Source organism: Homarus americanus, unplaced genomic scaffold, assembly GCF_018991925.1.
Source record: "Homarus americanus isolate GMGI-L3 unplaced genomic scaffold, GMGI_Hamer_2.0 scaffold54443, whole genome shotgun sequence".
In the NCBI taxonomy this organism is placed as follows: domain Eukaryota; kingdom Metazoa; phylum Arthropoda; class Malacostraca; order Decapoda; family Nephropidae; genus Homarus; species Homarus americanus.
Genome location: NW_024750852.1, coordinates 7,603,636 through 7,747,814, shown reverse-complemented (window position 1 = coordinate 7,747,814; position 144,179 = coordinate 7,603,636). Strand labels below are relative to the sequence as shown.

General features: G+C 40.6%; 2 protein-coding genes across 4 annotated transcripts in view; one reads left to right on the top strand and one right to left on the bottom strand.

The window, feature by feature from the left end:
- Window positions 1-50,724: 50,724 nt before the first annotated feature.
- LOC121854270 (formin-like protein 20) lies at window positions 50,725-91,365 on the bottom strand. Of its 3 annotated transcripts, XR_006086520.1 has the most exons (5): window positions 90,492-91,365; window positions 65,815-66,113; window positions 56,083-56,318; window positions 51,735-55,938; window positions 50,725-51,666 (listed from the first exon to the last, which is right to left on the bottom strand). XR_006086520.1 is itself a non-coding variant. In XM_042348817.1 (4 exons), exons 1-4 carry the CDS (start codon window positions 90,537-90,539, stop codon window positions 55,466-55,468), a joined length of 1,056 nt encoding a protein of 351 aa, XP_042204751.1. In that variant the 5' UTR covers window positions 90,540-91,365; the 3' UTR covers window positions 50,725-55,465. The 3 variants fall into 3 exon arrangements, 2 of the variants coding, with proteins under 2 accessions (XP_042204751.1, XP_042204752.1); XM_042348817.1 differs by having other exon boundaries at window positions 50,725-55,938; XM_042348818.1 differs by having other exon boundaries at window positions 50,725-55,938; window positions 56,083-56,315.
- A 29,180-nt stretch (window positions 91,366-120,545) lies between these two features.
- LOC121854320 (kinectin-like) overlaps window positions 120,546-144,179 on the top strand; it is a 113,937-nt gene continuing 90,303 nt past the window's right edge. Inside the window, exon 1 of the mRNA XM_042348917.1 lies at window positions 120,546-120,847. The gene's annotated coding sequence lies outside the window, so the exon portion shown is untranslated. The remainder of the gene's footprint in view (window positions 120,848-144,179) is intronic.

The following is a 144,179-nucleotide window of genomic DNA, read 5'->3' as shown; positions in this document are numbered from 1 at the left end:
TAGGTTAGGTTAGGTTAGGTTTTGTTTTATTAGGTTAGATTAGATAAGGTTAGGTTAACAGTAGGGAGTTTAACCTTAAGGCGAAATAAAGTTGTTTCATATATTCATTATATAGTAAAGTACTGTTGGCTTCGGTGGTTCATAAGCGTAAGACAGTGAACCAGTAGCCTCACCGATGTTAGAACCCTTCCCCCTTCCCCCAACCTCCTTCCCCCTTCCCCATTCCCCCAACCCCCTTCTCCTTTCCTCTCCCCCTTTCCCTTCCCCCCTTTCCCCTCTCCTTCTTCAATGCCAAATGTTAAGGGAATTTTCTCCATAACTGAACACACAGTCTTAGTTTACATATGTACTGATACTGTTTTGAATTCATCTTACGACTGACTCGAATCATTATCCGCCAAAAAATATCTCCAAATCACTTCAACTTATGGATATTTATTAAGTTTTATCTATTGTTTTGCTTCCTTTTTTTTATGTTATCAGTGCTGTCAACATCAGTCTTGAACCTTAAAGAGAAACGACATAAAAAAGAACAATATAAATCTAGGATGACTGTGTAAAAGTCCAGTTTGGTTCGGAGTCTCTCAAATGAACCTCTGATCTGGTTCACTTTATGAGATCATTTCACGGATGAATCATAAAAGCATAATGCCTCAGGCCATCTGTTCCATACCATCCCACTGGCTTCCTCCCTCCCTCCTTCCCATTCCCTCTCTCCCTCCCTCCTTACCATCTCTCCCTACTCTCCTTACCCTCCCTCCTTACCCTCCTTCCTTACCATCTCTCCCTCTCTCCATATCCTCCTTCCCTCCATCCGTGATCCTCATTCCTCCCCAGAGTCTCCATCCCATTAGCACCCTTCCCATTACCCCCTCATCTCCCCCCTCTCACTCCTCCCCTGTCCTTCTTTCCTCTTCCCCTCCTCCCCCCTCTCCCCATCTCCTCCCTCTGTCCCTCGTCCTTCTTCCCTCCTCTCCTCCCTTCTTCACCCCATCCCCTCCCATCTTCCTCCTCCTATATCCCCCTTCCCTGTCTACTCTCTCCCCCCCATTCCCCTCCCTCCTTTTCCTTCCTTCTCCATTTCCTTCCATCCATTACCACCTATTCCCCGGGTTCTCACAAGTCACACCTCCCTCTGACAGGAGTCGTAAGTACACATATATTTCTCACACATTTAACCTACAGGACGCAGTTGGTCTCATCAAAGTAATGTCAGAGTTTCACAAGAGTGTATCGTACCTTGTTGTGTTCTCTGGTAACCCTTTAAGGATGATAGTTTAACCATTTGAAGACGATGGTTTAACCCTTTCAGGACGGTAGTTTAACCATTTGAGGATGATGGTTTAACCCTTTTGATGACGATGATTTAACCCCCAGGATTCAAAGGGTTAAGCAGCTCGCAATAAAATAGAGAAGATTGACACAGTTTGAGATTAATAGTTTGTTTAGCCAAATGTTTACAGTTCCACTTTGTATAATAACAATAACACTATTGATATGGCTGAACGCATGGAGTATTGCAGCTCACTTAAGAGGCACTTAATGAGTATGTAAACCTCGAGAAACTCCCTAACGCGTGGAAAGCAACATTTAAGTTAGATCAGGAGGGATGGGCATTATACTGACTTATTTACACGTCTAAATATAACCATCAGTAATATTTGTGTACCTCCCTCACCACCCTCTTGAGTTCACTGTACCTTCCCTCACCACCCTCTTGAGTTCACTGTACCTTCCCTCACCACCCTCTTGAGTTCACTGTACCTCCCTCACCACCCTCTTGAGTTCACTGTACCTCCCTCACCACCCTCTTGAGTTCACTGTACCTTCCCTCACCACCCTCTTGAGTTCACTGTACCTTCCCTCACCACCCTCTTGAGTTCACTGTACCTTCCCTCACCACCCTCTTGAGTTCACTGTACCTTGAGTTCACTGTACACCTCTTGAGTTCACTGTACCTCCCTCACCACCTCTTGAGTTCACTGTACACCCTCTTGGTCACTTACCTCACCACCCTCTTGAGTTCACTGCCCTCTTGAGTTCCTGTTCCTCACCCTCTTGAGTTCACTGTACCTTCCTCTCCACCCTCTTGAGTTCACTGTACCTCTCCACCCTCTTGAGTTCACTGTAACCTCTTGAGTTCTGTACCTCACACCTCTTGAGTTCACCTGGTCAGGCTCTTAAAGTAAATTAAGCAACTCCAGGTTTATGGGTTTGGTCTCGAACTGATCTGTAGATGGTGGGTGATAAGCCAGGGGGGCGCTAATGGTCCAATCTGCCTCCCTTTGACCCTATTTCAGGTCTTGTTTCAGCGGGTCACTAATTAAGATGGATGGGGTTAGGTTAGGTTAGGTTAGGTTGCAGGTGTTTTGGATAGAAGATTTATGGTGGTCAGTGTTGATGAATGTGTCTTGTGTGTTGGTGGAGGTCCCCTCCCTCCCTCCCTCCCTCCCTCCCTCCCTCCCTCCCTCCCTCCCTCCCTCCTCCCTCCCTCCCTCCTTCCTCCTTCTTCCCTTTCTCCCTCCGTCTTCCCTCCTTCCTCCCTCTCTTACATTTCCTCCTGTGTTTCTGCCTCTTCTTCATCTCCCTTCTCTACCTTTTCCTCCTCTTCCCTTATCTTTTATCTTCTTTCTCTCTCTATCCCTCCTCTCCTCCCCCTCTCCTCCTCCGCTCTCCCTTCCTGGTCTTTACAGCACTGATGACCGCTGGTGTGTCCTTTGCCGCCACCACTAACTATCTCTCTCTCTCTCTCTCTCTCTCTTTCATCTCCTGTTACGTTTCTCTCACTCTCCCTCTCACTTTCTTTTGTCTCTCCTCCTATTACGGCTCCTCTCTCTCACACCTCTCACGTCCCTCTCACCTCTCACACCTCTCTTTATGCCCCACTCACTTCGTTTGAGTATCATGTTTTCACCCTTTGAGGACAATGGTTTAATTTTTTAGGATGATGGTTTAACCCTTTAAGGACTATATTTTAACCCTTTAAGGTCATTGGTTTAATTATTTAGGAGGATGGTTTAACCCTTTGGAGTCCATATTTTAACTCTGAGGACTATAATTAAATCCTATCATCCTCAAAGGGGTTTAATACCACCACTGGTTTATACTTCTAAAATAAACCATACAGCATATATACACACTTCAGGCAATGAATACAAAAAAATACACAATTATACAACCACTTGGCAACTGAGAGAGCGGGTTAACGTCACTGCCTGCGGGCAACGTCACCTGCGGTCAACGTCGCTGCCTGCGGTCACCTGCGGTTCTCTACTGGGTTTTTTAAGGACCTTCATAATTTCCACTTGGTTCACTCTTGAAGGACAAAGTGAACAATTACCTTCCATGATGACTTAAGGGGCGGCGCCAGAGAGAGAGAGAGAGAGAGAGAGAGAGGGAGACAGACAGACAGACAGACAGACAGACAGACAGACAGACAGACGGGTAGACAGACAGACAGACAGACAGACAGACGGGTAGACAGACAGACAGACGGGTAGACAGACAGACAGACAGACAGACAGACGGGTAGACAGACAGACAGACGAACGAACGGGTAAGAACGAGACAGACGGGCAGGTAGACAGACAAGCGGAGCCGAACAGACAGACAGACAGACGGGTGAACCAGACAGTAAACAAAATGAATTAACAAAGATTAGAGACAAAAGAAAACATTATTAGCAAAATTAGAGACAAAGAAAATCCAAGAGACACAGGACCTAACCTAACCAAACTTATTAGAACTTGGACCTATTACAACTTGCACTTATTAGGAGTGGAGCTTATATGATCAAACCCCTTCCCAAATAATGAATGGTTACGGCTGGGCACACACACACACACACACACACACATATGATATATTTTCAACTAATAGAGCCAGTTTGTTTTGTTAATGGAAGCTGTTTGCTTTTATTAATCGAATCTCTTTATTTATATTAATCGAATCTATGTGTTTTGTTAATGGACTGTGTCTGTTGGTGAGAACGTCTCTCTCTCTCTCTCTCTCTCTCTCTCTCTCTCTCTCTCTCTCTCTCTCTCTCTCTCTCTCTCTCGTAGGCATGAGGGGGTGAGGGGGTCATCGTTGTGTACAAACAATAACAAGTGTGAGGTGATGTTTGTGTTTTGTGCAGCGGCTCATTTGCATATATGGTAATACAGGGTCATGGTCAAGCAAGCAGTGTTTGTTTGTTTGATTGTTTGTCTGTGTTTGTCTAGCAGGTTGGTGTGTTTTTTTTTAGTTTTTGTCGAGCTGTTGGGTTAAATTTTATTTTTGGAGGAGGTGAAATTGATGACTAATATATTTCTTTGTTTTAACATTGGATTTATTATTCTGTGATAAATGAAAGCTCACCCGATACGCAATCACAGGTAAGACGAGTCAACAAAGTCGCAATCACAGGTAAGATGAGTCAACAAAGTCGCAATCACAGGTAAGACGAATCAACAAAGTCGCAATCACAGGTAAGATGAGTCAACAAAGTCGCAATCACAGGTAAGATGAGTCAACAAAGTCGCAATCACAGGTAAGACGAGTCAACAAAGTCGCAATCACAGGTAAGACGAATCAACAAAGTCGCAATCACAGGTAAGACGAATCAACAAAGTCGCAATCACAGGTAAGACGAGTCAACAGAGAGTCATTTCGTTGAGGAATTTTCTTCTTTTCACTTCTCAACGACCTCGCCGCTGCCAGGTAACTGACGCCTGTGTCCAAGAGGTGGATCAATACACACGCATACACACACTTCATACAATGTCTCTCTCAGGTGGCTTGTTGTGTGTGTGTGTGTGTGTGTGTGTGATGAGGAAGCTCCGTCAACCACGACCTATACTGTCCAGGTGACGCAACACGAAGGCGTACAGGTGTGCCTAGACGGTGTAAATCGCATTATCTTAAAGGAATTCGTACCTCTGTTTTTTGTTTCGTCATATATACGTTAAATAATCCTTAATTACTAGTTGATTTTTAAGGATTTATATTGTGGACTCTTAAATACTCTTAGTGTTCAAATATTGGACTTTAAGTACTCTTGTAGTATTCAAATATTGGACTCTGGGTACTCTTGTAGTATTCAAATATTGGACTTTGAGTACTCTTGTATTCAAAATTTTGCCTGAGTACACATATAAAATTCAAAACTACTAATATTATAAATCAAATATTTTTCTTTCTTTTTTTTTAACTCACTTGATATTCACACGGAAGGAGAGATTCCCTGTGTTGAATTATGTATATTCTGTACTAACCAATTTGATATGCATACCGACCCTGCTGACCAAAGACTACGACAGGTAAATATTGATCAGAACGTGTCGGAATGTTCTGTCCAATAACACTCCGTCAACCTAAGTAAGCATCTGACAGGTGGGTTAGACGGGTGTGTGTTTTTGTGTGAATAGATAGGAGTGTTTCTGGGGAGTAGGGAGGGATATGTATGTAGGGGATAATTAACAAACAGTGGACAGGTAGACAGGTGATTTGCCTTGGTGGGGGGGGGGGTGGTGAGGAGGGTGTTAAGATTAGCAATGGTTTGTAAGGTTGAGCATCTTCTTTCCTTCTCTCTTTCCACCTCCTCTTCCTCTCAATTTCCCTCCTCATCTTCCTCTCTCTTTCCCCCCCTCATCTTCCTCTTTCCTCTTTCCTTTCTCTCTTCTCCCCTCCTTTCTCCTCTCTTTCTCCTTCCTTCCTCCGTTTTTTAACTGTCCTTCCTCTGTCTTCCTCCTCCTTTCCTACCTTCTTTTTTCCCCCACCCTTTCTTTCCTCCGTCCTTTCTTTTCCTCCCCTCTCCTCGTTTCCCCTTCTCCTCCTTTCCCACTCCTCCCTCTCTTCCTTCCACCTCATCGTCTCTCCTTTCCCTTCTTCTTCTTCTTCCTCCTCCTCTTTCCTTTCCCTTTCTCCTTCTACCTCCTCCTCCTCAGTTCCAACCCCCCAATAACTACTGACGTGAGATAATCCTGTCAGGTGGGATGAAGGTAACAGAAAGATGTGCTTGAGAAGGACCTATACCAAACCTCGAACTTGAGTACAACATCTTTAACCCCTCGAGTACGATCACACACACACACACACACACACACACACACACACACACACACACACACACACACACACACACACACACACACACACTGCACATGTAAACACCCAAACTTGTTAAAACTGGGTCGAAGGATAGAGCTCATTTTCTCCTTGATAAAGACACTGAATTAAACTTTCCCCGCCGCAGGTTGGACTAAGTCGGATTAACATGGATCTCTAGTTAGCGTTTTTCTATGTCACGGGCTTATAAAAACGCTAATGGTGCTTATAATGTTGGATTATTTGTGGGTGTTTTTTTGTTGTTTTTTTAAGTTTGTTTCGTCTCTCCTGTGTGTGTGTGTGTGTGTGTGTGTGTGTGTGTGTGTGTGTGTGTGTGTGTGTGTGTGTGTGTGTGTGTGTGTGTGTGTTTGCTACGCCTTATCCTACCCTACCCAAACCTACCCCTATCGTCACCTAACCTAAACTACAAGTGAACCCTAAATGAGGCTACTCGGGTCATTAATAACCAAACAAGCATTATTATAGGACCATCAGGTTAGCGCGCTGAATCTCATTACCAACTAATTACCCCAATTGTGTTTTATTATATTAGTTCATCGTTATGTTATTATTCGACGCAGTAACCTAACCAACCCCTCGTTATTGAAATGTGTTGTTGGGTTAGGTTAGGTTAGGGTAGGGTAGGTTAGGTTAGGTTAGGGTAGGTTAGGTTAGGTTAGGTTAGGTTAGGTTAGGTTAGGGTAGAAAATTTATTACAGCTTATGCATTATATAACTCCAGGACCTTTTAAATCATGTTGAAAATTAAGGGCCATTAAAGATGTCAAAATTATATAAACGTTTTTATTAGGTTGACAAGCCTAGACAAACATTAAAACCCAAGAGAATTGTCATAGGCCTATATAAACTATCCTATTAGGCTCACAGAACACACAGGAGGCCTAGGCAAGCATTAAAGCCCCATAGACATGTTATAGGCCTATACAAACGCGCCTGTTAGCCTCACAGGACACTCACAGGAGGCCTATGAAGAAGGTCGTAAACATGACTACTTTCTAAGATACTGCCGGACGCCTTAGTCCTTCGTGAGGTCATAACCCGGGCCGTCATACCTGCTTTAGTTACTCGCCTGGTCTGCTGTACGTCCGTCTGTCCGTCTGTCTATCCGTCCGTCTATCCGTCCGTCTTTTCGTCCGTCCGTCGTGTGTTTTATGTTGTTGTTTGTTGTTCCTCTTTCATTGTTTATCGTCTCTCAGTCTTCGCCTTTCGTATGTCATAAGAGAAAGTGGATGTAAACACACACACACACACACACACACACACACACAGAGGTAATGAAGTTGTACTGTGTGTGTGTGTGTGTGTGTGGAGGGGGAGGGAAGATGAAGGGAGGTGTCAACAGTAGAGGAACAGTGATGAATGTCTCCCATTGGTGTCCTGTGCTGTAGTGAGGTCTTAGAGAACTGATTGATGACGATGGTGATGTGGATGATGATGACGTAGGTGATGACGTAGGTGATGACGTAGGTGATGACGTAGATGATGACTAGGAAAAGAGGGGAAAAAGAAAGACTAAAAAAAAAGCAACGAAGATGGAAAAGAGGAAATGTGATGATGGATGTATAGAATGGAAGAAAGTGATGATAATTGGTGAACTGAAGAGAGAATGATGTTGAAGGGTATAAGGCAAGATCAGTCCACGAATAAAGAAGGAATAGGAGGATATTGTGATGATAAAGGAGAACACAGAACGCGGAAGGAAATAATATAATTAAACTTGATCAGAGTGATGTTGTTAGTGTAAATTAATGGAGTCACCCCTGCAGACTGTCTCATGTCATCGTTTTCTTTAACCCCCGAAAGACCTTATATGTGTTATCATGGCAACATTTGGTCAATTTTTTTTATGCGATTTGACCCAGAAATTTATCATGTGGGTCTTGTTTCTTGTTGACTAAATCTACTGAGTTTGGTGCAAATCTGCGGAGCCGTTCTCGTGTTATTTTAGGGAGAGACAGACAGACACACACAGACAGATACACACAGTCAGACACAGACACACACAGACAGGCACACACACACAGATAGACAAACAGACAGACCGGACCGAAAATAATACCCTGTCTGAAGTTGTTGGCGGAGAAACAAACTCATGACAGAAAAACAAAATCACCAAACTTATTCTAAAATACGTTTTAACGCTACCTACTCGCTTAAAGTTAAACGCTGCTGGTAATGGGAGAGATGGTGGTAGTAGGTGGTGGTGGTGATGGTAGTAGTGGTGATGGTAGTAGTAATGGTATTAGTGGCAGTAGTAGGATTGATAGTAGTATTAGTGGTGGTAGTATCGGTGGTGGTGGGGGTAGTAATAGTGGTAGTAATGGTAGTAGTAGTGGTGGTAATAGTGGTGGTGGGTCTTGACAGCTTCAGCCAACGCACGTAACTGAGAACTTCTGAAGAGGAGTTTTGTCGACTTATAAAAGCCGTAAGATTGCCGGCAGCCGAGGACACATACACAAGCGCTGGGACCCATGAATAAATCTTAATATTTTCTTTTATTTTCTTGCGTCCTGTGGGAGACATGCGATCAGGTAGGCTGAAGCAATGAGGAAGATGGCAGAAAGTAAATTGGGTTTTATCTTGAAGGAATTGAAAGAAATTAGGTTTTAGGAGAAGGGATTGAAAGAAATTAGGTTTTACAGGAAAGAACTGAAAGAAATTGGGTTTTATGAGAAGGAACGAAAAGAAAATAGGATTACCTCTCTCTCTCTCTCTCTCTCTCTCTCTCTCTCTCTCTCTCTCTCATATATCAGCTTTTGTTGTCATACGTCATACTTATAAGTCCATGCCAGAAACACCTCTCAGTCCAGCATGTAAACAGATGACTGCTGACTCCCGTTTTGACTGTAACCATCAGCTGATTCTCAACAACAAACCCTTGTAATCTTTCATCTCTCATTGGGCCCAGATGTAGTTAGGATATCAGCTGGTGGGGAAGGGAGAGGGGTGTGGGGAAGGGATGGGGGAGGAAGAGAGGGTATGGGGAGAGGAGGAGTGGGGGCTACGTAGACCACACGCTCTTAAGTCACACCAGCAACGTGTCTCTCGGGGACTGTTGGGTCGGCTACTGAAGATAAGATCAATTCGATGATAAGATGAGGTAATTTATTCTCTTACCTGTCTATAATTTTTTTGTGGCCGAGGGAGGGGGGGGTTGACGTTACCTAGCCCAGTGGATGATTTTTTTTTTATATAACTGGATTATATACCATGATGATTGAAGTTTTTGGATCAGCTGTAGATTATTCCACTCTTAAGGCTTATTATTTTGGTTTGGTTAGGTTAGGAAATGCTTTTGTTGTGTTATATATGGTTTGGTTAGGTTAGTATTAGGGAGATTAATCTTAAAAATGAAATAAGTTTGGGGCGTGTCTAACCTTCAGGTGATCCAAATGCCTTGTAGAAAATGTCCACACTTGGTTTACAGAATGTCAACACTTGTAAACTGAAACGATATATGATGGCGTTTAAACTCACCCAGATAATTATTCGCCACGTGTTCACACTTAATTGATGTTGATACCTGCGTTTACCTGCTTAGATAAGAGTTCTTGTTGTCTGTAAATTCCAAGATGGCGTCTTCTCAAAATTCCTACATTCCCATTCCGTGTGTGTCTTGTCTTGTGTATGTATGTATGTGTGTATTCGTATGTATGTACAGTGTGTATAAGTATCTATGTATGTTTGATCCAGAAACGCACACATACGTTCCTTGAGTTGCTTTTTCTTTTGTTTTCCTGTTTGTGTTGTCCTTCCTTGTGTTGTTCTTATAGTGTAGATGGTGGCGGTGTTTGTGTGTTCACATTTGGGTCATAAAGCGAGTGAGAGCCATAGCTGAGGCTCTGTGAGTATTAGTGGAGGTCTTACGCTGAGGGAGGCTTCCATCTGGGAGGCTTTGGCCGAGGTCTTAAAACGGGGAGTGTCTGCTGGGTGTGTGTGTGTGTGTGTGTGTGTGTGTGTGTGTGTGTGTGTGTGTGTGTGTGTGTGAGAGTGACTGCTGCTGTTCCTCCTCCCCCTTATCCTCCTCCTCCTCCTCCACCTCCTACCTTCATCATCTTTCTCCTCCTTCCTCTTCTCTTCCTCCTTCCTCTTCTCTTCCTCCTACTCCTTCTTTTTCACCTCTTTTTTCCTCCTCTTTCTTGTTCTCCTTTCTCTCCTCCTCCTCTTCATCCTGTTTCTGCTGGTTTATTGGTCTTGCTAATGCTGTTTCTACTATTGTTGCTGTTCTTCCTGCCATTTGGTTGAGATAGTGGTGGTTGAGGTCTTAACAGCAGCTGGTGATCGTGGTCTTTACAACAGCTGGTGATCGTGGTCTTTACAGCAGCAGCTGGTGATCGTGGTCTTTACAACAGCTGGTGTTCGTGGTCTTTACAGCAGCTGGTGGTGGTGATCTTTACACGGTCTCACATGGTCTGCAATTCCCACCTGGCAATTCCTTAATTAACACACGAAGACCAGGTAAAGAGAATCCGGTAACAGGTGTGACAGGTCCAACAGGTGTGGCAGGTACAACAGGTGTGAAAGGTGTAACAGGTGAGAAAAGTGAAACAGATCCAACAGGTGGGAAAACAACCGTTAACAGGTGCCGTTAACAGGTGAATAGCTTTTAAACTAAACAAGAGCGACATCTAATGAACCACAATACTGTAGTGACAAGCGTAAACAACCAACCCATCAAAATGGTTTTTTGTTAATTGGAGTCTCAAACTAACAAGACAGGAACAGTCGTTAAGGGTCGTATAATTGCGTCGTTAAGAGGATACACACAAACCACCGGGTATGGTATATAGTTAATACGGCATAACAATCACCTATTATAAGGGGAAGAAGGGGGGAGGGTAATTGGCCTCGTCTTACACAGGTAAAACAGATGTGTAGAAAGGCTCAAGGCTTAGCCGTTGTTTATACAGGTGTTGTACCTTGCTTACACTCGTCAGCACAGGTGTTATGGTAAGGAGTTGTGGTTGGTTGCAGCGTTAGTGAGTATTTGGTTGGAGTCATGTGTATCAAGTTTTCCCGGCTTGTTATTGTAGCTACGTCTCTCTCTCTCTCTCTCTCTCTCTCTCTCTCTCTCTCTCTCTCTCTCTGCAGGACACGTGTTTGGGGGTTGTCGGTGTTGTGTGGAGCATTTGTGTGGCGTTTTTGTTCCTTGTTATTGTACATACTAAATGTGTTACCTCCCGCTCATACTTGCCAGCGCCTGTGTGCAGTGACGTGATGGTATTATTGTGGTGGTAGTTGTTGTTATGGCTGGTAGGGGGGCGCTAGTGTCAGTATTTTCTTGTAAACATTTGACTATTGTTGTTATTTTTCCTGTTTTTGTTTCTATTGACTTTGTGATTGTTGTTGTTTTAGTCATGTTTGCTTGTTTTTTTTATGATTGGTGTTAATGTGTTGTTGTGATTATGATTGAATGCTGTTGTTGTTGTTTTTTTTAGCTGTTGTTGCCGTTCTTGTGTATCAGGTGTCATATATTGTGTCGGGCTGTGTCAGATATAGTGTTGCTGTGGCGGTGTCAGGAGTCATATAGTTGTTATGGCGGTCTCAGGTGTCATATACAGTTGCTATGGAGATCTCAGTTGCCATACGTTGGTGGTGCCAAGGTATGCCAACAGCCACAGGTAACAACGATCACAGATATGGCTCCGGGATCAGCCTCTGGACACACTGAGAGAACAACTCACCAGCACTCTCTTCTTCTCTTCAATATATTCTCATCTAATGGACCATTACTCTTCAGCGATAAACTTTAGCGCTAACCAAGGCATCAGATGACCAACGTTAGATAGTAAGCACACAACATGACCCGTAACTTAACCTCCTGTGACTATATATCAGACTCGTGTCATAGGGAGATAGTATAACCTGTAGTGGAGTTAGGTACTGTAGTCGTGCCTCTGGTTAACTTGTCTCTCGTTTATAAGAAATTCGATGACCGGATATTTTTCTTGTCTCGTCTTTCTATATGTCTTGACGGGTGTGTTGTGACATGATTGTTTACACTTGATATGTTATGACTCACTTCGTCACGTAGCTTCAACATGTCTGATATACACCTCTCAGTGTATTGTGGCATGTCTTAGTATGTCTTGTTACGTAAAAAGACTTATTTTATCTCGTGTTTGGACCGTTTGAAAGTGTGTGTGTGTGTGTGTGTGTGTGTGTGTGTGTGTGTGTGTGTGTGTGTGTGTGTGTGTGTGTGTGTGTGTGTGTGTGTGTGTGTGTGTGTGTGTGTGTGTGTGTGTGTGTGTGTGTGTGTGTGTGTGTGTGTGTGTGTGTGTGTGTGTGTGTGTGTGTGTGTGTGTGTGTGTGTGTGTGTGTGTGTGTGTGTGTGTGTGTGTGTGTGTGTGTGTGTGTGTGTGTGTGTGTGTGTGTGTGTGTGTGTGTGTGTGTGTGTGTGTGTGTGTGTGTGTGTTACAGGGGCCACCACCTTGATGTCATTCTTCAGGTAGGATAGAACAATAAATTTCACCCACGATAACATCAACGTGGAGTAAGTGTGCCAGTGAGTGCCACCTCCCTCCCCTCTAGTGCCTGCTATAGTGCCACATCTTGTTATCGTCTCCTTTGACTTCCTTATTGATACTTTCAATTGTTTTCTCTTCTTTTTTCATCCCCCTCCTCCTCCTCCTCATCTTTTCCTCTTCCTTTTTCCTCCCCTTCATTTTTCTCCTCATCCTTCTCCTTCTTCTTCCTTTTACTCCTCCTGCTCCTTCTTCTCTTCCTCCTCCTTCTTCTCTTCCTCCTCCTCCTTCCTTTTTTTTATTTTCATTCTTGGGGTAAGATGGGACGATAAATTTGGCCAGTGATAGCATCAGTTGGGGTGATTGCCTTCTACTGGATGCCAGAGAATTGTGGGGGAGTGTTTGTTTCTTTGATTTGTCTGTTTGTTTGTTTGGGTTTTTTTGGGGGGGGAGACAGTCACCTGTTTTCCTTTTATTTTTTACTTTTATTTTTTCATTCTCCTTATTTTTCTATTTTTTCTTCAATATTTATTAGTAGGCATTCTTCTCTTTCATTCCTGCACTTCCTTCTTCTTCTTGTTTTTCATTTCTTTCATTCTTCTTCCTCCTCCTCCTCTTCTGTCCTCCTCCTCTTCCTATCGCCTGTCCTTCATTCTTGTCCTCTTCTTTCCTTCTCCTTTTCTCTCCCTCTCCTTCATCCTCCTCCTCTTCCTCCTCCTCTTCTTCATCATGCACCGCCCTCCTCCTCCTCCCCCAGGCAGGATAGACAGACAAATATCACGTTAGATAGCATCAGGCCCTGGCGATTGCCACTACTCTACTGGATGTCAAGGAACCTGTAGCTGTTGTTATTGTTCTTCTTTCATTCTTCTTTCGTCTTTCATTCTTTTTGTTGGTTTTTCATTCATTCATTTTTCTTACTTTCATTCTTTTTGTTTATATATTTTTTTTAATTTCTTCCTTTTTTCTTAAATTTCTATTTTCTTCATTTAGTCATTCTTTCTTCATTCATGCATTCTTCTTCTTCCATTCTCCTTCTCTTCCACTCTTTCTCAGCTCCACTTTTATCGTCATCGTCTTCTAATTGTCTTCTTTCGTTATTTCCACCTACTTCCAATAATTATTAACCATTCCTTAATTACTACAAAAATAATTAATAATTGAACCACTTTCTCTCACGTCTTCAGATGTATAAATGTTATCGAGAGTTTCTCCCCTCATCAACGTGATTTTCTTTCCCTCGCCAATGATTTTTTCCCTACGTCAATGATATTTTTCCCTCATCAATGATATTTTTCCCCCACACCATGGAGATTTTTCCCATCACTAATGAGATTTTTTCCCCACACCATCAAGATTTTTCCCCACATTACCAAGAGTTTCCTCACCAACTGAACTTTCTTCCCCTCACCGATAATTTTCTTCCCCCCCCCTCACCAACGAGATTTTTTCCCCACACAATAGAGATTTTTCCCTCACCAAGATCCCTGACGCCTTTAAGAGCACTAATGATCAACCAAGCCTGCTGTGTGTGTGTGTGTGTGTGTGTGTGTGTGTGTGTGTGTGTGTGTGTGTGTCGCCTTCCTCTATACCTCCACTAATGATGACTTGTTAAAATGTGTCGACAGGGGAGGAGAAAGATGTGTTTCCTTTGTTTACGTTGATCAGCTGATTTATTGTTTTGTTTACGTTTATATTTGTTTACTTTTTTTACAACCACGAACACCTCCACCTTCCACCACAACCACCTCATAACACACCACCTACAAACACCTCCACTACCACCCCTCACCTCATAACACAACCACAAACACCAAAAAAACGAACTCAGAAAAAAAAAACCTCAAATTCAAAACAATCTTGATATGCGTCCCACTGCCCCAGAAACTACCATATATCATCATTTACCTGCCCCAAATTACATGGTATTAAGAGTCAATTCTTATCTCACCCTCGTAAAGTTAGGTGTTTAAACGTTAATAGTCATCCGTGGGGTAATATTTCATCGCTAGAACACAACATCAGTTTTAGGCTCGTAGCTCTCGTGTTATGGTTTTATACCCGTGTTGCGCGCCAATTTGGGGGGCGGGGGGAGGGAGAGAATCAGTTTGGCGGGAAGTGATCTTTTTTTTCTGCTACAGTTCTGAGTTATTATCTGAAATGAGTTAATATCTTTCAGTATTTCTTTTTTCTTTTCAGGTATTTTGGGGATATTTAAGGTACTGTTTTTTCTCTCGTAATTGTCTAACGTTGATATAATTACTAGTGAGTGATAATTACTGTATTGCTGTATTTCCTATTTTGTTTCATATATTATTGTATTTATGTTATTAAGAACTATTTTATTATTTTTTCTAGTTTTATAAAGCAATATTGGATTACTCATATTAAATTTAGTAATGGTTTATCATATAGTAAAATATTTTTAAAAAATCATAAACAGTTTTTACAGTATTACTTTATATATTTCATAAATCACTATTGTATTCTCAAATTTTCGCAAAGTATCGTAATAATATTAATTCAATATATTTCATTAAACACTGTTGTATTCTGAAGCTTATATATTAATACAGTATAATTTCGTATATTTACTAAGGTATTGTATAAATATTGGTCTTGGCTGGGCCTCACCTCCGCTACACGACCCGTAATTAATTAGCGGGAGTCCTGGCCGCTCGTTACGTCATCGATAAATGTAAACAAACGCGGTAAGTGATATAGTGACGTCACGAACTGAGATGAGATATATATAGAGGAAAGGAAAATGTATAAAGTATAGAATAAATGATAAATAGAGAGGGAATGAAGAAAGATGTGATAAATATGTATATAAGGAATAACTCGAAGGCAAAGTAAAAGAAAAGAAGTGAATTGGAAAGTGATTGAAAAAGTATAGCGGAAAAAACAGGATAGAAATAAATAAAAGAAATGTCCAGTAACTTTAAAAGAGGAGAGAATGAAGGAGGAGAGAATGAAGGAGGAGGGAATGAAGGAGGAGGGAATGAAGAAGAAGAAAAGGAAGAGTAGGGGAAAAAGGAAAGAAAAAAGAAGAAAATGGAAAAGGGAAGAAGACGAAGAGGAAGAAGACGGAGAAAAGGAGGAGAAGGGAAGGAAAATGAAGAAAGGAAGGAAGAATAAGGAAGAAAAGGAGGAAGACGAAGAAGTAAAAGAAATAAAAAAGAAAAGCGAATAATAAAGAAAGTAAAAAAATCAATGACGTGAGAAAAAACAATAAAACTTCATATAAAAAAAATAACGAAAAGTGAAAACAAAAAAATAGATAAAACTTCACAGGAAAAATAATAACTAGAATATGAGAACAAAAAGTCGAATGAATTAAAAAAATAATAAAAAATTAAACTTGATCACCAAGAGACATAAGAGAGATGGAGATAAAACTGACGTATTTACTTTTTTTTCTTCTCTGTCTCTACTTCCATCTCTCTACCATTATCTCCTCACCGTCTCTCAGCCGTCGTCTTCATCATCTCTTCATTGTTCGGCATCCCTCATTATATCTCTCTCTCTCTCTCTCTCTCTCTCTCTCTCTCTCTCTCTAGTCCCACTCCCTCTCTTTCTCTCTCTGGTGAATCTTTTGTTGTTGTCCAAACTAATCTCAAAAGGACATTACAAAAGTTTGACCTTCATCTCTTCACGTCAAAGTTTCTTCACGACTCAATTCCTATTTCATATTTTGCTCCCTTGGTTCTCATGTGTTCGGGAATGTCCTCCTCCTCCTCCTCCTCCTCCTCCATCACCATCTTTTCTCCCTCCTCCACCTCCATCACCATCTCCTCCTCCACCATTCACCACCTCCATAACCACAACCTCCTCCTCCTCCGCGTTGTTCCCATGTAGCGGCAGTGGAATCTAATCATGAGAGGGAAGTGCCTAAGGGGGGCGGTGTTGTTCCTACACTGTTTCTTCTGCATATTAATGACCATCGCCCAGTGAGCAGCGAATCATAGCCAAGATGACGAAGGTGTTTGTAACATTCTTATCATCCTAGACATCAAGACACCGCCCTTCCCCCCCCAAGCTTATATATTGTCACTTGTAGTCTCCGCTCTTAATCTGGAGGAATGTGTTGTTGTAGCCCTTAAACTCTCACACTAATTGCTTCATTAACTGGTGTGGGTTGTTAGTCATTTTTGGGGGGTCGTATATGAATTTTTAAATGTTAATCGTCTTTGAATATTTACCCTAATTAAACTGACTCCTTGATCTAACGGGTTTTTTGGATATCTAGACACTGTGATACCTACTACAGCTCTCTCTCTCTCTCTCTCTCTCTCTCTCTCTCTCTCTCTCTCTCTCTCTCATCTTCAGCTCCTCACACCACCTATCAGTGAAGCTGCCTCATTACTCGTCTCAACCCCCGACTGTTCCTCATTAATACAGGAGTAGAAATATTATCGAGCGTGTGGAAAGACGTACGTGTCTCTCTCTCTCTCTCTCTCTCTCTCTCTGTCAGTGTACTGTTGTCATGTCACCCTGTCAAGGAACAACAGTGACAGAATCGGTCATAAGCTGCATCAATGTGTGTTTGTCAGGATGGGACTAGATAGAGCTGACTGACGCACCCAAGATTGTTTCTACCTTAAGTCTTTGCAATTGTCTACTACCACAAGAGACCCCCTCCAGTTTCTCTCCATCCTTCCTGCCTTTTCTTCCATCTTTCTTTATTTTCCTTTCCTTACCTTTCCTTCCTTCCTTTCTTCCTTTTTTTCCTTCCTTTCTTCCTCTTCCGTTATTTTACTTTCCCTTCCTCCCTTATCTTCCTACCCATCTCTATATCTTCCTTCTCCCTCTATCATCCCTCACCCCTCTCTATACACCTCCACCATAGAGTAAACATTACCATCCAGATACAGTTACAGGTGATATAAGACCGGCTGGTGGATGGCTCCCTTTAGTGCCATGTAAGGGGAGAGTTTACGTTCATGTGTGTGTGTATAAGATAGGTACACATTGACGGAGTTTTCCCAAGAGACTAGAGAATCCCCCCCACACCCTCCTCCCACCCCCACCCCCTTCTACACGCCCTTAGGGAGATAAGACCCCCCCCTCCCCCTAGGTGACTTGTAACCCTTATCATTCTCTTTTGTCTTTCTCCTACCCATTTTTATCTATATTTACTTTCTCCTTTCTCTTTTACCCTCTTATCTGCCTTCTTCCTCCTCCCTCATTGTTGGGGATTGATAAAGTGAGTAGAGAGAGAGAGAGAGAGAGAGAGAGGCTCAACAAAACCAATTCCTTCTGACAAGCTAACCGTTCTCGTGTCGGTCAGCTTATAACGTTTGAATCACCTCCACGTCTCTCACAGTTTGGCCAAGAAGTTCCCAGACGTGGAGTATTAAGCGGTCTCTCTCTCTCTCTCTCTCTCTCTCTCTCTCTCTCTCTCTCTCAATGTCCTCTTCGGACGTGTCTCCCTGAGTCCCCCTCTTCCTCCCACCCCTTCAAACGTTCCTCTTTGAGTTCTCCTCTTCCTCCTCCCTCCCCTTCAAACTTTCCTCCTTGAGTCCTCTTCCTCCTTCCACCCCTTCAAACGTTCCTCCTTGAGTCCTCATCCTCCTTCCACCCCTTCAAACGTTCCTCCTTGAGTCCTCTTCCTCCTCCCACCCCTTCAAACGTTCCTCCTTTTTCCTCTTCATTAACTTATCTCCCGAGTTTACATACCTTGCGATTTTTTTTAACCCAGGAGATCTCGTGGAGGTCTTGTCAACACCTGGGGAGAAAAATTTCAGCCGATCTGCCTTTACGGGTCATGAACGAGTCAATACCGAGATGGATTCAACCGAGCGTCTGACTCATTCGTTCGGAACACGACTCGCGAAAAGAAAAAACAGATTTGCAAGGTTTTTTGGGGTGTTTTTTCGTAACTGGAGACGAGAGAATATTTTAGCTAAGATTTTGTAATTTGAGGGAAGATTCTCTAAGATATTCGTAAGGTTTTTTTTTTTTTTAACTTTTCGTAACTGGAGATAAGAGAACGTATTTAGCTGTGGTCGACTCTCGTTACAGTTTCGAAGCAGTTTTACCCGCTATCTTGGTTTATGTCTCACGTGAGCCTGTTCAGTGTATTCCTATAACCTCTCCAACATGGCAGAATTTTCACATACGAACCTTTGAGAATCTGGGGCTTAAACTGGTAGTGACGAGAGTAAAAGTGTTAACATATCTTAGGTTAATTATACCATTGCCTACCATTGAGTATACAGTATATATATATATCATTGACTATAATGATAATAATAATAACAATAATAACAAAGTATTAATGGCTATATACTGTATGTCAATGGCTAAGACATACAGCGTGTCTAATAAAAAGTATACACACACAGCAGAATTACCATCAACAGAAGCAGCTGGAATGGGAACAACAGCTGCAACATCACAGCCAACATGTGACCATCCTCCATTATCGTGTTGTCTCCTCCTTGTGTCGTTATCGTCGCCCCTTGTTCGCCTGTGTTATCACCTGGTCTCTCTATACCTGGCTGACAGCTGGTTACCGCCTCGCCATGTTGTCAGGTGTCTTTTATAGCTGACGGAGAGTTGCTCGTCACCTCGCCCTCGTCACCTCGCCCTCGTCACCTCGCCCTCGTCACCTCACCTTCGCCACTTGATTGATGGTGTGAACTTTCGATACAGTGCTGAAGTATCTTTTAATTAGGACTTTGAATACTTGAACAGTTCTCAAGAGCGTGGGACTCGAGATAGGACGGATCAAGTTTAAAGTTCGAAGCAGAGTCAGTGATGATATGAAGCAGGATTCGAAACATGATCAACAAAATTTTTTAACACAATTCGAAACATAATAAGCGATAAATTGACACAGAATTCGCAACGGAACTGAAGGCAATTAGAAACTATGAATCAGAAGGAACGAGACTTTGAAACAGAATTAAAATGCTTCGAAACAAAAACAAATGTGAAAACTTTTACTACTGGTGTCTCAAGACAATCGCCCCAGTCCTAACTGGCTCCAGTGTAAATGATCGAAAAATCTAGATCATTGATATAATTCGTTGTAAATGACCGTAAACGCTTGTAAAATACTTATAGATCCATATATTATAGTGTAAATGATGATGATATAGGCGTGAACATTGATATAGTGTAAGTGTTGATATAAGCGTGAACATTGATATATTATTTATAGTGTAAATGACGGTATTGGCGCGAACAAGTCTTGAAACTGACTGTCTACACATTATTCTGGTGGTGGGATGTGATGAGCATAACTAAACACTCTGGCCCCGCATGACACGAGGAGGTACACGGTGCTGGAGGCTTATTGAGTTTAATGGTGTGCCTTCAGGAGACGAGAGCGGAAGTTAGCTGATGTGCGGGTATAACTTGCCCACCTCCTCTCTCTCTCTCTCTCTCTCTCTCTCTCTCTCTCTCTCTCTCTCTCTCTCTCTCTCTCTCTCTCTCTCTCATATGAAATCGATTAAAGTCAGTTGTAGAGATGGGTATACTCGTTAATGTAGAGCCTTTATGTGGCAGAGTACTTAGTAAACAATGAAAAGTATATCTGAGTGGTGTGGTATGGTGAGGGATGGTGGTAGGGTATGAGGTTGTGGTAGTGTGTGTGTGTGGTATTGCTGGTGTATTACGATGTGTGGTGAGGGTTTATAGGGGTATGAAATGACGGTATTGTGATGGTGTTGTGGTATTGGTTGTGGCGAGTGTGTGGTGTGGAGTTTGTTGTGGCGAGTGTGTGGTGTGGAGTTTGTTGTGGTGATGTGGTATTGGTTGTCGCGAGAGTGGTGGAGGGTACTGGGTGTTCCGTCCCCCGGCACCAGTGAATACCTCCATTCAACCTGATTTTACACCCCTGGTCCTCCTCTTCCCCATTGTGCTGTTTTATGGGGGAGAGGACAGCTGCCGTGTTGGGATGGGATGGGGAGGGGTGGAAGGAATGGGGTTGGGAAGAGGTGGAATGGGGGTTGGGAGGTATGGGGATGGGGTGCGGGAAGGAATAGTCATGGTGATGGAAATAGAGAAATTGGATTGGGGAGGAAAACGGAAGGGGAGGAAATGGAGGAAGAGGGAGAGAAGGGAAGTAAATGGAAGGGAAAGGAGCTGAAAAGGGAGGGGGGGGGAGAAGGATGAGAGAGTGGTAATGTTGAAGGGAGGGAGGGAAGGAAGGAAGGAAGTTGTGAGATTAGAGGCAATGGCGAAGGAAATTGGTGGTGTGGTGAGAGAGAGTTGTTGTGGTTTGTGGTGGTAGTTGTGGTGATGGTAATAATGATAGTGGTGGAAGGAAGGAAGGAAGGAAGGAAGGAAGGAAGGAAGGAAGGAAGGAAGGAAGGAAGAGAACGGGATAAACAAGACACAATCCAAACACACCATTCTTGAGTGTCGGCAACTAATGGCTGCTACACTACAGAACACGGTCAGGGCATCTTCTTATCTACACACAACTTGGGTTAATCAGCTGTAGTGTGTTTTTTAGTCAGCTGTTGTGTGTTTTAATCAGCTGTTGTGTGTTTTAGTCAGCTGTGGAATGTTTTAGTCAGCTGTTGTGTGTTTTAGTCAGCTGTTGTGTGTTTTAGTCAGCTGTTGTGTGTTTTAGTCAGCTGTTGTGTGTTTTAGTCAGCTGTTCTCTCCTAGTCATCCTACTACTGATTCTCTTCTTCTTCCTCTCCCTTTATCTCCTCCCCACCCTCTTTCTCTTTCAAATTATCACCCGCCTTCCTTCCTCCTCCTCTCAACCCCTCCCCCACCTCCCACCTACTCCTTTCCCCACCTCCTCCTTTCCCCACCTCCTCCTTTCCCCATCTCCTCCTTCTCCCACCTCCTCCTTCCCCCACCTCCTCCTCCTTCTTCCTCCTCCTTCCTCCTCCTCTTCCTCGAGGTTCACAACGACCCTCAAAACACAACCTGGAAAATATGAAAAGAAGCCAATTTCCTGCACCTTTGATGTCCTACACGACTCCCGAAATGGTCCTCGGAGCTCCATAACTCAATCAGGTGGTCTGAGTGAGGTCTTGCTGGGGGGTTCCTAGGTGGCCCTGGGGGACTTGGATGGTCATGGAGGACTTGTGTGGCCCTGGGGGACTTGGATGGCCATGGGAGAGGCTCAGGTATGGTTGTGATTGATTTTTACAAGATGAGAATTTCAGAATGTCATAGAGCAGCTGACTGGTGTTTGTTTACATTGATCAGCTGACTGGTGTTTGTTTACATTGATCAGCTGACTGGTGTTTGTTTACATTGATCAGCTGACTGGTGTTTGTTTACATTGATCAGCTGACTGGTGTTTGTTTACATTGATCAGCTGACTGGTGTTTGTTTACATTGATCAGCTGACTGGTATCTGTTTACGTTTATCGAGAACCAGAAAGACTTTACCCTCTTAAGTATATTAAAAATATTTGGAATTATTACGGACTGTAGAAGTGAGTGTGTGTCTTTGTCCGCAGTAGATGATGGACCTTAGTGCTTCAACATAGATGGGAGTGGGGTCTTAGCAAGCACCAACCCCCCCTCACCTCCACCCCCAACCCAACACCCCATCCACCACCACCCCACTACCACTAACCTCCATCCCCCACCTCCACCTCCATCACCCCCACCTCCACCACCCCAACCTCCATCCCCCCACTCCCTCCATCACCCCAACACCTTAACCCCCATCCAGAACCTTTGAATACGTGTTAAGAAAGTAACACCTCTGTAGCCTTATAATCTTCCAGGCCAAAGACTTAGTTACCGCGTCTTTAGTCTTGTCTTAACTTCCTCTGATGTAAAACTAATGTGATGTCTAAAGGCTCGGTGATCATATTCTTGGTAGATGTGTGTGTTTATTTTTCTCTTTTATGTGCTGGTGACAATACGTGGAAGGCTTTGAAGTCGAGTTGTTTTTTAGTTTTTTTTAGAAATTTGGGTAATGATCATCGAAAATTTTATATACTCGTATAAATGTGTATCAGGTGAGGGAAATGAGAATGTGTGTGTGTGTGTGTGTCTGTCATCACCATTACCACCACCACCAGTCACTACCACCATCATTACCACCACCACCAGCCACTACCACAACACTCACCATGACTCAGCTTATAACGCCACATATAAAAGTTAAATGAATCCCTACATTTATTTCTCTTAATATTTAAATCAAACACAACACCATAATATTACCATCAACTCATAGGAACTTCCTTTAGACGAAACTTTTTAAATAAACTTTTTTCCCATCAGAAACTTTCCAAATTGGTAGTTCTAAATATTTGTTAATCTGTTAATACCCAGCAGGATATATTAGGTTGAGGGAAAAAAAAAATATTATGCATAATTACGTAACTACAGGAAGGAAAAATGGCATTAGATTAGCCACCACACGTAAGAAATCGGCGTAAGGTAATGAAAAGCGGAGATAGCGACGATGATAAAGAGAGGAGTGGCAAAAAAAATATAATTGGTAAGTGTGGAGGGAGGGATGAATGGGCGGCAGATCAAATGACAGGGCGGAGAGGACGGGGAGAGTGAGGCAGGGAGGGACGGAGAGGGGGAGGAAGAGGCAGGGAGGAGGGGAAGGAGAGGCAGGGAGGAGATGCAGGGAGGGAGGAAGGAGAGGCATGAATGAGTGGGGGAAGAGACAGTTGGAGATCCGGGAGGAGGAGGAGGAGGAGGAGGAAGATGACAGGAGAAATTAGAGGGGAATAAGAAAGATGGGTAATAAATATGGAGATGTAGAAATAAGAGGAAGGGAAAAGACGTAGAGAGATGGAAGGGAGGGAGGGAGGGAATGAGGTAGATAGGGAGAGTGATAGAGAGAGGGAGTAAAACGGATGAGTAGACAGATATAGAGAGATGGAAGGAGAAAATGTAGGAGGGGGAGGAAGAAGAGGAAGTTGGAGAAAAAGAGAACGGGAGGGAGGGAGAGGAGAGAGAAGGAACAGAGGTAGGAAAGGAGGAAGGGAAGGTGATGAGAACAGTAATTTTACCTATCAAGGAAGTTTCCAATTGAGTGCATTTTTTCTCTCTCACTCCTGCTGTGTACACAAATATTATCCCAACACTAGTTTTCAGAGCAATAAATTACTGATAATAAACAAGCAGTTAAATTACTGATTCTAATAAAACTTTCCTTACAAAAAAAAATCATTATCTTCAAATCTTTCGGTTAATTTTCATTTTCTTTGTATTATAATTATTTTTTTATACGTCGTTAATTCTGTTATAATAATGAGTCTCACCTAAGCGGATACAAACCCCCCTGCCCGATAAAGAGTGATGCTCATAATATAAATTAATGATAGTCACCGCTGGAGACTGTCTTGTGTCAGCGTTTTCTTAATCCCACGGAAGAAAAAAAATATATTACCATTGCAAATCTGTCAATTAGAGTGCGATTTACCTTGTAATACGTTAATCAGATCTGGCGAGTTTGGTGCAAATCTACAAACCCGTTCTTGAGTTATTTTGGCGAGACAGACAGACAGACAGACAGACAGACAGACAAGACCGAAAACATAACCCTGACCAAAACAGTTGTGGGGAGGTTAATGAAAAGTCTCGTTCACCAAGAAATTAAAGCTTAATTAATTCGTCTTCCAGGTAAGAAAAATACGCATTTAGGCACCCTGGACACAACTGGGATAAAAACAGAATCTCTTATGTACATTTATACATCCTAGGTTGTACTGGGATAAAAAAAAAACAATACTATCCTCCGGGTGTATGGGGTGTGATGGAAGTGGCGCTGGTCATCCTAGACTGTACTGGGATTAAAAACACACCCAATACTATCCTCCAGGTGTATGGGTGGGGGTAGGTGGTGGAGGCAGCGTCGGTCACCTCTATAGTGCGGGAAATTATCCATTGTTACCTTGGTCTCCCGGGCGTACATTGGCTCCCGTTACTGACTCAATAGACGAGAGTTTCTTGGTCTCCTAATGGATCTTTTGGTGGGGGTGAGGGGTGGAGGAGGAGGATGACTTATCAGGGTTGTATTGTGAGGTCAAGTGTGAGGTAAAAGAGATACTTCACTCTCTCTCTCTCTCTCTCTCTCTCTCTCTCTCTCTCTCTCTCTCTCTCTCTCATGGAATTGCTAGTATTAGTTAAATTATTGTATGGAGATATTTCCATAACATAATGTACAACTATTGATCTGACCGAGTGATGTATTTTGCATGTGAGGGATGATAGGGTTTTTTTTTATCTTACAAATGTATCTCGAACTTAACTCAAATCGAATTCTCGGTCACCTTTATTGTTGTATTTTAGTCCCTGGATCAAACAGAGGGTAGAAGGACCAAGGGGAAGATAGAGATTGAGATGGACGAATAAAAAAAAAAACACTTGAGTCACCGGTGAGATAGAAAATGTACTAAGGGTTTGGTAAAGAATGAGTGGCTATGTTTAGAATGGTGGGCTAGGGTCGCCAACCCTAAAACATGAGGCTGACATCTTGATTGATTACCTGCTTACCTCTCTGGGCGCTTAACTTGTCTGCTTCGCCACACCACCGCACTTCCTTATCCACCCCCCCCCCGCCCGCCTGTTCTCTTCCTACTGCCTGCTCGCCACACCCCCACTGCCTGCTCGCCACACCCCCACTGCCTGCTCGCCACACCCCCACTGCCTGCTCGCCACACCCCCACTGCCTGCTCGCCACAACACCACTTTGCCCTTTAAGATATCTTCAATTATTAATATAAATCTATAATAAACTTCTGAGGTAACCTGCCTCTCCCTCCCCTTGTCCTCCTGCCCGCGAATATGGAGTTAGGCAGTGGGTGGCTCTCATGACTCACTACCTAGAAGACCCTGGTTCGATGCCCGAGAAAATCTTGGTTAGAGTCTGGCACGAGTAGGAATACCCTCGTTGGAAACTTGTGTCGAAGCTCTGGCAAAGTTGAGAGGATACAGGTTCGAATCTTAGTCGAGAAGACACAAAATGCTGAGAGAGTTCTTGGGCGTGGTGGCTCTGTTCACCCGACGATTTATTATGAGGTTCTGGGTGCAGATACAGTTATTGGTCAATGTTCAGGGAGCAGTTTACCTCACAGGACACGTATTACTTCACCAAGAATTATGACGTCATCACTACTCGGGACGTCACCAATGATTGTGACGTCACCACCGGGCGCATCAGGAGTGCAGGTGTGGGAGCCGTACTGTAAATAATTCAATCCCTAACCTTTCCCCTCCCTCTCTCTTTTTCCCTTCATCCCTCCCTCCCTTTCGCCCTCTCGCCACCCTTCCTCTGGCTCAGATTCAGGTTTTTGTTGAGTTAAGACGCCGATGGGGAGAAGAATCCCTCCCTCTTCCGTGGTCTGGTGTCGGCCATATTGTGACACTATAATGACTCGGTATATGATAATGTAAACACTGGCGGCCATATTGTGACACTATAATGACTCAGTATATAATAATGTAAACACTGGCGGCCATATTGTGACACTATAATGACTCGGTATATGATAATGTAAACACTGGCGGCCATATTGTGACACTATAATGACTCAGTATATAATAATGTAAACACTGGCGGCCATATTGTGACACTATAATGACTCGGTATATGATAATGTAAACACTGGCGGCCATATTGTGACACTATAATGACTCGGTATATGATAATGTAAACACTGGCGGCCATATTGTGACACAGAGATGACTGATGATGATATAAGTGAAGGGTTGAATTTCTGACAGCTAATTAGGGGAGGAGTGAAAGAGTTTACTGTATTAGAAAAGGAACCTTACAAAATTCTTTACCCACGATAGCAAAGGTCTAAGACTACTTGGTGTCAGATTCTATTAGACTTCATTTACATATTATTTTTACGAGTCTGCTCAGACCTAAAAATTTAAGCGTGGTTGGATCTGTGTTGGTTTAGGTTTGTTAAGGGGTTTAAAGGGAAGAGGATTATTTGGTTTAACAGGTAATTTCTATATTTACTTTGTTGTGTTTACATAATTACAGGAACTGACCCGGAATGATAGACCTTAGTTACTAGTTGATGATTGATGATACTTTAGGTCTGGTGGTGTGAGTGTGGTAGTGATGGATCTGATGATGATTGTGATTGATAGTGGTGGCAGTAGCGTTGATGGTGGTAGTGACGACGACATTGACCCCCCTCTCCTCCTCTCCAAGCGGTGACGGCAACCACAACAGGCAGCAAAACCACCAGCGCGTCCTCCCCTTCTTCCTTCTCCTCCTCTTCCCCTTCTTCCTTCTCCTCCTCTTCCTCATTCTCCTTCTCCTCTTCCTTCTCCACCGTCACCAACAAAACCGCTGCTGTCGGCGATACACTGAACACGATTATGATTCACGCTAAATGGAGGCCTCGGGGCGCCATTGTATACTAGTTAGTGGGTGTCGTGACGAGCGTGATTTACCGATGGATCCACAACACATAAAGTTTATATTGGCTGGAGGGGGGAGAAGGTCGAGTTTGTGGGAGGAGTAGGCCGAGTTTGTGGGAGGAGAAGGCCGAGTTTGTGGGAGGAGGAGGTCGAGTTTGTGGGAGGAGTAGGCCGAGTTTGTGGGAGGAGGAGGTCGAGTTTGTGGGAGGAGTAGGTCAAGTTTGTGGGAGGAGTCGGTCGAGTTTGTGGGAGGAGTAGGAGAAGGTCGAGTATGGGAGAAGGATGAGGAGGTCGAATTTGTGAGAGGAACGTGGGGAGGAGGAGGAGGAGGAGGTCGAGTAGATGTGATATAGGGGAGTGATGTGTACACGTTGGGGGGAGGGAGGATATTATTTAGATGTATATATGTACGTATGTATGTATGTATGTATGTATGTCTGTACCGAGGGGAGAAGTATAACAATAAACAATAGATGTATGATTGTATACTGGAGGATGTATAGGAGTGTATACAGAGGGGGGGAGTATGGCTGTATACATAGTGGTATATATACTTGTTGAGCGTTGTATAAAGGAAGAGGAAGACTGTATGAAGAGGAGGATGTATGGCCCTGTCAAAGTGTATAGATTATCCACAGGCACGAAGTATATATTGGCTTGGGAAGGAGGGAGGGGAAGAAGGAAGGATGGAGGAGAAGGAGGAGGGTTGGAGAGGATGGGGGAAGGAGGTACGGAGGGGATGATAAAGGGAAGAAGAGAAGGTAAGGGGGGGTGGGAAGGAGAGAAGGGTCGTAAGAGATAGAGTAGGAAGAAGGAGGGAAGGGTAGCAGAAGGGAGGGAAGGAGAGTAGGGAGGGAGGGAGGATTGCGAGAAAGGGAGAAGAAGAACAACCACAATTTATGAAGAGTGAGAATGTATCACAAAATAAATGTATATAAGAAGAGTTTATTTGAATGGATGAAGATATATGAACATTAGGTTAGGTTAGGTCAGGTCAGGTCAGGTCAGGTTAGGTTAGGTAACTCGAGGAAGGAGAGACTCAGAATGGCACTCCTGAAGGGGAAACTATGATAATATGGAAACACCACGTGAATAGTTGCAAAGTTGAGTACACCTTCGGAAACCACAAACTTACTCTGGTATGAGAAGCTTCGAATACAGGGAACCATCGCCATCGTCAGCATTCATCGTTATTGTCAGTATTCATCGTCAGCATTCATCGTTATTGTCAGTATTCATCTTCATTCTTCGTCGTCATTCATCGTCAACAGTCATCCTCATTCATCGTCATTATCGTCTTCCTCGTCCCAATATGATCATTTCTCGCAGTATCGTCATCAATATCATCATTATTATTAAAAACATCAGTACTATTTTTCTACTCATGTAAACGAAAATAGAAAACATTCCATACTTAGATCAGTAAAATCTTCCTCACTCGCGTAAAATATCCACCAGTCAAGTCACTCAAGGCAAACACAGCAACCAAGTGGAGATAGGAAGTTAATCACCCGCCAGGTAAGGTATAGCTCAGGTGTGTGTGTGTGTGTGTGTGTGTGTGTGTGTGTGTGTGTGTGTGTGTGTGTGTGTGTGTGTGTGTGTGTGTGTGTGTGTGTGTGTGTGTGTGTGTGTGTGTGTGTGTGTGTGTGTGTGTGTGTGTGTGTGTGTGTGTGTGTGTGTGTTCTTTCCTACCATAGAGAGGCTCAGTATGTCAGCTGATGTCACACGCCAGGTAGATGATATCACACACTAGACAGGTGATGTCACACACGAGGTGGAAAACAAAATAGATATCAAATTTACACTTTAAAAATATATGAGTGAAAAGCGTTTACAACCCATGGGGGAGCGATATATGGCGGGGATATATCGTATAACACTTGGTTTATGGAGCAGATATGTTGCACAGGAGGGTATATTGAGGGTGAGAGTGGGAGGTATATCGAGGGTGAGGGGGAGGTATACTGAGGGTGAGAGGGGAGGGAGGGTATATCGAGGGTGAGAGGGGAGGGAGGGTATATCGAGGGTGAGAGGGGAGGGAGGGTATATCGAGGGTGACGGAAGGTAGGTTATAAAACTGAAGGGGAATGAAAGTATATCAGAAGATAGTGAATCAGTATTGATGGTGGAGGGGCTTCGTCAGCCTAGGACTCGTGTGGTGGAGAAAAGAGGGAGAGAAGGAGGAGCAGCAAGGTGATGGAAAAGAGATGGAGCAAGAAGAAGGAGAAGGAGGAGAAGAAGGGGGAGCAGGAGGAAGGAAGGAAGGAGTAGCAGGAGGAGGATAAAGAAGAATGGGAGGAAAAACAGGAACAGCAGGAGGAGGAGGAGGAGGGCCCAGGGAGGGGAAACTTTTATAATACTTGGGACTACTGGGGAGAGAACGTGAGGGGGAGTCTTGCTTATGGGACGTGAGGGGAGAGATACGGGTTTACTAGATACTAAGAGGACGTGAGTGACGACTACTAGATACTAAGAGGACGTGAGTGACGACTACTGTAGGGGGGGTGAGTGACGTGAGGGTAAAAGTTACCTCGACATCAGCCAGGTAGACGTGAGGGAAGACTTTACCTAAACTATCCAGCTGGTGAGATACATGACAAAAAGAACTCCATAAGCTTCACTAGCAGGGGAAGGGGTGTGAACAGAGTGAGTCAGTGGAGACCTCGCGATAGGCTGAGAGGAAGACCTATTGTACGTTGCGTTAAATTACACATTATGGTAAATTTTGTAGTGAAGTGATCGATACTCAGTAGGGGGGGAAAGAGGAGAGGCGTGTGGCAGTGGAGGGTGGTGAGGCATTAGACGCGGTGTTTAGGGTGAAAGATTTAATTTTTGAACGCTGTTGGGTTGGTAGTGAGGCATAAAGGCTTCGTGTCAGATTAGGTGATTGGAGTCGGGGAAGGAATATTTGTGTTTTGTAGTGAAGGGTTCAGCCTGAGAGACCTCGTTCACGCATAGTATGACTCGGTTAGTTTGTCACAGGGAGGGAGAGAACCTCGACAGGGTGACAGCAACAGCAGAAAACAACAGTACAAGCGACAGCAGGAATAAGACAAAAGCAACGCCCGTCTTTTGTCTTGGAAATGAGACAATTACTGCGTTATGACGGTACATCGGGGCGTAAATAAAGGGGAACTCAGTCAGCGGTCATAATCAGCGCCGCACGACCCTACATGTGGTCACGGGGAGGCGGAGTGTGGAGGGGAATTGCGTTGGGGAGCGTGGGGGAATGTAGGGGAGAACTGTGATGGGTGTAGGGGTGATATAGGGGAGGGTTGTGGTGTAGGGTGATGTAGGGGAGGGTTGTGGTAAAGGCAGGGCAGGAAGTACACAGGGAGGAGAACCGTACCTCACTCTACGCTCACAGCTGTCAACTTGTAGATTAGGTTAGGTCAGGTCAGGTCAGGTCAGGTCAGGTTAGGTTAGGTTAGGTTAGGTTAGAAACTCATCTAAGGGTTAAATGGACTCTTGTGGCTTCAGAAAGTAATGCAACTCATGCTAGAATGATCACCATCACCCACCTCGTCACTGTGGTAATGTATTTAAGCTGTCGATTTTTGCTTCTGTAATTATAATGTCTTGGCCGACTCAGGGAAGATCATACACAAGGGTGAAGCTATACTACTCTACTGTACCTCAGACACCTTCAGACTCTTCCTCCATAGCTCGATCTTAGAGTCATCGGCATGAAAGCCAAACAGAATATACATCTTCCCCCGCCATTTTAAACACAGTTAAAACCCAGTCACTGACAACCCTCGACGGTAGATCTGATTCGTTGTGGGTGTTGACTGTGTTGTGAATGAGTCGCTCTCTGGGCCAGGGTGAGGGAGGACACTCGCTACCAGTACTACGCCCAGCCAACCAGCCACCTTTGTTGACACGCTGGTGGCGGGCGGGTCTGAGGCTGCCTGGCTATTTTAGATCACTTTTTAGCGAGGGAGACACGGCTGACTGTCTCGTCCGTTTAGGGGGACATGTTAAGGGTTCAAAAGTGGCATAATCCTGTTTTACGGAGCTCTGTGTCTGTCTGTCTGTGTTTGTGTGTGTTTCAGATCGGTAACAGTGAGTACATTAACCCAAAAAGCAGTGTCAGACCTTCGTTGAAACCCTGAAATAACCCCTAAGCATTGACCTGCCCCCTCACCCCCCTCCCCCCCACCAACCCTAAAGTAAAAATTAACTTCACGCTAAGACGAAATAACATTCCCACCATACATACCGTGACTAGATTTACCTCAGTAATTCCCCACGCCACCATTGTGTGAATATATATATGGGATGATATTGATTTCTACTTGTGTATCCATTCAGCCGTTAATTCCCATCTGGTTTACTTGATTACAACTATAAGATGGGTTTCTTTCCGTCCATAGGATTAATATGTATATTATATTCTTTAGACTTAAATCTCTTATATTTCTCTTGAGATGTGACAGAAATCCAGCCATTCAGTAAGCCGTATTTAATAGTAGCCGGTCTAGTGAAAGATTAGTCTGGTGTAGCCGAAGATTAGTCCGGTGTAGCCAAACAGTAATCCGGTGTAGCCAAACAATATAATCCGATATAGTCAAACTAATTCGGTCTACCCAAAATAATAGCCCAGTCTAGACGAAGAGTAGTCCGATATAACCAAACAGTAAATAGCCCGGTCTAGCCAAACAGGAGCCAGAATCTGAGAGTAGCCAGACCAAGTAATCAAGCCACAGGTCAAACAATAACAACCATGTGCTTAACCAAACACAAGTGGACGCCGAGAACGCCAGCATAATAACGGTGACTGGTAGCAGGGGTGACACGCGACCCACGCCCTCATGTCTACTCGGGAGGAGGAAGAGGAGAGGAGGAGGGGGAAGAAAATAAGGGAAAGGGAGAGAAGAGAGTGAGGTTGCAAAAGGTGGGTTGAGGAGATGGCGAAAAAAGGAGGGGAGGAGGTAGGTAGTAGAAGCGGAAGGAGGAGGGTAGAAGAAAAAGGAAGGGGAGGAGTTGGGAGGTAGAAGGGGGAAGAGGAGGGAAGAATGATGAGAGGTGTGGTGTAGGGTGAAGGTCGCACCGTGACAATCAACCATTACGATGGATTGACGGATGAAAAAGTTATCCGACACTCGGTATGACGTGCCTGCCCCCCCCCCCTCTCCCCTCACGTAGTATTATTATTATTATTATTACTACAAAGTTGGCATTATTCCTTCATCTGCCAAAGGAGAAAGGAATGTCTTACGAGAAACCACGATGAAAAGAGAGACACTGCCAACTGCATTATCCCAGGTTAATTAAAATCCTCACCTGTAGCTCATATACATTGACGCACCAGGTAGCTGATGGTCTTAAACCCCACCTGTAAAAACTTGTTCTCGCTGCTGTCATCTAGCCAGAGGTTGAGTCTCTGAAGGCCAGGTGGTGGAAGTTTGGTGTTGCTAATGTTGCTGTTGAAATAATAATAATAACAATGATGATGATGATGATGATGATAATAATAACAATGATGATAATAATAATATCTACTGTACAAGAGATGATACAGCAGAATCCCCCCCTTAATAAAATCCCACACGAGGTCGTTTACGTTACATAATTGGGATTTTTTTCTCTTCACATACACACACACACACACTACCCAAGCCTGCTGGAAGAGTAGGGATTTTCTCTCTCCCTTTATACTATGACCAAATAGATAGAAAAAAAATATTGGTAAGTGATTATAGAAAAGGTTTTTTTGGTATCTAATATCAACATAGATGCGTTTAATTAAGGAAAAAATATTAACATTATGTTACTGTAGTAATTAAGGTAAGTTAATTGATGCTTGAGTGTCGTATAGTGTGTGTCATAAATATCGTATGGGTTTGATATCAATGTTTTACTACGCAAGAATGATAACAGTTTCTATGCAAGAATGATAACATGTGGGAGGAATTACACTCGAGTGATTTGTAAAGGCCAGGTTGTGGTGTTGACCTTGATAGCTCTGATGTTGAGGTGGTGGTGTTATGCAGGCGTAAGATGTTTCCGGGTAGTAATGGCTTCTATGGTGATCCACTGTATAGTTCCATTCTTATATATTATGAAATATTGATGTGGTGTCGAATTTTTTTTTTTAAAGTTTTAGGAAAATTTTCGTAAAAATTAGGGAAGTGGATTTTTTTTTTGGGGGGATTATTTGAGATTTGGGGGAATTTTGGTCGTTCCTGCGTTATCTGTCACTATACTTCCCCCGCCATCACCCGTCACCACATCTCCCCACCATCACCCGTCACCACACCTCCCCCACCATCACCCATCACCACAACTCCCCCATCATCACCCGTCACACCTCAGTCATAGATCAACAGGGAGAGAAAGCAGTGCATCGAGGTCATCTAGTTGAGAAAAAAAAACATTACTCATGAACGAGAAAATAATGATCTTTTTGGTGCGTTAGTCAGCCATATGCCTGACTTTCCTGACGAGTATCCAACGGTGTTTTTTTTTTATAGTTGAGGGAGTTTTTTTTTTTAGTTTTTATTATTACAACTTGACTTCTTTCTTAATAATATACCATAAATTAAAAGTATCCTAAAGATTTTAAAGTACTATAGCATATTTTGGTGGGTAGTGTGTGTGTGAAGGAGAGACTAAAATATATGTTTGTTATAAATCGAGTGTGGGTGTTTGTCTTGCTCCTTGTTCCACACTAGAATCAGAAAAAAAATATTAAAATTAAACAAAAAATATAAAACACGTATCTATTTGGTGATGAGTTAGTAAAGCTGCTCTTACGTCTTAGGAGTTCGTGACCTAACATTCGGTGAAAACTGAGAGGTGAGAGAGATTTATAGGAGGGGGGGAGGGGGGGGGCGCTGCAGTCCTGGCTGAGTTAGGTGGTTTAGTCACGAGGCTCTGCATGTCACCCTGAGGACTTGAGTCTTTACCACACCTCCTGCAGTAGTTTATTTGGTCGTGCTTCACTTTGGGCGTATGATGCGGGTAGCTCTCTCTCTCTCTCTCTCATTTTTGTGTCGGCTCTACACACACACAGTCCAAGAAGCCCTCGCCCTCATCCTCCTCCTTCCCACACAACTCTTAGCCCGCAGCAGCACACAATGAGCACCACCATGCATGAACAAATAACATTACCTCCATAAGGACTTGGTGGTAGTCATGGTAGTGGTGATGATGGCGATGGTGGTAGTGGTGGTGATGGTGGTTAGTAGAGGTGGTATTAGTGATGGTGGTGGTGGTGGTGGTATTGGCGATAGTGGTCAGGGGGATAGTGGTGGCAGTAATGGTGGTGGTAGCGGTCATAGTGGATTGATTGCTTTCCTGGTCCATCTTGGGGAACTCTTCGCTCGTCTTGGCCAATTAGTATTACCAAAAATGATCGCCACCACGAGCACAAGACGAGCGCTCATTCGTCTGGTGTTGATCATTATATAAACTGATGACTGTGGGACGGATTACAACACTGGGCGATGTTGACTGCTGGTACCGGCGTTGTTTTGGTAAATTTTGAGGAGTGCATGTGTCTGTCTGTCTGTCTGTCTGTCTGTCTGTAACTGTCTATTTTCTGTCTGTTTATGTGTATCTGTATGTGTGTGTCTGTATATGAGTCTGTCTGTCTGTCTGTGCCTCTGTGTACTGTATATCAGTGTGTGTGTGTCTGTGTATATCAGTGTGCGTGCGTGTGTGTGTGTGTGACATCATTGGACACTTTCTGGATCTCTCTCAAGGCGAATCGTCCCTCGACTTTTAACTTCTCTCGCAAGCAAATCACTCTAGCAACTTTGTCCACTTGTGCAGCAGTTTCCCCTTAGTATTTATTTTCCTTTCTTCGTTGCGCGAGTGAAAATGACGACACTCTTGAGGTACGAACCCAGGGAATATAATTGAGGGTTGTTGACGCCTGTGATACGAGCATGGACTGTTGGCTGTGTTGAGGGTCAGGTCGGTCGTGCTGGTTGAAACTCACACCCGGGAACCTCTCTACCTCGATAGTATATCCCGCCATAATGATAAGAGTAAAGATGACAAAATTCCACCACCACCGCCACCATGATAATATAGATGGCAAATTATGTTAGGATAGACTAGGTTAGGTTAGGCTAGTTTATGTTATATTAGGTTAGGTTACGGACCCGTCTTCTCCTCTCAGTTGGGACGCATTTCATAAGGGAGAATGTACTCGTATACTGTACATTTCACATGGGCGCGAAAAATCACTTCACTTGGGCGAAAATGTCATTGACTGATACAGATAACTGTTGCCCAAAGTAGAGATGGACAAACTGATTTTTTCGCCCAAGTAAGAAACCCCGGAAACATCACTTATCCGGCCACTAGTCGGGACACGTCCTGGATGCCGGGCATTGTTAATTTGCTCAGCCTGGAAAAGTTTGAGCAACCATCACCTCTCAGGTCACCCCCCCAGTGGTATTTCTCAGACAGGAGGTCCAGCTCATACCGGTGTATGTTGTGTAGTACAGCCCTACAGGTGGTCCAGCATGAGTTAGGAAATACTGTCATGTTTATATTATAATAGTGACAAAGATATTAAAGGGGTGAATTATTCTCCGTGAAAATACCTATTATATTCTGTTGAGAGAAGTGAAGTTGTAATATATAACCACTTTACAAAGTTTGTATCACAGAGGCACTGCGACCACACTGCCGGGTTGACCGTCTGGGTCCTGATGGGTCCTAGTTCAGTCCCAGCTTGTTAAGGGTGACCTTTTTTTTAAGTTAAAATCCTAAATAATTTTATACATAAAACTCTGACATTTTGACAAATCAAATATTTCAGTTTTAAACTATAATTTACCTCAAAGTATGTGTTAATATTTTCATGTACTGTATAAGTGTGTTTACACAGGCACCAACCAACCCTGGTGCTGGGGCGTAGTGTTCTGCTGCTGCCTCTCGTTTTATGACAAATACAAAATATGAATATTAATAATAATAAAGAAACAATTCAAGAAGTTTGGTTATATTTCATGACACAAAATACCGAGAACATAGGTGCGATGAGCGTTCAGTTGTGGTGTAATGGTCAGCATGCTCGCCTCGCAAGTGAGTGGACTCGGGTTCGATTCCCGCCATTTGCTTCTGTCTACCCAGCAGTAATTGGGAACCTGGATGTTAATCGATTTGCGGATCGTGTTCCGGGGTAATGGATTGCCAGTTGGCGAGTTGTCCGATCTTTTCGGACTATTCCTTGACATTGGGTCATGCAACTGGTTAACTCAGGGTGTGGTTGTAGTGTTGGCGACAGCTTCTACACCTTAAACAAATTCACGCCTAAGTGGCCTTTGGACCGGCCATCCTCGTTACACGAGGGGCAACCATTATTATATCAGTGCGTGTGTCTGTTTGTGTGTGTGGTGTCTAGAGGCCGGGTGTCGAACTGTGTCTTCATGTGTTCAGGCCAGCCTGACTGAGCTTAATCCCTTACAACTAGACTGGAACTTACACGAAGAGGATTACAGGGTGACTGGCGTGATTAATAGCTGTTGGTTTATCATCCCGTGATATACCGTCCACCATATTTAAGTGACCAATAAATTATATCATACACATGAGTAATTATTGAGTAAGTTATGTATATACGTGTGTGTGTGTGTGTGTGTGTGTGCTTCTGCATGTATGTATTTGCACCTGTTTTTTAGTCCATAATATATAGAAAAAATAGATTATTGACGTTAATATGAAGACGATGACAAACAGCGTATGAAGCTGCGGTTGACAAGACTGAACCTGGCGGGAGACCAAAAACCCGCCCTACAGTACCCCCCGTCAGCCCAGCCCAGGACGACCACCAGACAGAAAACTGACTGGGTATAGGTGGTCAGCGATGCGCGGTTCCCCTGCTTGCTCTGCCTCTCCCCCCTTGTGTCAGGTAAGGGGAAGCTTCTCCTCTATAATTACGTAATTATCGTGCTTTTTGATGACTGTAAGCGTAATTAATATGTTATTTTAACGTAGTATTACAAGTAAGGACTAGACACTCCCCCCCTCCCCCCCTCCATCGTTCACGGCGACAGCTACATCCTCACTTACTTTATTTGTGTAATTATAATTCCTTTTGTAATATAACACACAGGCAGATTTTCACTTTGCTTTGATATAATTTTTGTGTATTAATAGTCTCAGCTTTATAGTGATCAGGCGTAGAGTCTCAATAGTCTTAAGAGAGAATGGCCATGAGCCGTCACGTTTCACTTCGCCAACACAAAGTCCGCAGTCCACCCCCAGCGCCCCTGGGAGATGATACCAATATGTCTCTGTAATGTCTTGATGATATCCAGGATGCATTAACCACAGTGACAAGAGTTACGGGGTTTTTTTTATAGCCAGGTAATAAGCAAGGGGGAAACCAGGGAGATGCGACATAGCCTGGCGACACTAGCGACCAATGCTTCCTGTAGCAGAGACCCACCCACCCTCCCTCCCTCCCTCGCCGCCATTATCCCAGCCTGAAGATAGATTTTGTTTTCACCATGAAGCCAGATATCACAGCTACGGAGAAACACACTAAAGATGAATATTCCTTACGGTAAGATGCACGATATTAGAACTCATATTTTTCAAGTTGAGGACAAGAGAAGACATTTGTTACGGTAGAGTATTAGTGGTATTTTTGGAGGCCATCTTGCCGTTGTCTTGTGACGGTTGGTTAAGAAGGCCAGTTAGTTGTGGTGTCACGTCTTCAAAGCGGAAAAATAACCCACGGATCTTTGAGAGTCTGTGACCAGGTTAATATGACCAAGAAAAGTAAAAATAAAATAAAATCCAGTGGTTTCCAAAGTCCCAGCGTTTTCTCATGGATATTCTGAAAGTTTCCAAAGGTTTGTATGAAATTAATAAGGGTGCCAAGATGATAAAAAAAAAGATGATTGGAGATTTAATGAGGATTCCAGCAGGTTAATGAGAGTTCCCGTAGTTTAATGAAGACTCCTTAAACTTAATGAGGTACCAGTAGTGATCGTAAATTTTCACGACTTGGTGAAGGTTTCTAAAAGTGTTTACAAATATTAAAGGTTTTCAGAGGCTTTATGAATATTTTCCACGAGTATCATAGCTTCCAAACATACTACAAAATAAGACTATACAAATCACCATAGGTTTCCAGCAAATGTTTCCAGAGGTTATGGGCGTAATAAGAGGTTTTCAGACTAGTAAATTAAGTCATAAGGTAAATAATTGTAATGTATGTTTTTGTTTTGTCTTTCCATATCACTTAAAAGGGATTTTGTTGTTGATGTATTTGTGTGCTTCAACTATACTAAGGTCTTAAAGTGTGTATTTTGATGTTGATGTTATAATGTATTACTGAGCTTCAACAATTAAGGTATTATATGTTAATCGTTCTGCGTCCGTCCGTCCGTCCGTCCGTCGTTTTGTGTCCGTTCAGTATATAACTTGGTGTGTCTGATAACTCCCCTCAAATAATAAATCAAATTATATCGTAAAAATTTTGTAATTACTTCTCCTGTGACATGGATCGCCTAGTCAACACGTGAGTGAGTGAACCAATATTCGTGTTACCTTACCAATACCTATCCAACTGTGTACCGTCACACCCTCTCGACCAACCTACCTATTTCTCTACCTACCTACCTACCTACAGGAGGACAAGACAGTACATATCCTTCCACACACACACACACACACACACACACACACACACACACACACACACACACACACACACCCTCCCCTTCCCCCATCCATCCCGTATCCTCCCCTCCTCACCTCCCCCCTCTCCCCCATAAGAAAATACAAGTTCCAATATTGATAGCGCTAGTCAGATGTTTTGCGTGTGTGTGTGTGTCTGTGTGTGTATGTGTGGACATTCGGGAGTTGCTTTAAAACACAAAAGGCACAAACGCTTGCATGTGAACCTTTGTGACACGGTTATGTTGTCACTGTTTTATTTTTCTAATACGGTTTTTTTCAAGTTCTCTCTCTCTCTCTCTCTCTCTCTCTCTCTCTCTCTCTCTCTCTCTCTCTCTCTCTCTCTCTCTCTCTCTCTCTCTCTGTAAAACTCTCACCGAAAACGTAAAAAAAAAAGTCTTGGAAATGTGTCTTGTGTGTGTGTGTACTAAATCTTTACCCTGACACACGACAGCTACACTGTTGGTTGTTCCGAGTTTTATAGAGACTCTGACACTCACTTCCTGTTCCACCACATAGCTGAGTTTACTGTCACGCATGCTCATAAGTACCTCATATTCCCACCATATTACCTTATACTCTCACATATTAACTTCATACTCCCACATATTGCTTCATACACCCACATACTACCTCATACTCCCATATACTAACCTCATACTCTCATATACTACCTCATACTCCCACATAGTACCCCAGTCATTCTCACAGACACTCCTCATATTCATGACTTGTGCTCCTGTATCACCTTGTTCATACACATATACACTCTCGCATACATACATACATACATACATACATACATACATACATACATACATACAAATAAATACACCCAACACCCAACACAAACACACACACACACACACACACACACACACACACACACACACACACACACCAGCCAACAGGTGTCTCCAGCCAAACGGTTCCCACGGTGACTTTATCTAACTAAACACTGTACATTAATTTCATAAAAAACAATAACACTCGAATCCTCACTGAATTTCAATTAAATTTCAGAACAATAGTTTGTACTGTAAGTAAATATGATGTCGAGTATTATTTTTATTATCGGTTATAGATTTTTATTATTTCACGTGAACGCAGCTTAAGCTTTGATGAATCTGAAACTGAATCAAACTTTTGTATAATTATCATAGTTTGGTAATGTATGTATGTATGTATGTATGTATGTATGTATGTATGTATGTATGTATGCATGTATGATAAAGGTTTCGAACGATCAATTTGAATAGCTAAAGCTTGTTATGTCAATGATGAGAGGATTCGAACATACCCAAGTTATTACGAACCATCTCATTGTAAAGATTCGAACACAGAATATAAACACACATTGCTTCGAATAGAATTAATTCCATATCTGATCATTATCACATCGTACGAATTCGGATAATCTTTACAAACCAATAATTAGTAGTTAAACATCATGGGGAGAATTGGTAGTTAGTGATCCTGTAAGGTTTTATACCCTGGATGGTTTAATGGTGTGTTTAATGACATTTTTGTGGTTTATTCGTCTCTCCCAGCGAGTTTTGTTATACTATTGCCTCTTAACTGTCCACATGAAGGCCAGTCTCCCAACCGTATTCTCTGCCTCCTCATCTACGTACCTCTGTGGTTTTTTGGCCTTAAACGGTTGGGTGATCATGAGGTTGGTTGTGTGTTGGTGAAGTATTTAATTTCTTTTATAAGTAGTGTGTTGGTGAATGGATTATACTGTATGTTAGGTAAGTACCGGTATACAGTATTATCATTGTGTGTATGTATGCTTCTGAATGCGTGTATGTGTATATGTGTGTGCGTATGCTTCTGTGTGTAATAAAATATGTGAGTGTATTACTGAATGTGTGTGTGTGTGTGTGTGTGTGTGTGTGTTGATTGATTCCTTAAACAAAGACAGTAAGCGGGGCAGGAATGTATAAAGTGAATCTACAAAAGCCTCAACATCGTGTACAATGAATAACAAATCAACATCGGCTTCTCCACTTCACTTTATTACCATCGTTATTATTGATTCTTCTGTTCAATAATTCTTAGGGCATGTTTTTGGACTTTGTTTATTATGTTTTCGCTGTTTGTTCTTGATCTTCGTTCGTTATGTTTTCGCTGTTTTTGCTTATACATATTTTGAGTCTGTTTCTCTCTCATAAACCTAATGTTATTGTTTATTTTTATTACAGATCGTTAGTTCGGCGTGAGGCAAGGGACTGTCGGATCCACGTGAGTAGGTCAGTATAATACATCTTTTTGTATAATGTATGTTTATGTAATGTATGATGTATGTTCGGATCACCTGAAGATTAACCCCCCCCCCCATCACAGCTTACCTCACCTGTGGATTAAACACCCTAAATTACCTTGAGGGTTAAGTTTAGGTTAGGTTTTATCGTTGTTTCATGTTGTATAATCCATCAATAACTCAGTATACAGGAGTTAATAGCTATCGTGTTTATTTTCCCTCTTTTTGTTTTTTTTAATCCTAGGAAAGACAAAGATGCAATTAATGGGACCTAATTAATAAACTTCAACCTTAACTTCAGTCATCTTTAGTCACTTCATTTGTTATATAATTATTTACATTAGTTTGGAAAAATATCAAGAGTTTGGGGAAGATTTTTTGTCTTATCGTTAGTGCGAAGAAATTTTAAATACTTTGAGAGAGTAACTGTGTCTTTTGTCATCCTGGAAATAAAATGATCACGGTGGCGTAGATTCTCGTTTTCTCTACTGGGATGACTGACAAAGAGGTATGAGGGAGGGTATTGTAAATGGGCATTGTATTGTTATGTAGCGTAAATCAAGTAGCGTGTTGTTGCGTCATTTAGCACCATAGAGTCACTTATTTACATTATGTAGTCACTTGTGTACATTATGTAGAGTCACTCGGTGTACCTATAAACCCTTGTAGCGTAACGTAACGGATGTATACGCCCTGTGTACATTATAGCGTATGGTGATCCTATATGTATGGTGATCCTATGGTGTCCGATGGTATGTATGGTCAAGCGGGTAGGAGGGAGGGAGGGAGGGAGTCAGATAGAGAAGTAGAGGGAGATAATTAAGATATATCCACAGGTAGGCATGGGGGTGAAGAGGAGGTAATTAAGATGTACGAGGGCAGGTAGACCCGCCACCACTCGCCTGCGACACACTTCCTCCCCTCTTCCTGTTGGTGGGCTGGGAAGTGAAGTGAAACGGGGAAGGTGAATTAAGTGCCGGGGGCGTTAAGTGAAGCGGGAGGAGACGCTAAGTGACTCTAAGGACATTAAGTGAAGCGGAAAAGGTGAAGTGAAGCGGGAGTTAAATGAAGCGGTCTTGAAGGACGCAGCACTGAATCGACCAATCCTCAATGACTTTGTTTATGGTTGAAATCCTCTCATTCTCATTAATTATTATCAACCAACCCAGGGACGTAATTCTTTCCAGTTATTAGTAAAGCTGTATGTTTATTTAGTTTTATGTATCAACTTTTAAACATAAATTATTAGTTCGTAAAACCATATTTAGCGAACGAAGCTCTCTGGATAGGAAAGATGATGAAAAGTGAACGATATAAGGTGGTGTGGATCGCCTCTGACCAGTCGTAGGAGAGGGAGCAGGCGATGCACTTTTAACTCTTTTGGTCTTGGGTCGTCCAGGACTGCGCGGTAGGTTGGTTATGTGCACTCTGGCCAAGAATAGCGTCATTAAGGTCAGAGTCTTGATTAGATATCGCTACTTATACCCGCGGAGTCGCCTGTGAGCTTTGGCCATTAGACATTATGGTGCTGGGACTGGGTGACCGCCTGGGGCTACCTTGGTGTGTGACGGTAAGGTGCGTTAAGGTGAGGTGCGTTGAGGAGAGGTGATGCGTGTTGAGGTAAGGTATAGTGAGTTGAGGGGGAAGTGAATTGAGGTGCATTGAGGTGAGTTAGGATGAAATGAGGTGCATTTAGTTGAGGTGAGGTACATTATGGTAAAATGTGGTAAGGTGGAAGTGAGGTGAGGTTAATTGAGATGAACAGGTGAAATAAGGTGAGGTGCGAAGGGACCCGAACTGACCTCCTAGTATGTCCGAATTTCAAACAGGCGACCAAACATTTTATTTACGGAACTCTACACCTGCTTCTCCCATTCCACTTGAGCGCTTCACAGGTGTTTCGAAAAAAAATCACCTGGGATGGAGATTCTACGGGTGATCAGGTCTTCCCAACACGCATAAAAAGTCCTTGTATAAAACTCTACAGAAAATGGATAAAAAAGGAATAGGTACAATATTAGTAACGACTAGAAGCAAAGAAAGAAGAAAAACAGCAGGAGAGAGAGAGAGAAAGAGAAGGAGAGACGGGCAAAGATAAATAATGACTGGCAGAATATTGGAGAATAAGAAAGACGCTGATGATGAGAGAGAGAGAGGGGGAAGGGGAAGAAAGAGACGTTGATTAGAAGAATGCCAGAGAGGTGGAAGATAAACAATGACTGGCATATTGGAGAATAATAAAGGGACAGGATGAGAGAAAGAGAGAGGATGTGAGAGAGGGAGGGAGGGGGGGGTGGTGAGGGGCCGAGCCGAGACGTGTTTACCATGAAATTTGTGATTGAGGTGTGAACGGAGGAGCAGGTGAGGGAAGGAAAGAGGGGCGGGAGGTGGGAGCAGGGGGGTGAAGGGGCAGGTGGAGGGAGAGAGGGAGAAGGGAGGAGAACTAGGATGAGGTATGGAAGCTGTTGTAAGGGGAAGGTGGGGGGGGGGAGACTTGTCAAATGAGCCCCCAATTCTAAAAAGATTGTTGTATAGGGGTAAGGATTTTGGTTCACACTTGGGATTTGGGGCCCCCCACTTGGGATTTGGGGCCCCATCTGAGCTTTAACCAAAAAAGTGTTGTAATCGCAAGTTGGCCCCGTAACCCTCACACCACGCCGCCTCATCTTTACTATTTCCTGCCCGTGACCTGAACGTACCTGAGTGTGTATGTGCGTGCGCGCGTAGCCAAGGGACTGTCAGGTGAGATTACGCCGATCTAGGTGTGTGAGCTCGTGTGGGTGTGTGATTTATATTTTTGTGAGGTGACTAAATACATGTGTGGGTATTATTATTATTATTATTATTATTATTATTATTATTATTATTATTATTATTGTTATTATTATTATTATTATTATTATTATTATTATTATTATTATTATTATTATTGTTGTTGTTGTTGTTGTTATTATGTGTATGTTGTGAGTTGTTCTGTGTTTTTCTTGTCAACATTGTGTATTTGCGTATGTGGTGATGATGATGATGATGATGATGATGATGATGATGATGATGATGATGGTTGTTGTTTACTTCTGTGAGTTGATTAATAATGAGCAGTATTTAATCTCGGGATCACTTGAAGATTAGACACCTTAGTTTATATCACCTGATAATTAAACACTGAGGTGCCTAATCTTCAGGTAAATCAAATCTCGGACCTTAAATATGTATACAAACAATAGAGATAAGACACTACACACAAGACCATAACAATAGCCAAAACAAAACAACAGTTGGTTACAATCACATACTTACGGCGTGGTTGTAGCTTTAAAGAAATAACAAGCCATTCAAGATAAGGACATGACAGCTAAGCAAGACATCAACGTAGAGAGCATGATAGAATTAAGATATGACCACAGCATGATAGAATGACAAGAGGGATGCAGAGGAGTTTATCACGTTACAATAGGCATGATTCCTCTCTCTCTCTCTCTCTCTCTCTCTCTCTCTCTCTCTCTCTCTCTCTCTCACAACATCCAGCTTTACTCTCTTAACGTCGTCGGGTCATATAAAATTGTGAGGGTCATGAATTGTATCTGTGAATGGAATGTGAAGCGGTCAAGTAGTGGGAGGGAGGGAGGGAGGGAGGTGTTGGTGCCTACTACGACTACTACTGCCCAACCAAGAGCTTCAACCTATACGGGTCTTGATGTTGTTGTTGATAGTGATAATGTGTTAATAGTTTGAAAGGTATTTTGGTAAGGTTATGTCATCATTATCTTTATTTACTTGTAATTTATGATAGCGTTTTATTTGTTTATTATTGTTTTTTTTATTCATATGTTGTGTTTGTTTTCGTTGTTTGGTTAGTGTTATTATTTGTTTTCTTAGACTTTATGATGATCTGTATATAAAAGTTATGATCGTGATGATAATAAAATAGTAATAATGATACGGTATACAGTACAGGTAGGTCCTCGGGCAGGTGGCGTGAGGGATGTCTCTGTGTATGTGTATCTGTGTGTGTGTGTGTGTGTGTGTGTGTGTGTGTGTGTGTGTGTGTGTGTGTGAGAGAGAGGTGTACTACGTGGGTGGTCAAGGTAGGACGGTCGGATCCCACCTGCCGTTGCACCTTGATGAAGACATTACACCAGGTAAGGCAAGGTGGTTCAGACAGGGTGTGTGCGTGTGTGTCTAATATTTATGTGAGTGTGCGTGCATGTATGTCGTGTGTGTGTGTGTGTGTGTGTGTGTACCTGCAGGTGAAGTTTACAACACAACCTGAGGTGGCAAGTGCCCGCCGAAAGAACCTCCTCCTCTCCTCCCCTCAACACCTCCTACCCCCCCCCTCCCCTCAACACCTCCTACCCCTCCTTCTACCTATTACCTTCTCTTCCTCCCTCCACACCACCACCTCTTCTCATTCGCCACCTCACTCTTCATTTCCTCTACCCTCCCTTTCCTCTCCCCACCTCCCATCCCACCGCTACTTCCCACCCCCCCCCCTACCGCCACCTCCTCCCCACCCTTTGACGATGAAGACATTACCCATGTGACCAGGAGGTATAGGTAGGTGGGTTAGGGAGAAGGAAAGAACCACACTAAAGTTGCCAATTATTATTTTTCTCACTACATTACTTTACCCTGGGCGATCGTGTGTGTGTGTGTGTGTGTGTGTGTGTGTGTTTGTGAGTTGCCGCTTGCGGTTTGGGCATGAAGGATTGAGGAAGGGGAGGGGATGACGCGGATGAAGATGGTGGGGAGGAGGATAGGGGTGGGTGGTGATTAAGGGCGTGCCGCAAGCGGTGGGCCGCCAGAAAACTGCGGCAACTGGATTATGGACAACAAATAGTAACCGCAGGCAATTACCGCAGGCGGAAATAGGTGTCCGCAGCTTCAGCTCACTGTGTATTGAGTAGGATGATTCTTGGTCTGGTCATTGGCAGAACTGAGATCACCTGAAGATTAACCACCCTAAAGCTGCCTTGGGTTAGGTTAAGTTAGGTTGGGTTGGGTAAACGATTAGGATGGTTTATCTTCAGGTGATTCAAACTGTGGAGAAGATAATGACTGCACCCGAGCGTGTTTACCATGAGGCCTACAGGTGTACCATGAAGCTTACAGGTGTACCATGAAGCTTACAGGTGTACCATGAGGCCTACAGGTGTACCATGAGGCCTACAGGTGTACCATGAAGCTTACAGGTGTACCATGCAGGGGCGGATCCAAGGGGGGTCCTGCATGCTCCTTTTCATCAAAAAAATTACAGTACTTTTCCTTAATGCAGTATTGTACACCAGGCATTTTTGCATCGTAAAAGTTAATTACTTTTGACCTTAGAATATCTCCTAATATCAAGTGTACATGGCTGCCTCGTACATACTGAGTGTTCTACCACATTATACTCGTCGTCTCAACTAATGTACAGTACAATACAGCTGTAGGAAGAAAGTGCCATTGTACAGTACTTGTGACTTCACCTAACGCCAAACTAACCTAACCTAACACTAACCAAAACAAAATCTAACCTAACCTAACCTAACCTTACCTAATCAAATCTCAATTCTTTTGTATTTTATCACCATATCATGACATTTTTTCACCCCGTGTTTAGTAACCGTCCTAATGTAATAAAGTTGACCTCATCTATTGTATAACTTGAAGAATAGAACAACATTAATGTATCACTGTATCGTAAACGTATGTATCTGGTAATAGTGTATCAAAATCGCTCTGGGTACAAGTTTTTAAAAGTCATTGTTAAAATTTTCCCATAAATGGTAATAAGAGAATGTAACAAACTGCCTCACTTAATCTACGGTTCTTAAGATGGCGGTCAAAATGGCGCTGTAATTGCACTAAGACTCGTAACTAGATGTTCCTTTTATGTACCTATATACATCATCAGTTAAGGAAGATAAAATTAGCGTAAGAGTCCTTGAGAATCCTGGGTCTGGTAACACTGCGGAGGTGGGTAAGGTCTGGTAATACTGTGGAGATGGGTAAGGTCTGGTAACACTGTGTAGAGGCAGTTGGGTTCTGGTAACGCTGTGGAGATGGGTAAGGTCTGGTAACGCTGTGGAGATGGGTAAGGTCTGGTAACACTGTGTAGAGGCAGTTGGGTTCTGGTAACGCTGTGGAGATGGGTAAGGTCTGGTAACACTGTGGAGATGGGTAAGGTCTGGTAACACTGTGTAGAGGCAGTTGGGTTCTGGTAACGCTGCACCATTATTAAGGATGTTGTGATGATATACGACAGCAATTTGCGACTGTAACATCGCATTAGAGACCTCTGTATCTGAAAACATTGTTCTGTGGGGCAGGGAGACTTGGAGAACCTCTGGAGCTGGTAATACTGTTTCGTGGAACCATAGGAAAGTAAACTCCATAATATTAGGTGTAAGTTTATTGTTGTGGTTAGGTTAGGTTTAGCTAGACTTGATTTGGTTAGGTTAGGTTAGGTTAGGTTAGGTTAGGTTAGGTTAGGTTAGCTTTGGTTAAGTTTAGCTGGGTTTGGTTTGGTTTGGTTTAGGTTAGATTAAGTTACGTTAAATAAGGTTTAGGTTTAATAACGGTGTTGTTATCCCTCTGTCTGGTAACACTGTATCCCTACGACCTGTATTTGACAAAACTTCCACTGTGGCGCTGTTGATGATAGTGTCAGGATTGAGGGACTGTGGTCGCCAACCCTCAGACATGGTGACGTCATAGTTGATTATATATTAATAGGCTTTTTATATTTATTAGAGCACAGTGAGAACTCAATTTAACACACTATATGGGAGAGTGTAGTCCGTTATATCGAGGTTCGTTAGATGTGAAACCTCCATATAACGCACTATATAGGATATTACAGTCCATTATATCGAGGTTCATTAACATGAGACCTCTATATAATGAACTATATAGGATATTACAGTTCATTATATCGAGGTTCGTTATATGTGACACCTCCATATAACGGACTGTATCCGTTAGATTGATGTCCGTTAAATGGAGGTTTTACTGTACTGGTTAGTATTATTGCTCTGGAAACACTACATCAAAACGCACTGGATATGGTAACAGTGTTGAGGGGTTCAGAGGCCATTAACCCTCTATGGTGCTTCTTCAAGGTAATGTAACGATTTATTGTTGGTAAACGCTACTGTCTCCGTCATCAGCCCAGGTCTGGTAATACTCTCTTGATTGACAGTTAGTTATAAGTTTGGGAACACTGCTGGAGAGGATATCTTCCTGGGGTGGTAACACTGTTGGGTTGGATGTCTTAACTCGGGTTTGAAAACACTACTGGTACTAAATGGTATACCTGGGGTTGGTAACACTGCTCGAACTAAATGGTATCCCCGGGCTTGGTAACACTGCTCGAACTAAATGGTATACCTGGGGTTTGTAACACTGCTCGAACTAAATGGTATACCTGGGGTTGGTAACACTGCTCGAACTAAATGGTATCCCCGGGTTTGAAAACACTACTGGTACTAAATGGTATACCTGGGGTTGGTAACACTGCTCGAACTAAATGGTATCCCCGGGCTTGGTAACACTGCTTGGCTACCTTGTTATCACAGGATTTTGTCAACACATTACTGAAGTTGAATGTTTTGTCTTCAGCTGACAACACTGCTGCTTGGGACACTTGTGTTTTAAGGTCTTCTTACAGACGCTCAAACTTCCAGTAAAGTTAATTTCTGAAAATTAATTAGTTTGAAAAGCTATTTGTTCTTGCCTGTTTTTTCCTCCTGCCAGCTAATGACGTCAGAGTCGACTGTGTTAAGAAAAGAATGAGCATTGAGGAGAAAAATGTGACGTGTTGTGGAGTTTCTGATTGATCTGAATATTGGAATGGTTTTCTTTGGTAATTCCTGCTGGTGACTGTGTGTGTGTGTGTGTGTGTGTGTGTGTGTGTGTGTGTGTGTGTGTGTGTGTGTGTGTGTGGTTACCTGGACTACCTGTATCTCGAAAGTTATTAGGTATTGTTAAATGCATCGTGTCTAGGTAGTAAATCCTGTTGAGTTTGACATTGGTATCGTAACGAGCTGTCAGATGTTGTTGAATGTTTTAAGTGGAAGTTAAAAAAAAAAATTCTGGTGTTGAATTGCGTTACATTGGCTTCTTCTGTATCTTGTCATCACGTAAATGCTGTTGAAAGCTATCAGTAGCTGTTCTTTCTTTATACGTGGTAACATATCGAGCTGCTTTAGGCTGTAACTGAAGATGTACCTTGAGTTGTTGTGATAATCCCCCAAAAATATATAAACTTTGATCTTTTTTTTTATTAATTCGGTGATGGAAAGTCAAAATAATATATTACCTGTGTAGAACCTCTGCTCTTGATCCCCTCAAAACATTATCATAATTCTAGAGTTCAAAGTAATGGCTGCTGCTTCTATTACACAATACCTCACCAATGAAGAGTAATTTGTAGTGATTGTGTCTCGTTATTGAGCATAAAAACATAAATTTAACGTGATGGATACTGAGCCAGGTAACAGGTAATCATCTAACATGATATTTACTCAGTAATGAAAACCGTCCATCAAATTCAAGGTGATATTTGTAAGAACAGTATTATTAAGGAATGTGAATACAATAATTACTCCCCAAAAAATTCGTTTATATCTACCTGAAGTTATTTAATGTTAGTACCGTTACTAAGTCAGTGTAACAGATATTCAGAAAGATAGAACAACATTTCACCTTCACCAGAACGTTAACAAAAGATGGAACCTCATACTTGAATAACTGCCTCACTTGGTATTCATGGCAACAGAACAGAATTTATGAGATTGTAAAAGAGAGATCATCTTGGTGTAGTCTTATAGTATAGCCAGAGGAACCATTCTTCTTCAATCATAAAAGTAAATATCTTCTCTTTTTTTTTTACCTGACAATACGTATCTTTAGTCATGAATCAACATTATCCACCATGGTATATAATATTAATCGTCTCACAAAGGTATTACTGATGGGCGTTTTTTCTGTTATGATGTATTACAGTCTCTTTATCATTTTGACTCCCAGTAAGTGGTGTTCGTTAACGATTATGATCAGCTATATTTTTTTTTACCCTCACAGCCACCAGCAGTACCCCCTGTTGCCATATTGGTTCACACCTCTTCGTCTTATCCTATATCTCCCCAAGCTGACCACACAATATAGTAATATTTCAGGTAACCCGACTTAAGCCAGCTTCACCACACACCCAAGGTAATATGTCAGTGTTGTGGAAGATGAGGTCTTGTAATCTGGTTGTGTTTATGTGCTGTTTTGATTGTCGTTTTCCTCTCTCAGTCCAGACCGAAGCGATAAATTCTCACACGTTATGTTCAGTATTGTATATTATCCCACATTATTCATCATTATTATTTTTTATTTACTTTTAATCAGGTTATTTCAGGATTTATGTTAGTTCTTCCTCCCTCGTTATTCACTGTTATTTATTATCCATTCATATATCAATTTCGATGACCCACTTTCCAGCATATTGATAATGTGATCAGTCAGGGTCAGAGGCACATGACCTCTCTCCCCCACACATTTTCTGGTCATGACGCAAGCATCCTTCATCATCTTTTAGGAGTTCCTTGTCCTATCTGTAACAAAGATCTAAAACACTCTCTCGTGAAGATCCTGTATGTAATTTGTAATACAGTTTCAAAGTATTTAATTTTTCGTCAATAAATTTAGTCTTGCTTTTTTTTTAACAATAGATCAACTGAAGATTAAGCACCACCAAATATTTCCCCTGAAGATTAGACACCGCAGATTATATCACCTTTAGATTAACAACACTAACACTACTGGAGGGGGGTTGGGTGAGGTTAAGTTAGCATGAGGGTGGTTAATCTTCAGGACATTCTATATAAATATTCCAGTCTGTATTATCTGGTTTGTTAAGGAGTAAAGAAAACACTGGTCGTCTGAATAATACAATAGATTCTTATAAAACATATTAATATATAAGTATATCACATTGAGCACTCACCGCTTTAATAAAAAATAATGTAACATAAAACAATATTTTTTTATCAGTAATGAAACAAATGAGAGTCGTTATGGTGACTAGTTAGTGCGACAACAAAAGATCATTATTGTACAGTATAAAGTGAAAGGAAATGGAGTGTTGACTAATGTAAGAAAATAGGATATGAATAACTCATGAAACAAAATGGATGTTTAACAACTGAAGGAAAATCTTTGTTTATTTTACCAATTAAAGAAAACGAGATAAACTCTTGAAAGAAAATATTTACAAATATACCGGTAAATAAATGGGATATTAGTGACATAAAATAATATGAAAGAAAATGAGGCGTTGGTGAGTGAGCGAAAAAAATAATAATGGTGCAATGGCGAGTGAAGGAGGGATGCTGGTGACGTACAAGGACTTAGGTTATCAGTGAAAGAATACAATTGTTCGAAGAGAAAAGAATACTTAGTGATGCGGAATTAGAGAAAGAACAGATCTGAAAAGGAAACAGCGGGGTGTTTTGTGTTAGAAAATGAAGAATCGATGGGGTTTTTATACTTTGAAGAGATCTGTAGAGCGAGAAGAAAATGGAATATTAATTAAATTACATGAAAATTAATGTTCCTGGCCATTACGATCTAACTCGGGTTTAGGAACATAAAGTTGTTGTTTTTTTATTAGAATTCTCCTGGAGTTATTGCCTGCTGATTTAAACCAGTAACTAAAATTAGCATATGCAGATTTAACCCATTGAGTACGATGCCAAACCCCCTTGAGTACATTAGTTCACTCCATTAAGATAACCCTTTTAATTCAATCTAACCTCTGGAGTACGATGCCAACCCTCCCTTGAGTACAATAATTCTCTCTAGTTTAATGCGTTAACTTAACCTTTGGAGTACGATGCCAACCCTCTCTTGAGTACAATAATTCTCTCTCGTTTAATGCGTTAACTTAACCTCTGGAGTACAATGATTTAATCCTTTGAGTAAGATTCTTAACTCTTTGAATACAATGCCTGTCCCCATAAATAAGATGATTCTATATTCTGGGGGTTTAAGTCATGATACTCAGGCTTAAATATACATCAGTAAATTTTTAAGTAAATGACTTAAGTTTGTAAATGTAATTAACTTGTAAATTAAAGTCAAATCTGTATATAAAACATATCCCCTTAACCCAGTGACAAATAAATGACCACAAATAATGTTAGTAAGTTAGTATAATATAAACATTTTCCCTTTTTTCTACCCATGAACTCTTCAATAATGTACAGTATTCCCGGATAAATAAGATGGAATGGTTGGAAGGATGTATTCAACGGTACTGGCAATAATAAATCAGCTGGCAGTGTAATCCAGATAATTTTCACCAATATAAAACAAAAGAATAAACCAATTGTTCAGTTTTCATGTGTAAAAATCAAATTAAATTCATAACCAATTCGTTGGAACTTTGCACATTATGAAAATTTTAAACATAATTATAATTTTGTTTGTATAAAACTAAATAAACCTTCTCCTTTTACACTGTTTACTCGGTGAAGATAAGATATAACATACAGAAAAATAATGAGAATAAAAAGATTATATACTGCTAATACCCAGATGATGCTCAGAAGCTCATGATGGCGTGAGCTGACGACAAAACACAACACACTCCAAACAACACAGGTGTACTTTGTGTGCCTCCATCTCAACCACAATCAATTCTGCTCTTATTGGAGAAAAAGAAGCACATTGGTTAATAACACTTTGGACATTTTATTATTAACTTAATAATAATTGTCCACCTGTAACTAATTTAATGTTTATTTGTATTATTTGAATAAGTCTCGTCCTTATTGTGGAAAGGTAGTGATCCGTTTTATCAAAGAAAAGTAACTTTTTTTTATCATATGACTTATTAACCACTGGACAACGGTTCCCTGTAAAGGTTCGAGTAAATTGCTTCGTCGAGAGCTCACACTAACAGAGGCTGGGAACACAGGACTGGTTTGTGTGTGTGCGTGTGTGAGGAGGAAAATGGAACATGAAAATAAAAATGGATCTTCGTGAGGGGAAAGTCAGGAATGAGAGAGAGAGAGAGAGAGAGACTTAGGCTATACACTGCTGAAGACTCTTGACACTGATATGTAAGAACAGTAACTAAGACTCATGCTTTTAAAGATCTTCCCTGTGGTGTGGTCTGGCGACACACCCAAGTCTTCCCTTAAAGTGAAAACAATAACAAAAATATTATCTCCTGAACCACCCCCCTAACAACCAAGTGGGTTTTTTTTTTCTGGAGGGTGATATATTATGTTGAAAATTATAACTATATTTTTACTAGAAGAAAAAAAAATGGTAAAAAATCGTAAAGAAAAATATGAGAAGACTTGGAGGTGTCGTGAGTTCACCCTTTGGCTCAGGTAAGTCAAAAAACATGATGGTAAATGAGGTTCGCCCGTCTATGTTAAGTTGGCAGAGGGGTGGTAGTGTTGACCCACAGGTGTGTGAGTTAACCTGTATCCTGACGTGCACATTACCTGGGTGTGCACGGGTGTCTACTTGTGGACCTGTGTGTGTGTGTGTTGGTGAAAGTGATGGAAATTATGAGTGTGTGTGTGTGTGTATGTGTTAATTGTATGTATAGTTAAACTTGAACCTGTGTATGATAGTATATATGTATTTGTATAATTGTGTCACAGTATTCACTAGCAAGTGATGACTGTATGATAGAAGTAATGAATGTATGTATGTATGTAAGTTTATGTGTGTTTGTATATGTTCGTGTGCCACATAATAACAAGCAGTTGATGAATGTAAGGTATAAAATTATGTATGGTATGTGTGTATGAATGTATGACAGCAGGTGTTTGTTTGTTTGTGTGTGTGTGTTGGTGTGTCACATAATAACTCTAGCAGGTGATGAGTGAAAGAGTCAGCGTGTGCTCGGACGTCCAGGACTAGAATGCACCTTCAGACAACGCTACTACAAGAGTGCCCCGCCCCAACCCCCATCCAGTACACCACCTCCTTGTACCTACCCACCCCTTCTATCATCCTCCCTGGGCCATTATCATTGTGCTTTTTTTTATTATTACACTCCCTGGGTTTTTTTTTCTCCACTACCTAATTATTTCACAAATTCCCTTGAACAATTACAATATTCTTGGGTTTAGTATTGTCTTTTGGGAAGAAATTTACAATCTCCTTGGGATTTCGCAAACTCTCTTACACAATTACCATCAACCTAGGGAGTCTAATTAATTATCGCCCCGTCTTGTCCAACCCTGAGGCGTCTTGCGCAGGCGCTGTAAGTTCGTTCATCACACAAGGGGGAAGAACACCTTTAATTACCTGGGGTGATTAAGAACACTACCTGGTCCTTGGTATGTCTGGGCCCGCACAACCTTCACTTGAGTCCCCCCCCCCCCAGCAGGTTCACCTAACAAAATATATCCAAGGTACTCCCGTAGGCTGAATATTCACACACGTGGCACGTTACCGTACAAGTGCGCACGTGCTGAGGTACGGCCGGTCCGCGAGGAGGCGCGCAGAAGCCGTACGTACTGCCAGGCTTAAGGTCTCACTGTCTCTTTTGTCTCATTACGGACGCAAACACTTTTAAGTCTTTTGCTTAATCCCAAACTGCCAGTGTTTGGCCTGTGCCGTGCCTGGGAGACTTGATGACGTCACTAACTCTCCGATGACGTCACTCACGAAAGACACAAGCACCAAAAATAAATCACACGTTTTGTGATTCTGTTTTCTTTCACTTCGGTCTATCCACTAAACACTAAAACAGTTAACAAATCAGAACTAAATGCGTCGAGCACATTTTACAAATCATTATTCTTTAAATAGCCACAATACTAACCAACAACAGAGGTTGATTATAAATGCACTGGGTGTTGTACAAGACTCCCTTAACACTGAACCACAACACTGGCAGTCATCCATCGACGCCCCTCATAGGCTCAGAATATCGACACTATGTTCCTTCTTCTGAATATTGCAACCATATCTCTCTCTCTCTCTCTCTCTCTCTCTCTCTCTCTCTCTCTCTCTCTCTTTATTCCCATATAGAAAAAAAAATAACGTCCCACTTGACATCACCGGAGACTCAATAGTTCCAAAGAAATCGTCCAGATGTCCTTCCTGTGGCGTCTTCTTATTTATATCCGTGTATTACCGTAGACTCGGCCACCTGTGTGTAATACATCACTGTTAGCGCCACGGGCAGGAGCCATGTGTCACTGTTCACTCAACACTCCGCCTCTCAATAGGTCACTACAAGGTTACCATCCAAGTGTCCCTTCATTACTGTGGGCTGCTTAACCCACGTAGTTCTGTATCATTAATCTCCAGTTCGCATATTTCCGTATCACCGTTAAACTCCAGCGGGTCACTTATCTTGCCTATTCAACACTCGGGGAGATCACACACATTCCCCATCGAGGCCGTCTGGCTGGGTCCCTACACACCTGAGCCAGCTCGCTACACCTGAGATCAAACGGAACTGAGTGCTACACACACTCACACCTCGCATCACCTGGCCTTAGTACTGACGGTCCTGTTATCACCTACGACGAGCGTGAACTGTGGTGGTCGAGACGGTTCATCTACGACCCGGGGACAGGACTGTACCACCAGAGGACGACTAGGGTGCTGCGACGTCCCAAATTAGTGCTTAAACGAATGGTGCTCTAAGTGAGGTTCTCGTAGAGAGGTTCTGCCTCTGGTGGGTTCCTCGGGTGGTGGTGCTGGTTCTGCCGCCTGCCCCGCCGTCCAGGTGCTCGGTGCTGCCCACGATCCACTGAGAAGTAGATTCTGAACCTGTCAGTGCGGGAGGGAAGAGGCGGTAGACCGCGCTCTTGTGGGGTAGGGGGACGCCCACGCCGCATCCCGCCCACGTAGTAAACACTCTCGTAATCTGATCCCGGAGAGGAGGTACGGGGTGGGGCGCTGGCACAGTAGTAGCGGGAATGGGCTGGCGACATGCTCGGCGTGTCGTTGTCGCTGGGTTCCCCAAGGACGCCCATGGGCGCCAGGGGTTCCTCCTCGCTGTCGGTGTCAGCCAGGGTGGAGGTCCTCACACTCCGGGGATGTGGAGGCCGCAGGAGGGCTCGACCGTCCTGCCCCGCCGCGTCACTGGTGCTGTAGCTACACGTCTCACTACCTGCGGGACACAAACACAGTGTGAAACTATGTACTAAAGTGCATCAAGAAACATACACGGTAACTATACACACGTCGGTGAGATCACAGCCACAAACAATTTCTACCTTACACGAACTTAATACTGTCAAGGCTCGCAGCCTACCTGAGGAGATGCTCTGATAGAGGTGCTCTGACGGAGGGTTACTGCGGGGTTCGGGGGTGTACAGATGAACGCCCATGGTCATGCCCATCATCTCCTCCCCGTCAATGGGTACGGGCTTGAAGCGTGGGCGTGTGCGGGCGGGCACAATGGTGGGGGCGGAGGGGAGGTCGTCGTAGATGATGGCCCCGCTCAGCTCCGTGCACCCCTTGGGAGTCCGTCCGCGGCCTCGTAGTCTGCTGGGGTAAACAGAGGTGGTCACTTATACTGTATATGTCAAATAGTTAAAGAGGAAGGGAAGGGGAGGAGAACGAATTGAAAAATATCTTTCTAAATCCAAATGTTATATACAAAAAGTGTGTGAGGGTAAAAACCTGCGTTTGATTCAAGGGACGACAAAAGTATTTTTATATTCTGCTGACTCTTACCATACAACTATTGGGCTGTTGTGATGAAATAAAAACGCTGACCCATACACTATACACACACACACACCACCAAAATTCATAAAATGTTCTTTACAGCCAGTTCCAATGTATTTCAAAATAAAACTTTTTAAAGCTACAAGACAAATATATATATATTTTTACATGTGTTCACTGCCCAAAGGAGAAAAAGGCAATTCTGATCCATAAAATACCAACTTTACAACTCATAATTTTTACAAAACGGTGTTTAGGCTTTTTCACAAGACAAAATGTTTTTATTATAAGTTGTTAGTATTAAACACATTTTCCCCACAGGTGTAAAACTTACACACAATAAATTTCCTTTATGTTAACTCAAAACACCAAAAAAATATAATCCCCTCAACGGTAACTTGTTTCACCAAATTGAAAAATACGTTTAAGCGCTTTAATGTTGTTCTGATTAAAACAGACACCGGGATATTGACACACACACACACACACACACACACACACACACACACACACACACACACTGTAGTTCTACCTGGTCCTGTCTGGTCAATCTAGTAGGCTTTAAATTAACGGGGAGCACAACTTTCACCAGGGCGGGCGAGACTTACTTACATGGGAGAGGGAAGTCCCATCTCCCAATAAGTAGGCGGTGGAAGACGATCTCCGAAGTGCACTGATCAATACGTTGCCTCGTTGTGAGTGCAATATACGTAGCTCAAAAAAAATTGCTCGGTTCCCATCGATTGACTGTACAGTTGGGCTACACCCATTGCATTGTTTTCTCCGTTAAGTTAAAAAATCAGTATTAATGTGTCTTAGTGCAGTTGTAATATTTCCTGTGTGACAATGGTTCATATTATTACCTCAAGTTTCGCGCGGCTCCTCAAAAACGATTTAGAAGGTGACTGACCAAATTACAGGTATGAACTATCATATGGGAATCACTGCATCTTGAGATTGTTCCAAAGTACTACGCTTAACCACATGCGTACTCCATATAAAGAAATAAAATCACCAAGTATTTTTATAGCAACTAAAAAAATACTTTATATCATCAACAACGAGAAGGGGGCATGTTAAATAGAGGCCATTTATAATCATTTTTACAGTGTGAGAATATGGAAAGGATAGCAACGGTGATAAGTGTGACTGAGCGAGGGTGATGATGATGAGTGTAGCGGGAGACTGGCAAGTGGAGGGGGCGCGTGACCATTCCCTCCCCCGGTGTCTGTGAGCCAGCAAGCAGGCTCACCTAATGAAGTGGATGCTGCCCCGGATCTCCCATGTGACCATTACACACACACACACACACACACACACACAGTCACATCAAGTCAAGTACCGAAGTGATGTTGTTTTAGTTGATTCACGTTATAATAGACTATGTTAAGCTTGACTAGGATAGCCTTATTTAATGTAATATGTTGCACCTGTTAATTGAAACTGTGTGTACAAGAGGCACAACACACGGCCTTCATCCAATCAACGTCAAGGTACTCGTAATCTAATCCAATCCCGTGTGAGCGTGGGTGCCTGCTACAGTATTCCCGCGTTATTCCTCTTAACATGAACTTGACTCGTACTGCCAGAGTTGAGGGTCTCCATTGATACTCTCAAATACACCTACAGTCCTGCTTCCTCGAAATCAGTGCGACCTTATAACATCTACGACCAGCTACATATAATGAAAGTATTCAATTTTAAATGGTGGATTTCGTGTTGAGTCAAAGCCAAGAGAAACTAACGTGAAGTTTGCATATTATCGCTTCCAAGTATAATTTACCGCAGATTTAAAATGTCAACACGCGTGAAAAAAAATCAGTATGGAATTCCAACTAAAACCTGACATAGGAAGTAAACGCTAAGATGGTTATATTTAGCAAGAAGCCAGAAAACTGTTGAAAAAAAAAAAGATGTAGCCTCACACGCGACACAGGGTGAAAGGCCCCTAACCTGCATTATTACAAGGCTATAAAACATTAATAAACCCATAAACCTCACACAACAACAATTACGAAACATGAAACCACGTGAAGGTGATCTGAGGTCCACACAGACTGACGGCCTGAGCATGAAAGAATGTGCTGGGGTGACCTGTACTGATTTTCCCTGTTGAGAACTAATCTTACCCTTCAGTACTTATTCATTTATAACTGGTAATGTATGCCCATGTGGTCTAATATTCCTATGTGTACAGTACAAAAGGTATATCGAACCTCGCCCATTGCAATAAGTCACCTGTACCTTTTAATGAAGTCATGGTACCAGTTTATTCCAAACTCAATATTATTATACCATACCAACAGTTTCCTCTCGTATTTTCCTTACCTGTAGATATGTTTTATTTTTTTTCCTGTCTATAATATTTATGAATCCGTCCAGGGTGGAACACATGGGCCATTAAATACACAAAACCTGCTGACTCCAGTGATTGAGAGCGACCATCCGCTGACTCACTACACACTGGCTCTTGATCTATTCACATCAATAAAATATTAAACCCATCATAACTCTTAACATTCAGATGGCGATAATTCACTGAAAATATGACATATATATCCCCATGATTATTTACTATCCTGTCTTCTTGTTAATTTTTTTTTATGAATTGCATTAATGTAAAATTAGATTATGTGCGAATTTCAGCAGTATAATTTAATGTTCGCGTGAAGAATTTTTTTGTTTTTCCTGAGGAACATTAATCACACACAAAGGTCTTTGAAAAAAAAAAAAAAAAAAAAAAAAAAAAAATATATATATATATATATATATATATATATATATATATATATATATATATATATATATATATATATATATATATATATATATATATATATATATATATATATATATATATATATATATTATAGTTGATAATCGCTAATCTGTCTGTCCTTAAATAATAATAATAATAATAATAATAATAATATCATCATCATCATTCATAAAGGCCCAATTTTCCCCTAAGCGACATAACATTAAAATATTATACATATTCCTATATCTATAATAGTGTTGTACTTGACTGACAGCCGCAGTGAGTGAGAGGGAGACCACCAGTGTAGCTATGAACGGTGGACTTACTGGAGTATAATAGTCAAGTAACCTGCACGTTAACAATATGTTCTGTGGTCGTTATTTCATTCCCTTGGTGGCAAATATTCAGTATTAGTATTATTTTAGTTGTGTTTAGTCACTTTTTTTACCTGATTTTCCTTTTGTGACTTTTTTCTTTTACTTATTCGACGTAAAATCACACTTTCTATGTCCTTCTCCCCCTGTAATCATCACTTTTAAGAGGCAAAGTTACGAGGTACGAAAAAGAAACTTATGTGCACCATTACCTGATGTAAAAAAAAATCCTTGTAATAATGTATAAAATATAATTACCGTATTGTTTCAAGACATCCTGGACCTCTCGGGTTTAAAAACATTCTTTTTTTTTTTGCACCAAGAAGCTTATTTGTTTTTCTAGTCTAATTCGCGTCTTTCTGAATCTGACATTTTTCGACGCGAGGATTATTTTTCCCCAAGTAAGGCTAAGCACAGCCAATGACTTAATTCTTGCTAACCATTATTTTCCAGTGTTACAGAATCGGAGAACAACGCCTCGTAAATAAAGCATCACAACTGAAAAATTCTTAAAGATTCTAAAATATTCTTAAGTCTTAGAGTAAAACGAACACCACATGCACTTGATGTTGAGAAACTTGACTCCCCAGCGTGTGCGTCTCCCCCGCCTCCAGGTGCCTGTGAGCCAGCAAGCAAGGGCAGGTAATGTAGTGTGGATACTACCTCGGCTCTCCCCTATGGCCATTACACACACACACCCACACACACCAAGTCATTTGTTAAGGTTAGGCTGTGCTAAGCTGATTAACGTCGTAAAGGGCCGTGTTAGGCTTGGGTAGGTGAATCTAATTTAGCCGAATGTTGCTATGTGCGTTATGTACACGAGGCACAAGCGCACAACCTTCATCCAATCACCGTCAAAGTGCCTATATTCTGATCCAATCACGTGCGAACTGCTGCAGTATTTCCATGTTGTTGTTCCTCTAGCTTCAACTTCACTCCTGGATTCAGGGTTGAAGGCCCCCGTTTAGTGTAGTAGAGCTCAGATTTTCTCAAACACCCACACAGTATGCAAGTTTACTCTGCTTATTTATCCGGAAATAGATCCACGGACCTTGCAGTATAAGCTTATCATGTTAAAACTCCTAAGGCCAGTACACATGAAACTTTCACATTATTCCATTAAGAAATTTTTCCTGGATAAAAAGATAAGGCAATATCCCACGAGCAATTTTCAATATTATAACTTTATCTAGAAATATTTACTGTCGTTTCTAAAAGTCAGAACACAGGCACAAGAAACAGTACAAAATTCCAACTCAAACAAAACACGGGAAGTAGACGCTAAAATTATTATAGTTAACAAGAAGCCACAAAACTCGGGGGTAAATGGTATCGACTTACACGCGACACAAAGTGAAAGGCCCCAACCTGCATTATTACATGGCTATAAAACATTAATAAACCCATAAACCTCACACAACAACATTAAGAAACATGAAACCCCCGTGAAGGTGATCTGAGGGGTCCGAGCTGACTGGTGGCCCGGGCGTGAAGGAATGTGCTGAGGTGAGCTGTACTGATATTTTCCTCCTGAGAACTTGCCACATATATTTATCCACTTGTGTCCTTTGTAGTCAATTATTAATTAGAGATATTTTCATCCACAATGGGCCATTGGATACCTGCGTAGCCTAATAAGTGGTGGATAGTGGAAGAGGAAAATTTAATCCTCGCACTACGATACATAAGTTCTTCTTGTGTTACATTCAGTACAACGAAAAGGAAGCGAGAACATTAACACTAAAACAATATGCTCTTGGGAACAGTAATGCGTGTGTCGTTTCTGCTCGTTATTCCCACAATATCTCGTTGCCGATAATATACTATACAGATTACGCTTGAAGAGGCTTACAGTTAATAGGCATTTATTGAATGTCTGAGTTGGGTTGCTTAAAATCTGGCATGTGATGAGGTGCACGCGGCAGCCTTGGTGAATTAATTGGATAATCTGATTCGATTATAATCTCCGCACTCCTTTGCTAGTCCAAGCTCCCCAAGTTATGTTTAATAATGAAAGCGATAGTAAGGCTCACTAACCATAAAACTTGTATAAACATGTGTTCGTTTTTACTCGAGCAAACATCATACATACAACAGCAAGAACCAAGAGATTTATTGTGTTCATAATTTTCAAATGTTATCTGTGTTCGGTGCTTAATGACCCTTGTAGTTGAAGCACTTTAATCTAAAACAGAAAGAAAACACCAAGATGATTTACCTCTCAGTGTAAAGTATACCAGTTTGCGAGGCGTTAAACGAGCTTGGCTCTAAGTCTTGTAACGTGGGGTCTTGTAATATCTTAAATATACATAACTACGTTCATGCAATACTAAATTCATTTGAAAACACTTCGAATATAACCACGTCTAATATTGACTCGGCTGCAACACGTACAAGAAGGGCATAATGTACCCTTGGTGGTCGTGAACCCTGTATGTTTATTATTTTATCAATAATAATTCACTCACCGCTAGTCCAATTCATTTCTTCTTTGGAATGTAACGCTATATGTACACTGCAGGCGAACAACACTATCTTCTGATACATTTATTTATTATCATTGCACGTTCGTCTGTAGCCCGCGACCTCTAGGCGAAGCCATAAAGTAATTTAAAAAATACATATCTATAAAAATATTAATTACCCAATTATGTAAGAAATCCCATACGAAAATTTGGGTAATGAAAAATTGGGTTGTTTAAGAAGGTAAGTGTGTGTGTGTGTGTGTGTGTGTGTGTGTGTGTGTGTGTGTGTGTGTGCGCGTGTGTGTGCGCGCGCCAGCCATGCCCTGGTGGCCATAATCCTCGCGTGTGGTAGCGGGACCTCGGAATGTAAACAAACCAGAGCCAACCGCGCCAGACTGTGTGTGGGGAGGGGACGGTGGGAGGGCGTGTGTGGGGAGGGGACGGTGGGAGGGCGTGTGTGGGGAGGGGACGGTGGGAAGGGACGGTGGGAAGGGACCAGGGAGGGCGTGTGTGGGGAGGGACGGTGGGAGGGCGTGTGTGTGGGACCGCGTGTGGGGAGGGACCGTGTGTGTGGGGAGGGGACGGTGGGAGGGCGTGTGTGGGGAGGGGACGGTGGGAGGGCGTGTGTGGGGAGGGGACGGTGGGAGGGCGTGTGTGGGGAGGGGACGGTGGGAGGGCGTGTGTGTGTTGCCGCCGGCGCCCCACACTTACCTGGCCACTCACTCACCTGGGTTTTATCTTATCAATTATTCATCGACTCACTTGAATGACATGGTGGCTTGATCTACTTACTTAATTCAACTCATGGTCTCCTCCGCTATTGACCTGACATCTACTTACTCAAGTGAATCACCAATTTGTTTACTTGTTACCTCCCAGACTGATCTACTTTATCGACCTGCCTACTTCAACTCCTCAAGTAATTTACCTTCACACCAGTTTATATTACTCAAGACAACTTCACTATGTCCACTCATTTACTAACCTTCTCATCTGATTCTTCTCCTAGTTATAATTATCAGATTCGTCTTTTCATAAATTTATTAACAATTTAACAAAAGTAAAAGAATATCCTTCTCGCTTAAAATTCCCTCTTGAGTTTAGCGTCTCAATTCCTATTTAAAAATGTCTGTCCTCCTAGACTGTTGTTTTGGGATATTTTTCTCTTTTGTTTTTCTCTACCTGCCTGAATTTTTTTTCTTTCTCGCCTCAATTCCTTCATTTTCGTAACCTTATTTTTTTCTACCACTTTTCTTACGTCTAATACACCGGAGAGGAATATTGGAAAGTCTTGTCTCCTGTAATCTGTAAACGACACGAGTCTCTTCTGAAAAGCATGGCACGATTTTCAATATGCACCCAGCAGAAAATATTATCACAAGACGCACAAAAATAGAGAGAGATTTGCCAGCCCTCGTAACTCAATCAGTTTGTAATGCGTGACGCCCTTTGGTTGACTCGTAAATGTTTCAATCTCAGGCGCTTGATTTTGCCTTGATAAAACTGTAATAATAATAATACACATATCGAGAAAACGGTATTGCCATCCCAAGTCCTACATTTTGCAGTACTACTCCACTGCGAAGCCTAATGCAAACCTCTTGGATGGTGCAGTCGACGCCATCAAGAGTAGATGGGTACAGGAGCCGTCGAGGTATGCCACAAGAGCCTGGCTATGGCTTGTAAATATGCCGAGATTGCAGACTATGGCGAGCATTAGCCTGGTTGATTAAAGGTTCAGCACAGAAGCCTGGTCCCACATACAACAATGAGGGTTCGGCAATGAACTGGGGCCTCGATTACAGACACAAACGGTATCCTACTCGGTCAGTACAAAAACACGAGGCACGGCCCACCCATCCCAGTATAATTCTACCCAATGAATTCAACGAGATGTTTACACCCACAGATACTATGACATTTGTCTTATGTTCACGGAATCGGTCGCAATAAAACACTGAAACGATATAATTATTCTGAATGAGATCTGCGCTGCGGAGGATCAACTAATATGTGTCGTATAAGTAACTGCAGAATACAAATTGCAGGTAGAAATCGCTGATGGCTATGATTGGTCAGCACAATGATAGATGATTTCCTTGGTATAATAGGATTATACCTGGTGTCTGTGGGCAGTCAGGCGTGGTCCCAGCCCTAAGTAGATACCAGACCTGCAAACTGACGCAAAACATCACCACTTTTACTGATATATGTCTGTCTCTCACACCCAAACCGGTTAGAGGTTGGAAGTCAGAATTTAGATTCTTGTAAACTTAATATTTAAAGCATTAAATATATACCCACACCCCCACTACAGTAGACACACACACACGCACACACACACACCAGTATTAACACCAGCAACAACCAACCCCTTTCTCCTCTTTCCCCCCTCACCACCCAGACCTCCACCCTTCCCCCCTCACCAGCCAGACCTCCACCCTTCCCCCTCACCACCCAGACCTCCACCTTCCCCTTCCCCCCGTCTTCCCCTCACCGTCTGCCGGGCGTAACAACCATGCACAACTGTCAGGCAGATTTTGTCCCCAACTACCCACCACAACTGTCGCGTAATGGGTCAAGTTCGCCCATAACGGAGGAATACAGTGAGCTGGTATAGGCGGTGTTACTCGCTTCATCCGCCCGGCAAGTTGTTCACACTGGTGGGACGTTGTGTTATGGTGATACTTGCTTCATGTGCAGTCTGGTGTTGGTGATACTTGCTTCATGTGCAGTCTGGTGTTGGTGATACTTGCTTCATGTGCAGTCTGGTGTTGGTGATACTTGCTTCATGTGCAGTCTGGTGTTGGTGATACTTCCTTCATGTGCAGTCTGGTGTTGGTGATACTTGCTTCATGTAGTGAGTTAGGTGTTGGTGTAATAACGTTGGTGGTCTTTGGTGAGGGCGTCATCTCTAAGGGTGACGTGGGTGGCCTCCTGAGTGGGCGTTCTAATGTGGGGTTGCGTGTGATCTCCAAATTAGGCGTGGTCTCTGTATTGTGGGAAGTCTTTGAAAGTGGGCGTGTGGTCTCTTAGTGTGGAGATGGTTTCTAGGGTGGGCTCGGTACCAAAAACTCTAAGCTAGTGCCGTAACCTTCTCGCCCCCTACCTCTTTCACACACACACACACACACACACACACACACACACACACACACACACACGGACGGACGGACGGACGGACGGACAGACAGACAGACAGACAGACAGAGGGCCGCCCACTTTCTGCCTGGGGGCGACGTAAACTAAGTTGTTTTGTTGGCCACGGACGTCGACAATTTTCTGTCTTTTTAATGGCAGCGCCTCCACCCGCCAGGACCACTGCTGTTAGACGTGTTTAACCTTAATCAAGACGTTTCTTCTCTACCCCTCAATTACACCAGGAAATAACTACAAGGGCATGAAGCCTCAAATTGTGGCGTTGTGGGGCGCTGCGTCATCGTCCTGGAGACCCGTGTTGGGTTTGTTATACACTTTATTAGTTCTCACCTATTACAGCTTAGCTTTAGTATACACATATATTATTAATTCCCAAAGTTAAATATTGCGTGGGTGAGTTAGCCTTACTTTAGGAACTTAAATAAGGTGACTTGAGCGTTAAGAAGTAAGATATCTTCCTGTGCAATCCAGTCTGAAGATTAATTGTGAAACTGTCACCGTCCACGCCCCTCTCAGGGTCGCCCTGGTATACTAAAGGTGATGACACTGACCTGCAGACGATAATGGCTGCGACGACAACGAGGACGACGAGTGTAGCAGCGGAAACGATGACGACGGCCATGGGGGCCCTGCCACTAGTGGGCCTCTGGTCCTCCCGGGCCCCCAGCAGGCTGGGACAGGTGAAGGGGCCCTCGCAGTCGCCCAGGTCCTCCTGGGATTCGTCAGGGGGTGGCGGAGGGCGCGGCGGAGGGGGCAGCATAAAGGTGGGGGGCGGTGGCCCCCCGCACTCACAGTCAGCAGGGTCCCCCCACTCGGCGTCGCCCCAGCTGCTCCCAGCCATGCCCGCCACCTGTCGGAGGGAGAGACAAGTATTAACTCACCTTCCTTAAGTTGTCATTACTCATCGCAATTCCATCAAATTTAAAGTGATTTAATGCCAATAATGTGTGTCTGCGTGTACTGATTCGTGTGAGTTACACGTGAGACGTACACGTTCGTATTCCTGTTTCAGTACATCCTCTGGGAAATGACTAACTTTTTCTAAACGCTGGTTTACATTGTAATCTTCAAAGGGTTAAACCATAAACCTAAAAGGATTAAACCATCGTCTTCAGTGGCTTAATCAACACTCAATCAAACTTTTCACCAAAACTCTGGAGCATCACATCTCCCACCTAACTCATACAACCTATTAACTTTCCTCATTACCCAAGTCGCCGAGATATTCTGTTTTTTTTACTTGTCGACAGTGGCAGTTCCTCCCCCTGTGATAGGAATCTGTTCAAGACTCTTTTAGCACCTTCGGATAACCAAGATTCGCCCCCCTCAAATTATTTCACCAAAAGATTAACCACCTTAACGCTAACCTAATATAACCAAATCTTACTTAACTTAACCTAACCTAACAACACCCCCCAGATAGCGTGAAGGTAAACTAAGCTGGGGGCTAATATTCAGGTTATCCTTACTTCTCCCCTCACAATGTCATCAGATATTTTTAATTGTAAAAAATTGACAAAATAATCTCATATTTGTTGTTTGACCATTGTGGGTTCCTCCCCGCCTCAGCTCAAGGACTTTTTGACAGTTTTAGACGTATGACTGCCGTTACTGACTGATTCACCGACCTTTTATTTTCACGTGAGGGAGATTTTTTTTTTAATAGTTCTACGCGGCACTCTGGGAACACGGACAAACTTTTCATCAAATACGGATAAACATTGGATCAACTGAAGATTAGGCATCCCACCTTATTTCACAAGACGATCAAATACCCTTTAAACACAACCAACAAGGATTAGAATGGATTTAAATTAGTGTGTTTATAATCACATCAAAGTAACCTAGGGTGTCTACCGCAATCTCCCGGTGATCCAAAAATCTTTTTAAGTCCGGACAACTATTTCTTCCCTCCTTCCCTCCCTCCTTCCTTCCCTCCCTCCCCCCCTCCCTCCCTTCCTTCCTTCCTTCCTTCCTTCCTTCCTTCCTTCCTTCCTTCCTTCCTTCCTTCCCCAAGCCACGAAAATTCAATTGGACATCGCGTTATTAGGAGAGCGACTAAGCCTTGGCGGTAGTATGTAAACGGTGAGGCTATCATTACTAAGACGCGCCACAGTATCAATTAAGATCTTCCATTGTTATCGTGTTTGAGGGAAGAGAGAAGAAAGGTGAGGTGAAGGGGGAGAGGAGAATTGAGGGGGGGTAAGAGATGTGAGGGAAAGGGGAGAGGTGAGGAAGAAGGGGAAAGAGTAGAATTAAGGTGGGGGATGGGAAAAAGTGAAGAGAAAGACTAGGAGACGTGAAGGGGGGGGATGAGCAGAGCAGAGGTGATGAGAAGAGGCATGAGAAAGATATGAAAAAGGAGGGAGTGTAGAAAAAAAGAAAATGGAGATACTGAAGGAGAAGATAAAGGTAGAGAGCGAGAGAGAGCAAAAAAAAAATAGCGGTAAAGATTGGTCCAGAGGAAGGAGAAAGGGGCGGAGAGGTTTTGATTAGAGATTAGGCAAGGGGGAGGGTTTTTACTGATTAGTATAGGAAGGGGAAAGCGGAAGACGTTTATAGATGAGATTGGTGGAGCGGCTTTGATAAGGGATTAGGACGGGGATTGCATTTAAGGGATTAGAAGGGAGAATAAGGGTTGAGGAACTAGGAGAGGGAAGGATGGTATAAGGGATTAGGAGCGGAAGGGATTTTAAGGATTATGAGAAGGGAAAAGGGGTGAGGGATTATGACAGGGATGGGTTTTAGGAGAGGGAAGGAGGATAATGATTAGGAGGGATAAGATTAGAAGGAAAGGGTTCAAAGATTGGGAAAAAGGGGGAGAAGGGGGGAGAGGAAAAGGAGGAGATACAGAATAGGGAATAAGGAGTGGGACAGGGAAAGCTTAAATAGATAGAGAGAGAGAGGGGTAAAAAGTCTTCGGAGGAACGAGAGAAGGAGAGAGGAAGTAAAGGAGCAATACTTTCTTCCCTCCCCTAAAATGGACTGTAATTGGGGAGAGTAATGGGCCAAACAGTAGAGGGGGGAAGATGGCTAATTGGGAGTAAAGACCAAGAATGGGTGGGGAAGCGGGGAGGGGGAGGAAGGTGATGGGGGGGGGGAAGGAGGGATGAACGGAAGAGGGGGAGGAAGAGAAGGGGGACTTAAGTTATTGTATTACTCTACCCTCCTAGCAGCCTGGGACTTCTACAGTAGCTCTTCACGAATGACTTTGTCTGAATACACACACACACACACACTATGATGGCTACCGATGGCTTTTCTTGATCTTTACCCAACAAATCAGACATATCCACTAATTTTTCTCTCTAACTTGAGCCAGTAAATAGAAAGCCATAATAAATACGTTAATTTTAGCGTTGGTTTTTAAAATATAGGTAAAATAAGCTGGGGTGGCAAATCTTCAGGTGATCCACAGTTTGGAATATGTTAAACTAAATAATTAATGTGACCGAGATTCACTGTATACAGAATAATATCACCTGACGAGTTAAATACTGAAAATCTGGTCCAGAGGTTAATTAAATTTTGAATGACGTCAATTCATAATGTAGGAAAAACATCAAATTGAATAACAAAATATTGTAAAAGTTTAATCCAATAATGAATGGCATCACACACACAGATATGTTTAAAAAATATAATAATTTAATAACACCAATTCCAAAGTAAACTAAATATTAAATGGTGATCTCATTTTAAATGTTAAAAAAATAATAACAATATCTAACAGGTTAATTAAATATTGAATGGTATTATGTTAAAATGTTGAGAATTGAATAACAACGCAGCAGGTTGTTAAATATTAAATGTCGTTATTTTATATATCTCCATTATTCTGCTTCACCTGCAGCATTACCCTCAACCTTCACATCAGACAAAAAAATTGGAATTGATTGTCAAACACAGATGAGCAGAATAATCCTATGCTAGGCCTGGCCGCTCTTCACTTTTTAAGGCAATTCATTTCTAAACGATGGTCACTTTTTAAGGGTATCCACCTTTAAAGGATATTTACAAGGTTGAAAAAAAATCACGATTTTTTTTTCTCGTAAATTCAAAATCTATTTTTTAGGTAAATCGGATTTTTTTTTATTTAATCGATTTGCATTTTTTTTACTGTTTCCGGTTATTTTATTTTTTTTTGTCTCTGTATAAAGACTTTTGTGTACCTTGACTACCAGATACTGTATATCGAAGCACTGGTCACACACACACACACACACACACACAGCTGCAGCAAAGCAAAACACGCTCCTCCAATTTAGATTTAAGGATAAAAAAAAAAATCCTAAAACTATTTGTGGGACTCTCTAATTGTGTTAACGGGGGAACGAGCTTCTAATTGGGGGGAAAAGGGCCAATTTGGCGAGGAGGACCAAAGAGATGGAGAGGAGAGAGAGGTGTAGAAGGGAGGCTGTAGTGAGGAGCTGAAGTAAAACATACAAGCGGACGTCTCGTGGTCTGATTGGATTTTGCCCACTGAAGTCAATATCTCTCTCACTGATATGCTATAATAAAAAACTCACATTAGCTTAGGTTTGGGTATTGGATAGGTTGGGTAGGTAAGTCGTGTGTAGGATGAGGATTAGTTAGAGCACTGGGTGACGTTATTGAGTATAAGGACCAATCAGGACACCTCATGCCTGTGTACGCTTTATGGTAGTTAATCTTCAGGTGATATAAGCTGGAGTGCCCAATTCTTACGTAGTACACAAAAAACAGTAGAGATAAACCTAATTTACTCTTTACATACGATGACGTATCGAACTGTTTCTGTGTCTTTATAATAGTGATCATTCAGTATCTTCCTTAATATATCAGACTGTAGAGGGATATTTGTGTGTTCCTGTACCGTGTTGTAGTGCATCCCACGCCAGCCTTCCAGTTAAAAGTTTACGTTTTGCACCATCAAGGAAACAGACAACTTTCACTGAAATTGAATATCGTTTTCCCCTGTAACATGTGTGTCAGTTTCATTCAACTGTATCTCAAAAAATTCACAACGTTGCAGAATATATATATATATATATATATATATATATATATATATATATATATATATATATATATATATATATATATATATATATATATATTACTGGAATTTTGAAAAATCTTCGCAAAAATTTTTAGTTTTTATAAGTCATTCTGATGGTCGTTTCTTCCGGTAGTAATAAGAGAAGACAACCAATTCTTAGTTCAACTCACCCTAATAAGGTAGAGTGTTGTATGTATGAGTGAGTATCCTTGGTGTGTTTCAGACTAGTTACAATAGTGAATCTGTGTGTTTTGGGAAATACTGTCTTTGTGATTGATGAAATTTGTATTAACCGCCCACAAGCCTTTCATATCCACCCCGGGCGTAAGATACCATGAAATTCCTGCCTAAACACAAACTGAATCGCATTTAATATCGGTCGTTATGCCAGGCTGAAATTTTTTTAAGTAAAGTCATGTTTCTATCAATGGAAGAATGATAAAGTGTCAGGCATAATTCAGGTTAAACCACGCTAACTGTTTACACAAATTTACATCTTCAACGTTAAATGGCATTGTCATAAACCTTCACACACACACCTAACCTTTACGTTAAACAGAGGGAAAAAATGTAATGCCTCACATGCCTTCCAGCGAGTGAACAAGAAACTCATTGCACGTGAGATTTGCATGCGCGTAAAAGTCATCTTGTATCCTTTTCTGGAGGTAATCATATGTAAATTTAATCCTTGGCTTAGCATTGAAGTCTTCACTATTATCAGAGCTCCGATGCTCCCCCCCCCCCTTCCCAAGACCCGGCATGCTAGGCTACGCTCCATCCCGCGTAATATTACACAGTGTAAAATATAAAAGAAGGCAGCCAGGTGGTGCTGCTGTTAAAGTATGAAAAATATACCCGAGGAATACAGCAGGGGATATTTTTAAAGTCTTAAAATATATACACCACACCACCAATTACAATATTTTTAGAGCATGAGAATATAAAGATAGGCTCTATGTTATTTAACCCACAGATAAAATACAAAACAAATTGAATATTTACAATCAGCTTAGTTACATCTCGCAACCAATTTATGTAATACAAAATAATAGTCGGAAACGTTACAAAATTAATTACACAACGTATTTTATCTTGACACTCTTGTTCATATACTGTACAGTGGTTAAAAACAAGAGAGGTTATGTTATACGGGTTACACACACAGCTGAGGCCTCGGGCTACACACAAGTAGAGGAATCTCGTTCACGTGTTGTCGGTGTTGTGTTGATCTTTACCCCGGCGTTTACATAAGGATGATAAACAGAGTAAAACACAAATTCGCCTCGATCAAAAAAACATTAGTGCGAGGAGGAAAAAAAAAGTTGTTAATCCAGAATCTTGGTAGCCGCTTCCTCTGAACTTATCAGTTCGTGTGTGTGTGTGTGTGTGTGTGTGTGTGTGTGTGTATGTGTGTGTGTGTGTGTGTGTGTTTTAATGTAACATTTATCAAACCCACACCTAACCTGATCCTGTTTAGCCTCAACACAATTTCCAATTAACCGGAACAAAAAGTGTTTGGTGACGGTTTATCCGCCAAGGTGAACTGGCCTTCCAACGCATTATGGACTGGTTAGTTAAGGCAAGAGGCAGCCTCGTGGTAATAATGAGGGGCTCATTAGTGGACCCCCCGCTTACCATTATTGTCGTAAGTGATGCAAATTAACTTAAATTTTCAGGATGCCAATAAGATCATTATAAAGGAAACAAAGTAATACACGTCGGCTATAAACAAAAAATTAGATAATTATTTAAATTTTTTGCCACAAACATATTCACATAATGTAAGACACAGGGAGTATCACTGGTGTACGTTGTCACTAGAAAAAACATACCTCGCGCACAAAGCTTTCATATATCAGGTGAAGAGCGAGCACTGGGGTAATTAAAACTCAGCCAGATGAAGAGGGACTCAGTCAGGAATATACTGTTTAGTGGCCTATATATACAGTATAAAAAAACTACAAAACACTCTTATTCTACAAACTAACCAAAATACTTTTCCTTCTATGGGTGTAATAAAAGCTTAAATTGCTCTCAGGACTTCAACATTGTAATGCAAACGGCGGCAGCTCCTAGAAGGAACTCGTCCAAGATATTAGAGAAGTGTGAAAAACATACGTCAAGAACTGTGGACTACATTTGTCAAATTATTCTAACTGGCCAAACACGACGTGATGCAAACGGAAGCTTGGTTTATTTTTGTTATAAAAACCCATACGGACATACCAACGTAATGACAAAGGAAATCATTTAGAACAACATGACAGACAGACAAATGAACAAAGCCCCCCAAAAAAAAATAACTACTGTCATATGAATTTACAAACAAACGAATGAGGTCGCAGACGTGAACAGCTGGCCATAGACGTGCCAGCCTTTGTTCAACCGTTATTCATTTATTTTCACAGACCATAATATATTAACCAAAAAAATACTAAAATCACCCACAGTAAATCAGATATTGCCGTAAAGTGTCACCCTCCAATGACAGACCGCCAAGGTTCGTACAGACTCCAGCCATGTGTTAGTAAACCTCACCTGGAAGCAAGTAAGTCACCAAGCCCCACACACTGTATTTTGTTTAACGTGTCTCTACATCCATCATCCCTGATTCGTAACTACGTCCTTTGACCGAGAAAAAAATGCAGGAAAGTCAATTGGCAGTTCTAGTAATCTACGACCAATAAAAACCAAGAGAGGACAAAATAAACTGTGGACCCTGCCGGCGAGCTAACCCCATTAGCGAGTAGAGGGAACTGGGCGGGCTGCTCCACCCCCTCCACACACAATACTAATTCCACTGTTACTATTACACCGCCAGTACGGTATTGGTGTCTTTTTATATTCATTAAATGTTCGCTTTCATTACGTGGCTACTCCTGTGTGCAAATTCAACAAGTAAAATTCGTGGCCAGTGTTTGAGGTTGGCCGCGCGTTGTGTTGTCGACAGCTGACCTTCAACTTAGTTAGTCGTGGCGAGTAAACATTAACCGGAGTTCAAATTTGGCTAACTAATGTCTCTTAATGGATTCCACTTTCTCCTGACCGTTCGTTGATTCTTATAAAATCTCAGACCAACGATTCTCTTAACGTTCAACAGTCGTTAATCTTCTCACGTGGCTCACATCATTAATTATTTTCATTCTTAACTTGTAAACGTCATCCCTTCTTATAGGGGTTGAGCTTCAGAATTCGACCTTCACTAAGCCGTATTTATAATGATTATATAATTTCATGTTTTAAAGTCAGTCCAGTAGAATCATTACTACTTTAAAAACACTACGATACTCTTCATGTCTAAACTAATTTAGTATAAACACAATTTATATGTGTAACCTGGCCATTAGACGACGGGAGGCGGGGTATATATGATATTCTCTATGGCCATTAAATATCATAATTGCCAAGTTTTGGATGTGTTGGCCATGTCTAAACGTCAGTGAGTTTGTCTTTCTTTCCCGTCTCTCGTATAGAAAACAAAACTTGATGGAACGTCCCGACACCAACTGAATGAATAACAGACTCTTGTTCGTATTCAATTTACATGCTACTTAAGAACGCCAGGCTATAATATAAACACTGAAGTACTGCTATAAAGCCACACTTAATAAAACATCGCTTCAATAAAACGACTTTTAACGACCGTGAAAGAGCCCGAATTCAAGACCCTTTCATCAACATTAAAATATATGGCTTAAAACTCTACAACGTTTTTGCACGTTAAACTCCTATATTTTATAACGTCTCCCATTCGGCTGTTCATCACGCCAGAAGGTTTTATTGTTAAACTCAGCGGGGTTATGATAATGGTGTCCTGAGGCGGGGAATGCCAACTTTTGTGGAATTCATTGGATTTCTGTAATTCCTGGGGGAGAGGGGGGGGGGGACCTGCCATATACGTCTTCAATTGTCTGCCACACAGCTGCAAGGGGAAGATGTGATGCAAAAGTCTGACCTCCGGATACCACTTATGGATAAATATTAATTTTTCTCCGTTTTTATAGGTAGAAGATTGAAATTTATGAGGCAAGCACAAAGGGTTCCCATATATGTAATTACAAAGCCCTATCGTACCAAAAGTCATTTCAATCCAATATATCTAAAACTACATTTATATAGTCTGATACATTTCATTTTTTTCCTATTCCAATTCACAATAGTTGTACAAAACTAAGTGGCCTTCAGTTAAACAAATTGTTAATGAGCTATTGAAGGCTGAAGAGATAGGCATTATACCCGTAATATTAGTTTCACCACCATCTTGCCTAAACGAACCCCACTTGAGCCGAGTTTGCTTTGATATAAGATCCATGTACTTGAGTTAAAGCAAACAAATAAAAATCTTACTCAACAAACATTGCTGAAAGAAAATTCCCAACCGGATTTGGCTTTAGGAAGAGGATTTGGTAAATAATGGTGACTCTAAACCTTAATACGCCTGGGGTTTTTTTATTTTTCCCTTTAGTGAAAAAAAAACCTGGACGAATGAACAACATAGAACCGACATATAGTCATACTACAACCGGTAATTAGCGCAGGTCACATAACAAAGCTGGGAGTTACTGTGCCCCATGCTGTGGTTAAATAAGCAGCCCCATATACATACCTTATCCAGCCATTAATCTACACTTCACGGCGGTGTAAGCTCAATAAACCAGACTGATGAACAGAGTCACTAGGCTATAGCACTCCACGCCGTAGGCTAAAAAAGTAGCCCTACAAACATGTCCACAAGGCGTCTCTCCTCTAAGACTGCACCGCCCGCTCTCGTAAATCTACTCACGGCCGTAAAACAAATCCTCTTTAACGGTTAACTACTTATACTTACGGCGTTTAAATTCATTTAAATAATTAGAAACCTGAATACGTCGATCTGCAAAGAGCTAAACCGCTTAACGGTATCCGAGGTTAGTGTAACTCTTCTGACCTCGACACATAGAAGTGATTCTCGTAGCGGTTCCCAGTATTAGTGGAGACGTTTTTGCCCGTAAACACCGCCGACTCCATTGACTGGATCCGAATAAGTTCACTGTCGAAAATAATACCCGAGTGAAGAGCCAATAACGTCTTGAAGCTATTCCCTAATCAACAGCAACTATCAGACTAAGGGACACTAAACTTCCTCACGTGCAAATAAATTATTCTTTTTCCTTTATTTTTGTTCCTTTCGTCTAGGCTGATTAATGGCCCAATCGATCTTTACCATCTCAACACAATGTTTAACCAGGAAGAAATGACGTAGGTTATGGGATGCTGTGTTCGATCTAAGTTAAATACAGTACAGTTTACCCTTATGAAGACGATGACGTCATCACTTAGAAGAAACAACGATTCCTTTACTCATTTTACGCAAAACAAAAATTTCTGAAGTAAAATGTCCACACACGTCCATACATAGACAGTGCAGTGCAGGTATAGAACCGATGGTAAACATAATCACTAGGCCAAGAACTGCCTAGTCCAAGAACGCCATCAACTTCATACAAAAGGGTAAATATAATACAGTATAAAACAAAATTTCATAAGTATATATATTTATCCTAAGACTTTTTTAACCTTGATATTTATGCCCAGGTGCCGGTAATTGTTTTTTTTTTATCCAAGAAAACAAATGAAGTTCCCACGCAACATAGCGAAAGTAATCAAGTAGGTTGGTGGTATATGGCCGTCCTCATGATGGTTTCCGATTGTTGTTTTAACACGCACCACGGACACACCCTAAGCCACAGATACACCCCACGGACACACCCCACGCCCCGGACACACCCCACGCCCGGTATGATAACAGAGATATTAAACTGGTAAATTATTGCTGGCCCTGTAGTCGCTGTTGCTGGCTCACCCGCCTGTGTTTTTTTTTTTTTTTTTTTTTGCGGGGGAAGGAGATTACAGTAATTCTGTTTCCCTACATTGACTAGGCGTTCCGTTCGGATATATACAGTATATATTTTCAACTGCGAATATTTGTACATATAAATAAATTAGATGTATGTCTGTATTTATGACTTTACGATATGAATTTAAATGGAATGATTCAGTCAGGTATTTAAGGTGTTAGTTCTGTAAAGTCAACTCAATATCCATATATGACTCAACATCATGGCACATATAAACAAACACCTGAGTACAGTATTATGGGTTAGATAGGATTATTGCTGGTAGGGACTTGAGGGTTATATAAATATCTGGAGGGGGTTTTTATAGTCAAGTCGGATTGTTGATACGGATTCAGACAGGTTACAGAAACATTATTTTTTAGCGAGTCAGGTCAGATTATTTGGCGGCGTTACAGACGTTACAAACATCTATTTCCAAGTCAAGTTAACAGAGAATATTTGAAATGTTTAGGTTGGGTTTCATTGTGTTAGAGTACCTGTTAGATTTGGTACTCGTTAAGTTTGGTTAAGTTGGTTTGTCTAGTTAGATACGATTAGGTTAATATAGGTCTAGTTGGTTAAGTCTGTTTAAATTTAGGTGTAGTCAGGTTAATTAAAGTTAGGATAAGTCTAGTTAACTTAGGCCAGTTATAATGACGTGACTCCAGCTCAATATCTGAATTAGGTACAGTTAGTAAAGATTTAGTTTAGTTAAGCAACATTAGTACACGTATGGGTCTAGTTAAGTTGCATTATTAAATTAGCTTTAGTATAAGTAACGTTAACTTGTATGTCGATAAATTCAGGCAAATTTAGGCTAGAAAAGTTAAATTAGGGTTAGGTTAGGCGTGATTAGGTCCGTCATTTATATCTCAGCAGGTTGTGTAAGTCCGTGGATGGCGTGTGGCACAACCCAACACAGAGTGAAGTTTGTCCCTCACCTCAGCCACACGCTCCTCCACTCTCACTTCATTACCCACACAAACCAGGAGAATTGCTTCCTGAGAGCCATGTCGACCACCTGATGGCGAACCCCAGCGAACAAACCAACGCTGAGTGCCTACTCAAGCCTCCACTTTGTAAACATTCCATTGCATTTATTAATTCAGAAACAGTAGCTCCTTCTGAAACAAAATTTTTAAAATGCAATAGTACCTAAAAATACAACTGGGGATCACTGTACATGTCATCTTTTTGTACACATAAAGGGTGAAAGTTGGTCCTATAGGCCTAACAGCGTGGATACAAGGAGGCTACACTCGACCTCCTTCATCTCCCACCACCAAAGTAAGGTACGGTACCCATTTACAGCTGGGTGGACTTGGAGTTCCCCGGGATCACACCAGTGGTCTTTAGAATAGGAGGTGAACGTTGTATCCTATTCATATCAAGAATCAGCCAAACAACTGCTTCCTATCACCAAATAAATTCTCGTTCAATGCTGACCTCCACCTTAACCACGATACACCAGCCTCCCACCATATAACCCATCCACCATACCCTCCACCATTTACAGCCAGTAACAAACAATGACAACCAATTACCCTGCGGAACAATCCCAATATATTTTCGATTAAAACAAGAAGTGTACGTCTGTCAAAAATAGTATCTCAAATGGCCAAAAAAAAAAAATCGTACAAAGTTCAAAGGTAAACTCCGTACCATTTCAGCTGCACTAACAAAACAAGCTGAAATTAATACTGAAACTTTATACCCACGCATTAAACATGATAGATTTTAGTAATGCTCATACATAAAAATTTATTAAAAAAAATCCTAACTAATACGGGTAGAATAAACAGGAAAATAAATTGCTGAAGAACACAATGCATGACGATTATTTTCCGAAGCTAATTTGAGCAGCACAGGGGGAGTGAGAGGTGAATGGGGAAGTAAACAGTGCGTGGGTAACAAGAGATATTAGCAACACTACCTATTCCGTATTGGCCTCTCGAGTCATCTTTACAGCTCAACAATGAAGATGAACTGTATAAGGGTTCTGGGACCATAGTGTGTGTGTGTGTGTGTGTGTGTGTGTGTGTGTGTGTGTGTGTGTGTGTTACAGGAATTCGTACCTTTATCAAAATTTGCAAACACAAGATGACTGAGATTGATAGTTTTTTTTGTTTTTTGTTTTTTTGCAGTGAAGCCATGATAATAAAAGTAGTAACAGTAATAATAATACCAACACTACAAGTCCACAACATAGACTAATAATAATAATAATAACCAGTAAGGTCATTCGGCAAAGTCATCACAGCCCCTCAGAGAACAACAAAAAACAACCCGCCATAAAAACATTCCCACACACATTACCTAAAAGAATATCCTCAAAACCTTCACTAAAAGCCTAATATCTTACCAGTCCTCCAAAAATATAAAATTTCCGCTTTCTTGAGCACCGCTGTTTTTCCCCCAGCTGACCCATTTCCACGTCTTCGCCGCCTTTTCTCTCATTTTCTCCGTCAGAATTTTGATGGATTTGGGATTGGAAAAAATGGAAATATTGGAGTATTTTAAATTTAACGCTGGCAGTTACGAACATAACTAATTCAATATTTTTTTTAGGTTGGAATTGGGCAGCTTCCAGCGATTTTAAACTAAAGGGGAAATGAATAACCGGCGACTCGAGGGATTTTGAGTTAAAAAAAAAGATGACGATTTGTACATACAGTGACTCGAGATTACAAGCTTCATTAAGTTATAAGTTTTTCATATTTCCGTGAAGTAAATTTGTATTCAGCTTTGATAACTTAAGAGAAATAAACAATGAGAATTTTAAGTCGTACTTGACCCTTTAATAGTTATTTGTGCCACCCTTATTTTAATTTTAAATGAGAATCATATTAAATTATATCGACGAACAGAAGTGCCCAGTTAATCTGTTGACAATGGTGACTTGAGAGCATTACGGTACGGCATTAAACCATTTATTAAAGATGACAAGAACCAAAACTACAGTAACGTAACAAACTTAATCTAAACATCTGAGGTTACTTTTTAATTAGGTTAGGTTAGATTTAATTCAGTTGGGTGAGGGAGTTTGGTTTGTGAGACCCCCCCGATGATTTTTAATGCCGTGGTCCCAAACATCGACAATACGTAAACAACTAACTGGCTACTGTTTGTTTATTCTGTCATAGCAAATTCAAAACTTTTTTCTGTTTTAGATACCAGCTTCTTCAGTAACAACGCTATTTTTTTCGATACCAGCTTAAATAACAAATATATAATTTTTAATTCCGTGCGAATTAATAGTCTAAGGTAGAGAAGTAAAACTAAATACAGTTTTACCGTATCAAATAATTTATTCACACTTCCCAATAGTTCTGTGTAAACAAAATAAAAAAAATCCAATACGAAAGTAAGAAATTCGACCCCTACCTCCAGCTAAAACCTTCCTCCTGAACCTAGCCCGTACCTTCCCCCATCCAGTCCATACTTCCTTCCCTCCCCTCCAGCCCATACTTACCTTCATCCAGCCCATTCTCCCCTCCTCACCCCCAACCCCTACCCTCCAGTCCCTCCAACTAACACTCTTCGGAAATGGATTCGTCTTTAAAACAGCCGAGACCCGCTTCTCTGGCCCGCACGAGTAACTTCATATTCCTGTATTGTATTTCGGGGTGACTACCAAAGAATGTCTGTAGATATGGTGTTTATGTTGAAAATGTGTACTATATGCTGTAATGTATAAGTACTAAAAGTGTACTGTAGTATGTACTTTTTTTTAAATGTCTTATGTACTGTAACAGGTAACATGTGCTAAAGTGTAGAAATTTTAAAAAGCCTACTGCAATATACTGTACTGAAATGTTTTACCGTGTATTGAAATGTGTAATGGCTGGGCTGATATAGGCACTGATAACGCGATATATGTGTTGAAGCTGTTGTTTGTGCTAAAGCGTGTAATATCTGGGGAAATATGTGCGTTGAAATATATATTATATACATAGCGAGTAACTGGGTACTAGGTGAGCGAGTTTAATATATACTTATTGGGGGTGATAATAATATAAAAATAAAGTCGATGAATATATCGAAATGTCAGCTGTTGTATTAGATTTGCTGGCCATAAACTTCAAAGGTCATTACGGCTTGGAAATGTCAGTGTAACCATGTGTGTTTTATCTACTTGTCCCGCCCAATACTGTACGTACGGTGTAAAGGTTTAGACGCTTTGGGTGATGACTATTTTGTACAGTATCATCATTATTATTATTATTATTATTATTATTATTATTAGTAGTAGTAGTAGTAGTAGTAGTAGTAGTAGTAGTAGTAGTAGTAGTAGTAGTAGTAGTAGTAGTATCATCATCTTAATGTCTTACATGGAACAACTTTACCATCTCTTGCAACGGCCACAACTTTCAATTCGACAACCTTATGAAATAGGAATGGTGAAGAATAAAGTCTTTCATTTCGATACGTCACACTCCAAGAAATGTCCCTTATGTACGAAAAACGTCCACCAGTCGCGTCAGTCAGAAAAGCGGGATGGCAAACTAAACGCAACTCGGCCAGTAAGGCACCCTGACACACATCCCCCCCCTAACACCCATCTCGTCTTCACTCTTCGGTGAATCACTCCCAGCAGATGTATTCACTTTAAAATGCACCATGAAACACCATCAGCACTCTGGAACTGCACCAAGTTTGTGATATCAATAAAAGTCCGTAGCTTAGTGAGTGATGATCCTCTCTGAATATTTGTAGTTGTCCAGAAATAAATACCGGTATTATTTTACATAAAATTACAGAAAAAAATATATGAATGAATTATTAAAAAAGTCAAACACTTGTGTAATTGCACTGTCCTCAACATAGTCGCTTTATCCAATACCTTTAACAAGCTGCATTGGGGAAAAATCACCTTACTTTAAAATCAATTTCAAAATAAGTGGGTCGTATAACTTCCATAGCCTAGCCCGGGCGGTTCAAAACAGCGTCATTCTGGGAAATGGACGTTGCTGGCTTATCCAGAGTTTGACAGTTTTGGGCACTGTAAACTTTGGATGAGTATCAAGATAACAACTCTCTTTCGTTATTTATTACGTCAGTTGCAGCTGAGCACCGAAGGCTTCCATACCCTGAAAAAAAAATGTTAAGGCTGATTGAGTTCCTGTAAATGAATTCGACTGTGTTTGACTTTTGGTAAGGTGAGGCACGTTACGCCCGATTGATTCCAGAGGTCAGGTATATATTGACTGGCTGTGGGTTAGTTTAGTTTACTGTATATATAACAAACTTACTCCACGTTACATTATACTAAGTGCAAACGTACCCTACCATCGTGTTTATACTGACGATGCTGCAACCTGATATATTTTGGTTAAATTATACTAAACACAGTGGCTGCAATAACGTCATTAACCGTAGTCAAATTACCTAAAACACCAGCGTAGTTGACTATATATCCGGGTGCTTTTGTAACTTGATTTACCTTGGGTGGTTGGAGGTCGGGACACGAGACTGGTCCAGCCTAGATCGTGCACTTGCATAATTACGTGTGGTACTGCGCATGCGTGTAAACTAAAACCCTCGCTAGGATATAGTTCGTAGAGTCGGGCTAAAAACGTGAGTAATCATAATGTAATGCGTAATATGACATGCTTGATCCGTAACTTGAGCCCTGACGCATGCGCAGTGATATTGTTGTTCCAATATTTTATAACCCCAATCATTTTTTCTCATTTATATTGATACTTTATTCTTTCAAGATTTACTCAGTGGTTACAAATATCGTATTACTAATTTTTTAGCCGTCCCTTTACTTTCACAGGCTGTAATTTTAACGATTGATGGGAGGTTAGACTGTCAGGGAAAATGAAATCGAATTGTTGCTTAAATTGAAGCCCCGGTCTTGAGAAGTTGAAAGATTGATGGATCCCGTAAAAGTTTATCAGACGATCCAGGCCTCAGTCAAAGGGTACGAGACCACAATTTAAAACCGCCTTGTGGTTGCGAAGCCTTAACCGGGGGCTCTTAGCTGCCTCGAGCAAGCGAAAAATTCTCCCCTCTAAACAGTAAAAAAAAATCACAATTATCAGCAACTTAACACTGCAAAAAGAATAAAAACCATTTATTTGTTGATGGTACGAGTAATTCAAAAATCTCTGCACAAGTTAGTTCGTTTATGATTTGAGGGTATGCTCGAAAAGAAATAATCAAATATATCATGTCCTGGAGGCGATATTAAAGTTGACTTACGTTCAGTACCGTCTATCATGTTAATTAACCTTACTCGTTTGTAATTTTTACATATGGGGACACTAAATGGCAGTCTTCTCTCACCCATCAACCATGACTGATGGCAGATCAATAACTACTCTTAAATACGCAGTACTAACAGACGTGTGTCAAACTACGTGGCATCTGGCAATGCGACCCTTACTTAATTACGTTCAATACGGTAACTGGGGCCGAGCGCTAATTGCACCACTAAATTGCTTGTTAAAATAGTTCCTGTCTTTCGCTCTGCTTCTCTGCTAACATGCATCAAGCCACTGTAAAAACACAGTCTTTTCAAGCAGCTCTTAACACTAAATTTTAATAATACATGATAATATATTCATCCTCAACGTGCAAACCTCCCACAAATTTTGACCTTTTGGGGGGGTAACCTTCACAGAATTTTAGTGTTATGTATCTTTATTTAATGGCGTGAAATTGTAGAGACGAATTTAAGTAGAACTTCAACCGCTTATCAATTCTGGTCTATTTCACTATGCCAGAACCAACTTATCACATTATCATTCAACTCTACCGTGGTGGGGGTCGAGGAGCTCTCTCTCTCTCTCTCTCTCTCTCTCTCTCTCTCTCTCTCTGCTTCGTGGTTTTGAGAGCTACGGTACGTTTTAGTCAGTCCTAATGCTCGTCTCTCTTAACCAGGCTGATAATGATTTTTCACGCGAGGGATTTTTTTCTTCCGAATTTGGGTGAACTTGGCTTGTGACCAAGTTTAGTGTCAGCCTTGTTTTCTGAACCCACGTCTGCACTTGCTGGTCTACCCCCTGCTGGTGTACCTATATACTGTACTCCACCATTATCATTTACATTACTACTGTTCATCGCCATTATTAATTTGTTCGTGTTTTTAACTATTTAATTTTTGTGATTATATTCGTAATGCAGTAAACTTAATAAAGAAACTCCTTTTTATGCATTCTTGTGGACCTCTTTTCAGCTATTGGTGTTTTGTGTGTGTGTGTGTGTGTGTGTGTTCAGTGGTCGGGACGTTTGGGGATAGATTACATGTGGTCACCGCCCCAGAGACTGGTAGTTTCTGGAAGCGTCAAATATGTAGGTTACAGTGACTACAGTATTACAAATTAATGTTATTTACCCAAAAACAAATATCGCGTTGCGAGCTTAGCTATTACAAATGATTTATTTTCGGATGGCACATTGCTTTAACACATCGAAACTAGTCTGAATCAATATAACAATTGCTACTTAATAATTCGAATTTGTGTAGTTCATCAACTGAGTGATCAGGTGAGCGCTACACCCCATCCTCTGGCACACAGCCAGACACACTGGGGACGTCTGTCGCTGGCTGCTTCTCTCATCAATTTTCAGGTAATTGTGGACAGTTACATGGGCACGGGCAGCCATCGCAGGCCCACTTGCCACCCACCACCTCCACAATTCTCAACAGTCATAGTAATCGACAGCTTGTCTGGTGATGATAATATCAGCAATATTTCCATTAAAGTGGCAGAGGCAAACTTTTTCGAAAAAAAATGAGAAGTTGAAAAATATGAAGTAGAAAGGGGTGGAAACTCGACCAAATTGGGAGCCATCATCATTAGAGGGCTGGGAGGTGACCAATTTATGAGAAGGGAACGGATGGCAGTTATAGACCATACTTCGTCTGAACTGCCGAGGAAGTTTATCACTGTTACATATATTAAGATTCATGCAACACTGTGATAAGAGGAAAATAAGTTATGGTGAAATATTCTTTCTGCCAAGGGTCCGAGTAAAGACTTAATGTAACTCAGGTTAAGTCTTCGGGTATGAAAATCCTCAAATGAAAAATCCCGTCTTGTTAAATTATGTTATACTATGTTATTTTTATTATTATTATTCGTCAGCAAAAACTAAAGGCCGTAGAAGCATACTGAGAAGGGATAGGGATCGTTTCTTGGTTAAATTTATGAGACCTGGGGCGGTGGGGGGGCTCTGTACCCTATGACCTCGTTCTGAAGAGACCTGAACACCGGTAATCTGGCCACCATCTCGAAACTTCATATCCTTAATATTACTTTTCTCTGATAAATAACTGAGGATCACCATTAGCAATAGCGACCCAAAAGTATGTGAAGGAGGTGCTCAGCTCTTGGGGGTTGTAAGTAGGAAGCGAGAGTTGTTTATATAAGGCGTCTGTTTCACGAAAGAAAGACATTAGGGGCTTGGTGGGAGAAACACTAAGAGCACCAGATACTAAATTAGCAGCTGTAGCACACGAGTAGTTGTTTTTTGTTGTAACACCAGTTCCAAATGCATTTTATTCTTCAACCATGATAATAAAAACAATGCAAACTCTCCTGAAACAAGTGAATAGTGGAAATAACTAGAATATTTACCCCCGTCTGGTGATTGTTTTGACTGGTCCCTTCCTGACGAGACACTCCCATGCTAACTTTACATGCTGCCAGGCTTTGATCTGTTCGGATTAATGCAACCTACTTTATCTTGCGAAGAAAAAGGGGTAACCTACATTTCTATAAGCAGAGGATTCAAGTACCTTTTAATCTTCAGAGAACTCACATCATAGTTGTCTTTCTTAAACACAGTACCGACCAATGTACTCTTACGCCACAGGTTTGTCGAGTACTATTATATTTTGTTGTGGGAAAATGGCGAGAATTTCCAGTAACTGATAAGTGTGGTACTGTAGTTATATAATTCCATGTGGGCTTACCTTTGTGTCGTAAGGAGCCACTGTACACACAAAAACGTAGACAATAAAAAAATATTAAACTATCTTAGAACTTCAAACGTTAATACCCGCGTTTACATAACATGACTACGTTTGGACAAAAACAAGATTAGGCTACGTTAAAACTTCCTCCACTTTCAAAGTAAACTCACACAGTCTCATAACGAAGGGATTTAGTTGTAGACCATGTGTGCCTGCCAGGAAGAACTGACTAAACTTCAATAAACTGGGCATAATACATAAATCACAGTAATCACCTCTGTACCCCCAGCCCATTACAACTACAATATACTTCCCATAATAAGAAAACAAAATTATATATTATGTATAGATAACAAGGCATAAATTATGGGCACTGAACCGTTTAAAATTACTGGTTATTATGAAACGTCTAATCAAGTCTAACCAACACGACTATTCTACCCTGTTTCACCCAAGTATTTATCATTACCTGGTGAGGTATAATCTCGCCCTCACCAACATTCCATGAAAAAAAAAATTACTTTACGCGTGTGTGTGTCCAAAAAGTAACTGTAATACAAGTTAAAACAAATATTCTTATGAGAACAAAAATATCAATCCTGAGAAATAATAATCCCATTACAAATATTAGTTTATCCATATCAATCATCAGCTTAAATGTACACGTTAGAATTTAGGTGACCAAGCAATTATCAATAATAACCGTTCATGTCTCGAGTATAAATAATGAGGTTTCTTCTCCTATAATCGTACTGCTTTTGTATTGGTATAACAGATACATAATGATGATACACTGTACGCTTATGGAATTAAAAATAATGACATATTTATCTTTTATCAGGATGAAACTCAAACACATAACACAAGGAACCGAACAAAACTAAACAGTAAAAAGCAAATGAAGTTTCTGAAGAAATTTGATTAAAACTTTGGCTGAGTGGGATACGAACATACACACTCTTGAACCGGAATATTTTTCTTATAAGTTGAAGCTAAAATCAATGGTAAGACTTGTGTATAATTCATAATAATATACTGTAACCAACCCCCCCCCCCATACCGTTAACTGATATAACAAAGTGTAGCCTCATGACCCACACAAATAATTATAATCAATTAATAAAATATAAACACAATTGGTTATAACAACATATGGTACGCGCGAACTCTTTAACTCTGAACTTTTTATCCTTGGCCAGGTTCAATTAAGTGGAATAATAAAGTCCTTGCACATCACACACACCAGCCTCCTGTCTTCATTTACCTCCTACAACAACAAAGTCACTCCTCGCCTTTACAGCATGATAACCAATTAACAGCCAGAAGTTTGATGATGAGTCCTTTCATTTTACATCATTTTCTGCAGTGTTTTGTTTGCCTTCACATACTGGAATTATCGTGATTGTAAAATAAACAAGTCAAGGATTACGTGAAGATTAAGCACCCCAGCTTATTTAATTGATTAAACACCCTTAAGCTACTAGGGAAGGGGAGAGGGGTGTTAGGTTAGATTAATATTAGTGTTTAATCTTCAGATGAAATAAGTTGGGGGTGTCTAATCTTCACGTGATCCAAAGGGCAAATATCAGTAGCAGCCAAATTATAGTTTTGATCAGAATAAAGAACTTTAATCTGTGTATCATAATAATTTTATATCAGTCAATCGTTTGTATGTCTTACAGGCTAATGATGTGTGCCCTTCCCTCCTCCCTACAACCTCCCTCTAGTGCAGCCATTTGTCATTTCTCACTAAATTATTTGAATCACGAGATGCTGACCTGACTGACTCTTACTATTTTAACGGTGCGTTGGCTGAGTTATGGACTACCTTACCGGCAGCCCTACATCCTCACAGCGCGAACTGGACAAGACCCAGACTCCTATGCTGTTAGTATTACCAAGAGGAGCTGAGATTAAAGACTGCCTCGCGCGGTTTTTTTTTTTTTTTTAGTCTCCCAGTGTTTTAGTTCAAGCTGAGCCGAATGTAGGACAGTGTTTGTTCCATGTTTTGATTATCTTTTATTTGGTCTTTCTACATTTTTTTTCTCAGCAGTTTTCTTCCTGTTTTATTTTAATTTCTAACCTTCACAAAACATTTTCTTTTTTCGTCTCTCGATTCCTTTTTTTTCTATTCTAATCTTCCTCGTTTCTTTTTTTTTTTACCTTCTTTTTTCCTTGTTCCTTTTCTTGCTAATTTCACCTGATGATTAACCACCGTAACCTAACTTAACCTAACCTAAACCAATTAAACTTCCCCAGGTAGCGACAGGGTGGTTATCTTCAGGTGAAATAAACTGGGGGCGAGGAATTTCCAGGTGATCGATCCATTTACATTTTTACGTATTTTTTTACGCTACCTAATTTACGTTTCCTCGTTTATTTCCCTCAACACTTAAACTTATGGAACACATAACAGTCAACAAAACGGAACTAAATCTTGTCCATTTGGTCATTCGGTGTAATTTATCGAGTGCAATAACGACCCAGAATAACAAGTTCAAGTGAATTTGCGTATTAAAAACAAGATAAACAGCATTTATATCAAAGAAATAAACAAATGCTAATTATATCTAATACTGTATTAAATCGAGACGTCATATAATAAACCAATTCACAATAAACCATAATTTTATTTTTATTTTTTAGTATCGGTAAAATAAAATCGAAGACACGTTAATAAATACTGAAGACAGATGCTCGTGTCCAGAGACAGATTCAGGAAGCCGAACCCTAACCTTTGGGAATAGGTAAAATGAAGAAGAAAAACATAGACAAAGATAATAAAGATTTTGGTCTTAGTCGCTGCTACATTCACTCGTAAAAACATCCCTCAAGCCCGAAAAACACATTAATGTTTCGTTTGGTTAGGAAAGATGGGTAGCCTATTGAGGTAATTAATAAAATTAATAAAAACTACATTTAATATGAGGCTTAGGCGTTTTTATTTTCGAAGAATAAAAAGCTTAAGAATCTAACTCCTTCAATCTTTCTTCCTTGGATGATTCAAGTCGTGATTCATCACACTGTTACTAACACGGACTGACATAGGGAGTACACACATCATTAACGGCTTGAAATGAACCTTATCCAACCTGGGAGGCTATACTTATTGCTTTATAATAATACAAGATGAGTCTTGTAACTCAGCTAAGGTTGAGGAAAACAAAATTAACAAAGCTATTTCTGAAAATAAAGTATTGAACTGTTTACATTGTATCAATAATAGGAAAAGGTGGATTTATAAGTTCAATGAATGTAGATACATATACTGTAGCTATATATAGTATATAATGTTTCCATAAATGAAAACAAGACTTCAAAATTAGTCAATAAAATATACAGTATATACTGTTTGACGAAATAATCCAGTTCTCGGGGTCAAGGGAGACACTAGCCTAGCCATACAAGTGTTGCCACAGAGGTACCAACCTAAGACAGACAGGAGGTTCAAGACTAATCCACTTCTCACACTACAAGACGTAAACAGGAACCAAAGTTTAAAGAATTCGCTATAACAGTAGTTTTTACAATCTAGAGAACGAATTTTGAATATATTTTTTTAAGATTTGTTTATTGGAAATGCTCCAGATATGAGTAGGATACATTGTGGAAGATAAGTACAGTAAAATAAAAACTTTACAAAGAACTTTCTACCCCTCACGTACTCACTCAGTACAGTACAACAGTTCGTCCTCGCGTGGAATCCTGCCCTCCCATTAAGGAAAGTGCACCTCCGTCCTCCCGAGTCCTCGTCGACAAAATCCAGTGTAAAGCCATGCGCCTTATCAGTGATCCATCTGTCACCTCCAGTCTCCCACCCCTCCACGTCCGTCGCTCAGTTCCTCCCTCTTCACCCTCCCCTCACCCTAATGGTCTACCTTCTGGTGAAATCCCAACTATCATCACTGGTTATTTCAAATTAGGTGTTCTACTGCAGTCTACTCGCTACCCCACACCTTGTTACTGGCACTGTTCAAACACCTTATACACATGGGTAACAGCTGCATCTTACCTTTTACTTCTTGTATCTCACGACATTGAGTGTCTCCTTGCACACGTAATTTCCTCAGTACATAAAACTTTGTATAAGATATAGTCAAATGTTTAAATATAGGTCTCAGGCAAGTGTCTCCTGCCCCAGGAATCACCCTTGTTACTTAAAATTAAAAGGACATGCTTACATAACCTACATATATATATACATACACATACAGGATCACCTGAAGAATCTCTACCCCGACTTATTTCACCTAAATATTAATCACCTTAATGCTATCCTAACCAAACCTCATTTCCTCCCAAAAATTTACGGTGCTAATAAGTTCTTAAGCTTAGATAAACTTTAATTCTGCACAAGTGTAAGTGTAATTTTTATCTTTTTAACAATTAACATACAGTATTTCAACTTAGAATTTAAAATCAATACTCTGTCGGTGGGAGATAACCACAGACAAGTATGATGATTTTCGTATTCACAAGAGTGCCAACAGCGATGTCGTATCCATAACACAACGTACCAGTGCGGCGGTAGTTAATTAATTAAGGTAAGGCCATGTAACCTCAGACTAATCCTGACCTCAGGTGGAGCGAGAGGAGGGGAAAGGTCCTGTATCAGATATCCCGAATCACCTGACCTGAGTAATAATTTGTGGTATCCTACACGTACCACTGACATAAGATACCAGTTATAATTCTAACATTCAAGAAGGAAAAAAATCCACGTAGATCTCTTGAGACAAAAGCTGTTCCTCTAGTTCTCGTACACCAAAAAATCACTAAGAGTTCTTATGTTGCCGTATTTTTATGCTTTTGATAAGGCTTCCTGCTTCTCCAGTTACTATTTTTGTTTGTTTCTCATCTGCGTGGAATCACATAGCTGCACCACTATCAACTTTATGATCAAATGAACCACGAAAGAACTAATCATCTTTTTAGTTTAATTACTGTAACAACGAATATATGTATTAGTGAATTAATGAAGTAGTAGTAGTAAATAATTTAATGTCTTTAAAGAAGTTCCTCACTCTTGCCTCTTTAGAATAAAAATATTAAACTTTGATGCTCTTTCTCCAAAGTTACGAAGAAAATTAAATCAGATACGATATGAAAAATTCGTTTATACAACAACGGAAGTTCCATTATATAACGTTTTCCCTCGGTAAAAATATTAAATCCAGTAGGATAAGAAAACCTACACGGTGTTACTGTTATAGTTTCGACTTTCAGTATCACCTAAAAATTAAATCTTAAGTATACTAACTTCAAGGATAGGCCTACGAAGTGACGTATATAGGCCTAATGCATCATTCTCTGGTAACAAAGATAATAGCCTATTCATCTTTCCTAAAAACAATTGGTTAATTATCTATCCTGGAGACTTACCTGGACATAATTTTCCAGCGCTGTGTCAGGGGGCAGCGAGAGGATCATACCACTTTAACACGCATCCTGTGAGATGCCCACACTCTCCAAGCCGCCCACTAAATATCACGCCCACAACTTGAATAGGTCTCGAGCCGCCCACAACTGGATAACGTTTCAAACCAACCACAGCTTGACAACGTTTCAAGCTGCCCAAAACTAGTAAACACCTCAGTTTGCCCACAGCTTGAAAACGTTACAAGCTGCCCACAAACTTGTTAAAGACGCCAGGAGTCCACCACTACACACACACTACACTCCTTTCTGATCCCTTTGGCCAGTCGAGATGTTCGTGTGTGTGGTAAGACCCTCGGAGCCTTCACATTTGTCTCCTGGGCTCAACTGGGCTCAAATGTGGCTCAGCTTGGCACTTGACACACGCCGAGATTCCACCAATTCGACGCTGCGCGCTGGTCAAGGGACGGCTTGATATTTCACTTAAAATTCTCCAGCGGAAGGAATATACAAACTCAAGTTTATTGGTTAATATTTCGATTAGATTTCAAGGAATTTTTTTTGTTCTTGCTCAATTATGTGAACAAATTGGCTTTTTTTATGATTTAACTTTTCATTTATTGAGCCACTTGACGTCATTCAAGCCTTGAAAGTTCGTAACACTTAAAAAGTTTGTAAAAATTGTCCTTTTATAACTCGTTGAAGTCGCATCAATTTCCCTCGTACATCACATCACAAATTTCCAGCGATAAACAAATCACAAGATAATTCATAAAGTTTGGTCAACTTCGAACGTCACAGAGCGAGTCCCAGGAGAGCGTTCATACGTCCCCTCCCTCTGACTGTCAGTGGGAGACTAGTCTCGTTCGACCAGACCAACTCCTAGCCAAGTGCTGCGATGCAGCGAGTCTGCGGCGGTTGTCTGAGTGGCTGTAGTTGCCGTACAGTTCACCAACTACGCTTACCTAGCTAATTTCCCGATGCCATAGTAAATTGTTCGAGACAATCTTGTCAGGATGCATTTGTCCCTACTTGCATGTGTTTAAGAGAGCCTTATCTGAAATTTGGCGTATTTTCTGGATGGATTACTGTGACAACGGGTTGTCTTTCGCGGACATAAATATATCTTGTAGCTTCGAAATTGTACAATCTACCATAAGTGCAGAAAGTCACAAAAAAGGCAGATATGTGGATTTACAGAGATATATTAGAAATTCGTGGCGACATTAGCAAGAGTTGAGAAAATAAATAAACACCAGGTATATAGCCCAAAAATATATAGGTATTGATAGATCTTGGGACAAGAATACCTTAACGCCTCACAGAGCTCCCATACCCCAAGAAACAATAGAAATAAATAAATAAATGAATGTATAAATCGTGGGGTCTTATCCCTGGAATTGCCATTCAATACCCTGACTTTATCACAATATTTATTGCTTATCCCAACAGTCGGCGGACCTGCCAGCCGTAGGAGCGTCTTCATTAGTGCTGGAGAGAAGGGGGCTGGAGGATGGGACTAGGGGAGAGAGAACTGGGGTGTAGTGGAGATTTTGGAGATCGAAGATACATGATCCTCCAGGAGAAAAGAGACAGGAGGCGGAGATATTTAAAAAAAATGAGTGTTTAGGACATAATGAGTTAAGAGGGGAAGACGGAGTGATGAAAGTTTTTTACTACAGACGATGAACTGAGGCAGACAGCAGGTGGTAAATGGTCAGGCTGGAAGAGGTTATTTTGGGTCTGGTGGTATTTTATGATATATATATATATATATATATATATATATATATATATATATATATATATATATATATATATATATATATATATATATATATATATGCAAGCAAATCACTGTAGTGCGCGTGATCCAGGTATATGCTGATAACCACAAGGAAAAAGAAAACAAGCGCTTTCATGTAATTCACATCTTCAGGGGTGAGTACAGACTGTGTGTGTATATATATATATATATATATATATATATATATATATATATATATATATATATATATATATACACACTCCCTGAGAAAGTATATGTTCATAGACGAATACTTATTTCAGGTAGTGTGCTATGGTAAATTTTATGCTATTTTTTGTTGGTATTTTTGTACTTACGTTTAATTCAACTAGTTTGGTGTATATTATAAAAGTTTCATTTACGAGGAAAATTCATCATACATAGTTTTTTGTGAATCTCGACTCCTGGAAGATACATTATCTTCAATTCCGACAGTAATTTATAGATTAGTCGGCGCCCGTGCAGTGAACAGTAAAGAAATGTCAAAATATTTATCCGTGTGTAAAATATCATATCAGCGGAGGGAGTGAGTCTTGGGGCGATTCAATTTACAAGAAGAAAAAATATAAGTAAAGCCCAAAGTAAAAATAAAAAAAACTACACGTTAACAGAAACGGTTATCGGCACTACCTTATCAGAGGTGTTTTGACTGATCGTTTGAGTTAAGGTTTTCAATCGTTTCTGATTTTTCATCCTCGCCCTCAGCTGAAATAGAATATTGCTTACTATTTTGAAAAGGAATGTGTGTGTGTGTGTGTGTGTGTCCGGTAACACATTTAATAGACCAGATCACATGAAGATTTGACACCCCAGCATATTTCACCTAATAGAACATTCCCCAATTGTACCTGAAGGGTTAGGTTATGTTGTGTGAAGATAGTCTAATTTAGGCTAGGTTTGGTTATATTAGCATTTGGATGGTTAATTTTAAGGCAAAATTAGCTGGGTGAGAATGGGAAGATGGAGTTTATTAGAGGAAAAGAAAAGGAATTTGGTCGTGGACAAAACCATCTACCACTATTGGAGGATCTGGAACAATAGTCAAACTTCTGAAGGTGTATTAAACTTCATTTTGTGTAGGGAGAGAGAGAGACGCTGTGTGCCCCTGAACCAGCATAGTATATACGCCTTCTGTAGCATTCGTACATGTAGTCGACATTCAGTCCAAATTATCTTGAAACTCTCTAAATCACACTAAAATCCCATTGTAGGAGAAAATAAAATACAGAAAAACAAGAGTACTGTATATTTCGAGCGTAGATCTAAAGGGGAATTTATTTTACGAATCTTTGAAGAAACCGGTATTCCGAGCCCTACTGACGAAGCTTCGGATATTTCTCATAAACCAGAAGAACTGTTTACTCAGTTCCTCATCAGCCGCTTCTGTCCGATAAAAAAAAATACAATTATAGAAAATTGCTTGATCATCCGAACCGCTGGTTATTACGTCGTCAGGCTCGTGGGAAATCTATGGACATTTCTCGTAAGGTTTCGGTTTCCAAATTATTGTTAAACACTAATTTGCTTTCATAATTTCTATGTTAATCCACAAATACCGTTCTTAATGTGAACAAAAAATTGATACACATATGGGAGTATTACCAGATAATCAGGTGGCTAAATTCAGTAATAAAATGTAAGTCAGCTCTTGAAGCGTTTCTCATCAGTAATATTAACTTGGTTTTACGTGTTCGAGTGAGTGTGGGCGTGCAGTGAACGACACGCGTGAAACACGAAAATTGCGTCGCGATGGAGTGTTCGTTGGTGGCTTCGTGAAATATCGACAGTGGTAAACTGGTTCCCTTTGTCGATAAACATCAACAAGAGTTATGCATTAAAGAACGAAGGCACTGATTGATTGAATGAGACCTTAAGATAACAATAGGGCGTGTTTTGGACGATGCTAATGCTAAAAGACTCAACAATACGAATGAGTCGATGAATAAATAGATCTCCAAGACTCGAGAAAATATGTTTTTAAGAGAGTAACTTCCTGCCGGGCATTTGTTACTGTCTCTCTGCCTGACGTACAAATAATGTATCATCGGGCTGTGTATTTAAATAATTATTCTGAGTTTTACATTAGAAATAGTTTCATGCAAGATTTTGAAATATGGGCATGTAAACTTAATTTCGTTTCAAATTAAGTGAAATTAAAATCAGATAGTTTTCCCACATATCTCTACGTCCGGAAGAAAATAAATTACGATAACTAAGAATTACCAGGAGCTGCATTAGTCGTAAGAGCAGAGAGGTTGATCATTGATGTGTTTTCAGCTCTGGATGAAAGGCGATGCTGTGTACAGTAGGGTGAGCCGGCCGGAGACGAGGGGGAGAGAGAGGCATGGTGGTGATGGTGGGGTGGGAGAGGGACGAAGGCAGCTGATAAGGATCAAGAAACCTCTCTCAGTCGATCAGTCAGACAGAAAAAGATGGGGATGAAAGTGACTTACGCAACAAAAAATACGCGGAAGATATATACAGTATATATATATATATATATATATATATATATATATATATATATATATATATTACAACCGTTTACAATCGTAGATGGTGGCGTCACTGCGGTCGCTATAAACACTTTATCACGCTCATTGTCTCGTCTTCCCGCCCCCTTCGTCTATGGCGTTGAATCTTAATTGGATGCTGCCTGAGTTACCGATATTGAATGAAAACCCCCTTACAGGACGATTTAATCCTCCAACCCCTCTCTGATGTAGCCCTGCGGTGTCTATTGAAGTTAGTTCACAAGGAAAATGAGAGATACAGGTCTGGCTTAATGTGTTAATGGGAAGTCATCAGGAGGGACGATAAAGGGGTACGGTGGCTTAAGGGGTTGTTACTAAACTAATATCTTTCACTCTTATTACTTTGTTGTCTAATAAGGAAATTACGGCTTATTATTAAACGGTGTGAGCTCCTAGATACAGAGTTTAACGACATTAGGCGGCTCTTTAATCTCTACACTGCCAAAGGAAGTATCGTGTAGGAAACTTTCGGGTATATGTTATGTTTAAAGGTTATACAGCTTAATATTGTAAATAATATTTAAAAGGTAATAAACTACAATTGAAATTATTTCTTATATTTCAGATATCAGTTTACGACTGACTAAATTAGTTTCTGTGGAGAAGAAAATTTTTAAGAATAAATATTCGATTGCTTCATTTGATATTTATAAATTAGTTTCTGTGGAGAAGAAAATTTTTAAGAATAAATATTCGATTGCTTCATTTGATATTTATGAGTAATTCTGACCCGAAATTTTGTGTTTTCGCATTGGTAAAGATTTGGGCTAAGCGAGCATATACAGTAATATAAATACCAATACGTTAGTGAGGGGGTGAGCTTCATACTGTAATAAGACCGGGAAGATTTAGGCGAAAATCCTAAATTTACAGAAAAGGAATAATAAAGTACATTCGTTACTACACTGTAATTGAGAAGGATGATTTATAACGCTGGTGTTCTGATGCGGGGGATAATAATTCATCTACGCTGGTATAGTAATCGGCAACTGTCGTGTGGACGGTACGAGGCTTTTTTAATAACCTTCCATAGATAGAATTGTGTTTATTATTAGGAGTGTGTGATTGGTAATAAGATGATGTTTAAAGGGTTAATGAAATTTAATGTTTCTGGGCTGGGTAATCCGAGGTATTATCAAGGAATATTGTTGGTGTTCTATAATTTATTCAATAGTTACAGGTTAATATTATGACGGATTGTGTGAACCTAACATAACAAAGTAACCTAACCTAACCTAACCTAACCTAACCTAACCTAACCTTACCTTTCAGTCAAATGAAATAGGATGAAGCAGAGAGCAGTGTCCGTGTCATTGAGTTTTTATGATACACCCTAGTGAGAGTGAATAATCCCAACTCCCTAGTGAGGTTTTCATGAATAATCTTGTCATTTAACGTGGCGTATTATCACACATGCCAACTGTCACTCATACTGAGATAATCTCTCTCTCTCTCTCTCTCTCTCTCTCTCTCTCTCTCTCTCTCTCTCTCTCTCTCTCACCGGTGACGACGAAGCTTCCCTATTTGATTCCTTATTTAACTTTTCTCCTAAAATATCAGCGTCACTTCCCACGTATTATTAAGTCAGGTTTCCGTAAATTTGTGTATTTTGTATATAAATCCATAGAGAGGGTTTAGCTGTTTCTTATAATCCATACCTCGCCCAAGTCACGGAGATCTAAGTTCCAAATTTCAGAACTAGAAAATACTGCTCTAGTGAGTAGCAAGATGCTCCCCCCCCCCTTTATATATATATTTTTTACGGGATTAGCCCAGCAGAGCATAGGTCAATGACCCACATCAAGGCCTGGGGCGAAATTATAATAAAATAATAACAATAATAATAATAATACAATTAATAAAACTTAATGTAAAGAATAATAATAATAATAATAATAATAATAATAATAATAATAATAATAATAATAATAAAAAAAGAACAATAAATAATAAAAACAAATTAAAGATATCAATAGTGAGAAATTATATATGTACAGGTATGTTGTCTTTTCAAAGTAAGAGAAACAATTGAGACACTGCAATTGTGTGTAAATGAGGCAGAGAGTCAGATGAGCAACCTGGGACTTGGTCACAATTTTCGTGATGCCATACGGCACCAGGGTCTACCATTAGACAACACATTATGATTCCAATATCTTCCCAGGCGGTAGTACCCCTGGTGGTTGTGAGGGGGTGGTGGTTTAAGGGTGTAGTGGTTGTGAGGGCGTGGTGGTTTAGGGGTGTGGTGGTTGTGAGGATGTGGTGGTTGTGAGGATGTGGTGTGAGGGGGTGGTGGTTGTGAGGATGTATGTGTGGTGGTTGTGAGGGTGGTGGTTGTGAGGATGTGGTGGTTGTGGGGGGTGGTGGTTGTGAGGTGTGATGGTTTGTGAGGGTGTGATGGTTGTGAGGGGTGGTGGTTGTGAGGGGGTGGGTGGTTGTGAGGGGTGTGGTGGTTGTGAGGGTGGTGGTTGTGGATGTGGTGGTTGTGTGAGGGTGTGGTGGTTGTGTGAGGGGGGTGAGGAGGGTGTGGTTGTGTGAGGGTGGTGGTTGTGAGGGGGTGGTGGTTGTGGGGTGTGATGGTTGTGTGGGGGTGAGGGTGGTTGTGAGGGGTGTGGTGGTTGTGAGGGGGTGGTGGTTGTGAGGATGTGGTAGTTTGTGAGGGGGTGGTGGATTTGTGAGGATGTGTGGTGTGGTTGTGAGGGGTGGTGGTTGTGAGGGTGTGATGGTTGTGAGGTGTGATGGTTGTGAGGGGGGTGGTGGTTGTGAGGGGGTGGTGGTTGTGAGGGGGTGGTGAGTTTGTGAGGGGTGGTGGATTTGTGAGGATGTGGTGGTTGTGAGGGTGTGATGGTTGTGAGGGTGGGTGGTTGTGAGGGGGTGGTGGTTGTGAGGGGGTGAGGTGTGGTTGTGAGGGGGTGGTGGTTTGTGAGGATGTATGTGGTGGTTGTGTGAGGGGTGTGTGGTGGTTGTGAGGGGGGTGAGGTGGTTGTGAGGGGTGGTGGTTGTGAGGGGTGGTGGTTGTAGGGGTGTGATGGTTGTGTGTGTGGGGGGTGGTGGTTGTGTGAGGGGTGGTGGTTGTGAGGGCGTGGTGGTTGTGAGTGCGTGGTGGTTGTGAGTGCGTGGTGGTTGTGAGGGGGTGGTGGTTGTGAGGGGGTGGTGGTTGTGAGGATATGGTGATATTTAGTACGTGTGGTAGGGTTGTTAAGGATCTGTTTGGCTGGTGTACGAGGGTAGTGGTGTGTGTGTGTGTATGTGTGTGTGTGTGTGTGTGTGACGATGCGGGAAGGAACGAGAAATGTTGACAAAGGTGAAATCTTTTGTTTTTGTGATTATTCGTGTGACCTCTGAGTTTCCAACCAAAATTTATGTTTTTTATAGGTCTGTCTTTACCTATAGACACTCACTTAGTATCAAATTAACCCCTGACCTTTAGTAATGGAATCACCAAATATCTTACTCTTGTCTTAGACACATGAAGGTGAAAACTGTCGAATTATCTTATGAATTATAAGATACTGGAGGTCAAATTTGAAAAAAAACTACATAAAAGAAATTTATAACTTAGGATCATATATTGTGAAATGTATAAAATAAATCGAGTTAGAATTGATTAACTATATGAATTTCCCAATACTTAATGTCTAAAGTTTTCATTATAGCTCGTAAAGTAAAATAACTTAATCTCACTAAGGTAAATTGTGAATGTCTGTGTGGACATTGAAACCCAACACACTAGGAGGTAATACTAACACGGAGCCCCAAACACTACTTCAGTTTTATAGGTGTCACACACACACACACACACACACACACACATACGTCTCCGTCACGGCTGGAAAATGGGAGTTTGTGGACTGAAAAATGTGTATTTTGTTAGAAGCCGATAGACGGTGAGGGAGTATAGCTGATGCGTGTATAACCTGCCATTGTCGTCCCTGTCACCAGGGGCACACACTCACACACACACACACACACACACACACACACACACACACACACACACACACACTCTCTCTCTCTCTCTCTCTCTCTCTCTCTCTCTCTACATACACAACAAAAACAATGGTGCGTTGCCTGCTCCCACCCACAACACTCGTCTGGGTCTTGTGTATTGTAGCTGATTAAACAATAAACAACCACAGCTTTAGGTAATCAAACAGTCCATGTAATCAACTACTGTACTGCTTCATTAACTAACTTCTTTGTGTCTTCCTTTGCACCGCCACCTGATGAAAGATCTTCTTTTAATTCTTACTTCCTTCTTTTCCTTCCTTTTTCATGTTGTTATTTCGATTTTTTTTTGTTAGTTAGGAACCTGAAGAGCATTATCACCAGATGTTATAAGAGCTAACACGCATTCGGTTCAGATTTGTCGAACGCTTCCCTTAGTAATGTGCAGTGTTACCATTTTGTATTTTAATAGAGTTCTCTGTGTGCTGAGGATATTGGTAGCTTGAACGAATTTTCTGTCGGTAGGATGATGTTCTCTCTACGTTTAGAACACGTATACTCAGTGACGTGTGGTTCTTGTTCAAAACACGTATCACTCCCGTCCCGCCTGTTTCCATGTCGTGAATGTCTCCGATAGATCAGGAAAGGAGGTTAGTGGACCACACAGTGTACTTATCCCCTTCAGTGCCCCCTCCTACCTTCCCCCTCACTAACTCTCCCTTCCCCCTCACTAACTCTCCCTTCCCTCTCAGGGACTCCCCCTCCCCCTCAGTGACTCATCCCCTTCAGTTACTTCCCCTTTGCCCTCAGTTACTCCTCCTCCCCCTCAATTACTTCCCTTTCCCCCTCAGTGATTCATCCCCTTCAGTTACTTCCTCCTTCCCTCTCAGTTACTCCCCTTCCCCTCAGTTACTCCTCCTCCCCTTCAGTTAGTTCCCCTTCCCGCTTAGTTAGTTACTCCCCCTTCTCCCCTCTGTGAGATACTGTGAAGGTAGTTGTGGTCACAAATATTTAGGAAGGGAAGGAGAATTTTCCTTGACTCTGGTTCTAAATATAATACATTTTATTCGACGAATTTATAAAAAAAAAAATCATAAGAAAAAGTCACAGGAAAAATCTCAAACCTAACCCAACTTTATTCAGGTTTTTTGAAAGAAAGAAAAAAATATATTTATTTCCCTGTGACCTTTTCTGTGATTTCCCCCCTACACGTATTCGACAACCGGTAAACATTCAACAACTACAGGACAGTTTTTTTTCGAATACGTATTGTTTGTTTTTTCTTCATATATATATTCTAAATGCTTATGGAACTATCAACCTTCAATATCATCAAACACTGGTACCCTGCACGCGGCTTTTATCACACTGCCAAGTCACCCACAGGTCAAAGGTTCGAGTACTCTCAAGTGGTCATGACTGTGAGGGATCAGTCTACCACCCTCCCCGGCTTGACGAACCGGACTTAATGAATACCAACTCCAGATCCTTATAGTTGATCCTGGGCACACGTCACGTAGAGTCCTTCCTGGTGACTTGTTGATGTTTTAATGTATTACTGCGCTTTATGGTACTAGAGCCATTAACCTCTTGTGTACGAGTTTCTCTGGTGTTGTGAAAGTGGTTCATGCGGATAGTTTATTAATCTCGTGTTCTAGATAGGGGAATATAATCACAGTTCCCACAAAAAATATCCAATTTTATTTGCATTTAAATCCCATTTTTTTTACTGTTTATTCACTACTGCATCGTTGTAGTTCTTGTTGTGAATAGTGTTGACGTTTTAGTGACTATGCACCAGCGACAGAAGAGCACCAGTCAATCGATAGCTCTTGGTGATCTCCCCTAGTCACTAATAGCAGGCCTAGACAGCTGCACCAAATGAACGCTCACTCGCTGTGATGCTGTTTTGGGATTTTTTTTTTGTTTTTTTACGGATCAAACATTAATTACGGAGGTGAAAATTACTTGGGGCACTACAACCGTGGCCCTACAAGACGAGGCAACTTCGTCAGGCACAAGCGACTCACTCACTCGCTAAAGAAGACTGTGAGGATTGAGCTGTGTGTGGTCAAGGAACTTACCGGGAATTATCAGTTTATTTTTAACTCTGGAGGGGCAGGGAGCCTTCATGCACTACTGTACCCCTGTGTCTTTTGTTTGTGTGTCTGAAGCAGTGAGCGTTTACACAAGGATGAACTTAAATATATACATACTGTACATGCACACACAGACACACACACATAAGCTTGTAACTGTTTATGCTTTGAAAACACACAAACAAGCACCTTCAGGCAAACGATCACTTGTTCACAAAAGTGGCAAAGGTTAGATTAGGTTATTTATTTAGCCAGAAAAAGAAAACGAAGATAAATTTACCACTACACGAAAAAGGTCTTCTCATATATTTATTTTAAACGAATATAAAATTGATCTAATTCCCACATAACAATCCGAAGACAATGAAAAAATGTGTAATTATCTTCTTATTCTGAGACGGTAAAAAAGACAATTTAATCTTCGTATATTTAATCGCAAAGGAAAAAGCACGAAAAATTATATTCTCAAATAAAAAAAATATATAATTATTTAACCAAAAATAATGAAAGCAATACATATATAATTATAATATATTTATCCTGAAATGAATTACCTTGAGCAGATACGAATCAAAGTCTTATCCCTAACCTGACTTGACTGATGGATGTTTCTGCACGTATTTATATTATTTTTTTCAAGTTCAGGTTAACGCAGTCAATAATAACTTGGTTAACTTAGAGTGTTTGTTAATTTAGTTATTTCATGTCAGTAATGTTTATTCTTGGTCGTTCTTTCTCCTCTGGCCACCACGGAGGTAAACGATAGTATACCACAAGATCTGTAATGTTAAAAGAAAAAACTTATCGATACCTAAATATTTGCGATGCTCTCTCTCTCTCTCTCTCTCTCTCTCTCTCTCTCTCTCTCTCTCTCAAATAGAACTACTGGTTAAAGAAGAAGCAAAATACTTGACAGCCTCTCCCAGCCAACCCGATACCACCTCATGCACCCCGCTTAAGTACGCAGTAACTCCTAAAAATTACTATCACAGAAAACTATCGATCAAAACTAATTACTAAGACTTCGAGACTTCTTGGTATAGATGAGTGAAAATAAGGTATAAGTGTTTACTGATTTTAATTATTGAATTACATTAATATAACACAGTAAATAATAATTATGTTCTTGGTGATTAATGTATATACTAATCTAAATTATACATTGAAAGATTATATACATGACGTGAAGTGCAGTAATACATTATAATATTTTACTGAGTTTGACAAGAATTATATCGAGAGTTTTTGTATGACTAGTGTAATAATTAACCTGGAATACAAACTTAAAAACTTTAGTTGTTGGAACTTTTAGTAATACTTTATAACATTACTCCTACTTCATTTAATGAGTCTGTAATAACCTGCTACAGAAAAAGAAATAATCTGGTTTTTATTTATTATTATTAATGTCATACTAAATTAGCTTTCCCAAGAGTATGTTAATATTTTTCTTTGTTAATGTTAATATCGGGTATGTGATGAACTCTTCAAAATTAAATTAATTTTTTTTAATCTTAGACTTTTAACTCATTACACCTAAGGGAGGGACTTGAGGAGCACCGTGTATAGGTTTAATATTAACTCTCTACAAAGGGACTCGTCTCATCTCATTGATTTTAAAATAAATATGTAAGTAGCTTTTATGATCAAATGATAAAAAAGTAACTTGAAATACGTCAGGTCAGTTTTCATCACAATAATCAAGTTACCCTTTCATCAAAAAAATTAAATCAAGGGTACTTATCACCATGGAGAAAAAAAAGATGAAAAAAATAAACGAAAAATAGAGCAGCTAAACTTGATAATTTAATAGCCATCAGTTATTGCCTTCATTTCGAAAAATTCATAAGCTCTTATCTGTTGCCGAGATCAGAGAAAAGTTTCATTAGACGGAGAGTAAACGGAGTGGATGTTAGCTCGGCTCTCAACCAATGACAGGCGACGCAGATGACGGATGACGCTCCGTGATTGGTCCTGCCTGAATCACCTTCCATAAGATACACTTGACGTAATTCTGGTAATATAATAACTGTTTTCTTTTTTCTTTTTTTAATGATCACGTTTAGATTTTTACCCCTATTATGTCTGATGTAAAAATAGTTTGTTTGAGAGTCGATTATAATTACTGTAATTGATGATGAAAACGATGTAGCCTACTGTAAATGTAACGTGAATTGAATTTGTCGAAATTGTAAACTGTGTAACATGGAATTAAAAATGGGATAGCTCTTTCTATGTATATTTTTTCGAATTTGTTTTATATTAAAGAATTAAAGTGTTTAACAATTGGGATCTTTAAGCACCAATTCCCAAGTTTCTACACTCGTCTACAACTTCCAGAAGACTAAGAAAGATATTCACTCCCTTATGAGAAATGTAAAGTAATAATATTGGTTTTACAAGGATGTTATTGTTAATTCTGAAATATACTTCTGATATTATACACAGCATCAGCCTTAGCAACATTACACAATCAAGTTAGTTCAGAACATGCACGTTATATTAAAATTCCTTTTCTAGATTATGTAAACATTCACAGATAATATAAGATTGCTTGGTAGGGTTATGTAAAACTTGACGCACATGTTACGTAAATTAAATCTTGATATAATTAAAATATAAACTACAACAAGAAAATATAAATAAATATATACTGCATTTGGTATGTTATATATTATGTAAACTTCGTGGTACAACCTGAGTCTCACCTGCCTTACCTAGTGTAACATGTTGTAGTCACTCCTAAATATATGATGCTGCGTCAGTTTTCTCCCTTCAGTGAGCGTCTTAGTTTTTTGTGTCAGTAACTGTTTTCTCCTATTAGGCGCTAATATAATAACCAAAAACACTGATACAGTAATGTGTTGTGCAAGTGGTCATCACATGTTTTCCGGTAGTTAATATTTCTCCGTCAGTGATTGGGTGAGCTCGTCAATGAATAAAGTTGTGTCTAGATCTACGATAGTATACGTGGAAACATACAAAGTCAGTGAAAAATAAATACTCAATGGTAAATTAAATTCCCACGAATGGTGAAAATATTTATTGACACTGAAACTATCCTACCTGGCAAATATGATTTTTTTTTTCAAGACTGGCGTATGATATACTTTTTGATTCTAACATGCCTTCTCTAGATCTTTCCCCTTCTCTAGTAACTTCCCTACTTTCTCTCCCTCAATATACTTCTCTCCTTACTTTCCCTTTATCCCTCCCTTCCTACATTTTCTCTCCGTTATTTCCCTCCCTCCGGTGTCTCAAACGCCCACCGACCCTCTCAATTTCCATCGTATGGCTCTCCCCCTTCCCGATAATGACTCAACCCTCATTGAAAAGGCTGATAAGGAGACGGGAAAGAGCAATTAAGAAGACTTTGGTCGCTGACACACGAAGAAACTTTAAACGCGTGGCTGGACGGCATCTGGGAGAGCGAGGGTAACTGGGTGGTGACGGAGGGGAGAGGGAGGGTGAGGAGGGGGACGGAATGTGTTATTAAACCCCACGGTTTCGGTGAACACACTGGGGGAGATAGACTTCGTTGGCAGACAGAAACGTAGAGTTGAGAATTCCTATTGAGACTCAGGGAAATTTTTACACAAAAGGTAAATAACATTGTCAGTAGTTAGTAATTTGTTTTGTAACTTGAGAAGACAATAAACCAAGGAAGTTTAATATTAAACCGCCTTGCAATGAACTCGGAGAGAAGTTATAATGCTTTTTATCTTTGGGTAAATGTTCATTGTTGTTGTTTCAGCATAACTTTACTTAAGTTCTGTGTAGCAGAACTTAGCCAGTTATAGAAGGAATATCTAATTTTGCATTTAAAATGTTTTGCTTAAAAACTAATTTAGTGAATGATGCTTAAAGACCTTTGACGTTGAATTACCAATATTCATAAAAAACACCACTTTGACCAAATGTATTTATCTTACGGTTAATTCATGTGATCAGTGATGTTATAAGACAAAAATCAAGTTTATTTGGGGGATTAAGTTTCGTTGCAACTTAAGAGGACTTAAGTTACATCCTTAAGTGTCGGGGCTTGTCGAGCAACACCGTATTGGAGTGTTAACACGTGTATGGTGTCCTTGACCGTAGCTGCTGTAAAATTAAGGCAGATAACATGAAGCTGAAAAAAGAAATAACAAGTTGAAGAGTGGTGGATGGTTCAAAAGTTCTGCCATGCTGCAAGGTTTCCATGTACCAGGAGACGCGAAAAAGACGATGTGATGGGAAATTAATGGTCTAGCGAACATCGGCGTGGTCATTTGGTCACCTCCGTCATTTGATCTGGACAGTGACGATGACTGTTTGTAGTCGACTCATGTAGACCAAGTGCTATTATTTTGAATAAATAGAAGATAGAGTCACGAACAAGCGTTTCCTTTACAAACCCGAGACTCCGAACTGCTTGTCGAAGCCAAAGGCAACAAGAGTGTAAAGGATGTAAAGGAACATCTATGAATGGATACAGTACTCTCCTGTCCTAGAGGTCTCTCTGGTTCATTACCACCCAGCTGCAAATGAGTACCGAACTATAAAATTGGAAGTCATACCTACCACCTTTTGTATCGACAAAAGGGATTATTCTTCAGTTGTATCCGCATTACCCCTAACGGACCCGCCAGGCCTCCTATGTATGGATCAGTCATATGCCATTTCAAAGACGTGAAAAAATATGTATCAGAATAAAAATATGTAATTCTTAATTTTTTTTTACCTAAAAAACAAATAATACAGCAATATAATCTGTTGCTGCCGTGGGTTCTATTAATAGACATGAAGATAAAAAGAAATATTGAAATGATCTTTTAATGTAAAAAAAATTATATATATATATATATATATATATATACTTCATTTTAGTTCGATTCCTTGCTGGTGATGATATATATATATATATATATATATATATATATATATATATATATATATATATATATATATATATATATATATATATATATATATATATATATATATATATATATATATATATATATATATATATAAATATATATGGTGCCTAAAAGAGCTCATTTTCTCAACTGGCTCAGCCATGTTAATATTGTTATTATTATCCACTCTGTACCTGTGTTTTTCTGGTTAAATAAACTTTTTCAATTCAATTCAATTCAATTCAAACTGTCCAAATCACGTTCCCGCTGTCTGCCACTCTCGTCAACTAGCACAGCAAAACGCGCCTTCCCCAGCAGAGCTTCATAAGGCGGGGCCTTCCTACGCCAGCTCTCAGCTCTGCCTCGCTCGCGCTAAAACTGAACGCTGCCAGTCTGAGAGAAACGTGTTTTTTTTATAGAGCGGGTAATAAATACAATATTTTTTTAAATCTTATAAAAGCTTTAATCACGTGTAAAAACGCGCAGCTTGTATTTCACTTTGGTTGGCTGAAAGTTAACAGCATTTTATTTCACCCGTAAGGGTGTGAATTATACGAAAGCCCTTGGCAACTTCGTGCTTTCTTTTTTTCCTGTGTGGTTATCAGCATAGTCATAAGATAAGAGATTTTGTTTAAAATTTCTTCGTAATTCAGATTTTTTTGTAAATTTGCTTCACGGTTTTTTTTTGTAATTTTACATTATAATTTCCATACACTACATAATATTAAGAAAAAATATTCTATTGTCTTTCTAATACAATAACCTTTTATTATTTGCCCAGAATTGTTATAGTTGTGAACAAATTTATACAGTATATAAACATTCAAAACTCTTATGTTCGTTGTCATTTATTACTTTCATCTGGGAACAACAGAATTATAATTTACAGCAACAAAAATATTAGTATTTACTGTATGTCCAAGGTAATAAGTAAGTCTGAAAAATTAATAAATCAATATGTGGTTTACAAAGGAATCTTTCACGAAGAAAATTCATCTAAATCCAGTTGAAGAAAAGGATGGTGTAAAATATATTTGGTTTCTTTAATATATAAATGCATTTGCGTTGTCTTAAAGAACGTTTTGAAGTTAAGAAACACAGGTTAAGAAGTGGTTTGTGGAAGTTTAGAAATTACTTAGTTTAATTAAGTTTGTCCTTTATAGTTTGTTTTCTTTTTCATAGTATTCAAAGAAAGCTAAGTATTTTAGATGATATACTATTTTATATTTCAACTACCTATTAATTTATATAAAGAAAAATATGAAAGTTGAAGCAAAGTTGAGAAGGAGTATTTTCTTGCAATTAATGATGTCACTATATTAATTAGGAAGCACATGGTGAAACAAGGTACAATGGAATATGCAAAACTGTAATTGTTTTAATTTTAATAATGTGTTGTATTAGAATCATATTGCTCAGTTACAACCTACAGTCCTACGGTATATTCTTCCTTCAATAATTTTCCTCGCCAATTACAAATAAGATTTACCAAATATTAAGTTTAACTATTGGGTACATATTAACAACAGTCACAAAAATTCCCATATCTCACAGGAACTTCTTAAGCAAATTAGTCTTGGTTAAGTTAGGCAAAGTTCGAATTACTTCTGACTATGCCTCGGAAACATTATATAATAAAGGAATTTTGAATTTTGGTGTAAGTAACTTTTATACTTTACAGCGTCTTATACGTGTGATAGAGTGAAATTACATAATCGGATGTCTAGGGCGGATCAGATACAGGGAGCTTGAAGGACCTGTCTTGAATCCTTAGTTAGGTCCCTCTGTTACTTGTTTGAGGCCGTGGGCAGAATGTTAAACTAGAGATCCGTTTTCTGTGAAGTTGCTCAGTTAAAGTGATCCATACAGTATTGATATTAGTGTGACATTTCTCCTTGTGCATTTCATAACCATTCCCTTCATCTACTTCTAAATCATTCTCTTCCTTCCATCATTCCATTTCTGTAACTCTCTTAACACTCCCTGCACCATTCTTTCCTCCTTCATTCCCTCTTGTATAATTCTAACTTCTTTCATCTCCTCCTATATCATTCTTACCATCATCGCTTCCTGTATCACCAACATCCCTTCAAACATTCTCACCCACCCCTCCATCCCTTCCTGTGACATTCTACCTCCCTCTTTACGTAACCTCTCTTCTCCAAATGACCTTTATCTTCCGTCATCCATTATTCACCCTCGTCTATGTAACCTCCCCTCCATCCTTCCCTCTCACACAAACGCCCCCTTTCCTCCTCTCCCTTTCTCCCTCCATATAACCTCCCACCTCTCCCTTCACCTATAAAACTCATCTTGGTTTTCCCTTCCTATCCATCCACATACAAACGTTCTTAACACCTCCTTTCCCTCTTCCTTCTCCTCTTATTCCTTCTCTTCATTTTCCTTCTGCTCATTTTCCTTCTCTTCCTCCTCTTCCCATTTTCCTTCTCCTCCCCTCCTCTTTCTTCTCCTCTCCTTCTTTTCATCTTGTTCCTCCTCCCCCTCCTCTTCCTTCTCCTCTCCTTCCTCCTTCACCTTCTTCTCATCTTCTTCCTTCTCCCCCTCCTCCTCTGATTCTTCCTCCTCCTCTTCTTCCTTCTTCTACGTCGCCTCCTCTCTTTCATCCTCCACCTCTCCTCTCCTCTATCTCCTCCACTTCCTCATCCTCTCATTCCTCTTCCTCCTTCTCCTCCTCCATTTGTGCTACTTAACCCAACCATCATCAACGCCACCACTCCCCCATACCAGCAGCTTCCACCTTCCCTGTTTGACGTCATAAATGTAAACAGCTTAAAACCTGTTCACAGTTCCGGCTACACTCTGACCAGTTTTGTAATGAGAGAAGGATCATCGTGTCACCTGAAGATTAGTACCCCAACTTATTTCACCTGATTATTAAACGCCCTTAATGCAGCTTGGGGTGTAGCTTGGGTTAGTTTAGATTAGATTAGATTAGATTAGATTAGATTAGATTAGATTAGATTAGGTTTGGTTTGGTTTGGTTTAGTTAGGTTAACGCCCTTAATGCAGCTTGGGGTGTAGCTTGGGTTAGTTTAGATTAGACCCGTCACTTCCATCACTGGCCTGCGTCAGCCCCACCAACCATGTGACTGACAACTTTTTATAAACACCACATATTCACCTGTAAGGGACCAAGCTGAGTCGGCTGGAGGTTGGGTTAGGTTAGGTTAGTGATACATTGAACATTTTCCTCGTAACTAAGGATGTGAGGATGTATTTAACTGGCGAATTTAAAGCTTTAGCCAAAAATACAACGTTAAAAAATAGCTTCAAAATTAAGCTGGGTCTTTAGTACATTATCTTAAGGAATAAGATAAATTAATGTACTGTACTTTGTCACTCTGTTTGCTTGAAGGTAATATTGCCAATTATTTTAAGTAAATTAGATCACATATTTGACGTAATCTATATATATAAAACAAAGAAGTCTGTCTGTGTGTCCGCACGAGAGTCTCGGAAACTACTTTACCGATATGTAGTGATGATGGATGGTGTTATATGTAGTGATGATGGATGGTGTTATATGTAGTGATGATGGATGATGTTATCTGTAGTGATGATGGATGGTGTTATATGTAGTGATGATGGATGGTGTATATGTATGTATGGTGATGATGATGATGGTGTTATATGTAGTGATGAAGGATGGTGTTATATGTAGTGATGATGGATGATGATGTGTGATAGTGATGTAGTGATGATGGGTGGTGTTATATTAGTGATGATGGATGGTGTTATATGTAGTGATGATGGGTGGTGTTATATGTAGTGATGATGGATGGTGTTATATGTAGTGATGATGGATGGTGTTATATGTAGTGATGATGGATGATGTTATATGTAGTGATGATGGGTGGTGTTATATGTAGTGATGATTAGACAATAAAATAATAACACTTTAATGCTTAAAAAATATACTTTGCTGTACCGTTGTAGTGAAAAACATGGTGGAACTTACATACACCGTTAATGAACTATTGATGGAAGAAGAAGTTTTGGGGATTGAACAGTGAGACAATGTGGAGCCTCCCGGAGGGTGGCGTCCTACCGTGGCCGAGCGATTGAGCCGCCCGGAGGGCGGCGTTTCTGCTAGTGTATCAATTAATCCACTTCTTAATTAAATTTATATGAAGTTGCATTTAATTAGATACGGATATAGTGTTAAGGAAGTGGGATTACAGCATTTATACGGATCACAAAGATTAGGCAACCAGTTTATATCACCGGAAGATTAACCACCTTTAAGCTAACTTATGTCAACCTAACATAATCTATTCTAATCCCTAGATAGCGTTAGACTGGCATAAGCTAGGGTGCCTCATGTTCACGTGATTTCAAATTGTGTTGGAGTTTACCGTAGGTATCAACACACGAGCCGCTCGCTTGACTGTAGCGTCACGGCCACGACACAGGCCTGGCGTGACGGGGGGAGGGCGTGGGGCTAAGAGGTGGTGGGGGAAAAGGTAGGTGGGGGGAGGGAGATTTGTTTGGGGGAGAGGGAGATAATTTGGGGGAAAGGGAGATAGTTTGTGTAGGAGATTTAGTACTGAAAGGGGTGACATGTTTGGAGAGGGTTGGTGAAGAGGGATGATGGAGTGGGTTGATGGAGGGGGTCTGGCACTGAGAACACTGTGTTGGAGGTTCTGGGGGAGGTTTGGTTAGGTTAAGTGAGAGGTTGTGTAGATTAGGTTAGGTGAGTTTGTTAAGTCTGATTAGGTTAGCTACTGAGAGATTTGTGTTGGTTAGGTTAGGTACGGAGAGAAATTGTCGAAGGATGAGATTTGGGGAATGTCATGGAGAGTGAAAGAAAAACGAACACAGAAGTGGTAAACAATTTAGGTAGAAGGATAAAAGGATAAATGTAAGAAGAAGGAGGAGGGAGAAGCTTAACGAATATAGGAAGAGGGAGACAAAACGAAGCAGGAATAGGGAGAGAAAACAGATGAAAAGAGGGAGGAGAATAACCAACACAAGGGAGCAGTGTGTGTGTGTTAGGTGAGAGGGGGAGGGAGGATTATGACGTCTTGAGGCGCCCGACAAACTCCTCCAGGTGAGACACTGAATTTACTGTCTTTCAGGAACGAGCGTAAACAAACACTGTCTCTGGGAGCAACTTTGTGTTTAGACTTATTGTTGTACAGGTGTTTAATGTTAAGAAAAACTATTATCATGAAATTTATAAATTGGTCGATTCATTTGCATATTTGAGGAAAAATAATAATAGATGAACATTTATACAGCATTATATTTGAAAATTTATTATGCTTTTGAAATGGTGTCACGAATATTACTTTGTATTTGATAATAGGTTAGATGATATTATAATGCATTTAAACCGGTGTGTGTGTGTGTCTGATAATTTTTTGGTGTTACAATGGAAAAACTTTCAAGATATATCTCACCTTTATTACATGTCACACTGATAACTCGTGGCTGTAATATCATGACAGTTTGACTGGAATTAGAAAGTCGACGTTTTTTATCGCCAAAATCGCAACAAAACGTGATGACATTTTCGTTTTCACTCGTGATAAACGTTGGTCTGGGTAAACTACAGAACCTCGGTGTTGCATACTTTCTTTTTGGCCTTTTGCTCTTACAATCTCTCTCCCATGTCAACACTTTCTCTTATGTTTTTTAGAAATGTTTAACAGACTCTTACTTTCAATTTCTCTCTTCTAAAATAAAGAGTTAAAATCATTATACAACACTAACTAATACATCATATTTTTTTGTGAGATATGGAAATGAGTTAATAATCTTTTTAACTGCTTCAGCGATAAAAAAAATCCTGTAATATATTTCTGTCACTTTCTAAAGAGGTGATGATGAATGAGGGTAAGAGAGCATGACAGTCACGCCAGCAGCCAGCGGTCGACGAGGCGTGGCTGGGCACAGGGTGGTGGTGGTGGCTGGTGGCTCTGCTGCTAGTTTGAAATTATTAGGATCACCTGAATACAATCCCTCTACCTTATTCTACCTGATTATTAAACACATTAATACAACCTGTGGGGGTTAGGTGAAGTTAGCGTTAAAGTAGTTAATCTTAAGGTGAAATAAGTTAACGGAGCTAATTAAGGTGATCGCCTACCAGGTGCGAAAGTCAATTTAGCATCACGTTTGTCCTTATGTAGATGAGTTGTTTTGGTAGTCTACTATCGTCCATGAGGGTATCGTGACAGATCAAACGTAGATTTTTGGCTGGCGAACGTTGGCCTCGGTGTTCTTATACAGTTTTGTGTCAGTGAGGATGTAAAGCATTAGCTAGATTAGTTGTGTTATATTTGTTTTTAAAGGTTATTTATTTATTTACATTCGTCCTAAAAATACAGAAAGTGACACAGAATTGAACACTGATAACCATAAAATCTTTAATATGAGCTGTGCTTTAAGTGACATTCCCAGTGTTGTGAGGTGGGTGTAGTGGGCTGTGTTGCCTCATTCCTGGAAGTGGTGGAACAGACGAGCTAACACACACACCTTCAGTTGCTTTGTTTCTTGATATACCTGCTGGATCACCTGAAGATTAGGCCACCCAGCTTATTTTACCTGATGATTAAACAACCTAATGTTTCCTGGGGGTTAGGTTAGAATATTTTGGTTTGGTTTGGTTAGAGTCTTTAGGATAGGTTAAATTAGGCTAGGTTAAGTTAGGTTAGGTTATATTAGGCTAGGTTAAGTTAGGTTAGGTTAAATTAGGCTAGGTTAAGTTAGGTTAGGTTAAATTAGGCTAGGTTAAGTTAGGTTAGGTTAAATTAGGCTAGGTTAAGTTGGGTTAGGTTATATTAGGCTAGGTTAAGTTGGGTTAGGTTATATTAGGCTAGGTTAAGTTGGGTTAGGTTATATTAGGCTAGGTTAAGTTGGGTTAGGTTATATTAGGCTAGGTTAAGTTGGGTTAGGTTATATTAGGCTAGGTTAAGTTGGGTTAGGTTAAATTAGGCTAGGTTAAGTTAGGTTAGGTTATATTAGGCTAGGTTTTATAAGGTTAGGTTATATAAGGTTAATATTAGATAGGGTTAAATTAGATTAGGTTAGATAATATTAGGTTAGGTTAACATTAGGATATTTAATCATCAGTTGAAATGAATTGGGGTGGTTAATCCTCAGGTGATCCTAACTCCGCATTATTCTTATAAGTTCTGAGTATTCATCTTTCTATTGATGACGCTCGCATTCCAGAACACCCTCAGTGCTGCGAATTCTTAACCAGTTTCGACCACCGCCGGCAGAAGATCTGAATTGTTATGATGAGTGAATCACATCTCAAGGCTGAACTGAGGCCTGGGGGTGAATAATGCACATCTCATTACCAGATCTTGGAAATGTATGTCATAACAGGAAAATTGTGAGAGTAGGAACCCCTCCTACCCACCACCATCTGAAGATTAGACACCCCAGCTTATATTACCTGAATATTAACCATCGTAACGCTACCTGGTGGGGTTAGGTTAGGTTGTGTGATGAAATAAGCTGGGGTACATGTAGTGTAGACTGTAGATGATACTGTAGTTGATGTAGTGCAGATAACAGTGTAGATAGTTTCCTTGATCTACCTAACAGTCGGTATATAATACAACTTTAATGCTATAGTCTGTGAGATGTCAACACACACGCCTGCTTTAATCTAGGGCTCTAGGCTATTACAGGTAATCCGCCTTACTAGCCCATAACTAGGATCGTGATTTTCTAGTACTGTACAGTGACCAGACTCGATTTTATATATATAATTTTTATTTACAAATCGTATATGTTTCATCCGCACACGAGGCATAGGATGGCTACCAAACTATACAACTTTGCAAGAACTGATCCAAGGGGAATCCTGGGGGGTCCGGATCCCCCTTTTTACCAGAAAATTCCAATACTTTTTCTTTAATGCAGTATTGTACGCAAACATTTTTTATAGTAAAAAGTATTCACTATTGACTTCAGAATATTCCCTAATATCAATTGCACATGGTTTCAAAATGGCCTCAAAATGCCCATGATATTGGTCTGATTTAGACCAAAAAATAGGGACTTACAGCGCCCCCAGCTGGGTGGCCTCCCTGCACTCGCCATGTTCCCCCACGCACAACTTCTTGGGCCTCCCCTTTTGATATTCCTGGATCTGCCCCTCTGCTTTGTCTTTATATTTTGATGTTAATTACAAGTTAATACTGGTAAGATATTCCCCACAAAGAAAAAAAACATATAATAGTGTCATTAACCATACTCCATATACAGTGTCTGCTGAACCTGTGTGTGTGTAGTGAAAATATGTGAAAATACTTTATGTAGTATATGTAGACAAGGTTCAGTACAACAACCTTTCCCTGGGCTTGCTACCTCTCTGCCAGATCTGAGCTTGAGTTTGGTTATGAGTAAAGTGTGTTGTAGCTCACACACTTATTAAATTGTTAACCGCAGTTGTAAATCTGTTAAATATACGTACAAGGTCTCTCACACATTTATTTGTGTAATAAAATAAAGTTTGTTCAAGAAAACCGTAACATTATAAATCACAGTGAAGTATGAACATATGTAGGGAAAATAAATAGATTGTGAAATAACTTTGAAAGAAATCTCAAGAAAAAAAGTACGAAAATTCGGTCGCAAAATTCGTCCTTATCACCTTATATATAACCATTTTTTATAGAACTCACTGAATTCCTAAAGCTCCTTGCGTTTTTTTTTTCAAATTCGTCCTCGTCTTCGAGATTTGGGTCAAACGCGAGGAGTGGATCAAAATCGATTTCATGGTCAAATATTGGTTCACAAAGCGAATATTGATCGGAACAGGAGTCGCTGTCACCCAGTGAGAACTCATCGGGACTAACGTTGACAACCATTTGGGTATGGTCATCGGGTGGGATGTCGTCATCGGGTGGGAGGTTTCCATCGGGTGAGAGTTCGTTATCGGGTTGGAGGTTTACATCGGGTGAGAGGTTCCATCGGGTGGGAGGTTTTCATCGGGTGGGATGTCGTCATCGGGTGGGAGGTTTTCATTGGGTGGGAGGTTTCCAACGGGTAGGAGGTTGCCATCGGGTTGGAGGTTGTCATCGGGTCCGAGGTCGTTATCGGGTTGGAGGTCGTCAGCTGGTCCGAGGTCGTCAGCGATGCCACATGAGTCAGCGCACCTTTCACGTTAGCGACCTAACTCATCGGCCGTATAATAACACACACGAAGCACATGGCACAAAGGCCCACAAGAATCCCTACCTTGAGACGGGATATCCTGTGCTTCAAACTTTTTATCTCGGAATCTATGTCGGAGATAAACTTTTGATATTTTTCAACCTGGTTCTTTTTATAATTTATTTCCGCCATTCGACCGATGAGCGGCCAAGACACTTATCCAGGAGAACCTTCCTCCAGAACGTTAAGGCCAGGGGTCGGTTTTCTCGGCGGAGAACCACTGCACTCTTATACAAACCTTGCCTTTCTTCATTATTTCTCTACCTAAGACTTTAGACCAACCAATTCCTGGTCTAAGTTTCGGTTATAGTCATTACATATGTATTAAAAAACAGATAAGCACACACACCAAACAAAATGCACGCCGATATTTTTGTAACTGCGTTAGTAAACATTTTGCGATAACTATATCTCGACGCTAATGATTTATATATTACTTATGACGAGCTACAATTCATTCCCTTACGCGTCTCAGTAAGTTAGTCCTGTAAGATAGGTGACCTACTAGTTGGAATGCTCCAGGTTGTCGGGTTTATCTATATTTGAGCAGCTTATAGTCATTGTCCGAGTTTACGCTCTTATATACACAATTTGCACTTCATCATCTACACTATCCTCTGCACTACATCCACCATACTCATTTACACTACACTATCATCTACATAGTTACCAGGCAAAGGTAACCAGTATGCACTTTAGTTTTCTCCGTTAAAACTATAGTGTGTACTGTAGATGATAGTGTAGTTGGTGTAGTGTAGATTGTAGATGATAGTGTAGCGCATGTAGTTTACACTGTAGATAGATAGAGAGATATAGATAGATAGATAGAGAGCTAGAGATAGATGCAGATACATGCCGTATATACTGAAGATAAAAATAGATAAATTGATAAACAAAATAATAGACAGATACATAAATAAATAAATAAATAGACGGACAGAAAGATAAAGATAAATACACAGATAGATAAATAGACTCCTGTAGTGTCTCAGAGGAGTAACTGTCCATTAGACGACCCCCTCCCCCCCCCCCAACCCCCCAGCACCGCCAGCAGTAGTAGTTACAGTAGGTGTCTTCAGGTAATAACCAGTGAGTAGCTCCTCTTCGTGTACAAAGTCTCCCACAGGTTTAGTCAGCCCTTCACTGTGACGATCGAGTATAATTCATCCATTTAAGTTCCTGCCGGTACCCACGACTCTGCCAGGGGCGTGGGGCTTCTAGGGTGCTGATGAGGGTGGAAGGTGTCATGGAGGTATGGAGTGTGAGGTGCTTTTTAAATCGAGTAGAGGTATGTGTAACTCAGAATGTGTGTGTGTGTGTGTAATTGGCAAGTAGTATGGAGTGAGTGTAATTGGGTAAGGAGTATGAAGTGTTTGTGTATATTAATGGGATGGAGTAATGAGTTTGTGCATTTGGGGAAGAAGTGTGGATGTGTGTAATAGGGAGGAAGTATGGGAAATGAGTATGATTGGGGATTATGTAATGATTATGTGTAATTGGGAAGGGATGTAGAGTTTGTGTATGAAATAGGGAAGAGGTATAAGAAGCGCATTTGTATAATAGGAAAGTTGAAGCAAATATTACAAAACTGTGGATTAAAATTAGTAAGAAATCTGAATGAGGGGAAGGTGGTGTGGTTGTGAGAGAGATGGTGTAGTTGTGAGGGAGGTGGATGTGGCCCTGAAGGATATATAGTGTGGCTCTGAAGGTGAGCCGATGAGTAATACAGTAGTGTGGTGAGAGCAGGAGGATTAGGACAACGACCCGCGGGGGAGAGTTGCAGTGTGTAAGGCTGGTGGGTCTCCTGGGACATACGGGACGAGTGTAAACAAAGACAGATGGCAGTGTCTGTATGTAATGCTTATTATTACTGTACAGGGAATTGAAATATGAGAGCATTATAGTTTTGACAGTTTCTCTGATAGTTAATTTTGTAAGTCGTATATCGATCGTTATTTGACACCAGCCTGAAGCGCGTGCCACTAGGATGTGATTTTCGAAAGGGGTAAATTCTATGGTTGCTGCCTTGTGTGTTTGTATTTATTTATTTCCTATTTGGTTATCTGGGTGATATCTCAAGTATTTTACGGGGTAGAAGGCTGAGATTTAGACAAGATAACAGGTGCTATGAGGTTTTTTTTTATAATTTGTTCATGGCAATTCTTCTTTGTATGTAATTAACTTCTTACAAATTTGTATATCAAATCCACATTCATGCGTGCTTACACTCGGTAGGAGTTCGATAGCGTATTGACATCAACACTTACGGAGGTATTGAGGCCGGATGTGTCACTGTTTAATCCACCAAAATATTAGTTTCGCAAAAAAACTTTTCCTTCGTCTTGAATGAAAATTTATACACTCCTTATATAAAAAGGTTGAGCAAGGTGATTAAATTTGGGTTCCAACTGGGCCAAGGTCATAGTAACAACCGAGGTCAAATTTGTGTGGCTAAGAAGTGTGTGGGAGCGGCTGCAGAATGTGACCAACAAAGTATTTATGCAATTTAGGCCAATACCTTGTCAAATAACTTAGTGAGTAATTCAGTATTAGGGCGGAATGGAGTCAGTATTTGGAAGAGTCGGGGAGGAACTTAATCTCAGGATTTTAAAGATGGATATTTTTCATGTCCAGGAAGTGTATCGTTTAGGTAAAGAGAAAGTGATTAGCTGGACAGGCAGGAAGGAGGTATTGACTCAATCAACATGTAATAAACCCGAGATATTTACCCAAGTATGTACAGTGTGCAAATAAACCCTAAGATGTAGGAAGGAATAGGAGAAACTAACAGTGAGTGAGAGAGGAATTTAACCTTAACAGTGTGAGGTATAGTGTCAACCTATTGAATGACGTCACCCTGCAGTGGCCGGGCAGTAGCCTCGTGTCTCCCAAGGCCGGACATTCTCCCACCTGACTTGTGGAACGAATCATGGCTAGGCAGGCTACCAGGGTGAGATATTTCCGCTCGTCGCGACAAGTTTTGTAATCATGAATCAATTCTTCGTCTTGCCAAATGTTGCGATTTTACTTATATCGAAAAATTGTTTCAATAGTTGTATTCAAATATATACTGAATGTGAAGGTGTAAACGCACATATTTTTTTTTAAACTGTAAAATGTCTGGTTCAAGTGATGTAGTATATCCAGACTCCCCACATATCTCTTAATTCAATATTTTAGGAGAATCTGCCCGGGGCCGACTGCCCGTGTCCCATCCCCTGTTACTGTCTTTTAGTACGGTACAACATTTGAGAGTCCGTGAGTGATGCCCTGGTGATCGTTGACACTAACCACTCACTGTAACTCTCCTGCAGTAAAACCTCTTCGTTCTTAATCATCCAGAACCCTTTGGAAGTTTAGTGTCCATAACTATATTTTTACCTACCGATATAAGGGCTCAAGGATGTCTGTTTTGGTTTTTTTTGCCTGTTTTTGTTTTCATGTTTATCCAGTATACGTGCCCAGTCATGTATTGGGCCAGACTGGGCAGGGTGAAGAACAATGTCCGTTCCTTGTTTTAACCAGTGTTGTAGACTCGGTAGGTGTCTTATACTTGTTCCGAGACGAGAAATCCACCAGGCTTTTGTGATTTCCTCGTCTAATTTTTTTTTACCTTTTTGTTAAGCTACATAGAAGCATACTGAATTTATTAAAGGCATCAGCTAAGAAAAATCACTAATTTCATACTTATCAAGAACTTTAACAAATTTATCACCAATATTCTACATTGTCATGAACTCTTGACACATTCACCAAGTACGTTAAGTTCCCAAACTGAGATAATTAGTGAGAACGGTGAAAGTCGGTTTTATTTCTCCATTGTATTAAGAAAAAAAGCTATTAAACTGACGAATGTGAGAATGTGTGCTGGTAATTTATGAATGTCGACATAGGTTAAATGAATATGAATTTAATTAATTTTTATGTTTCCTATTAGTAGACTATCTCCACTAACCCCTTCACACTTGTCATATTTTATTTGGCTGACGACACACGGCATTATCCACACAAGGAGTCAATATACTTAACATTCACAAATAAACGTAAAATAAAATCTCTAAACCAAAAGTTATATAGATAGTAATACCGCTTAAATATACACCTATAAGTATCTATTTAATGAAAGGATAAAATCAGAGGAATGACTAGTCTTCACGAGGCAAGAGACTAATTCTTGAAATCAACTTCAGTCACATGATGGAGGAAATATCACATCACGTTGTACAGGTTGAGTCATATTATGTGAGAACCTCTGAATTATTACTCATCATCCTGACTAATATTTTCCTTAATATAATATAATAAAAAATTAAGAATATATCATGTAGTTGGTGTAACTCAGAACCTAAACTATGAATATATATACTTGGTGCAATTCGAAAGGCTGCTAACCCCTCCCTCTCCCACACCTTTACCACTCTCCACTAAAATCAATTTAATATCTAATTTCTCTTTGGAAGTTTCACCCCGTACATCACCGTGGACCTGTTTCAACGAACCCAACACTTCTTCACTAACACGTTTAAAGATGTATCAGACGAGTAAAGTACTGTTAATTAGCTTCCATTAGTTCCCTGGGTGATCACACACTTTGGCGCTCAACAAGAAAATGTCGTCTAGTGTGAAAGGCAAACAGGATATTCAAGTAGGTTCCTCAAATGCTCTTGATTACCAGTGTCGTTTGGGCTAATTATTGGAGTATTCAGTCTTAGTTTTTTGTGGGTACATTTAGCGGCTTCATGGCCAGGGTCTCTAAATACCGTTCATAGTCCTGGTTTTTTTTTTTTTACTGAAGATAATAACAGCCAAGAATATATTTTCAGTATAAATAAATCAAAATTCACTGGTTAAAAGACTAAATTTTGTCAGTTATATATGATTCCTTGAATAAAGTAGCGATAGTATTTATAAATCGTAGGTTTGTTGTAATGTTTGCCATAAACAATTTCCGGGTAAGTTAAGCAGTAAATAATATCAATGGAATATACTGTATATCTGTTTTCAGTACAGCTGAAAAAAATAATCAAACTCAAGCTATTTCCATTATTATTATTAATATTGTTATAGTATATAGTTAACGTCGTCAGTTTTTTAATCAGCGGTACATCCATGGGTCATCCACTTAAGAAAGTGCTTGATTTTCACTTTGAAAGGGTAGGTCGCACAGTGACTTTTACTTCCCATTCTAGTAAGATGTGTTTTTACTACATCAGAAAGAAGTGACATTTATAATTGTGTACTCTTACGTCTGTGTTTGGTATTGTAAGTAATATAAAATGATCCTGTGCTTACGACCACTTAACCTTACACCACCATCTCTTGCGTCTCCCCTGGCGGGTGTAACAATCTTCATGTAACCAATATTTTATTTTCTCTGCAGTGGTCTGGCATATTATTACGCGTACAATTTATTGATTATTAAATTTATGTAGTTTTGTGTGCTTAAAGTTATAGGGGAATTAAAAGAATACCTTTTCATCGTCGTATTGTTGACAGTACGACAACGTTTCCCTCGGCAACGGCAACACTCTCCACTCCCCACAGAAAATACCTGTCAACGCCAGTTGTCGGATAACTGCCACGGAGTAAGGGTGTATCGATCTGTATGAAAAATTATTTGTGAGAGAGTGCGGTAACTAGTTTTGACGGGGTATTTTTTTCTGCCATTACAAGTGAATTGGAGTAGCGTCCTGTATTGTGAGTCATATGGGAATGAAGATTAACTCGGCCAGGGATGTTTATTTAAAGACTACGAACTTGAAAAATAATTTTCGGTATATACAGTATTTCCGAATACTCACATTGATTTACTAATGTGAAAATTCATCTGCTTGGATACCTACTACGCGGGAAACGACGCCACATTTTCGTATTCAAGGTAAGCTTACTCCTGGGCAAAGTATACCAGAATATATACAAGTGTGGTGAGAATTTTGCAAAGAGGGCAGCAAGGTAAAGGTTAGAAGTTAGTGAAGAATCCTAAAGCAGAATACGTTTAGTCTCCTTGAATGTCTGAGAGGTTTTGTGGCCATCTAAAGAACAGTGAAGGGGGTATTCAGCATAACAGGATTCATTAAACTATTAATTAACGTCAGTGGTACGAGACGAGGTAACGAGCAGCGACAAAAGAAAAGAAAAAATATCATACCATTTTAGGCTTGTCCTCCAGACCAACACAATTCTCACCGAACACCACAGAGGATGTTTGTCATTGTGGAGTGTGTGTGGAGGCAATTGGGCGAGGTTTGGCACCAACAATATATCGACGTCATCGCTATCAGGTTAACCGATCAAAATGAAGGGACATAAGATAAGTATCTTTCATACTAGAGCAGTGGTCGTAACACACTTTGTTTATTGATCCTGTAGTTAAGTCGGCTAACCTTTATTTCACGTAATCTTAGTAAATTGTGTAGTTGCTTAGGATGAATGTTTATCCTCAAATGTGTCTGGGGGCAGATGCTCCCATGAAGGTATCCAAGTGTTTGTAATGGTTTCCTAGACACTACAGAGATTTTCTTAGGGAAGCCCACGGGTAGGTCCCTTGAGACCTAGCGTCGCTCTGCCCTCCCCTCCATCCACCTCCCCCTTGGGCCTCGCCGCACAATATATCAGCATGACCAGCTAGATATTTGTCTTATTATCGTGACCACATATATACATACGGACGGGTGCATATGATGTACCTAATTGTGTAATAATCACTTGTCTTACGGAATAAAATAAGTCCCGAGTCTGGATGGTTGATATTCGGGCTATCCCCACCTCGGACTAAGCTAGGATGCCATTCGGTCAATAGTTAATGATAAACGCTAATTTCAGAATATTAAATAACCACAGGTTCTTTGTAATAATTCTGAAACTGTTCCGTTTAAAGTTGGTTCCTCTCGTGTTGTAATTTGGGAGATATGTTTACAGAAGTGTCGCAAACTGAGAGGAGAATGTGTGAGCGAGCATATGGTATTGTGGCCATGTGTGAGAGCTGCTGTTCTCTGCCGGGGGCGAAAGGCGGCGGGCGGTAGGACCTGTGTTTATGTGTAGACTGTTGAGGATCCTGCTAGAATCTGCCCTTTGTGGAAGGTCGATGCTCCGTCGCTATCCACGTCTGCAATGTCAAGTTTTATGAAGTGGATTAGATTTATGTACTTAGGTGAATTAGATGTCAAGTAGAGTGGCGTACATGTAAAATAGGGTTTTCAGACTGTACAAGGCTGCCGGCACAGGTCCGGCTCTCAAAGTATATTACGTTAGTCAGGTATGCATTATCTTTATTCTAAATAAACGGCTGAATAATTCTACGTTACATCAACCATTCTGTTGTAGTTTTTGTAGAGTTTATTGGAATTTGTCCTCGTTATCTCAAGAAGTGCTACAAGTAACGCAGATGGACTTAGCGATGAGAACAATCCTGAAGACAGACAAGATCATAAATACAAGAAATGAACAACAGTTTAGATCAGGGGTAAATAAATACGTAGTTTTTTATTGTTAATTTTACAAGCATTATTGAGTATTATAGTTGAACCTTTTCAGTAGCCTAAGAATGATATTGTACGGTACCAACTTCTTACTGCTTTATGTTTATTTAGAATGAATTTACAATATTTTAAAGATAACCTGTATTTGAGGGAGTGTTTTGTCCGGTCCGACTAATTACCCAAATATAGCCGCAATGAAGTCAAATAATGGTCCTACATGAATAAATCGGACTGCTAATCACTTCTCGACTAGTATTTGGTGTCAGAAGTCACAAAAAATTGGAAAACTTACTTTAATCTGAGTTAATAGATCGTGTGCATGTACCGAGGGAGCGAGGAATTACCCAAATGTAGCCGCAATGAAGTCAAATGATGGTCGTACAAGCGTAATTCGGGCTGTGAATCACTTCTCGATTATTATTTGGTGTCAGTCAAAAAAAATTGGTAAACTTAATTTAATCCGAGTTGTGTTTTGTTAGGTTAGGTTAGGTACATGCACTTGATCTATTAACTCAGATTAAATTAAGTTTACCAATTTTTTGTGACTTCGTGACACTAAATACTAGTCGAGAAGTGATTGGCAGTCCGATTTATTCATCCAGGACCATTATTTGACTTCATTGCGACTACATTTGGGTAATTCCTCGCTCTCTCGGTACATGCACGCGATCTATTAACTCAGATTAAAGTAAATTTTCCAATTTTTTGTGACTTTCTGACACCAAACAATAGTCGAGAAGTGATTGGCAGTCCGATTTATTCATCTAGGACCATTATTTGACTTCATTCCGGCTATATTTGGGTACATTTGGGTAATTAGTCGGACCCGTTTTGTCTGGTCCATTTGACGTGGACACACCCAGCCTGTAGGACTAATTTGGGGGCGTCCGCTTATTAACTAGCGACTCTTAAATGTATACCAGAATGTTATTCGTACTTGGTAGAATATATTTCAAAGTAACACCCTCCACATCACTTTGAATTTACTAAGGCAGCAGCAAGTTGCTTCTACGTGTGCATTGTTCACCCCATCGACTGAAAAAAAATTCACCTGGAACGAACTATTGCCAGATTCGAGTATTTACCGCTCACTGGCTCGTTCCTGCAGAAATCGGGCAGTTCAGTAATGTTTTTTCATTCGCCATAGTGACCTACTTGCTGTTTCATAAGTAATTATAAAGCTCAGAGAAAGAAGAATCACGCATTTTATTGAAATTAAATACTTTTTTGTTTTAAGATGGTAAGCATGACCACTTAGTGTTTTACCAAATGGCCTTCACACGTACGCGGCCGGCCGATTTGGTCATGGTACCCATGTGCGGTGGGCCGTAGCGTAAGACAGAATGCAAACCAAGTGGATAGTTTGGGTCTGGTCTTGGTTAGCATCTTCTGTCACAAATGGTTAAATTTTTACAAAGGCGAGCTTAGCATACTCGTCCCTGCAGCAAAAAAATGAGCTGGACCGCAGGTCAGTACAGTTGCCCCGGCCCTTGGCTGCCCCTCTCCTCTTAAAGAAAAAAAAGTGTTACAGTAGTGTGTTAGATACAATTCAGATATAATATATTTTAAATTATCAATCACCAGACAATATCGGTACTAAATTTTGAATAGTTCATGATGAACGAGCCAGCTCTATATTTTGATGATTTTTGATAGGGGCCTATTTAAACAATAAAAAGATATAAATGTATTCAGAAATATGATTAGTTACAATATTAGGTATACAGTATTGAGAAAAAATATATCTCGTGTATAGTGTAGAAGTGAATGGAAAACTTAAGAAATCAGATTAAGTTGTATGTTAAAGGTCCCTCACGCGCGAGCTGCAAAAATAAATATTTATCTAATACTTGGAAATAAGCGTTCAACAATTACACACTCGCCGAGTGCAGGAAACTAATACTTAAACAGTACGGTACCTCTCTATGCAGGGATGGTCACGTCTAAGAACATCGTGGAGTCAGACAGCATATTGATTTCTGTAAATATACTGCAAGTCATATTCGGTGTTAGAGAGGTTTATATACAATCATAAACCTTTCTGTAACAAGCGTTTGAATAGATAAATGATGTTGAGTGTAGTCAGTTGTATTGAAGCAAAGTTTCCGTAATATCACCAAGCGTTTTAACTTAGAGCAGAGATATATTCTAACTGATGTACTTTGGTTATGGAAGATGAGTTTAAATGTAACATGGTGGCGGATACATTGTTAGTCGTTACAGAATTGTTAAAAGCGTATGTCAAGCGTTACCAACCGTGGCGTAATCTAAAAAAAAAAATAGGCTAACGGCTCCAAGCTTACTGGCCGAATATTTTACTTGGGGGAAAGCTTATTTAGCGTGATGATATATAAAAGAAAATCTTGTAATTCAGAATTAAACTTGATTTAGAGAAGGCGAATACTGTATTAAACAAGAATCAATATATCAGGAAAACGAAGCATTGGGCAACTGTTTGAATGACGGTTACTGGGGACAGCTGTTGGGGAGGGCGACCACGTGCGCTTGATGCCACCCTCCCCTCTCCCTATTTTCCACACAGCCTGCCTCTGCCCAGTCCCTCTCTCCATTCCACAACTAGTATTGATCCCCACTTTATTGGGCCACAAGTCCTTGTTATTTCAGGTCTCGTTTGCTGTGCACTGATAGGCTTGCCCTTGAAGGATGAATAGGAAGTAGACTACTTTAGGAAGTAGATAGGGGAAGTTAAGTGAAGGCAGGTCATAGGATATCCGAGTGTGTAGTAACAGCGGGCAAGAGTAGTAGCAGATGTGGACCCAGCGGGAGGCGTTAAATGGACGTGGCCACGGCTTTAACGTCCTTGGCTAGTCGCGTCTGTTCACTGGTGGTGCTGTAGCGTCTTTTAAAAAGTGTTTACATGCTCCCTGGTATTATTCTACCCTTATGTTGTTTCCTTATTTTCGTATTAAATGACAAACGGGTGAGATATATTGCTTTTAAACGTTCAATAAATAGTGATTGGTGTATTTTGAACACGCAAATTAAAGTGAATACCAACGAATGTAAATGAAAAAACCCACACGATTTGGTAACTTGTTTTAATTGTCATGCCTGAAGAGTACGACTTTAAAATATATGTTTATACGTTATTTGTAGTCTGAAGCCACATTTATTATTCAGACTAATAAATGCGAATTTTAAATGAATAATAGCTTGTAAATCGGTTATTATTTCGCAAGATGAGAAAGTTCTTGGTTGTAATTAGTGGTGACATTTTGGTCTTTATCTTCCATACCTTCTTGGTTTCATTCCACTTTTCGTCTATTCCCCCTTACACCCTTCATCCCGACCCCTCCATCATCTATTGTGTGTTTCCGCCCAAAAGATTTCGTCCGAGCCTTTTTTCTCTGATTTTGTTTATTGTAAACGAGTAGGCTCGCCATAGGCCTCGTCACCTCATGAAAAGCCACATGTTTACTTTATGGCTGGTCTCCGCGATGGCCCCCCTGACCACCGCTGACTATAGGGACACCTGTCTAGGTAACTATTTTTTGTTTCGAGTCTCTATGTTCTTTGGCTGACCATCCGTCCGTTCATCCTCTCCCCAAGCTCGCTATTTTTTTTTTATCTACGGTAAGAAAATACTAGAAATGTCGCATAATGGAACTACGTTTAGGCCAAATAAAGTAACCCATCTGAATTGTTCTTTTCTTTACTTTTTACGGGGTGGTGTTTAGTTCTGTAAACCCTGGTTATTGATTTTTGTAGCTTACGATTTTGTGGCTTACCTGCCTATCTCGCTCTGGAACACCTATTGGTATTACAGTACTATTATAGTATGCTGTCTACCTAGTTGGAGTTGGTCTACCGGGATATTTACACTGTAGCGTCCATTACCCTAACTTAACCTAGCTTAGCATTAGCACCCAACCTATTTGCAGCATGTTCCTTTTTACTATTATTGTGTCGTTAATACTATATTTTCTTATGCTGCTGTACTTAATGTTTTGAAAGTAATCGAGTTAAACGTAGGCCCACCAGAGTTAGTCACCTCATTTGTAATAACAGGTAGGTGAAGAGTAAGATTTACATACAGACTAAGACCTGAACAACTGTGTGCTAGGACTCGCTGCTGGTCTGTGACATACAAGTAAGGGCGTGTGGTGCCTTAGTAACAACCCCTCGCCGTGGTGTTTAGAATTTAATTTTGTTTGTGTTGGGTTTTTCATGGTTAATGTGCTGAATATAATATTTTGAAGATTTTTTTATTTTTATTCTGGTCTTTTTATTATTAATGCTTAATGAAAAGTTTTTTGTTGGGGATCTTTAATATGAAATGTAAAACCTTTTGTGATTAGTATTTTTATAAGACTTGATTTTTGGTGAATGCAGTATAGTATTTTTATCCGGTACGGTATTGTTACGTTCAGCGCACAATTTTTTTACGATGTATTTATTATGGAATTATAGAGGAAATTTTGATTTTATTTCATTTAAAAAAACTAAACCAATTCTTACATCACCGGACGATGTCAGAAAGGCAGTATCCGGTCGCATCAAAAATTAGAGACCTTACCACACCTGAGGGGGGGGGGTGGATGTACTGTCGGGCGCCTTTCACTAGAACTAGACCAGTATAACCCGGTGACCACCCCCTTCATAACCTACTAACCGTACTTGTGTAATTCCTCGTCCACACGGCATACTTAATCCCTGCTCCGAGTTGAGATATTTGTTTTGGTGAGCGCGTTTCACTAACTGCGTCACTTGGGTATCTGTAATCACTTAATCAACACAAGAGGCTACTGTATTTATGTAAAAGAACCATAGTTATTACAAATATTTACCATAAAGCGCCTGAATTGTTGCTATTGCCTTGAGGGGTTAAGTTTATTGAGAGCTTCATTGTGGTTGTCAGCTATTTCAGTGGCAAATGATTATTGTGGGTTTAAGCGGTTGAGTTTTGTGGTGGAGGTAAATAAAAGAGTTCACGAGGTCTTGTAGTGTTCTCACAGTTATTATATTTTATGTTGGTTCTTAAAGCGTGTGAATCCTAAGTCTCTTGGATCAAAATTCAGTGAAAGAGAGTGAGGTCAGTTTGATTTACAGGCTTAGATAAGATCTCCCAAAGAAGTTCAAGGTGAACTTAAGTATCCGATGAACTCCTAAGTACACACACTTACTATCGTTGCTGATCTTTAATAGCTAATTGGCCAATTAGATCAGGGGATGAAGCTTAAACCGCTCTTTATGTTATCAGATTAAACCTGCAAAAGTAAGAGTTAGGGTTTTAATTTTTGATGTACGGTAAACATTTTTGTTCAGGTTTCGTGGTAGACTTGTTGTTTTCACCGAGGTTACTTTTGTTTTGGTTGTAATTTATGTTGTGGGTGGTTGGTATCACTGTTATAAGTGTCTCCGTGACTGACAGAGGAAGAGGGTGTGCCCGACCTGACTCCGTACCCCACCAGGGTCTTGACGTGTTGTGATGGGTTGGAGTAGTGTTGTGCTGGAGGAGGAAGGGCATGACGTCACTGCTACACTCTCGCCACTTGCCTCTACCAAGGTTCGAGTTTTTATCGCCACCGTTATTAGCCTCCTCATTAGTATCAATATAATTATCATTCTTCGTTGTCATCAGCTCATCATCGTAATTTTAATCACCATCACCACAAACGACCTCATCACCATTAAGAAGATAAGAATCATAGCCCCGACTACTTCTAACGCTCTTAACACGATCATCACTAATTCAGAATTTACCATCGTCGCTGTAGTCAATACTACCACCCTCCTCCCCCTCCCGGTCTTCACCACACACGAGCACCTCAACTTCCCGCTCCTGTTATCTGCCATTATTACCAACTTCCCGAACAGATTGGAGGAAGAGAGAGTGTGTGGTTGTAAAGAGAGAGGGAGGGATATTCTGCGTGTGGCAGCAAGGTGGTGGTTGGGGAGGGAAGTCTTGCAGGGAAAATAAAATAATGTTTGTAGAAGTGAGAAAATACAGTATAGGAAATAGCCAAAACACGATAATACTACAAGCAAACACACAAGGATCCAGTCTCTTTACCAGGCTCTGCTCCCTCCGCAGCTGCAAAGTCAAACAATGATAATGGTAACAACAACAACGATAAAACCAGCTTGTGATACACAGAATGGATCCAAAACAAAGGGGACAATGCAATTAGAATGTGAGTAGAATATTTATGTATATTTACAGAGTAAGTTGTGGCTCAGTAGGGGGCGTCAGTTGTTATGCTGTGGTGGCTCATCGAATCCAGGAAAAAAAGTCACAAAAAAAAGGCACGGAAAATACCTTACCTAACCTAACCTAAGCGCAATTCCATCATATATATATTGATTGTCAATGTGTACAAGTCCTGTGACTATTTCCGTTCACCGGGTCATCGGCTGCTTGTGGTAGGTTCACCTATCTTTCCTCTTCCCGCACCCGGATGTTGTCTAACTTACTGTTGATGGGCTACTGCGGGCATGACAAGGTCGAGGGCGGCCTGTTGTTGTGGGGTGTACACAGGGCTGGGTGATGTGAGTCTGTTTGGGTGCCGAATGATTGGTCTTGTGTTCTGTTGGCACCGATACACTGTGGCATTCATATTCAACTTGCTTAATGTAGGAGGCTATCAAATTGTCTATCCTTCATTCATATTTAGACGAGTGTGATACCAGAATTATGAAAGAAATATTCAATATATACGGTACCGGTCCTTTTTGTTTTCGTTAGTGGATACCGGGCAGTTTAGCGGTATCAGAAACGAACCCTAAACAGTGTGCCGCAGCCACCAATAATTGTTCAGGAACCCAGATTGAAAAATACCGCAGAGGGAGATTGTAGTACGTTTTTAATTATCGTATCAGCTGGCTAGTGGTCAGCCTCAGAATTGTAACAATACAAATCATTGCGAGATGCCGTGAGTCACCCTTGCGCCACACTCATTGAAAGTTAGTTCTTTTTTAGAGGGGGGGGGGGAGTGTAACGCAACCCAAGCTGAACCCAAACTAGATAATGTTTTACAGTAGTTTATCTCTATTATATTATGTGGGGAGACGAGATTGCTTGGTACGACATCATCCGAGTGGTTATATTACTCAAACCCTTGTCTCGGATATCACTGACAGTTACTGGAACGTAGAAATAAATGTTACTCAATATTAGCAGGAACAACAATCACTGCCAAATTCTATGTAAAAGCAGATGTCAGCTGAAACGAATAAACTTGATTTTTTTTTCATGAGATGTTTAATTGAAAGAATCAGTAGGTACCCGTAAGGAAATGGAAGAAGTCGTGGATAATCTGGTCGTGTTTACGTCTCTTGGGCGTGATTGAGCCCGTGCTGACAGTCCCTTTTTATGTAGCTTTGTAAACACGCTCGAACGAAAGAAGAAAGGAAATCAGAAGTGAAAGAAGGCAAGGGGAAAATTGGTAGTGTTTGAACCTTTCCCAACGCAAGGGAGCACGCGAGGCAAGCCCTTCCTTTGTGCAGTTCTGTAAACACTCAAAGAAAAGCTACCGGAGACGAGGCAGTTATCGGCCAAACAGCGTGAATAGTAAGTAGATGGGTCAAGTTTTGCATTACTTTTGACTAGGCCTTTGGTGGGTGTGTTCTTGTTTTGCGTCCGGGTGAAGTATATAGGTACTCTTTAATGTGTCCCGTGTGGTTTTGTGAATTTCTTGAAGTAAAAGTTGTTGATTCTTGTGTCTGTAATACCACATTTTTTTATTTTATTTTTTTGTTAAATAATCTTCTGCTGTTCAGTCAGGCGGTTGTAGAAATGCAAGTCTTCCTTGATGCACATTTTTAACACGCCAAGTTTGTGAAGGACAGCCGAGTTGGGGCTTCCTAAAATATACACCAAACAAATGGAATACTGTTCAAATGCAAATGTGTAAATCAATCTTTTATGTTCTTCTAACAAATCAGTTTGTGACCCCTAGAGAGGAAAACCTTAATTTTTGTCGCCTAGGGGCATCGTAGTGATAAAAATGGATGTATTAAATTTTTTTGTGATTTTGGAGGATACTTGTTTACATACAGTATATAAGAAATACATCTGAGAGGACTGGGTCTACTTAACCGAAAAGCCTGAAGGACAAGGTTGCCGTGAGAGCTTGGGTGAAGGACGGGAAGGGGGAGGAGGTTGGGTAACATCTCTCCAAGTCTCTTTTTAACCTCTTGATTTCTTCGGTTTTTTCTCGCCCACGTGTTTTGCCTTGTCATTTACCTTTCTTTCATTCATCTTCTTCACGTGTCCAGTTTACCTCGACGCTGTGGATCTCTTAACGCAGGAAAAATTTTGCATTCCATAATTCCTCAACCTTGGCAGTGGTCACGCTCCAGGTGAAAGTTATCGACTTGGGAGATAATAATACGTCGGTAGTGCAGTCCCTAACGTAGAGTCAAGTCATCCACTGGAAATCTAACAGTCACCTACGAGGAAGAGAGTCACTTCCTGGAAACTGTGAATTGATAATGTTAAGAGCTGATGCGTGTACCGTGTGTCATGGTTGTTGCTGCTAAAGTAAACTCAAGTATTTCTTTTCACATATAAATATTGTTATCGAGCTCTTGAAATATAATGTAACCTCATTCATAAGAGTATATTATGTTGTATATTTGTATTAACAGGCCAGTAAGTAGGTGAAAGCGTTGTGTTATTAGAAATTTCCTGCACCAGTGTACAATTAAAGCACCAGGTATAACGCAAAGTTTAACCTCAAAAGCAACAGGTTTTCATGGCTGGCTGACCACGTCTGCCACACCCCTCATCTGTTGAGAGAATCTAGAATACGAGCATACAAAAGAAAAACTTGAGGTAGATATAATTTTTGGATTATGTTAAGTCATCGTCATTCATGTGTATGGAAATTGACCGAAGAGTGTCAGGGAGTGAACACTTTTATCAGGTGTTGATCTCACGAGCGCCCTTATAATCCAGGTCCCATATCAGCCAGCAGGTTGATGTAAGCGGTTCTTGTCTTCACCATTACGCCTCCATACTGGGCAAGACCCCCAGGTGACTGTGATGCCGCCTTCACACTCATCCTCCTTTACTCCGATTTTCAGGTACAGTAACTCAAAGTGGACTGTTGAAGTGGTTGAAACAAGTGAAGTCTGTCTTAAAACTTAAAAATATAAATGGTTGATCTCTTCCAGCCAACAACTTTTAGGCACAAATGTTTTTATGAAAAGCTGAAAACCTCTGGCTAATAAACCTCGTTCTAGGTAATTTAAAGTGAACAATATGCTTTTAATGTGCATTTTGTTTATGGTTGTCCTGGATGCACGATACCTTACAATGATACTAGATACAGGCAGTAAGGATGTGTTACTGAGTATCACTTAAGTATGTGGTGGAGAGAACACTTGTCAGTCCGGTGGATGTCATCACAACATCCCGGCGTGAACGTTCTCTGTTTAATGTGATTTCTTTTTGTGTCTGTAAACTTGTTTTTTTTTTTTGGACGCTCAGCAGCTTTTTGCGTCTTAAATTCCTTGGGTATTGGAATGCTTTTTATTTTTTATATTAATTCATTTAACTTTAATAAACTGAAGTCTTGATTAAACGAAGCTTATTGATTTATGTTGTGTATTGAAGATGGTGTGCTTATCTTAATTCACACGTCTTTTGTTTGACATATAATCCTTAACAGTAAACAATATAAACAGCTTTATATACACAACGTACTCTTTCAGTTACTATAAAATATCCTCAACCATAATACAGGATAATGCTTCGACTTTAAGACAGGAAGTATAGTTAAACCAGCCATTTCTTCGATTACATTCTTAAATCTTCCAGTCATAGGTCAATGCCAGACTCATGACGTACCATTAAGAAACGTGACCGGACATATTTGTAAGATAGTGGTGAGTGTACAGCCACACCTTGACTCGACCGGTTTGGAACGTGTGGGAACGTGTTTGCAGGGCAGCCTAGTCCACAGTGTCAATACGTAACCAAACATGAAGACTTGCATCACGTCTCTTGCCCTTCAAGGCTCTATTGTTTTCATGTTGACTGTCAGCTGCAGGCTTTCATGGGGTTGTCTTTTTGAACCCACGAGGTTAATTGTTACCGTATACAAGCGCATCAAGGATTACTTGGTTAACCCCCCCCCCCCCCCCACCAATTCAGATTTTTTTATGGCAAGGCATTTAAACGTAACTCGGAAATTTAGATCCCTTGCGGTAGGCTTTTAATAATCTAATTCGGAAATGATGAAATGTCTTCTCGTGGGTTGAACAGGTTCGTTTCAAATACACGTTGGTGGATATAAGTTGTGTATATGTTGTACCCTTGAGCCAGTCGTGTCTGCTCTCACTAAGGGTTCTTTTAAGCTTTGCCACTTTGCTACAGAGTTCCGGGTGGGATTTTTTTTATTCCCACGGACGATTGCTATACGTATGTGAAATTTAGCATCCGTTAGTTTGCAGCCTCACGATTTGATTATTTTTTTTATGATAGCACTTTGATGTGTATAATGCTTTATTAGAATATTTTTTGTTTGTTTGCAGTTTATTGATAGGTGTATGTATATGCATGTGGTATATAGTTATTGTATTTTTTTAGGGTTAATATGTGTATACTGTACTTGGGTTTTGAGTATTATTGGATATGTTTTTATATAGCAGTTTGTTATCAATAAGCCTTTGTTTAATTATATTTTGTGACAGCAAAGTGTATAGGGGGTTTACCTGTGTTAGAAGGCTGTGTAATACTACTTTCTTCTACAAATGCTCTAGTCAAATACATTAAAAAGGACGGTGTTCCTTGCACAGTACTGACATAGTTCCGTATTTATGATAGAAACTTACTTGTAATGAATGGAGTGAAACTAATGCACTTTGTTGATATTTACGTTGTAATGCCATGGTTTTCCACACCTTATTTTAGTTTCTCAGTTACCCAGGTTGGCATTGTAGCATAAGGGGCCATCCATATTTAACCCCCTATGAGCCTCTCTCTACAGTGTCTACACCGTTCCCTCAGAAAGGCACAGGTTTGGTTTTGTGTTTACAGCGCCTGTCAGACATCTAATTGTTCTACGATTAGTCGGTACCAAATAGCCACTATAGAATTAAGCAGGGAATTAATCATAACTCGTACCCCGTTACTAATAGAACCAATAAAAAATATATGCCCCCCGTTACAGCATCTTTCGTAGTTTTTCGTGCATCTACTAAGCTTGAATTATATTATCGCACGTCTAAATCTACTGGGTTGTTTAAGGTCTCATTCGCCTGGAACTACTGAGCCCAGTTATTTCCTCATAACAGATTTGTCAGGTAATCGAGTATCGTAAAATGATTTCTCAAGATTTGGAAAATTTTTGTCTTGATTGTACCTATATTTTAGGCTTCGGCCAAGTTTTCAGTTATAACCATCATAATTTTTTTAAACTTGCTGCGGATAATTAATTGTAATTCTACATATTTATTTACGTGTATCGTTATATCTTATTTATGTAAAGTGTTATTGACGACTTGTTTTACTTAAGAAAATATTTAACGTTTTGTTGTGACAGTTTTTAAACATGGGCCATTATACGTTGCCCACTGTTGGAGTTGAGCAAGAGTAACATGCGTGGGTTGAGGGGGCAGGGTAAGAGATGTGAACTGGTGGGGCAGGTAGGGGCCGTGGGCAGGGCATAAGAGGCATGGGCTTGTCTAGTAGCAGGGTATAAGAGGCGTGGGCAGGTGGAGGCAGGGTAGCAGCGGGGGTAGGGAGGTGGGGTAGTCTTTGTTTGGTGGTCGGCGGGCAGCAGGGAGTGAAAACTTGAAAAGTAGGGCGTGCTGGGGGAGAGGCGGGCTGGTTCAGGGTGCCCCGCGCAGCTGTCTTGTCTGCTTGCCTGTCTGTCCACGTGTGTCTCGTGTCTATCAACTTGACTGTCTTTCTTCCTGGTCGTGGTGGTACTGTTCGGATGTGTGTATGTCGGTCTTTAAATAGTTTTCTTTATTATACATAGCAAAACTGCTATTAAATTCCATGTATTTAACTATCCATTGCTACAGGTACTTTAGAATTTTATCTTCTAATGTATTTATGTATTATATGTGTCTTCCATGATGTGTGCGTATGTATGTGTGTACTGAAACGTGTGTGTGTGTGTGTGTGTGTGTGTGTGCGCGCGCGGTCTTGAGATGTGGCTTGAAGGTTATTCATTACGTATTCACACGACACCAATCATATACTTTCGTCAGTCTCGCTGGGTGAGTCATTTTTCTATTTTTAGTGCCTGCATTCTGTCTGCTTATATATTTCGACATCTTTGTTATGGCTTATATGTTTACTATGTTTACTAGTAATTACCCAGTAGAAAACTGACCGGCCAGAATCAGTCTTAACTTGTCATATGGTGGCGTCACATAGGAAAAGCGGCTATATAGTGTTGTCTGCTTGGCTCGTCTGGTCGAATCACTTGTTATTTTTAGTAATAGTTGTTTATCTTATGTATACGCAGTCATCTCGGTCATTTTACAGGCGTTTGTAGCGAACATCGATGCGTGTGATGTCAGTGTAGCCAGCCAAGGTGACTCATAGTTGCCACTTCTTTTTTTAATAAGTTTGGGTTGGGTACTTGCCGGTCAACTTCGCTTTTGTTGTGGCAGTAGAAAGTTGAGGGTGATCTCGTGATGGTTTTATGGGAGCTGCTTAACTGGAGTAGCTAGGTGAAATATTTATATATATTTTTTGTAAGTAAGAACACTCAACTTTTGTTTTTATCAGTAAGAAGTATCGTAGCGAAGTGAACTGTTATACATCGCCGTTAGTATCAAAGGAAGGCTTTTTTTGTACTGCTGATGAGATGATGTGACCAATTACCACACTGAGACCACCCAAACTGTTTTTACTGGAACTTTAGATTATTGTATTGAATTAAATTTTCGCGAGAGTTGGTGAGGATATAAAATTATTTTTTAGGGCTCGTTTGGTCAACTTCAAAGCGCGCCCGTACTGTGCCTGTCCAGACCAGGCCAAATGGGCGTTATTTTTTCTTCTGAGGTAAGATTTTTTTTTGTATTTATTGGCCATTTCTACACCACCATTGTTATGACACTAAAAGTTGTAGTAGTAACTGAGAGTTTTATCACATTAGTGCGATGATCAGGTGAGGGAGAGAACAGTTCCCACTACACTGCCTAACCCTGGCTCAGCGTCCATGTTGCCATACGTCAATCACAGTTTGGTTTACTTCCGAAATGGCGACTTTCACAATCACTGATTACGTATTTATTGGGAGTCTAGTGAGCGGAGCCAGTTTAAGTGTGTGGCTTGTGAATAGGAGCTGATTTCAGTGAGTGGTAAGAGCTGACTGTAATTTAGCTTTTATGTCCAGTGCTTTCGAATATTTAACTGTACTTTTTTGTTCATTCAAGATTAACACAAAATTTAGCTTTCACTGTTTTTGTGAATGTCATGTTCCATGTTCTAAATGTACAGGTATTGAATTCTTAACCTAACTCACCTAAACTAATATAATGTAACCGATTTAACCAAATTTGATTAACCAGCGTAATAAGATCGGTTGGTTTTCATTCGTGTTGTCTACTCTGTGTTTTTGTCAGAAAATTCATGGTGCAAAGGTTTTGAACCTACAGTACAGTATACTCGGCACCCAGCCAAGTAGTATTGTGTTACCAGGAGACGCTATCTGTTGTGTGGCCTCGTCTTTGGAAGCCAACCTTTCCCGCCGGCGGCCATTGTGCCTCTGCCTTTGAAACTCTCCTCTTGTTTGATTCGTCGCTTTTTCTCAGTCTTTCTGTTCACTCCCTTTGTTTCATTTGTTTGTTGTTTTCTTCTGTATGTTTTGCTATGCATTTATTTCAGCTCCGCTTATGTTGCTTCTTGAATATACTCTATCTTGTTAAGTATTATCATTATACAAGTAAAAAAGTTACTGTATTTTATGATGGTAACTTTTTATTGATTTATTTTTACATAGACGAGAAAGTGTATTAACGTGTAGTCTTACAAGAACCCTTTATATATATTTAGTGTTAAAAATGGTGACATCAGTTGGAGCCGGAAGACGATACAAGTCACTGAAGTATGGAGGAGCGGGAAAGAAACAGAGCTGGAGTATAACCGACTGCCTGAGAAGACACGTATACTGTATATGCTGGGCGTTGTCGACAGAATATGTAGGTGCGGCGGGAAGCTGGTTTTGATCAGGGTGTTGGTGGTGAAGGTGGTTGTCTTAGTGACTGTGGTTGTGGACATACTGTACGTGGTAGTATTACTTGTGGACGTACTTAATAGTATTTGTGCTTGTGGTGACCTGGTAGTATTGTGATGGTGGTGGTTAAAAGTGCTGGTTAAGGTGACTGTAGTTATGATGGCGGTTATGGATTCCGTAGTAGTGTCGTTAGTGGTGGTGGTGGTGGTCAGAGAAGCTCCGTGGGTCATTAGCGGGTCTGTTAAAGGTTGCAGGTGTCGACGGTCAAGGATTTTACTTAATGACCTCAGGTGTGGAGGAAGGAAGATGGAGTCAAGTGGCACTGAAGGGACGATGGGAGGTGCTCTTGGCGTGTGGTAACCTGGGGTCAAGAACACTGAGGAGGCGGGGGTACAGGAGTAGTGGGTTAGTAAGTGGATAGTTTTTATTGTGAGGTAGAGTCGGCGAATACCAGTATATTGTGAAGGTAAAAGTATATAGCGAATCCAGAGACAATAGAAAAGTACTAGGAATTATAATCACAGTCCTTGGCCTATCTAGTGCTTTGGTTATAATTTGGATATTTGGATCGTTACATCAAGCTAGTTAATATTACGAGATAATACTGATTATAAGCACATTAGGGAAGTAATATATTAAGCGAGTGACTTCTAAAAAGGTTATACCTGGAGTGGGAAAAGGAGCTAAGATGCCGGAAATACTGTGGTACCTGAGGTGAAGAGGATAACGAGCTTGAGTGGCTGTATACTGGGTGTTAGAGGAGGTGGAGGAGCACCTCGATGGGGTACTTAAGTACAGGTCAAGGGGTGTCTAGAGGGAGGGGGGATACCGCGCCAGTATTCGCAACAGATTTCTGCCTCGATACTGAAGACGTGCTTCGTTATATATCTTTGCTTGCTCTTAGTGATTCCTGTGAGCGCCTGTTCTTGACTAACTGGAGTATACTTTTCGCAAGGAAGGGATTGGATTTCAAGCGTGGGTTTAAATCATCCCCAGATAAATTCTCGGTCAGTCTTGTTAACATGACGTGTCTGTTGTTGATGGCAGTAGTGTTTTGACAGTTTGTTGTGTGTTGTTTTTGGTAGTGACAGGGCTTCGTAGTGTGGAGAGGAGGGGAAGAATAAGTGTTTGGGTGTCTTATGGATAGTGATGGTTAGGGTATGTGGGTTGGTTACGTGTATGTGCATATGTAGGTTTTTGTGCTGTGTGTGTAATTTATGTTTGTGTGTGTGTGTGTTTTAGGTGTTTGTGGCAGGGGTCACGGGTGAGCCTTCTTTGGGTAACAAGCTCTCGTGGCTGTGCATACATCAACCCTTATTATTCCCGCCCACCCGCCCGTGTTTTCCTGAGAGCCGACCCACACCCCCTGTCTCAGTGCTACACCGCCCACACCCGCCGTAGTAGTACACCATCGGCAACCCTTTCTGTTCTACAACACCTGCACCCTCTCATCTCTGCACCAACACACACACCCTTCTCACTTCTAATTACTAATAATTACACTTCTATCCAGCCCCTCCTACACCCGACGCCACTTCTACCTAACGACACCGCCCACGCCCGACACCACTCTCCCACTCACCCTTCTTCACAATGTAGGCCTAAGTGTATTATTCATGATGTGTGATCATTGTACATCTTGAACCGTATTTTTCACGATTCCATTCAGACGTTTCTGTGTGGGCGAGTTGATATCCCCCCCCCCCCGTTCATCAGTGACGAAATCCTTTAAAAACTCTGTGGAATACTTTATGCTTAACGTCTGAACTTTGTACTGTGGTTTGTGTTAAATAAAAGTGGTGTCATGTCTGAAGGCAAAAATAATGTAAATCTGTGTTCCATTCCGGATGTTCCCTTGTATACCGGTACCATATACTCACCAGCCCCCCCCAGTTATCACCTCATGACCCGCGCGCGCTGCAGAAGTAAACAAACTGGCTGGTGCAACAACACAGCTGGCGATATCAACAAAGCTGGTGGATGGCTGACCCTTAACCCCGTCTCCCTCTGTAGTGTCACATTACGCCAGACCCCTCTGTGTGTTTTTTGTGTTCACTGTAAACCTCCAGATAAGGGAAGGGCGTTTGGTTTATCGGCCAGACTCAGATGGTGAAAGTTCCTGAAAATTTACTCGGGTTTTGTTGAATAATTAAATAAATAGTTAAGGTGGGTTATCGTTTCGCTTAGTAGGTGATAGTGTGTAGGACTTTTTTTTTTTTACAGATTATAAGAGAGATAAGTAGAAACCCCTGAAGTATTATGGCAAGATAATGTGAACTTGATGTTATTGTGTAAATGTTTGTAAGTACGGGTGTGTGTTTTTGTATTTCTTTTTTATAGTGTAAGAACCAAAAGAGCGATAGAGAGTGGAAGGAAGAGAGAAAGGAGGGGAGGGAATAAGATAGAAGGAGAGAAGAGAGAGAAAGTTTATGGAATTATACGGAGTTTGATTAGAATAAGAAATAACTTGAGAATAACTGTGTGGTATAATTTAATTTTCGTTTCAGGTATTCAGAAAAATTAAATATCCGATCCGTGATGACTTTTATATACAGTGCAAATAGAGCAGCGTGTTTAACAAAATAATGTAATTTAACTTGAATGTGATAGTAAATGGGGAGGTGGTAATATGAAACCATTTCCTGGTAAAGTCTGGGAAAGGTAAAAATAAGTCAGTTTTTATTCGCTGTCTAGGCAAGCATTTCTCGTCTTTCTTGGCCAAAACCTTTTTTTACGGCACAAGCGTCTGGAGGAGACAGTGTAGCTGGCTGTATATCTCATGTTCTTTTAAATTTCATCCCTCATTAAACGAGCCTTAACCAGTTGTTACTCTTAGGGGGCAGTTCACGCTTTCAACTAGATCGGTGAAAGCGTTCTCCTCCTGTCCAGACCTGCCAGACAAAACAAGCTTGACACGTCAGTGAAGTGCAAGGCCAAGAAATGTTGTCTGGGGTGCAGGAGAAGTTGGTGCAGCCTCGTCAAGGAAGTTACAGGGACTCGTATCACCTGTTCCTAAGCGTCTCAGAGCACCTGGCGACTTGGAAGTAGGTAGACAGGTGACTTGTTGCTGACCTTTAACGACGCTGATTTAGGAAAAGGAAAGTTAAAAGAAATCAGCATAAGCGAATTGGTGATTTCTCGTAGCCTAGTTGGTGTTGATTAGAAAATGAAAAAGGGCAAGGATAAAATTTCCTGGGGTTTAGATATTCAAAAGTTGGACGTTGAATTTTTCTCGTAACTGGATACGTACTTACGAACGTATTTGACATGATAACGAAAGATAAAAAAATAACACAAAAAATTTTAATGTCCAAAAATTGCACTAGAAAAACGCTTAATTTTTTTGATAAATTCATGTACCACCACCCAGGGAAAAATTAGTGGACAGAAACTTAGTAAATTCAAACTTGGCGTCTTGGTCCATTCCATTGATTCTTGCCGTGTTTAGTTACAACTAGTACAGTGCCATATTAAGTTACGGACTGCATGACCGAATGGCCAGGATTGTTTTCGCTTTCACTGTCTCGTTTTTGCTGCAGCCGTAACACAATTGTTTCACACGGCAAAAAGTGTCATAGCCAATCGATTCACCACCCATTCATATCACTGCGGTTACTCCTACCTCAAGTATTCGTATGTATTAGAGTAATGCTTTTGCCATTATGAACGTGCCGTAATCGTCTTAACAACATTACCATCGTGCACATATTTTAGGGCAGTTACCATTGTTAACATCATAACTTTGCCATTACCACTAACAAAATCGGAACCTATTACTATTGCAATCAACAGTTAACATCCAATTTCTCAACGAGTGACAACACCATCCTAGAAAGAAAGACAGAAAGAAACAGACCATCAGTAATAGAAAAGGCAATCACTAATACCAAGTTAACCGCAATCGTCACCACACACACACACGCACGAACCATCTCTTGTAGGTAACGTGTATTAATGTATATATTGTGTTAGTACCTTTTAATGGCTCCTCATTGTTGTGTGGGGTTTGGCTCGAACAGATTATATCGTTATTGGCGCGATTATTCCAGTGTCATCATAACTCTTGTTCTTAATTTACTTATCTTATCGACTTAATGGTACTGTTTTATCAGCTTGAATTTTTTGCTTTTAGACATTGGATTATCCTGGATTATTTTTAATGACTTGGTGGATTTTCAAGGTTGAATTTTGGATTTATTTTCTGTATTTGTATTATTGTTATTATTTTGGTATTTTAGCTTTTTTTTGTTTTCAATTTGGTTTAGGAACAGTGTGAGCCGGAGGTGTGTTCGCGTGTCTCCATGTCTTCATTTTACTACCACTGCAGCAGCTATCGTGGTTGTTTTGAGTGTTAAGGTTTAAGTTAGTTTCTTTTTGTTGCTGTCTGGTAAAATTTCTGGGCAAATTCACTCGACTACCAGGACACTCGCCTCCCACTACCACAAGGAATACCATCATCAGCTTCAACAATGCCACCTGCCCCCTACCACAACCCTTTTATACACACACACACACACACATCTGGGTAGTTCCTGAAGCATATAACCAACGCTATCTACACTAGTTATCAGCGCCACCACCACCAATAACACTCACAGCGACCCCCTATCCCCATCCCCCCGCACGCAGGTTGTTGCCCTAGACGTAAAAAGTGAAATCTGTAGAAGTGGGGCGCCGAGGTGGTGGTGGTTGGCATTGGTGGGTAGCGGGGACTGGGGCGCCCTACCACTGCTGCCACCGTCTCCTCCTTCCTTGCAGTCCCACCAATACTGCTGATGTGTGGGCTTGGCTGCTGTCATCCCATTGTTGATATCGATATTTATTGTGCTTCCTTCGTTGCTATTTATGTCGAGTTCGTGCTTTTCACTGTGATGTAGTCAGAGATTGGCTTAGGTGTGTTGTCAAGCATCACTTACTCATCACTGCCGCCACTCATCCTGCACGTGCTTGTGTCTTCACATTTTGTTCCTCACGTTCTTCTTAATTGTTGATCGCTGGCACGTTCTCAGTGAACAATGGTGAAAATTGTGTACGTGTTTATTTCTTTCGCTGATTATATTGTATGTGTTTTGCTAGGGGTTTGTTGGTCATACCTACTGGGAAAGTTTCTTAGCGTTAGTGGAGGCTGCAGCTGCTGTTCTCTCTCTCATTACCAACTTGTGCTTGTTTCATCATTATATACCTAATCTCTCACTCCCCTCATTCGTCGCTGACCTTTATGAGTCACTGCTCTATACTAGATTAATCCACCAGGATGAATCATTTCCTGGTCTTTTCCTCAGAGGTCACAGTTTCCAGTACACCGCCGCCACTTTTTGTTATCATTACCGGCGAATCTCTTGGAAATTGTTTAAAAGTTGTTGAGTGAGATCTTGGACGTATTATTTACTATATTTATTTAGGTCAGTGTCTATTGTCTTGAGTTTTGAAAGCAGCATCTTCCAGCTTTGGGCTTTTGTGCCGAATATCCAGCAAAAGGTGTAGTAGTGAATTGTTAATAATATTTGAAAAGTCTCCAGGTCTTGTGTTATTTGGAAAGTTGTATGTGTTGGACACTTTCAAGATCTGGGCTTAACACAGTAATTAATTGGCCCTGGTAGAAAGCCTTACATCAGCTTCAAATGTAAACACAGAGTAGATGAATCACCTGAAGAAACACCACCCCAGCTTAATTTACATAAAGATTAACCATCCTAACCTCACCCTCCCCCCTCCCCCAGATAGTGTTAGGGTGGTTAATCTTTAGGTGGAATAAGCTGTGGTGGAGATTCTTTAAGAAATCCGGATAGATTATAACTTATCAAGAAAAACACTACTCAATAGCCACTGGTGAAGGAGGTTTAAAGTACTGTGACTTTTGATCGTTTAATCCATCTGTGTGTCACTTTTAGCTGACAAACTCGTAAGTGAGGGTAAAGACGTAGTGAGAGCGAGTAGAGTGGACAACCCACTTTCTCAATTTTAGTCTATATATACACTCGTTTGTATGTGTGTGTGTTTGTTTATAATAGAAACCTATACTGTTTATTTATTTTAACACGTATTAGTAATGTATTATTATTTTTGTTTCTTTACACTCGTCATTTAACATGTGTATGGTACTGTAGTCTAGTGTTTCCATTTAGAAACTTTTTTCTTTTTTTTTTAATCAACAAACGGTAAAAATTTTCCCTCGTACGTTTTTCCTGGCTACTTTCTCGATTTCTTTGAGTAACCAGCCGTTCGACCTCTTTCTTGCCCACACAGGGAGTCACTGCGCCTGTCGGGTTCCATCTACACACTGCCAGCCATACAAATCAGTACTGCTCTTTGTTTGGGATTTCGTAGTGTTGAAATTCGTTCATGTTTAATGAATGACGTGTCTTATTGTGATGGGTAGGAACATAATGATATACCTGGCGTAACAGGTGATTAGCCTTGAACCTTTTGCTAGTAACCACAACCACCATCAGTGAGGCTACGGCCCTTCTAGTACACCCATCAGTTAGGGCGTGGGCGAGGGGCACAGGCTATCTTCGTGGTGTGGCTCGTCTTAGCTAGAGGTAGGCTAACCTTCGTGGCGTGGGTAGAAGGCCCCCCCACCATATGGTCACTCAGTATAAAATCTAACGTGTTTTTGATGAACCCAAGACTGTTTGGTCTGAGGGTTTGGTGATGTGGTTGGGGTAAGGGCGTGCTAGGCTGTGTGTAGGGTCTTGTAGGTAAGTGGTTGGAGCGGACGGGGATAAATTTCCACGGTTCATTATCTTCTCTTTGTGTTAGGCTCCGGTATGGCGCCATCGACATGAGCAGATTGGTTGGGTATTGGATCACACTGGTGCCCTTGTAACTCCCTGATTGGAATACAAGAGCCAGAATTGTAATTGTTAATCAGTTAGACAAGATACTGGAGTGTGTTTTGTCAATAAGGAAACATTGTTTGGGAATACCAATTGGAGATTGCTGTGTGGCTTACAAAAAAATTATATTTTTATTATGTCACACTGGAGAATAAATCGGCCTACCTTGAGATATTGGCTTCAAAATAGAATGACTATACAGTAATTACCTCAATGATATAATGTTCTACGTTAATTCAGGGCGAAATAAATGCCCCTGTAGGACTCCTCCATCTTGTTTGTAATTATTAATGTCAAGTCAGATGAACGTTAACTAAATCTTCAGATGTTCCTCCAAAAAAATAATGAAAGGTACCAACAAGGAATTTTACATCTACGTTCAAGCGATTCACCGTGAAATTATACCGCTGCCGGAACTTGTGAACTTTGCCTCATTTTCATTGATTATTTCATTCAGACAAACTTGTCCACCGGCGGATAGGAACAGACATTAATACCTTGTGGTTAGATGTTTATTATTGGTGTTTTATCATTTACCTCCCCAGAGACTACCTAACTCTGTTACTGTATATACAGGTTTATATATTCATACAATTCATGGGGAGTTCAATGCTGTGTCGAGCAGGTAGCCTAGCACAGTACCACTTTCGTGCGGCGGACCGTGAGGAGACTACTAATGTCTAGTTAGGTGCCCAGACGGTCATGTGTGTGTGTGTGTGTGTGTGTGAGAC

What these genes read in the sequence shown, in the direction of transcription:
- LOC121854270 (XM_042348817.1), bottom strand. Translation starts at nt 90,539, where the DNA reads ATGATCCTCTCGCTGCCCCCTGACACAGCGCTGGAAAATTATGTCCAG. An exon ending in CGCTGGAAAATTATGTCCAG is followed by an intron (nt 66,114 to 90,491) that starts GTAAGTCTCCAG and finishes TCCCTCCGACAG; the next exon opens with GTGGCGGGCATGGCTGGGAG. An exon ending in GCAGCCATTATCGTCTGCAG is followed by an intron (nt 56,319 to 65,814) that starts GTCAGTGTCATC and finishes TGTTTACCCCAG; the next exon opens with CAGACTACGAGGCCGCGGAC.